This window comes from Gopherus flavomarginatus, chromosome 9 (genome assembly GCF_025201925.1).
Source record: "Gopherus flavomarginatus isolate rGopFla2 chromosome 9, rGopFla2.mat.asm, whole genome shotgun sequence".
Classification (NCBI taxonomy): domain Eukaryota; kingdom Metazoa; phylum Chordata; order Testudines; family Testudinidae; genus Gopherus; species Gopherus flavomarginatus.
Genome location: NC_066625.1, coordinates 53,434,985 through 53,576,303, shown reverse-complemented (window position 1 = coordinate 53,576,303; position 141,319 = coordinate 53,434,985). Strand labels below are relative to the sequence as shown.

The following is a 141,319-nucleotide window of genomic DNA, read 5'->3' as shown; positions in this document are numbered from 1 at the left end:
TAGCCTTGCCTATGACTTTGTGTCCAGGCACCCAGCTGCTTCTTTAGTAATTTTAGTATGGTCGTGAGGTCCCATTGTGCTAGGCACTGTACAAAGACTAGAAAACAGTCCCTGCCCTGACGAGCTCACAAGCTAATTGCTCACTTCACTTTGCTTCTTCACTTCTTTTCCTGTTTACACAGGGGTGGAGGGCCCACAGTTCTCCTTCAGGTCCATGGCATTGGGGCATAGGTTTTGGAGTTCCAGCCCTTTTCTTTCCATCATATCGTGATTCTCCCACGCCCTTTCTTGCCATCCTCTTCCTCCCAGGCTTTCTTTGCTGTTCCCATTCCTATCACACGTCCAGCCCACCACAGCCGCGCACTCTCCAGCCTATCTATCACTCACAGGCCCAAATTCATCTTCCCCCTAATTCCTTCCATGTGCACACTGTCTACCCACCGCCTGCCTGCCATTCTCTTCAGTATATTATTTTCTACTGCCTGTATCTTCTTTTCTCCCATCTCCATAAGACCCACTGTTTCCAAACCAGAGAGCAGGCAGGGATAGACACACGCAGCATACACCTTGTCATGGTCACTTAGGGCAGGGGCTTGGGTGTCCCCACTCTGAGGTGCTCTACCGCACTGGACACTCCCCTGACCCACTGATCATTGCCTAGAGTTCAAAGCAAATACAATGTATTAAAGAGCAATCAATTTTTTAAAAAATAAGGAAAGAATGGGAAAGGTTAAAGGAAAACCTGTTACCCGGCACTGTGGCACGGGGACATCACAACCAGCCCTGGCTGGACTGTCAGGGCAGTTCACAGCTCATTCCTCACACGTCCCAGGCCCCTGCCCAGGCCCTGGCTGTACTGCAGGGATGCTGCAGGTCGGACACTTGCTCTGGCAGTGGCCACACGCCTTCAGGCTCTAGTTGGCAGGACCCTTCCCCCAAGTGTCACCCGCCACCCCCCATCGGGGTTACCAACCCCACCCCCCCACCAAGTCTGGCCAGCAGGGCCTCTTGACTGGGGGTGTCTCCCTGCACTGGACCCTCTGCCCAGGGTCCCCCTCGCTCTCCACAGCTGCTCACCGCATCCAGCTCCGGACTGCTCCAGCCCCAGCCCCAGCCCCAGCCCCACTCTGCCTCGGCACTGCTGCTGCTATGCACCCAGCAACCTGGGCTGCTCCTCTGGCCCCTCAGGCTCCTGCTCTCTCCTTAGCTCAGCCCCTCTGGCCAGGCAGCTCCAGCTCACACAGAGGATGGGACCCCCTAACTCCCTCATTGGCCTACCTGCCTTGTCAATCAGGCTGACCTGTAGCATTGGCTTCTCCCCATTGCCCCTGGGGATTGTCAGTCTCAGGCTCCTGATTTCTCATCAGCCCTTCCCCTTTCTAAAAAGCCCCACTAAGTTCCAGTGAGGGTCCAGCAGTCCCCTTACACTCACAGAACACAAGTTCTTTCTTCTGATTCAGCTTCTCTCCTAAAACATCAACCAACAGCCCTTCTTCCACCGTTCCTGCTTGCATAACTCCAGTTCCCTTTGTGTTTCCCCATGGGCTACAAACACAGATGCCCACTCTGCTACCGCATTTATCAAGCTAAAAGACAAGGCAGCCAAAGAGAAATAGACCCACTGTTGCCCTGTCTCCCATGAGGGGCTAGAGACCTCTCTCCCCTCTGGCTGGAGCAAATGCTGCAAATTAGCCTCCACACCCCCCTGAGTTGGTCAGAAACAGAGAGAAAAGTAGAGAATGAAGCAGAGAGACTGAGTAGTGGTTAGAGTACCAGCTTGGGCGAGACGGGTACAGTTCTGCCCTCTGCCTCAGTCTCCCTGTGGGACCGTGGGCAAGTCACTTAGGACCAGATTTCTGGAAGTATCTAGGTACCCAATACAGCTAGGTGCCCAGTGGGATTTTCAAAAACCTATTGGCATTGTTAGGTGCCTAAATACCTTTGAAAACCAGCCCTTAATTTCTCTAGTCCAGCCCTCCAAAGGGAGTTAGGTGCCTAAATACCTTTGAGGATCTGGCCCTTTGAGCCTCTGCTACCCATCTGTATAATGGGGTTGGTAGCTCTATGCTGCTCCCCGAGAGGTATGTGAGGATAATACACGAAGACTCAGGAGGCACTCAGCTCCTGTGGTGCGGGGAGCCATGGCAGTGCCTAAGAGAGCCAGATACAACAGCAAGACATACAAACACCATGGACTGCATCACTCGAGTGGCCCTAAATGTGGTAACAAAGCACCGCAGGGCGCATCCCCTTATCAGAATGTCGCTCAGTCAGGTTGCTGCTGGCCGCCTAGCAAAGCTGCACCCTCTTTGGGACACCCACTCCCCAGCCTCAGCCCGGGTCAGTCTTGCCTACTGCTTAGCCCATGAGGTATCCAGATGTAGCGATACTCCAAGCTTAAAGGCCTTTCTGGGCCTCAGGGTACAACATAGCTAATGCTACTCCTTTTCTTCTGCACTGTAGCTGGCTGGTCTGGTTGGTCTGTAACATCTTTGGGGCAGGGACTGGCTCTAGTACAGTGCCAGGCACAATGGAGCTCTGATTGCGCATGGGGCCTCTCAGCGGAACCATGATACAATAGTAGCTAAGTTAGTAACACCATGGTGATGGGACAGTTCTGAGACCTTCTGGGAGATCTAGAGAAATTGCCCTTTCCAGGAAGACATGGGATAAGCTCCGACCACACGTCCATTCAGAATCCCTGCACTGTAGATCGATAGTTCCACTTCCCCAGACAGTCTCCAAGGTGTCTTTTTTACCTCCTCCGCCCACTGGGGCAAGGAGATGGAACTGAAATAGAAGAGAGCGAGAGATCCGAGTCCATTCATGGCTCCACCCTGCCCACGTGGGTCTGTTTCTTTTCAGGGGCTGAGTCCGTGCACGGCCAGCCAAGTCACAAGGAGCCCCCAGGAAAAGAGCCAGACCCTGGAACAGCAGCATCAGTTGGTGACTGAGCAGGTAACAAACCATGCATTCAGCTTTGTCTCAGGCTGTCTGCCTCATCATAGTTTTTATGCTTCTCTGAAGCGGGCAGGTGGACTCCAGGGACAGGGAGCCATCACAGGCAGGATTCTGCTGTCAGAGCAGCTGTGTGAGCGTGGGCTCTGGCATGTGGCTGCGTGAACATGTGGGCATGGAGGGGAGGTAGCCAAAAGCCCTGACTGAAGTTGCATGGGTATTTGAGATGACCGGGATGGATGGAGTGTCCCAGCTAGCTGGAGCAAGGCACAGGAAGGCAGGGGTAGCTACAAGCAGCTTGGGAAAGTGTGGGGGTATCCCAAGGACCCAGAATGGATGGAAAGTAGAACAGGCTTCCTAGTTACTGTACAGAGCCTCTTGCACCTGGGGATTTAGGCTGATGAGGTGAAGGCTGGTAGAGCCCCTGAAATTCACTCTCTGCTGCTCCAACAGCTCAAGGGCTTGTTCAGACAGAGGCAGCAGCTGCAGTCAGGGCACAGGAAGCTGTCAAGAGACCAGAAGGACGAGTGCTCAGTGGAGCAATGGGTGACGAACCCTCAAGTGGTAAGAACTGCCTGCCCCGTCCCCGCCCCACGTTAGTCCAGCTCCATGCAGCCCATCTTCACACCCAGGTGACTGCAGTAAGGCTGGTTCTGGTTTGTGGGTATTGGGACACAGGCAGCAACTGTGAATATGGGAGTCGGTTGACTCTGAAGGGCTGTCAGGTACGAGCCACGAACCCAACAGGTACTCCTGGTATCTGCCATGAACCCACTATCGTCTTTGTTCTCATGTGGTTTCTGCAGAATGCAAGAGGAGCCATCAAGCCACACGGGAAACCTCCACAGGAGCTAAAGGAAAAGCAGCAGCCTGTGCCAGGAGATCTGGGCTTCTCCGCCAGCACCGAAGAAGCGCAGAGCCTCAGGCTGCAACTGCAAGAGAAAACGGAAATGGTATGGGCCTGCCCTGCCCCAGGGAATGCCCCACAGCTCAAGGGCAAGCTCGGTACTGAGTGGGGAGCTGCAGAGGCAGGATCAAGCTCTGGGCCGGCTTTAGGCCGATTCAGCCGATTCCCCGGAATCGGGCCCCGCGCCTAAGAGGGCCCCGGGCCTTAAGCGCCTTTTAAACTTTTTTTACTTACCCCGGGGTCTTCCATGGCCCCGCTCCCCTGACCAAAGCGCCGGCGGGAGCGGGGCTGCCCCACAGCCCAGCTCTCCCAGCTGGAGCCCCGGCCTGAGCAGGGCAAGCCCCGTGACCCATGCTGGAGCCCTGGCCGGAGCGGGGCAAGCCGCGCTGCAACCCCGGCTGGAGCCCCGGCCAGAGCGGGGCAAGCCGCCCCGGCCGGAGCGCAAGACCTACCCTGCAGCCCCGCTCGAGCTCTGGGCCCTTTAAATAGCCCCCAAAGCCCTGGGATAGCGGGGGCTCCGGGGGCTATTTAAAGGGCCAGGGCTCCAGCTGCCTCTGCCACCCAGTCCTTTAAATAGCCACTGGAGCCCCTCCACCCCTATGTATTCTCCAGGGCTCCCGCGGCTATTTAAAAGGTCTCGGGGGGTAGAAGCAGGGGAGCCCCAGGCCCTTTGAATAACCCCCAGAGCCCTGGGATTGTGGGAGCCTTGGGGGCTATTTAAAGGGTGAGGGCTCCAGCTGCCTCTGCTGCACCCCCTGCCCTGCCCGCACCAGCCCTGCCCCCCCACCTGCAGCCAGCTCTGCACCCCGTGCCCACAGCCAGCCCCTGCCAAACCCCCTGCCCTGTCTCCAGCCAACCCCTGCCACACACCTCTGTGGCCCTGCCCAAAGCCAGCCAGCCCCACACGCAGCCCTGCCTGCACCAGCCCTGTACACCCTGCCCACCCTGCCCACACCCAGCCCCGCACCCCCTGCCCTGTCTCCAGCCAATCCCTGCTGCACCCCCTGCCTGAAGCCAGCTAGTTCCGAACTCCTCTGTCTCCAGCCCTCTCAACCCCTGCTGCATCCCCCTGCGGCCCTGCCTGAAGCCAGCCCACCCCACACACCTTTGTCTCCAGCCAGCCCTGCACCCCTTGCCCTGCCTGCAGCTAGACCCTACCTCTAGTCAGCCCCTGCCCTGCCTCCAACCGGCTTCATGTCCACTGCTGCCCTGCAGTTCCCAGGGCAGTAACCCTGCACACCTGCTTCAATGAGGGGGGCAGGGAGCAGCTGGGACCCACACATGTGCACACCCGCAGGGAGTGGCAGGGACCCACACATGTGAAATGGTGGTCATTAATAAGTAATCAACAGCATATATGATGCAATGTACATAATATATAATTGTATTATTTAGACAGTTATGGAAAGTAAATAATACATGGAAGAAATAAAAGGCTTTTTTTTTTTTTTTACACGTTTTTTTTTTTTTTTAGTCATCCCTGCCAGGGCCCCACCGAAAATGTTCAAATTGGGCCCCGCACTTCTTAAAGCCGGCCCTGATCAAGCTGGCCAGAGGCTGGGAATCAGTTTGAGCATCAGTGCAAACTCCTCCTCTGCCATCCACCATTATAGAAGGATCCCCAGGCTCATGTGCTGCCAGAGCTCATCATGCTCTGTGCATCCTACTTCACACCTTTATCCCTCTGCATCGGATTTTCTGACTGCCTCTTAAGGAATCTGCCATTTTCATGGCCTCCCATTAAAATATGTGCATGTGCAAGGGTTCATCCAGGCAATGTACCCGCCGCAGGGTTTCTAACTAAGCTGCTCTGTGTTGTTTCCAGATTTCCGCCATGGCCTCTGAGATCCAGGGACTGCAGCAAAAGAACGAACACCTGATGAAAGGTAGGATGGTGGCATTGCCATGGCACAGGCTGTTCTTAATGGTACCAGGCTGCTGCTTGCAGCTATACTGCAGGGCAGCGGGAATGGGGTGCGGGGCCAGCAGAGACCAAGGTAGGCTGCTCATTTAAAAAGTGAAAGCTCAAGGCCTTTCTGCAGTCTAGGGCCTGATCCTGGGAGATGCCGAGCGCTGTCAATCCCACCTGGTTCTAATGGGAATTGAGGTTGCTCAGGACCAGATCCTCAAAGATGTTTAAAGGCCTAACTCCCATTGAAATCCATGAGAGTTAGGAGCCTAAATATCTTTGAGGATCTGGGCCCCAACGCCTCCATGAAGAGGGACAGTCTCTCTCTAGATTGAGGCCTATCACCATGAGAATCACAATGAGAATCACCATGTCTCTGAACAATCCAACAATCCTCCATGTCTAGAATCCTGCGTCTAGTTTCTGGACGCATCAGAGGAAAGCAGGGCAGCCTTCAGGGTACACAACACACATGCAATATCATGCTGTGATGAGAAGGCATGTTTGAGCTGGGACATGAATAGCTTTTGATATATTTACCATGACGTACGTGACCCCAGCTGCTGTTATTTTATAGACTAGATTTCAGCATTTACCCAGCCCTTTGCCTTGGTAACATCCTGCCACAGTGAGTTCTGCAGCTTAACACATACTCTGCAATTTCAACCTTACCTTTGGCAGCTGTAACTGGTTTGCTTTATAATTCCATTGCGTTCCCCATTCCCTTTCCGGCTCTTTGATTGGAAAAGGTGATTGGGAGTCTCTGCTTTACCATTCATGGTTTTCCGTTGGGGGAACACAGTCCATCCTTGCGAGAACCCCACCCCATGACTTCAGCAGAATTGCAGCAGGAGTTAGTCCCAGTGATCTAGCACTCCTTGCTGAGGCTGTTGAAAGGAACTGCCACTGAGAGCTTTGCAGTGGAATTGATCATCAGCTGCCCAGTAACAATCTCCTTCTTCTTCTCTTAACAGCGAAACTGCGGTTTCAGCAGCAAATCCAGGACATCCGCAGCCTCCAGCAGCAGCGACAGGAAAGGAGCGACTCAGACCTGCTGGTTCCTAGGCTCTCCAGCCAGCAAGAGCTGGAGTTGGGCCTGAGCCAGCGGAGCGATGGCTCTGGACCTCTGACTGGCGGTGATCCCCATGCTTCCTCCCTCTGCCCCTCGCACAGCAGAGCGGCTCTGTACCTAGCCAAGCAGGTGGTGCTGCCCGAGGCAGGAGACGAGCTGCGTTGCTTCAGTTCTGAAAGCAGTGGCAGCCAGTCCCACAGGTCCCAGGCAGGGTCAGAACTGCCAGCGCCACCGCTGAGCAAGCTCCCTGCTGATTCTGTGACTGGGAAGCTGTCTCCCCCTTCCACACTGCCCCTCCCAGCCTCCACCTCAGCATCTGGCAAATCCTCCCCCGAGGCCCGCTCCTCCCCAGTGAGCCCCCGGAGTCAGCCTGGAAGCCAGGAGTCCTCATATACTCCCAAGGGGGCAGTGCTGCTCTCGCCGAGACCCTTCCGGGCACAACGACTGGGCTCTCCCTTTAAATTCAGAGTGAGCCCGGAACCCCCAGGGGAGAGCTGTGGCAGCTGAAGCACCCTGTCCGTTGAGGTCAGACTAGATGATCACAACGGGCCTCTTCTGGCCTTGGAATCTATGAATCCTGCATGGCTGGGTACATGTGGCTTTGAATGATCTGCTCTGTGCCCTCTCCTTGTCCTCTGAGCTGTTCGCCGTAGAGTCTGGCTGGTAAATGAATGAACATAGCATGTTCTCTTGGAACTGGCTGTTTCCCCCTGGCAGCGGGGAAAGGTGGTCTCCTGACCCCTTGGGTTGGAATTCAGATTGGGGGCATTACAGGGGAGGGGCTGTTCTTGCACTAGCTGGGCAACTAAGTCCAACAGTCCTCGATGCCTCGCCCTGCGCACCTGGGCCTCCTGGAGTTGGGAGCCACCAGTGTGGTCTGTGAGCAGCAAATGGTTTGATGTATGCTACAGGTTCTTCCCCTGCCCTCCTTGCCCGAGCATCTGAGCACCTGCCGCTCATGCATTAAGGGATTTGACTCACTTTTGCCACACATAGGTCTTGCTTTCGCTCGTCTTCTCCTCAGGGGGAGAACTGTGCAGTGAAGTGTTGGGAAACATACCCCCTGCTCTGTGTTTATATGGGGAAGGGACGGTCAGAGGGGTGCGCCTGGCACCTAGACCACAAGGTAGGGAGGATTGTGATGGTCCTTGGGTTCATCCCACAGTCTGAGGCTGGCCCCCAAGAGAGCTCTGCCTCCTGCATAGCCGAGCCGAGCTTTACCCTGAAGTTAGGAAGTGCCTTGGTGCCAGAGGAGCAGAGCCCAGCCAGGCCCCAGCCCAGAGCTTTAGGTGATCTTCTACATAGGCTGGGCCTCTTCTGTTCCCCCCGAGATAGAGAGCTGCTTCTCCTTCCCTGGAAGCTCAACCTCCTGAGGGAGAGAAGGCCTTAGATAGAGTACCTCAAGCTACACCAGCTGCACTGCTCAGCTGCTGCACTGAGGAACAGGTAGCAGAGCAGGCCCTCGTAGCTCTCTGCCTCCAGTTCCCTCGTCCCTAGCAGCCCTGCCTTCAGAGTCATCAGGCAGTGATCACCGGATGGGCCGACCTTTTGCACTGTAAGCCAGATCTCCCTTACTGCTCACCGCTGTGCTGCTGCAGCCCTTCCAAAGAGCTGGAAGAGTTGGTGGAGGGGGCAGGTGCCCCACTGGCAGTGTTTGGGTTTCCCAGGGAAGTGGGGTTCAGTGGTGGGCAGCTAAGGATTGTCAGCATAGTCACAGATGGATTTGATTTTTGTGAAGGCCTGATGCCCTCTGGAGCAGGCCTTGATCCTCTCCCCCAGCTCTCCGTGCTGCCCTGTGCTTGCTGTGAAAACCCCTTGGCATCGGGCACCGATCGCTATCCCCGCAGCTGATTTCTGGGGTGGGAGCGAATCCCCACTCTCACTATTCTGCTTTCTGTGTGGATAATGTGTCTGTCTTCCATAAAGGACTGGAATGTGCTCTGCTGCCTCAGACTGTTCTTCTGCTGCACCCCCAGGGACGGGAGGCTGGGCATCAAGGCTGGCTGGAAGATGGCCGAGAGGCTAATAGCAAGGGAGCCTTTCAGGCTGGAGTTCTAGGTCTAGGGATCAGAGCCAGGTTCTGGTTCAGCCCATTGCTGTGCTGAGGGTGCAGGTAGGCTCCCCAGTGTTTGGTGTATGAGGAGAGGCAAGTTGGCTTCCTTTTCCAGATGGGGACACACCGCAGCTCAACATCTCACAGTTAGTGCCCTGTGATTCGTTTGCTGTTAGGGGTTTATCCTGCCACCCGTCGCCGCCGCATCTCGGCCCCTTCAGTGTAAAAGCAACAGCAATTGGAAGGGAATGAAACACCTTGTGCCTCAGCTTCAATATCTTCGCATTCTGCCCTTCTCACAAGGTTGCCAACGTGGGCCTGTCTCAGGCAGGCCAGATGTGGCACAAGAACACCATTTCCCCCGGCCCATGAACCATGGCCATTTGGACCTGCAGTGATGGCAGGGCTGGAACTCCCACACCACAGCATAGGCCACGGGAGTTAAAGGTGACTTATAATAATAGAGAGCCTATGACACACAGGTTCTAAATCCAGTTAGGAGACAGCAGTGCTGCAACTACACAACGGCCACTCCTCTGTGTGTACACACACACCTACAGTCCATGTACATATACCTCCCCCAACACAACCAACAATCCGGATTATTTAACGGCACCATTCACTAGCGAGACTTGGGATTTTAATAACCAAAGCCCAGGGAAACCCTGTTAATATTGTTTTGTCATCAGTACAGTCGCATGGCAGGAATGACATCACGGAGGCAGCAACACACTTTCAGAACAAATTCCTTTTATTTGTTTAAAGGGGACAAAGTGGATGGAAAACACAAAGGTCTGAGCCAGCAACCAGATGTGAGGCTGCAGGCCTGGGCCCTGCACTATAGTGATGGCTCACTTCCTGTCTGGCATCTTGGGAGACCACCTAGCCTTTATGGAAAGCTGCTGTGTTTTAAAAATAAGTTTCCAGGCTATTACCTTACCTATTACCCTGGGGGTGAGGGGGTGTTTTCATTGACTGGGGACTGTGTTAAGTAACTGACTGCTATGGTTGCAGATTTGATAAGAGGATCTGAATGAAGAGATGTTGGGGTGATGGGTTGGCCATTGGAATAGACATAAAACTACGACTGCATTGGCAGTAACAGGCCAGCAAGCTGCGGCTGCTCTATGCCAAGCCAGCACTGCCAGCATTACCTCAGTGTTGTGCTGGAAGGGGGACCATGGCTTAACAAGGGAATCCCTCCGAAGGTTCAGTGACATCAGCGGAATCGCAGGACGCTGGGCTCTCCTGGATCCGCCTGCTGGACCTCATCCCTGCAATCTTCCTTTTTTCACCTTGTAGACCTGCTCCTCCAGCAGCAGCTCTGAACTCCAGAACTGTAGGTCCAAGTAAAGCAGGGAGGATTATGCACCAGAGGGATGCATCCCAGGGCGGCTCCAAGGTGAGACGTGCAACAGTTCGACACTCCATTATAAAACAATGAGGTGGGAGAATGGGATGGAATCTGGTATTTTATGCAGGAAGTTGGGGATAGGGAAAATGGCCTTCCAGCCCTTCCGTGACCTCTTCCTTGCCCATCCTCAAGGCACATGGGTTCCTCCTTCACAGGGACCCCACAGATCAGTGCTCGACACAGTACAGCTAGCTTGGGCTTTCTTACACAGAGATCTAGGAATCAATGCTGACATTTCATCCATGTGTGATCTGGCCGTTCTCTACGAGTGGACTGGAACAGACTGGAGGTTGTTCTGACTGCAGCATTGATCGTCCATGTTATGCTGAGCAGAATTCACAAAAATGCAGCAGGGGCCACACCCAGCCCAAAGCAGGTGTAATTCTACTGACTTCACAAGAGCATCAAGCATGGGGTAAGTGGTCATCATAACTACAGTGAAGTCAATGGTGTTGCACCTGGTTATCCTCAGGCTGGATGTGGGTCAGGACCTCCAAGGCTGTCTTAAATTTGATCACTGGTTACTGTCTTGGTTTGGGGATTGGGGACAACTCACTTTGTTGACGTGCCAGCCTGGAATCCTCCTGAGCAAGTCTGGAACACATGAAGCTTCCTCCTTCCATCTGTCCATACTCTTTCCTCTCCTCTCCATGCTCCCACTTCCCTCTGCTCCTTTCCACATCTCATGTTCCTGTGCCCACCTCCTGCCCTCCTTTCACTGCTGCGGCCAGTGCTCCCTTCCCTGGGCCAATGTCCCAGCAGCAGCCAGGAGCTGACAGCGAGGTTCTTTCCCTTTAATTGCAGACACATGCTCTCTACCTAAGATACTTAACAAGGAAAGTCTCTGGCTTGGCTTCAAGTTGCTTGCTGCTCCCCTCTCTTGGTGGCCTCGGGGCCATCCAGGGCAGCACAGAGCAGACTCGCACCACGTAGGAGACGATACTTCTGACATGACTGCAGTTCTTCAACCCAGCCACACAGCCAGCGGGAATCACCCGCTCAGGCATCAGCACTGATTTCCACATCCTGCTCCGACTGACCAGCTCCAATGAGTTACCTGCTGACTGACCATAGGGAACGTCAAGGGGAGAGACTGAAAACATCCGGCTGAATCACATGCCACCGCGCGGATTCCATGTGCCCTCGGCAGCACATCTCCTTCCAGTGAAGCAGCCCTGCCTCTGGGGCGTGGGGCCCAATCAGCACTCGGCCCAGGATGCAGCTGCGCGTATAGAGACGAGCCTTTGGGGAGGAAGGGGAAAGACAGCATGAGGCAGGGAGGAGTCAATGGGAGAAGCAGCCAGAAGGCTCAGCAAACAGCCCCTCCCCTGGAAATGCCATCCCATTCTGACAGCCCCTTGACAGCAACAAGTCCCAGCACCTCCTCCGCCAATATCACCTGTGCCAACACCCGCCATAGCCCCTTCCAAATGCCACCATGTGCCAACCCCCTACAAGTGCCAGCTGCCTTGGACAAACCCCTTAACATTCCACTGAGGAGGGACAGATAGCTAGCTCAAGGAGGGATAGCTCAGTGGTTTGAGCATTGGCCTGCTAAACCCAGGCTTGTGAGTTCAATCCTTGAGGGCCCCACTTAGGGACCTAGGGCAAATTCAATACTTGGTCCTGCTAGTGAAGGCAGGAGGCTGGACTCAATGACCTTTCAGGGTCCCTCCCAGTTCTAGGAGATAAGTAGGTATATCTCCATATATTATAGGAGCCAACCTTCCCACAGTAAAAACACTTCCCCAGGGCACTGAGTGCCTACTGGTACCAATGCCCCCGAGCATCAAACCACCTGGCTCCAACAAACCTCCTTGCATATGTCACCACCTGCTTACCAGCCTGTCCCTGCAAATGCTCCACTGTCACCTGCCTGCTCTGGAAGGAATCGGTGCCTACACTGATAAATACTGCCCCCACCCTTATGCCCTGCAGCATGCTAATACACCATCTGATGCACACAGGTTCCCACTCCCGCTCCTGTCCCTCCAACCTGCATGACAGTGAACTCCAGGCACAGCTGCTGCTCCTGGATGTCTCCTGCAGGGACGCTGAAGAGGAAAGGCGTGTTCCACACGGGGTTGTAGCCGGCTATGGACTTGGTCTCCTTCGTGTCCATGACTCGCCCGTCATAGTAAAAGTGAATGACAACGTAGTGGTCTGGGAATGGAATAGGAGAATAAGGAGACTGGCAACAGCACACGGGGTCTGCTGTGAACAGACCCAGGTTTGCTTGGACTCAGCGAGGCTCATGAGGAGGTAAGTTAGAGGCGGCTGAACAGGTGAGTCCTGTCTCCCAGAAGCTCTGCGTCAGGCCCTGGGGAGCTACCGGGACAGAATGGAGAGAGCTTTGAAGCACTGGACACTCCTATAAGAGCTGGTCAGAGGGCCCTGGGGCTTGGAAGGTCATTTAAACAAGAGAAGGCGTCTGAGCCAGCTACTCTCTTCCCTAGCAGCCTACAGCATTGGCCTGGCTAGAGGAGTCACAGCCCTTCTACCCCTGCTCCCAGGAAGGTGACGGGATCTGCCACTGCTGGGCTTGGGAAAGTGGGACGCAAAGAAGGGTTAGAACAAAGGGCAGAGAGGACCCGTGCCTGCCAATAAGGGGGTGGGGGAGAGGGAGGGCAGTCGGCTTCAGCAGTTTTACTGAGCATGCCCAGTAGAAGCCAAGGAGCAAATAGGGGGGCATGTGTCCCCTCATGCCCCCCTGCCCCCATGTGTCACCTCTGCGAGGAAAATTGGAAATCGCACAACTGTGATCCCCCCCATTCTGGATCCCTCACTTTAGCCCACATTTTCCCTGTCCTGAAAATATCTTCATTCTAACCATGGTCCCAGGGGTGTGGCCATGGGCATGCTCCTCATAGGGTTAAGTGTGTGCTGTACAGGCCATTGGGTGGGGGGCTGATAGGGCCTATAGCAGAGATGCCCAGACTCCATGGTCCAAGGGGTCTGTAACTAAGCGGCACATGTGCCATAGCAGATCCTGGGGACTTTTAAATGACACAGCTGTATGTTCTACAACAGGAATACTATTACCGGTGCCACCAAAGTCCTTCCTGCTGCCGAGGCCTATTGAACCTGGTCTGCCCCTCAGCCTTGTTGGAGGGGTTCCCTCTGCACCTCCCTACCTGGTGTCCCTGGCATGCGGGTGAGCCGGCCCAGATTCTCTGCCTTGCGGACCAGCACCTTGATACGATTGGCCAGAACCTGGTACTGGAGAAGAATGAAGAGCTGGCCCAGGGACGTGGACTGGGAGCACGCAGCTCCGTAGCTCATGTCCTGAGTGCTGAGACACTGAAACAACATGGACAGCAGGAGACAATGAAACACCCACCAATCTCACCTCCTCCCCCCAGCCTCCAGGGCACCTAGCAGCCACTGAGACAGAAACAAAGGTCAGGCCCATCCAGGAGCTTCAGGATGGAAAGTTCTTCACATTCTTACCACAGCCAAAGGATTTCCCACCCACTTACCCCCATCACATATGCCCTCCCACCCAGCTGCTCTCCTTCCAGCTAAGGCTGACTTTGCTTCACTCTGAGCTAAAGGAGGATCTTTTTGGACCTGTGGCCCTTACAGGATGCATGATCAGACATGAGCGGGTCTGGTATCCCATCTAGCAGAGGGAAGTGGTGTTACACCCAGTCCTCACTTGCCCTGTGAGGGGAATTCCACTGAATGACACAGAGGTTCTGTAATGAAAAAGTCCTCCCCTTGCATCCGTACGGGTGGACCTTTAAGTCTCTGGGGCCCTCGGGACCTCAGCCAGCACTATCCCCACTGGGTACAATTAGTTCAGTGACCCAGTCCTGACCTTTTTGAGTTTGGTTTTGGTGGCTGACAGCTCCCGGGTGTAGCTGGAGGCCGCCTCGGTGTTCCAAGTAACCTGGGCACACGGGAACATCACTTCCCCAATAAAGGAGTCCCTGAAGCTGCGAAACTCCTTCACATAGACAGCGAAGCGCAGGGTGAAGCCCCTCAGCTCCTCCAGGTGGTAGCGGCCGAACTGGAACTGCTCTCGGAACTCGGGGTTGAGGCTCTTCCTGCGCACAGCTGTGCGCTGGGGCTCGATGAACTTGGGGAGCAGGTACACTTTGACATAGGAGTCCCGGCTGCTTCGAAAGCTCTTGGGCAGGTGGGACACGCTGATCACCGTCACAGTGAGCGTGGCCTCAGGCTGGGAGTAGAACAGGATGAAGTGGAGTTGGGGCCGTTGCTTGGGGCTGGCGCTGGCGCTGGAGAGGCTCCCTGGCATGGTGGATGACTGGCGGATGCTGGCTCCCAGAACAGGACGAGTCAGGAGGCTGCTCTTGTCAGTCTCCCCAAAGATGATGGACCGACGCTCCCAGCCCGGCTCTGTCTTGGAGAACAGGCCAAGCTTCTGGGAGAAAGGGATGCTGGGTAAAGAGGCCCTCCCATGCAACATGCTCCGTGGCAGGCTGCCAGCTCCAGGAGAATCCAGCGAGTCATTCCCTGCACATTCTAGCACCTCTCCCTCTAGCTCCACATACTGTTGCTGGATGGGCACGGTGGCGGTCTGGGAAGGCAGAGCAGGCCCCAGCTCCACCAGAGTGTTGGTCGGTGCCTGCTCTTTCCTGTTGCTCTTGTTGCGCCTCTCGTTTCGACGCCAGCATAAGGCACAGCCCAGGAGAAGGCAGAAGCACAGAAGAGCCAGCCCCACTCCGAGGAGCATCTGCAAATGCACTAAATGGAGCAGAGAAGAATTAAGCATGAGTATATGAAGGGGGCTGCAGGTAGCAGAGCTCCCATGTGACCAGAAGGCATCTGGCAGAAGGTGCCTGGCCAGTGGGTAGGAAATGTGATTAAGATGTAGCAGTTTGTACCTGTGTTCTACGACAATGGGCCTATTAAAAATGCTGCAGCTAGACTGACTGAGCAGGTACCTCCTTCAGCTCATCAGAAATCAGGAGTTCACATCACTACTCCAAGGACGAAGTGATCAGAATCGTCCCTTATAATAATAATAATACCCAGCTATTCTCAGAGGTGGTCAGTATCAGGACCCCCATTTTACAGATTAGTAAACTGAGGCACAGGGTGATGAAGAGCCCAAGGTCACTCAGCAAGCCAGTGTCAGAGCCAGGTATAGAACCTAGGTCCCAGTCCAACTCTCTATGATCTTAAGATCTATGAACCAATAGGTTGATGACAAATGAATCTTGGCAATCACCAGCAACTGCACAGCAGTCAAAATCCAGATACACACTCACACCCCAGGAACAGTCAGAGCCAGTGGTTCAATTCTGTGCTGTTACTAAACCAAACCTGTCAGGCCCTCTCTCATCACCGCACAGGACGTGCCTGGCAAGATTACTGTGTAATATCGAGTGATAAGAGAAAGGAACAGGGTCAGAGAGCTGTGCTGGGGGTGTCAGCATCTGCAGAGCTCCATTCTCTCTGAGCACCGTTCCCGAGCGGAGCTGGAATTATTACATCAGATCAACATATCCGTCGCAAGGCTAAAATAAATCCAGCCTCACCCTAAACAAGATAACGGCCATGGAAAAAAACCTCCTCTTATCAGCCCCACAGCCGAGTTGACGCACTGTTTATGTAAGACACATGATTGACGCCAGTCAAACACCCAGGGGAAAAAACAGAATCCTCTCTTCAGCCTCCTTTCCCGGTCAGTGGGTCTGAGGCTTCGTTAACAGCCATGGGGTGACCCCACACGTGCTAGAGGAAGGGCAAACAGCCTGGAAGTGGAGGTGCCCTGAGGCAGACAGTAGTTGGTGGTGTGGCAGTGGCATGCGGCACTGCAAACACTGCATGCATGGTAAGATCATGATGGTAAACTCAACCTTGACATTCTTCCCTGACTCTCAAGGTTCCCTCAGTGCCCCAGCGATTTCCCATCCTGCACTCACCCCACAATGATGCTGTCCATGCCAGCCTAGGAGAGCTAGATGTGGCTCCCCTCACTACCCATCCACACCTGTCTTACTGTAAGTCAGCCAGTGGAACTGCCACATGAGACACCTCCTCCCACCCCCAGTAATTGAGCATGATGGCCCCAAGCTCCTCCCTATGACTGCAGGGCCAAGAGTGAAGGAACATGTTGACATCTCGATCTCAAAGCCTGGCATGGGAAGCAGGTTGCAGTAGCACTTGAGGGCCAGAGCTAATCCACCTTGGATGCCATGGTAGATCTGGATCAGTAGGTTCATTGGGGCAACCAGGGTGTCAAAAGTCACCAAGCTTCCAATCCCATATGTGGAGGACAGGGGACAATCTGCCCTAAATATTTAAGGCAGTTCCCATGCTGTTGACTTCCAGCCAGTTTCCGAACGGGGATGGAAACTTAGATCTTTTTAGTCCTTTAGTTCTAGTACATTATTTGTTTCTTTACCAGCACTAACTCGGAAATTTTGAATCAGAGAACAAAATGGATGCCAGGATTGATTTATGGAGTTGGATGATCTCTTGGGCATAGGGATGGAGTAACATAGGGTTAAGGCAAAGTGAAAGATGCCTGCATGAAAAATAAGGAGACTGCTGCCCTCCCGGTCTGAGGAGACTGGGTGTCCATTCAGGCCTTGGGGAGGAGACTGAACATAGTCCATCCAGGCATTTCTCTCATATCCCTTCCCAGCAATGGACTCAGGCTGAGGACTATCTAAGGGGTTTGTGTAGCATCCCAGGATGCCTAAAGCAAGGCCTATAGTTTCAAACTTGAGTGGCTAAAATTTGATTCAGAAAAAAAAGCCTGATCTGAAGAAGTGCCACGTATCCAGAGACCTTGTACACTTCAGTGAGAGCTGCAGGTGTGCTACGCCGCTCAAAAATCAGCCCAGATTTGTATCTAAGAGCCTATGTATGGATTTAGAGGCCCTGTCTTTAGGTTCCCAAGTTGGAAAATTTTGGCCAGAATCCAACAGAGATTCTATTCAGCTCAGCCGACAATGTTCCCTGGGCTCAGTGCCAACAAGCCCCGATCTAAGTGACAGAGGAGGGGTCAGTCCATGGCGTTCCATCTGCAGCATGACTCAGAGCAGCTGCATTATGGCTGGTTTGCATCTCAGCAGCCTGCAGGAGCAGGGGCGAGGGGGAAGAACTTGGGCATCACAGTGCAATGGGGCAGGATGGGGAGCAGAAACCAGGATTGTGAAGATGTGCATTGTGACAGACCCAGGCCAGTGGAGTACAGGAGTCTGGTAGAGGGCAAATATACTTGTCACTTTGTTCCCTGAGTGTCCAGAGCACGGACTGCACTAGAGTAACCAGGAACTTGCTAGAACCAATTAAGGCAGACAGGTTGATTAGAACACCTGCAGCCAATCAAGGCAGGCTAATCAGGGCACCTGGGTTTAAAAAGGAGCTCACTCCAGTCAGGTGGGGAGGAGCCAGAGGAGAGGAAGTGCGTGTGAGGAGTTGGGAGCAAGAGGCACAAGGAGCTGAGAGTGAGAGGGTGTGCTGCTGGAGGACTGAGGAGTACAAGTGTTATCAGACCCCAGGAGGAAGGTCCTGTGGTGAGGATAAAGAAGGTGTTTGGAGGAGGCCATGGGGAAGTAGCCCAGGGAGTTGTAGCTGTCATGCAGCTGTTACAAGAGGCACTATGGACAGCTGCAATCCACAGGGCCCTGGGCTGGAACCCGGAGTAGAGGGAGGGCCCGGGTTCCCCCCAAACCTCCCAACTCCTGATCAGACATAGGAGGAGTTGATCCAGACTGTGGGGAAGATCACTGAGGTGAGCAAATCTGCCAATAAGTGCAGGATCCACCAAGGTAGAGGAGGAACTTTGTCACAACTGGTGTCAAAAGTGGGATTCTGGTGTGTACAGCGCGGCAGAAGAAGTAGTAGAGGGTTTATTTTTTTTCTTTCACCGCAGTGGATGACTTAGTATGGGCATTGATACAAGCTACAGCAGCCCAGCAGGAGGTTACCCATGTCCAGGCAGCTGCCTAACAGGAGGCAGTGCGGCTGCAGCAAGAGACTAATCGCCTGCTGATGGACCAGGCTCCTCAAGACTGAGCTATGTTGCGAGAACTGGTAAACCAGGTAAAGACCTTTACAGAGCTGAATCACGGCCATGATAGGACGCAGATCATACGGGCCAGCCATTGGCTGCAGAAAATGACATGGGAGGATGATGTAGAGGGATAGCTTCTGGCCTTTGAGAAGACAGCCCTGCGGGAGGCCTGGCCTCGAGATCAGTGGTCTGGCATCCTTGCCCCATTCCTGTGTGGGGAGGCCCAGAAGGCTTACTATGATCTGCCTGAAGAGGCTACAGCAGACTACTCCCAGCTGAAAGCAGAGATCCTGGCCAGACCTGGGGTAACAACTGCAGTGCGGGCCCAGCGGTATCACGAGTGGAGGTACCAGGAAAACAAAACCCCACGGTCCCAATTGTATGACTTCATCCATCTCGCACAAAAGTGGTTGTGAACGGAGTTCCTGGAGTCCAGAAGAGATACTAGAGGTTCTGGTCATCGACCGATACATGAAGGGACTACCACCAGACCTTCGTGCCTGGGTAAGCCAGAACGAACCCTCCACCTAAGATGAGGTTGTTGCACTGGTAGAAAGGCGAAGGACAGCAGGGGAACTGACCCGACCAGTTAAGGAAGAGGCACCCTGGGTTAAACTAGCAGCACTAAGCCCTAGAGCTTGAGTGACAGGGCCACCAGAAGAGCCCAGGTGGAAAAAGAGAGGGACTGAAGGCTCATCAGAAGCCACAAAGAGTCGGAGCACTGAGAGAGAAGAGGATCATGATGTTAGACTGCCCAAAACAAGAGACCGGGGAAGGCCTAGGGCTCCATACAGATCTTATGCCTGCGGGGAGTAGGGACATATAGCTGCACAGTGTCCCAATGCTGAGGAGCAGATGCAGTGTAATCTGGGGAACTGGGCAGACACATGCTCCCTAATCCACTTTGTGGGGGTCTCACTAACCCCACATATGTACACCAGAGCAGTAAAGCTAAATGGGGTAGAGACCACGGCACTGGTTGATTCGGAGAGTGCTATCACGCTTGTCTCGGGGAAGCTCGTGAAGTGTAGTCAGCTGCTGTGGGCTAAGCGTACAGGGATAACATGCGTCCATGGGACAGTTGGTTATTTCCCCACTATCCCAGTAAAACTCGAGATTCAGGGGAACACTACTGAGGTAGCAGCAGGTGTAGTCCCTAAACTCCCATACCCAGTGCTTATAGGGAGGGACTTCCCAGGGTTTGGAAACTTACTCCCAGTAGGAGGATTGGAGGAAAAGGGGAACCCTGAAGTTAGTGAGGCCTCCATAGTAGACTGTCAACCTCCAGTTTTCTCTGAAATATCCTGAGATTTATTTTCCATTCCCAGACAGGGTAGAAAGTCAAAAAGGGAAAGGAGGGCAGCTAAAGCCTTGGGAATCCGAATACTGACTCAAAGCCAGCGAGTCACTCTCGTAGGTAGGTGGACCCGAGCAGCTGAAAAGGAGGCCACCCACAAGGGAGAAGAACCCGAGTCTGACCCCCTCCGTAACGCTTCTGAACCAGTAGAGGCAACAGAGACTGCGCCCCTAGATCTCGGGCAGATTAGCCCTGGGAGAGGAATTTTTGGACGGGACCAGGCCGAAGACCCAAGGTACAACAACATTAGGAAAGAGGTGACTGAAATAGATGGGGTCCCCGTGGAAGGGAAAACCCAGGGACCAGGACCCTACTTCATAACGAAGAAGAATCTCTTATATCAGGTTGAACCAGTACAGGGGCAGAAGATACAGCAGATCCTAGTACCTCAAAATCACCAGAATGCTGTATTAAGTCTTGCTCATAGTCATCTTTTTGGGGGGCATTTGGGGTAGAGAAGACCCTGGCACGAGTCCTACGATGGTTCTTCTGGCCCGGAGTACATGAAGAAGTGCGGAGGTACGGTGCGTCCTGCCCAGAGTGTCAGCTACATAGTCCCCTTCCCCACCTAAGGGCACCTTTAGTACCCCTTCCCATCATAGAGGCCCCTTTGAGCAAATAGCCATGGACCTAGTGGGACCCCTGGTGAAGACGGCTCGGGGCCACCAATATATACTTGTTGTTTTGAACTATGCTACTCGTTACCCAGAAGCCGTCCCGCTGCGGAACACAGCCTCTAAAACGATAGCCAAAGAGCTGGTGGGGATCTTTGCCCGAGTGGGGCTACCAAAGGAGATATTAACAGACCAAGGAACCCCATTTATGTCAAAACTAATGAAGGACCTCTGTACGCTGCTCCATATACATACCCTGAGAACTTCAATCTACCATCCGCAGACTGATGGGTTGGTAGAAAGATTTAACCGAACCGTGAAGGCTCTGATAAGGAAGGTGGTAAGTCGGGACGGGAAGGATTGGGACACCCTACTACCCTACCTTATGTTCACTATCTGGGAGGTACCTCAGGCCTCAACTGGGTTTTCCCCCTTCGAGTTATTATACGGCGTCACCCCCATGGCATACTAGACATCGCCAAAGAGATCTGGGAAGAGGAACCCAATGAGGGGAGAAATATAATAGAACATGTAATACAGATGCGAGACCGGATAGCCTGTGTCACCCCTATTGTACGGGAACATTTGGAAAAGGCCCAGGAGGCCCAGAGAACCTATTACAATCACCGGGCAAAAGTCCGACAGATCCAACCAAGGGACTGGGTGATGGTGTTGGTACCCACGGCAGAAAGCAAGCTTCTGGTCCAGTGGCAGGGGCCCTATGAGGTGGTTGAACCCGTGGGAGAAGTAACCTACAAGGTGTGGCAGCCAGGACGCTGAAAACAGATTTATCACATCAACCTTCTGAAACCCTGGCATGCACAAGAGGCATGCATAACTGTCCAAAAAGACCTAACCCAGGAAAACAAGCCTTCCAAACAGGTGAGAGTATCTCCTGATTTAACACCAGACCAGAAGAATGAGGTGTCTGAGATGATTTTCTGGAACCAAGATGTGTTCTCGACAAAACCAGGTCGAACAGCCGAGACGTATCACCACATCGTCACGAACCTTGGGGCCAGAATAACAATGAGGCCCTATCGGGTGCCAGCGGCCAAAAGAGAGGAAATAAAAGCAGAAGTAAAAAAAATGCTGGAGTTGGGGATCATCGAAGAATCCCACAGTCAGTGGTCCAGCCCAATCGTGCTGGTGCCCAAACCTGATGGCACTACAAAGTTTTGCAATGACTTCCGGCGACTAAAGGAAGTATCCCATTTTGACGCGTACCCCATACCTCACATAGATAAACTAGTGGACTGTCTGGGTAATGCCCAGTACTTGACTACTCTAGACTTGACAAAGGGGTACTGGCAGATTCCCCTTGCGGAAGACGCAAAGGAAAAGACTGCGTTCTCTACACCAGAGGGTCTTTTTCAATATACTGTCCTCCCTTTTGGACTACATGGGGCCCCAGCTACTTTCCAGCGCATCACGGACAAGCTATTATGCCTGCATAACAGTTATGCTGCTGCCTACTTGGACGATGTGGTCATTCATACCCTAGACTAAGAAACTCACCTAGAGAAGGTGGAGGCAGTCCTTGGTACCTTCAGGCGAGCTGGCCTTACAGCAAACCCTGCCAAGTGTGCTGTAGGGTTTACTGAGGCCAAATATCTTGGCTACATTGTGGGAAAAGGTCTGGTAAAACCCCAAGTGAACAAGTTGGAGGCCATTCAAAATTGGCCTCGACCATGTCGCAAGAAACAAGTCCAGGCATTCCTAGGTGTAGTGGGGCATTACCGACGATTTATCCCCCACTTTGCCACAAGGGCAAGCCCCCTGACTGACCTAGTAAAAGCCCGTGAACCTGATCTGGTAAGGTGGTCTGACGCAGCAGAGGAAGCATTCACAGACCTAAGGACTGCCCTCTGCAGTAACCCTGTACTAATAGCCCCTGATTTCACCAAGGAATTTATCCTGCAGACAGATGCATCGGAAGTAGTGTTGGGGGCCATTCTACCACAGATGGCTGGGGAGGAGGAACACCCAATTCTCTACCTCAGTAGGAAACTCCTTCCAAGGGAACAAAAATATGCAGTGGTGGAGAGGGAGTGCCTTGCCGTAAAATGGGCTATGGAAGCATTGCACTACTACTTGCTTGGGTGCAGATTTGTCCTCGTGACCGACCATGCCCCTCTTCAATGGATGCAATGGAACAAGGAAAAGAACACAAGGGTGACTAGGTGGTTCTTATCCCTCCAACTTTTCCAGTTCCATGTGCAACACAGAGCAGGGAGCCATCATGGCAATGCCGATGGCTTGTCACGTGTGCACTGTCTGGTATCCCAAGCTGCCCAACCCTTTGGTGTTGAGCAGGGGGGAGGGATATGTGACAGACCCAAACCAGTGGGGTACAGGAGTCTGGTAAAGGGCAAATATACTGGTCACTGGGTGAGTAGTTTTCTGTTCCCTGAGTGACCAGAGCAGGGTCTGCACTAGAGTAGTCAGGAACTTGCTAGAACCAATTAAGGCAGACAGGCTGATTAGAACACCTGCAGCCAATCAAGGCAGGCTAATCAGGGCATCTGGGTTTTAAAAGGAGCTCACTCCAGTCAGGTGAGGAGGAGCTAGAGGAGAGGAAGTGCATGTGAGGAGCTGGGAGCAAGAGGCACAAGGAGCTGAGAGTGAGAGGGTGTGCTGCTGGAGGACTAGGGAGTACAAGTGTTATCAGACACCAGGAGGAAGGTCCTGTGGTGAGGATAAAGAAGGTGTTTGGAGGAAGCTATGGGGAAGTAGCCCAGGGAGTTGTACCTGTCATGTAGCTGTTACAGGAGGCACTATACACAGCTGCAATCCACAGGGCCCTGGGCTGGAACCCAGAATAGAGGGCAGGCCCGGGTTCCCCCTAAACCTCCCAACTCCTGATCAGACACAGGAGGAGTTGATCCAGACTGTGGGGAAGATCACTGAGGTGAGCAAATCTGCCAATAAGCGCAGGATCCACCAAGGTAGAGGAGGAACTTTGTCACAGCATGCAGTTCCTTCCTAGCGCTCAGCAGTGCTGCACGACAGAGTTCTCATCTCATCTTGGGGAGCTCAGAGTCCCTACTTTATAAACCAGCGTAATGCAGAGAGCTTGGAAAGCCCCTGGAGTAGAGGTAACTGACAGTGCCGGGGGAATCCCAGCCCATCCGAATCAGCCACGGTAGAGCTCAATGCACCCTTGTGCTAGGCATTTGGGCTGTGCCATGATGATGTCATATGGATACAACTACTTTGCCATTTGGCCAGGTTTCCAAGCTCCTCTCCAATACCTAACCACTGGGCTATCTCCCTGCTCCTTTTAGACTGCAAGCTCTCTGGGGCAGGCCCCACCTGCCATCCCTGTCTCGAGCACATGCTGGGCCTCCGTAGAACTAGACATGGGCACTCTATAAATAACTGATGAAGTCATGAGCCCGGAGGAGCCTGTTCCCCAGGGCCTGTCCCCAGAGCACGTCCAGGAGTGTGATTTCACATTTTAAAACGCTTTTGCGATTAATGCCCAGCTGCAAACGTCTTCTGATTTATTAGCTCATGCGGGAGCGACCGATGACTTTCCTCTCACTACTGGGAGGGTGGCAATGGATAAGGGAGTGAGAAGGAAGGGATAAAAACAGGATTATCCAAACACCTGTGTCCAGCTGTAGGTCATAAGGAACAAAGTCCCACTCCCCCATACAAACAGATCTAACAGACTAGAGAGCTATGTGGCAAGAGACAAGATACAAAATCCATGTACCCAGGGAAGGGAGGGGTGGGGGAAGGAAATAGACCAACCGTGCTGATGTTTGTTGAGCTGGACTTGGATGAACAGCCAGAGGAAGAGGATAGCCACCACCTCTTCTATCATTCCTTTGCAGAAGAAGATGATGGACTGGCAAAGGGTGAGAGCTGGGTGTTCAGGATCCATGTATGCCATCCTACTGGCTGCAGAGAGCAGGAGCGGAGCAGGAGCTCTCTAGCTGGTTGTGGGAGCTGTGGTACCAGCCTGCAGCAGAGCCATCAGGCAGAGAGTAGATCCCAAAGGCTAAGGGAGAAGCTCGTAGACTGGGTTCCCATTTCAGGGGAATTGCTTTCCTCCTGCTGAAGATTTCTGCCCTGGTAAAGCGTCCTCAGGGCCTTGGCTGAGAGGAGGACACAGTCCAGCCTGCCTGTGTGCTAAAAGCCAGAGCAGCAGAGTTCACCAGCAGAGCCCATGCTTTGCCAGCTCCTAGTGGGACCCAGCAGGCAGACGGTGTGAAAGCACAGCCCTAATCAGCCAGCAGGCTGCCGGCTATCCAGCAGCCCCAGAGACCACCCGCCAGTGCAGATGTCAGTGGCCCTCTTTAAATAGTTCCAGGGACAGAGGCAGAAGGCAGGGAGTCAACTCAGTTGCTGTTAATAATCAGTATGGCTTCTGCTCCAGTCAGCCCAATCCAGAGCCCTCCTCCCTGCTAAGGCCCTGCCACTTCACATCAGCAGCGACAGGCTAGCCAAGCAGAACACAGTAATTCAAACAAGGTCAGCTGGTACAACATGAGCAGCCAGGGGATCGGTGCCCCATCGTGCTAAGAGCTGCACATAAACAAACAGAGCAGGGTGGAGCCCCTACCCCAGAGAACTTCTGAGCCAATTTAAGACACATGGCAGGGGGGAAGGGAAGGAGGGAGCATGCACTGTGAGGAACAGGAAGGACAGTGAGGGCAAGAGACATTGGTGTGATATGACATCACAGATTAGTTACATTCATGTTTGTACTACATGTAACTTGTTACATACATGTAACTAGTCTATGACTTACTGCTGCTATCTTCGAGTTCTCATAGACTCATAGACTCTAGGACTGGAAGGGACCTCAAGAGGTCATCGAGTCCAGTCCCCTGCCCTCACGGCAGGACCAAACACTGTCTAGACCATCCCTAATAGACATTTATCTAACCTACTCTTAAATATCTCCAGAGATGGAGATTCCACAACCTCCCTAGGCAATCTATTCCAGTGTTTAACTACCCTGACAATTAGGAACTTTTTCCTAATGTCCAATCTAAATCTCCCTTGCTGCAGTTTAAGCCCATTGCTTCTTGTTCTATCATTGGAGGCTAAGGTGAACAAGTTTTCTCCCTCCTCCTGATGACACCCTTTTAGATACCTGAAAACTGCTATCATGTCCCCTCTCAGTCTTCTCTTTTCCAAACTAAACAAACCCAATTCCTTCAGCCTTCCTTCATAGGTCATGTTCTCAAGACCTTTAATCATTCTCGTTGCTCTTCTCTGGACCCTCTCCAATTTCTCCACATCTTTCTTGAAATGCGGTGCCCAGAACTGGACACAATACTCCAGTTGAGGCCTAACCAGCGCAGAGTAAAGCGGAAGAATGACTTCTCGGGTCTTGTTTACAACACACCTGTTAATGCATCCCAGAATCATGTTTGCTTTTTTTGCAACAGTATCACACTGTTGACTCATATTAAGCTTGTGGTCCACTATGACCCCTAGATCTCTTTCTGCCATACTCCTTCCTAGACAGTCTCTTCCCATTCTGTATGTGTGAAACTGATTGTTCCTTCCTAAGTGGAGCACTTTGCATTTATCTTTATTGAACTTCATCCTGTTTACCTCAGACCATTTCTCCAATTTGTCCAGATCATTTTGAATTTTGACCCTGTCCTCCAAAGCAGTTGCAATCCCTCCCAGTTTGGTATCGTCCGCAAACTTAATAAGCGTACTTTCTATGCCAACATCTAAATCGTTGATGAAGATATTGAACAGAACCGGTCCCAGAACAGACCCCTGCGGAACCCCATTTGTTATACCTTTCCAGCAGGATTGGGAGCCATTAACAACTACTCTCTGAGTACGGTTATCCAGCCAGTTACGCACCCATCTTATAGTAGCCCCATCTAAATTGTACTTTCCTAGTTTATCTATAAGAATATCATGCGAGACTGTATCAAATGCCTTACTAAAGTCTAGGTATATCACATCCACCGCTTCTCCCTTATCCACAAGGCTCGTTATTCTATCAAAGAACGCTATCAGATTAGTTTGACACGATTTGTTCTTTACAAATCCATGCTGGCTATTCTCCATTCCCTCCATGTCCCCACACTCATCACACCTGTCCATGTTACACCACACACCTTTGTTTATTAATGGTATCAGTATTCTGACTGGCCCGGCCCTTCCTTGTTGGTAGTTTACCAGACTTCACAACCTGGACTCCATCCTCTCTGCTGCTCACTTCAGGAGCCCTGCAGGGCGACAGCTCCTTTCTTTCTTGCTCTGTTATTTCTGAGCTACTTGCCTGCAAACCCTATCTACTTCTGAGACTTACTGATTCAGCTTTTCCTTCCTCTGTCATCACATGCCCCACACCCCTCCTGGACCTTTTATAGATCCCAGATGGGACCACTGTGATCCTCTAGTCTGACCTCCTGCATAACACAGTTTACAGGACATTCCGGGATTCATTCCAGTTGGAACCAGAGTAGATCTTTTAGAAAAACATCCAGCCTTGACTTAAAAATTGCCAGCAATGGAGAATCCACCACAGCCCTTGGTACATTGTTCCAGCGGATAGTTACCCTCACTGTTAAAAATGTGCATCTTAATTTGGCTAGCTTCAACTTCCAGCCATTAGATGTGTTGTGCTTTTGTCTGCTAGACTGAAGAGCCCTTTATTAAAGTTTTGTTCCCCATGTAGGTACTTATAAACTGTGATCAAGTCACCCCTTAACCTTCTGTTGGTTATGGACTGAGCTCCCTGATTGTATCACTATAAGGCAGATTTTCCAACCCTTTAATCATTCTCGTGGCTCTTCTCTGAACCTCCCCCCTCCAATGTATTAACTTCCTTCTTGAATTGTGGACACCAGAACTGGACAAAGTATTCTAACAGTGGATCTTTCCTATGGATCTGCATCCCTTTCCCCTCACCCAATATCCCAGTCTTAACCCTGTCTCTTTCTTAACCATGCATACACACCATTCCCAAATCTCCACTACCCTATCCATATCCCTGAGCTCAAACAGATCAACCCAGACCTCTAGTGGTTCTGCATTTGCTCTCCCTCCCTACACACATGCCAAAAACCCCTCGGTCTTCACCCTTGAGCCACATTATTTTTGAGAGCAAATGGATTCCACCCTGTCAAATATCTCACTGGAACGGTCACACACCTAATCAGACCAAAGTTCAGAAGTGTCCAAGACAAGGTTGCATGTGGAATCTTAACTCTGCCCCTTTGGGCATATGTATTCTTGCAATAGCATTAAACCATATTATCGTGCAGTTCTCAAACAACACAATACAGTACAACAGTTTTCACAACACATGCTGCGTCTTGCAAAGTTTTAATTCCTTTCATTGTCATAATGGCCCAGCATACTTTTATTGTTTAATTCTTTTTTACATACATCTTTATTGTCTCTATATCTTTAGAGTCCTTATCTCTGCTGTACATTTTATTTTCAACAACTAATTAAGAAGTTAACTTAGCTGTGAATTTAATTAGCCTATCTATATTCCAGCAAGATGGCAGTATTATGCTAGCTAGGTACTTAAACAGACCCGTCACTGATGTAGCTCAGAATATCTGTGCTACGATGTTTAATCTATGGTATTCTGGGTATATATGATTTTGTGTGTATTCTTCATATATGTGAATTTCATGGACTCCAGGTAGGGCACACAGAATACTACATAGCACTACAACATGCTACACTTGTGATTCTAACGTATCAGGAAAAATTAGGTATAACACATGATCATGTAATTGAAAGGTGGTATCATAGAAGCAGTGGCACAAGGGGGCAGAGTTAAGGTTACACATGTATTATCTCAACCATTTCCTGATTTTTAAATCCTTACCTTTGCAACCTTAATGTTCTATTAACAAGTTTGTTTGTTTGTTTTAATAGAGTTTCATACGTGTTTTTTTCTTGAAAAGAAAATGCATTGGATGATCTTCAGACTCCAGGACTTCAGAGCTGCATTGCAATACATTTCAGATAGCACAGATAAATTCCATAACCAGGCACTCTGGCTACATGCCTGCTCTGTTACATTTCCCAATGCAATTCCCATTGACTTCACTGATGCAGAATCAGGTCCCTTTGGTTCTCTGAATTTGAGTAAGACTCCAGGTCAATGCATTTCTCAAGTGCCACCAAAGCAGAGGCGTCTCTGATTCAGGGTAGGGTTTTCAGGGGTCTGGTTTTCAACTGGAACCCCTGGTCGAAAAGGGATCCTGGTGGCTCCGGTCAGCACTGCTGACTGGGCCGTTAAAAGTCCGGTCAGCAGTACAGCAGGACTGCCCTGACTCTTCACAGATCCCTGGAAGGGGCCGGTATGTCTGGCCTCTAGGTGCAGGGGCAGCCAGGGAAGCTCCATGCGCTACCTCTGCCCCAAGCGCCAGCTCCACAGCTCCTATTGGTTGGGAACTGTACAGTGCCACCTGGCCACGCCTCCATCTAGGGGCCGGACATGCCATCTGCTTCAGGAAGCAGCATGGAGCTAGGGCAGGCAGGGAGACGCCTTAGCTCCCTGTGCTGCCAGCTGGGAGCCGCCTGAGGTAAGTGCCGCCTGGCCAGAGCCCGCACCCTGAACCCCCTGCCTCAGGTCGGAACACCCTCTCGCACCCTCTAATACCCCACACCCCAACCCCCTGCCCCAGGTCGGAACCCCCACCCTCACTCCAAACCCCTCTGCCCCAGCCCAGAGCCCCCTGCTGCACCCCAAATCCCCATCCCTGGCCTCAGCCCAGAGCCTGCACCCCCAGCCAGAGTCCAGCACCCTGAACCCCTCATTTCTGGCCCTACCCTGGAGCCCTCACCCCCTCCCACACCCACATCCCCTGCCCCAGTCCAGTGAAAGTAACTGAGTGTGGGAGAGAGTGAGCAACGGAGGAAGGGAGGGTGGAGTGAGTGGGGGGGATAAGGCCTCAGAAAAGGGGCAGGGCAGGGTCTTAGGGCAGGAGGGGGCCAGGGCATTCGGTTTTGTGCAATTAAAAAGTTGGCAACCCTAATTCAGAGCCCTTCTTCAGCAACTATGAACCTTACGAGTCTGGCTAGAAAACCTCTATCAGACCCACTTCCCCTTACCAATTTGCAGCAGACTGGCTGATTAGCCCTTTCACAGCAAAGCTGCCTGTCAGTTAGCTGCACATGGACAGCAAACTGAAGTTTTACCAATGGGACACTGATGCAGAGCGATTAGGTGACTCAGCCAAAGTCACACAGCGAGTCAGGGACAAGAGCCAGGACTAGGATTCAGGAGCGCCTGATTCCCAGGCTCCACCTATAACCTCAAGATCAAGGGCAGATCATGTACAGAGCTGAAAGCTTGCAGAGTGCTGTGTACCTGCTATCTGAAGCAGTGCTAACACAGTTAAGCTGAGCTGGCGATACCCCATAGACCTGCACTGGTTTATTTTTGTTTCACTGAGAATTGACGATAATGCCCTGGATACTGATTAACATGCTTTGTTCATTATTAATTCTTGTCCCACCTGCCTTGATAGTGGGAACTGAGACTGCTTCAGTAAATGGGCTGGGAGGTTTGCCTCATTTCCCTGTGGTCTCTCCAGCTGCCTCGGTAGCCGTGTCCTCAGCTAAATCACTGTTTTCAAAACACTGAAGAATCACAGCGATATCCCTACGTCACCTCCATCAGAGCAAGACGGGTGGACAGTGGCAGCAGCAATCCACTCATGGCACGACAGCCTATCACCTCAGGACACCACTAACCTCTGTGAGACAGATACCGAAAGGTCCTGCACTTTAAGCACAGACAAAAGAATTATGCCTCTGACTTTATCTTGCCCTGGAGGTTGGAACGAATGGCTCCAGAAATCGCAGTCACTGGAAACAAATGCACAATGGGTGCTAACAGATTCCAAGTATTCTGGGCCAGATCCCTAGCTGGTGTAAAGTGGCAGAGGCTGCTGATGATTATACTAGCTGAGAATCTGGCCCTCTCTTTCTACAATGCTAGGTCCCCGAGCCAAACCTTTTGCAATCAGCCTTGTTCCTTGCTCTTCATAATGCCTCTTTCCCTGTTTTATTCCCTCAAAGGTCGCTAGATGGCAGAGAGAGAAAGTATTGGGACCAATATTTATTTGGGCTACAGAGTTGTAGCTATAATAAACATTTGACATTCTTCATCTGACACTGCCAATAGAACTTCCTCATCTCTTTGCCTGAAGTCAGCTTGGAGCCCTCCCAGTGCCCCATCCTGTTCAAGTTTAACACAGCAGGAAGCACTGTCTGGTAGTTAAAGCCATGCAGTGAGTGTCAGGATGCAAGGGTTCTAGTCGCAGGTCTGCCCCGAATCACTCAGAGTATGTCTACACCACCCGCCGAATCAGCGGGTAGTGATTGATCTATCAGGGATCGATGTACATCGATCCCCAAACACACTCCCCGTCAACTCCGGAACTCCACCAGGGCGAGAGGTGGAAGCGGAGTCCACGGGGGAGCGGCGGCCGTTGATCTTGCACCAGAAGGATGCGAAGTAAGTCAATCTAAGTCACTCTAAGATACGTCAACTTCAGCTATGCTAGTCTCATAGCTGAAGTTGCGTATCTTAGATCAATCCCCACCCCACCCCACCCCCACCCCAGTGTAGACCAGGCCTTTGAGTCACTTTCTTTCTCTATGCTTCAGTGTCCTTCCCTGCGGATAATATCTGCCTACCTCAGGGGTGCATGAAGGGGCTTAATCTGTAGTGACGTGATTGAGACCCTCAGATGGAAGGCCACACATGGCCAGTATGAAACAAGACCTTTAATAAAGCAGCAACCACGTTTGCCAAATCACACTGTAGATAACGAGCCAAGGCAGGGGATGGGCCCAGCTACACTCTAACTGTGATTCAAGTAGCCGTCTTCCAACCCAGACACAACATGGTTCCACAGGGCAATAGCTGTGATCCTGAATGGTATTAGAACCTTGACCATTCAATTCCTTAGAGTACTTTGAGGGTGCAATTAAAGTCCTTTCTGTAGCTCAAAATGGAGCCACATTCAATAAATGGCCACACTTAATGCCTAGATAGCACTTCTAGTCTGTAGATCTCAAAGCATTAGCCCTGTTTGACAGATAGGGAAACCAAGGCATTAAATAGAACCCAGGTGGCCTGACTCCCTCCCCATGCTCTGTGCACTGTACCATGCTGGGCACAGCCCTCCAGCAAAGCTGCTCTAATGAGATGGAAAGGCTGGCTTTATACCACACATCACAAGTGAGAAAAAATATCCCTGTCTGCACGTCAGGGAATTACGTCTAGCTCCTGTCCTGCTAGTAGGAATAGTTTTATCTTTTCACATAAGGATCTCAAAGCACACACGAAAGAACTGGGCCTCCCTGAGGTAGGAATTACACACGAAAACTGCGCTAGCCAGACACCTTCTTTAAACATAGCTGCTGGCAGTACAAGTCTGTACCTCTGCCTGATTCCCCCCCACCCCCACAATCCCAGCTCCGGGGCATGAGGCTCCAAGCCCTAAGGAATGGGTGTTGGTTGTGTCTTTCTGGGGTACCATCCTGGAACTGATCTTCCCAAACACTGCTGGGAACTCTGGCCTAGATCCTCAGAAGTATTCAGGCTCCTAATGCCCATTGATTTCAGTGAGAGTTAGGAGCCTAAATACCTTTGAGGATCTGGGTCTCTCTTCACTCTAGTGCAAAGTGCTAGAAAGCAAAGCATTCCCCTCCCCCACTACTCCTGCCACCCCTAGAGCTCGCTCTGCTCTGTGGCAATGAGATAAAACAAAGCTGAAAGAGGCTGAGAGCTGAGGGAGCAGCAAGCAGGATTAGAGGAAGTGGCAGAAATCCGGCTCATTTAGGAAGGATTTTGCTTGCTGGCATCAGCCCCCTTCCAGACATGATCTCTGGGCCCACAGCATGGACATGATCAGCAAAAGCAGCATTTCCTGAGAGGGGTCGAATTAGACCACACAGATTATTCATACTCTTTATTTGCAATGGAGCTATCAGTACTGGTCTGTCACTCATCTTGGGCTTGGATTTGAAACACTCTGTGGAGGATTTGGGGGGAGGCTTTAACTGTGAATACTATTGCCGAGATCTGCAAGCCTAAGTGTGTCACAATGTGTTCTGTAGGAATGAGCACAACACTGGGAGTCAGGAACTCCTTCAATCTATCTAGTCATGGCTCTGCCCCAGGCTTGAGACACTTTGGACAATCATGAGAGTTTTGTGCCTCAGTTTCCCCCTCTGTAGAATCAGGATAGCACTTACCATATGGGAAGCACTGCTGAATGATGAAAGGAAAATCAGAAGGAGGGAAACTGCACCCCTCATTGCTTAAAAGCACCCCCACTTCCATCTGTACATTCCTGGTCAGGAGATCGCATCTCGTCCCACAGACATACACCTGACCACCATTATCCATGCATTGGTGACTGACACTCACTTCTGGAAATGTGGCCACGCACCCTTGAAAATACAACATCCAATGGCCCATCCAGCTAGCGAGGTCAACTTTGAGATTCCTCTTTCTGAGCAGACTCTCTTTTGTTGGATACAGAGCCCTTTGTCTTGACAGTCCAAGCCCTCCCTGGGATCAGCTCTTGGAAACTGCCTCTCCATTCGTGGCCACACGCCTCCCAGAAAGCAACATTCCAGTAGAGCAACCAACCCAAAAAGTATCAGAGGGGTAGCCGTGTTAGTCTGGATCTGTAAAAGCAGCAAAGAATCCTGTGGCACCTTATAGACTAACAGACGTTTTGGAGCATGAGCTTTCGTGGGTGAATACCCACTTCGTCAGATGCATGTAGTGGAAATTTCCAGGGGCAGGTATATATATGCAGGCAAGCTAGAGATAATAAGGTAGTTCAATCAGGGAGGATGAGGCCCTGTTCTAGCAGTTGAGGTGTGAAAACCAAGGGAGGAGAAACTGGTTTTGTAATTGGCAAGCCATTCACAGTCTTTGTTTAATCCTGAGCTGATGGTGTCAAATTTGCAGATGAACTGAAGCTCAGCAGTTTCTCTTTGAAGTCTGGTCCTGAAGTTTTTTTGCCGCAGGATGGCCACCTTAAGGTCTGCTATAGTGTGGCCAGGGAGGTTGAAGTGTTCTCCTACAGGTTTTTGTATATTGCCATTCCTAATATCTGCTTTGTGTCCGTTTATCCTTTTCCGTAGCGACTGTCCAGTTTGGCCGATGTACATAGCAGAGGGGCATTGCTGGCATATGATGGCATATATTACATTGGTGGATGTGCAGGTGAATGAACCAGTGATGGTGTGGCTGATCTGGTTAGGTCCTGTGATGGTGTTGCTGGTGTAGATATGTGGGCAGAGTTGGCATTGAGGTTTGTTGCATGGATTGGTTCCTGAGCTAGAGTTACTATGGTGTGGTGTGCAGTTACTGGTGAGAATATGTTTCAGGTTGGCAGGTTGCCTGTGGGCGAGGACTGGCCTGCCACCCAGGGCCCGTGAAAGTGTGGGATCATTGTCCAGGATGGGTTGTAGATCCCTGATGATGCGTTGGAGAGGTTTTAGCTGGGGACTGTATGTGATGGCAGTGGAGTCCTGTTGGTTTCTTTCTTGGGTTTGTTTTGCAGTAGGAGGCTTCTGGGTACACGTCCGGCTCTGTTGATCTGTTTCCTTATTTCCTCGTGTGGGTATTGTAGTTTTGAGAATGCTTGGTGGAGATTTTGTAGGTAAAAGGGTAGGCTTGTGCGTGCACAAGACAGATCTGTCCCAGGAGCTGGACCTAGACTATGAAACTCACTCCTGCAAGCATCAAGAGTGACCACGGAGTCAATGTCTTTTCTCACACATGCCCCTAGCCCCCAGCCCAAACTCACTTAAAGTGCCCTGAATATGAGGACCAACCTGGCAGGATGCAGGTGGGAAAGTGTCCGATTATTACAGACCTTATTGGCCAATGCGAGAGAAGCTGCAGAGAAGAAAGGATGGCAATGAACTAGTTAATTCAAGATGGGACTGGCACTCAGCTGAATCCATCTGGCATAAGCTTTCCACCTATTTGTTTTTGTCATGCAGGGCATAATAATGGCATCATCATGACACTGAATCCCATTGTTTGCTTCTTCACTCTGTCCTGGATTAATAGCCCTGGAAACTGAAGTTCTCTAGGTTTATACCAGGCAACAGCTGTGCAAGATTCCCCCACAATGGTCTGTCAAAAATGTCTCATCCCTGAGACGGGACATCTGCCACCAGGATCCAGTGAATCTCCCTGATTCTTGGCTGAGATGGCTAACAAGGGAGACAGTGCTAATTGTGGCGCATTTTGAGAAGTGGACACTCCACTTGGCTGATCATCAGATGATGACAGTAAACAGAGCTCTGTATATAAAGTGATCACTTGGCCATGCAAATTCCATGCATGCATGGCTGCCCGCCTTTCTGAAGCTGCTACAGAATTTTCTTCCAGAATCCAATCTCATTTAAAGAAGAGAGTAACTATGGGTAAAGTTTTGACCTAAGTGATTTAGGAGGCTAAATTCCATTGAAAGCACAATGAGAGTTAGGCTCCTAAGTGTCCACATCACCTTTGAAAATGAAACTTCAGCTCCTAACTCACCTAGGAGTTTTAAGTATCAGAGGGTAGCCGTGTTAGTCTGGATCTGTAAAAGCAGCAAAGAATCCTGTGGCACCTTATAGACTAACAGAGGTTTTGGAGCATGAGCTTTCGTTACATGCATCTGAGGAAGTGGGTATTCACCCATGAAAGCTCATGCTCCAAAACCTCTGTTAGTCAATAAGGTGCCACAGGATTCTTTGCTGCTTCTAGGAGTTTTAGAACATTTTATATGAAAAAGCCCTCAGAACATAAGCTATAAACTAATGCAGCAATATCTGCCCGAGTTTGCAGACAGCCTGAAACAAAAGCTCTGAAAAAGGTGTGAGCTGCGCCATTCAACTCAGTAGCTCAATCATCAATTTTGTAAGGCACCCGAATCCCCATTTAGTAAACTAGTTGGGCTGCCTGGGGAAGGCCAGCTGCCGTGGTGCCATCCACTGAGAGAGGCCAGAGAAAGTCCACACTACAGGAGAAATGGTGGATACAGTAAGTGCGCTAAGCACCTTGATCCAAAACCCCACTGAAGTCAATGGAAAGACTCCCACGGACTTTTATAAACTTTGAATTAGGCCCTAAGTGAGGAGCTAAGCAGAGTCTGATTCTGGACAAAGCATTGTTAGAGGCTGAGATTGGTCTAAGGCTGACTCAGGGGATCTTAATATTAGGAGAGAGGAGGGAAAAAGCAGCATCTTATACTATAGGACTGTGCTGAGTCAGGGTTTTAACATGCAGGCCTTTTCATCTGCACTGAGCTCTTTAGCTCCTTTGTTATTTGTGAGGAGACCAAGCAGCTTTTGAAGACTGAGTTCCTGCTTGGCTGAACAGTGAATGGCCTGTATTATGAAGGTGAAGGGGGTGGAGGTGGGATCAGTGATGTGCAAGGTATTCTATTGCAGTGGAGACCACAGAAGTTAATACCCAGGGCTTTCAAGTTCTGGGAATGTGAGCCAGGAGAGCCAGAATATGCCTGGTGTGGATTCCCTTGCTGTTTGTGCTGTATATCAGTGCTGATCACTAGAGATAATGGGAAAGACGCATCGGTGGCATAGGGGTTAGAATCTCCTCCCATTCTAATAGCTTTCCAGCTATACACAAGTACATAAGTAACCACCAAAGCCACCTCTCCTGCCCAATCACAGTGTGCACTGCTGCTAATGGAGAGAATTGCTATAGGTTGAGTGGACTGAAGGCTAAATTCAGCCCTTGCATAAGTACATACAATTCTTTCCAGGACTGATTCTAGTCCCCAGAGGATACTAGGGTAAGGAGTTGGCTACATGGGAAAATTGACCAGAATAGCTATTGCCAAGTAAACTATTCCAGAATAGCCCTCTATATAGACAAGCCCTCCGACCTGTCTGCCCAAAGCTAACAAGATGGAGAGGAAGAGGAACTGAATACACCAAGCATCTGACAAAGTGGGTATTCACCCACAAAAGCTCATGCTCCAATATGTCTGTTAGTCTATAAGGTGCCATAGGACTCTTTGCTGCTTTTACAAATCCAGACTAACATGGCTACCCCTCTGATACTGAATACACCAAGTGGGTCAGGTACAGGATTGCATACACCACATGTGTAACATTGCACATGGCAACACCCCATGTGCATCAACAGGCAGAAAGTGGCATCCTGCACTGAGTGCAGTAAAGTGAAGTGTCTGGTAAATGCTTATGTGCATTAAAACTTTACCCAACACTGAATCAAAGAGTTGAGCACAGTGTGTAAAACAAACCAAGGAAATGGCCAGTTAAACTGCAGAGGGATGTGCCAGATAGCCCAGGTTCCACTGATTCGTTGTTAAAAGATGCAGAATGATGAGTGCAACAGGATTAAGAAAAAAAGAAATGCCTTTTTGCACCTTGTAGTGAGGTTGCCTGGCTCCCAGCTGCCCCTGAGGATGAAGAGCCCAGCTGGAGGCCGGACTGGGTGGAGCTACAGAGCTCCGAGCCCGCCCCACAAAGGGTCAAGTGCCGACCCGGAAGTATAAAGGGGGCCCTCTGAGCTCAGTGAGGCCCCAGTGGCTGGAGCGAGTGGACATCCCTCCGGGAGCTTGGGATTGGCAGACTCCTGCAACCCAGGGTAGCCACCCAGAGTGGCGCGAACTTCCCCGTGCTCATTGTCCAGAGGCGCTGCCAGAGCTCCCCTCCAGCCCCGGCTGGGATGAACCCATGCGCCTGGACCCTGCGGAGGATGACCCCAGGATCCAGGTAAGCCCCCAGGGGGAGTCGGGAAGTAGCCCGGAGGCAGGTGACCCTAGTCTGGCTGCAGCAGAGCCAGAGCCAATGGCAGTGTGTTGCGGCCTGTATCCCCACTGACACAGCAGCAAGTTGCCTGCCGCTGTTAGGGCCATGGGCTGGGACGCAGAGGAGTGGGCGGGCCTGCATCCCCCCTGCCACCCCACTCATGGGTGGCAGTCTCCCCCTTTGCCCCAACACTCAGGCCCAGAAGCTTGGGCCTCTTACCTTGTATAGACTGAACTGCTTGCTCAGCCCCTGCCTGAGGGTCTGGGCCCGGAACTGCTGTTGTCACCCCAGGTAGTGAGCGGCCTGGCTCCCAGCTGCCCCAGAGGGGGGTGAACCCCCTCTCCCAACAGCGGACTTCTACACACTAGGGGATCTGGGGGTGGAGGAGATTAAAAACCACACAGAGTACAGTGCAACCCTGAGAAAGGACTATAAAAATGGTCCCTTTCTACTCAGCAAATCTGCTCTCTTCATGTAACCAGAAAATAAGCTCCTGCTCCCTTTTCCTCCCATTAGCCCTGCAGAGCCAGGAAGCCTATAAAGAAGGAAGCTGGATTCTATCCCAGCTCCTGTATCATCATAGATTTGTTAAGCAAGGCCCAGTTGCAGAACTGATGTTGCTAGCGATGCGTGAGCCAGAAAACAACCCAACTTAGATGCAGAGCTTTTATGGCCAGGAGGGACCATTCTGATAATCTAGTCTGACATTCTGCATAGCACAGGCCAGAGACCCTCACCCAATCGTTAACGCATCAAGCCCACTATTCAATGTTTAGATCCCACTTTGCTAGTAAACAAAGCACTGTTGACCTGAAATTAACAAGAGACACTAAACATAGAAGCCCATGATGCCATTAGAGACTTTTTCCCCCTAACAGAACCACCTCAAACAAATGAACATTTAAAAGCAGCAGTTAAAGAACTGGCAGGTCATTCCAGATCCCTGTGACAGGCCAGGTGGCACAAAGATGAAGTTACTGATAGATCAGGCTGCCATTGTTGAAGTTCACAGTGGTTTCTTTAGCTCGGTCTGATCCTGCACCGCCCTTACCATGGATTCCAAAGTGAGGTTTTATCTGACTTAGGAGGCCAGGGCCCCAAAGGAGCAGGTTATAACTTGGGTCCACCCACAATAGGGTTAAAAAATGTTACACTTCAGTCATCCAGTCTGACTTCCTACATCATCCCCACCTCTCCTTTATCTCCCGTCCTTGATGCTTGGCTATGCTGTTGCTTTAACCTTTTGTCCCACTGCTTGCAGGGTCTAGATGGGAGGGCACCAGACCTGTGTTCTGTTCCCAGCTCTGACACTGACTCGCTTTGTTTCCTTGGATGAGTCCCTTAGGTGCCTTTGAAAATCCCAGTCTAAGGGAGTTGGGCACCTAATTCTCCTTAGATCCTTTGAAAATCCCAGCTTTAACCCCTCTGTGCCTCAATATCCCCATCTGTAAAACAGGGAGAGCGAAGTCCAGCCCAGCTCTGTAACGTGCATTGAGTTCTACAGCAGAAAAGCAGCTAAAGACTATTACTAATGGCTCTGTTAAACAATACTGACTTTTGTTCCACCTCCAGCTCCCCACTCTAGCCCTCGCAGCTTGGGTTACTGTACTATCCCTTTCTTTCTATTGTAACCTTGAAAGTATTGATTTGGATTAAAAACATACCAGACACTAGCTGGCACATTGTCAGTCCTAGAGATGGTAAGATTGCAATCCTCTTCCCTCCGCCACTTTGTCTCCTCTGAAGAGCTAAACCAAGCTGTCTCGTGCCTGTATCCTGTCACCAGAGTAGCACTTGTACTGACCTTTTTTAATAGACTCTTTTCTTACACAGTAGGGCCCAGACCACAAAAATCCATGGGCCTGTGTAACGCAGCACTATCACACCACACGCATTACACACAAACAAATTATGTCAGAAAAAAAAAGACTGAGACTGCTTGCTGTCCTCAAAAATTAGTAAAGGCAGAATTAAAGTTGCCTGTGCAACCTTAATTCCCCACGGCCCCTTGTGCATTATAATAATCTATAATATATATGATCCCACGCTATTTTTTCCAGCCTCTTTCAGTACCCAGAATGGATGGTGCTAACTGAATGAGCAACATTCCAATATTTTGCTTTATCTTTACTGCACCTGTGTGGCACCAGGCCTTATTTGCTGTCCACTATTTATTGCATGCTGCTCTGAAGGCAGAATTATTAATTTCCTCAAGGGCTTTTCTCTGGCACTCATTACTATAGTACCTGAGTGCTTCACAACACCCCTGTGAGGTGAGGGGTGGTTGTTATGGGGAATGGAGACCCAGAGAGATTAAAGTCAGAAGCTTCCACTAACTTTGGGTGCCCAATTTGAGACACCTAGGCCCTGATTTTTAGAGTCCTTAACTTTCTATAGCACTTGATATGTTCCCCACACAGCTTCCATTGACTTCAGCTGTGGTCAAGAGTGCCCAGACCCCTGGGTAGCAAGTCAAGAAAATCAGACCCCTGGGTAGCAAGTCAAGTACCCAGAGAATGAGGAATACAAAAGTGACCACCACCTGTGAAGTATGGTTTCAATGACTTGCTCAAGAATCACACAGGAACTCCGTGGCAGAGGCAAGGACAGAATCCAGCTCTTCAAGGCAGCATTCAACTCCCTTAACCATAAGAGCACCTTTTCTCTTCCTGCAGCCCCCTGCCTCATTCACTATGCCCCTGCCGACTTCTGCAACAGACAAGACAGGTTCTTGTAGTCAACAGCCTCCTTCGCTACATAACCCTGATGCATCCCTCGAGCAGGTCCCCATCCTGTGCACTGAATTAGGCAGGGGTCCTGTGGAAAAAACAGTATGTGGTCATGCAATTAAAGAATGCACAATAATGCACATACACAAGGGGGCTAGATTAAGATTGCATAGACAACCTTAATTTTGGCATTTCCTAATTAGTCAGTGCTTTATTTTGCAGCCTTAACAGTGTTCTTTTAACATAGGAAATTACACCCATGCAAAACCCTGCTTTTATTAAAAAAGGCAAAACACCTTATTTTCCCCTAGCCTCATCATTGGAAATGGCAGACCCATTTTCACTGAAATTTCCCACAGAAAATCAGCCACACACCCAGCATGAAAAATTTCAGCCCAAATGGTGATCCTTTAGCAAAACAACAAGCAACTCAAAACAGGGGTTTATAATGGAAAATGTCAGGTATCCTTAATATGCAGCAGCCCCATCTATAATCTCTGAAGACAACACAGCAGCTTCACTACAATATCCTAGTTCTTTAATCCTGCCCCCTCAGGGATGCCTCTGATTCTGCTTTCTAGATGGCTATCCACACCCCAGCTACAGATGCCAACAATAAGTGCCTCTTTTAAGATACTAGGACTCCTCCACATTAGTTAGCTAGGGTTCCAATGAACTCCTCTCTGATCCCTGCTGCTGCACCAGCGCGACGGCTCCTACTTCAGATTCAAGCACAGGCAGTCATCCCTGCTCATATGTGAAGGCTACTGCCAGCCAAACACCAACCCTTTGCACAGAAGGGTGGTTGTTCACTCTTGCTTCCCAAGTCCACCTTACCTGCTTCATCACTCTGGCTTTTGAGGTGAGCAGTGAGAATTGACGAGTCCTGAGGTGACCCCAGAAAGGCTGACATGAAGAAGTCTGTATGCAGTGTTGTAACCACGTCGGTCCCAGGATATTGGAGAGACAAGTGGGGGGGAGGGAGAGAAGAGGTAATCTCTTTTATTGGACCAGTTTCTGTTGGCAAGCGAGACAAAGCTTTCAAAGTTTGAAAGGAACAAAATGAAGCAACCAAAGGACACTCCTGTGCGGGGCAGGGATGGGGGGGAAAGGAGTGGGAGGTCTTTGCTTTCAGTTGCTCTGAGAGGCTGGGATGGCAAAAAGGAAGTGAGTCTGGCAGCAGCAGAGAGCTCTGGCAATCTGCACTTGTCTGATATACAGAGGCCAGGAACTGCTCCAGGCTGGCAGAGCTGAGCAAACAGACGGAAAATTCCACCTGTTTACTCCCCTCTGATCCCAGGGAAGGACAGGCTGCTCCATCCTAAGGGCAGCAGGGGAGATGCCAGGATAGCCTCTGGCACAGGAGAGAGGAAAACTGACATGAAGCACTTTGTTGCGAGGTGCTTCAGAGCTCATCTGAACTCTGCCAGGATTCTTGGTGGGAGGGGACAGGAGGGCAAAGCTTGTTGGGATGGACAGGAGAGCCATTCTGGGCTGAGGTAGGGCAGAGCATCCAACGACATCTTGGGGTCCTGCTGAAATAGGTACCCGTGGAACCAGGAGTCCATCTCCCCAACAATCCTCATGTCCTTACTAGTTACCAAGCTGCAAATGCTTCCCCAGCCTCATCCACGGGCAGGCTGAGCCCTTCAGTCATCAGGTGGATTTACAACTGGACTGGAACTCAGGAGAGAGCCAGGTTTCTTGTGTGATCTCAGGCAAGTCACTTAGTATCTCTGTGCCACAGTTCCCCAGCTGTAAAGTGGGGCAAACACTTCTTTTCTCCCATAGTTTGGTGATACTACAGACCTTGACAGACACTTGGGTTTCATAGTCACTATGATGGGCCCAGTATCAGAACCTGCATAGATAACTTTAGTTCAAGGATGCAGAGTTTGAGCTCAATGTGCACCTGCCCTAACGCTGATGGGGGAGGAGTGACCTTTACACAGCATCTTCCATTCACAGATCCCAAAGTGCTTGACCACCTTCTATTGACAGTCACTTCGTCCGCCACTCGGAGCAGCAGGGAGCAAACATCTAACAGCAACACTATGCAAGAGCTCAGGTCAGAAAGCGAATGCCACTGCCCCAGCCAAATACTCAGAGCCTCCTTTCTCTTGAACTATGTCCATCCTGCCTTAATTAAGAGGTAAGGAAAAGGAGCAGATCTGGGGAAAATGAGGAACAGGTCAGTCGCCTGACACTGCACCTCTTGACTTCTCCAACCATCCAAATCAGTAGATTTAGCTTGGGTGCAGCAAGATGCTGCCCTGGAATTAGACTTTCCTGAAAGACATGAGAGAGGAGTATTATACGTATGCTCAGAGAGGTTTCTGGTGTGCACAGGGCACTGCTTCAAGTAGTCAGAAGCCTGCCTTGTCTCACATACTGATGTGTGTATGGGGTGTGTATAGAGTTACAGATGTGCTGAAAATGCATTCTTAAAATGTGTTTGGGAGCAGTGCGGAAACTCAGTCCCCCCTAGACAAGGGAATGTGGATTTATTTACCTGTCTGACTGGCTTCATTGCAGGCAATGAAAGTACATTTACATCTAAGGTAAACAAAGCCATCAAGCTAAACAATTAGGGGAGAAAACCCTTCAACAATCACATCAGCTGATAAAATCTGCCCCCTAGGAAGCCTTCCTGGTTCTTCAGGCAGAGACCACAGACGTGAGTAATATAAGGGGTGCAAAACGACATTAGTTCCCCATGAATGTGGGGACAGAAGGAACAACACTCTTTGAGCCTGTGAAAGTTGGATCCCCTGGTGAGTTCGAAGGGCCAGGGATGTTGGTAACTTCCTGTAAGAAAACTGCTTAGGCAATGACTGTAACTTGCTAAAATAAAGTGTTAGTTACTAGAAAGTGTGTTTTGTTTTGTCTGTAATCAGACCTGCCTCTCTTACTTTTGCTTAGTATCACTTAAATCTCTGTTCTTTGTTAATAAAAAAAAAAGTTTTCTTAGCTTTTTCTAAAAATCATCTCACTGCTGTTATGCTGAAGTGAAGTGTGCATCTCCAGCAGCTGTGTGCACTGTCTTTTTGGAGGCAGAGAACTTCATAATTTCTGTGAGTGTCCAGCAAATGGAACTGGACACTACAGGGAAATATCTCTGGTGAACGCGGGACCTGGGGTTCACAGATTGTTACCTGCAAGGCAAGGTTCAGACTGGCAGAGTCTTGACAAACTGGCAGGTCAGAGAACTGACACGCAGCTTAGCAGCAGCAAAGCTCTCGCTCTCGGCTAAGGCAGAGGGGTACCACAGTGGCTCAAAGTTCTGGGTGTCCTAAGTAGGATGTTTCACCACCCTTCTCCTTATTTCCCATATTCAGTAACACTTGTCCAACCAGGAAGCATAGCAGTGCCCATATTTCAACAGCAGGTTGCTGACGTTGCATCCATCTAGTGGTAACACATGAGAACTGAAAGCAATTGGAACTTCTGCTAGGCCCAGATGATCAGAGTCCAGAGGGAGATGCAGGAAAGAGCTACTCACCTATTCCCACTAAGTGCAGCAATGTGGTTCACATGGCAGGAAGTGTCTTGGAATATGCTTGCTCCAAGATGGATTTTGTATCTAAAGTTCCCAAGGAGGGGGAGGGAGCCTGGAGAGTGGTCTAAGAGGATTGTAGCTAGGAGTAGTGAGATGAAACTGAGCAAGGGGGAATTTGAGCTGGATGGTGGGAAAATATCTCCCACCTCTAATATCTATTTGCCTGTAGAATAGTGTCCCGAAGGGAAATGGAAACCTAGTGCTTGACGTTTAAAAGTGAACTAGGAAAAGCACTCCAGATAGGAAGGTGGGTAGGGGAGATAAGATGGCACCCAAGAGGTATTTTCCTTCTCTGGTTTCTATTGTGGAAGTTATATATTTGTGCCAAGTGCCAGAATGAGCCAACTTCCAGAGCAAGGCCATCACTGGTGACAGGCAGACTCTGATGTGAAGGAATCAGAACCAGTTTCCATCCAACTGCCAAACTGGTTCAACAACTGGAAGAACAACTCTGCGGTCTCCTGTGTAACCAGAAAATAGCTGAAGTATTAAAAGTTCTTATAACCACTGAATAGTACAGTTGAAGGGATTTGGAAACTAGTTTCTGCCACCTACAGCTAGTTCTCACACTACGTGTGTCACAAATTGACACTTTTTTGGCTCACTGCCCCCCAGGAGATTCCAGGGCCAATCTAAGAATACCTTGCAGATCATCCAAGGATCCCCAAGCACTTGACAAATCTAAGCCTCCCAACCCTGCCATAGAAGTAGAGGAGGATACCCAAAAATTGCAGAATTCTGCAGCACACTGAAGCCCAGTTCTGAAACAGGCAACACTCTGTGGCCCAGCAAAATGCCACTTAAGTCATCTCATAAAATTCCACTCAGAAGTGTGTATGAGCAAAACACATATAAAGCTACCCCAATACATTAAAAACTAACAAAACAAATTTGTTCATTAATTTATTGGGATAATTTTGTGTTAATTTTCAATTTACTGGAGTAGTTTAAAAATATTGCTCAATTCATTTTCAAGTGCCCTACTATCATGACACTAGCTAGTCTGCATCCTCTTTCAATCCACATACTCCATTGTCAGCAGCAGAGACCATCATTCCTGATAAGCATGTGAGTCTGAGCCATGAGGACCATCACAAAGAGGATCTCCCAAAGGACTGGATAGAAACATGTATGTATGACAAGTTCCAACCCTGAACTGGAATGAGATAGAAGGACGAGTCACAAAACCTGGGGACTATCACACAAAGAAAATGAAAAAGAACTTGGCAGATCGGTTCAGGGATCAGCCTTGACACTTACAGATCTGTATGTGCAGTTGTTATTGCTTGTAGTTTACTTCCATTTTAGTCTTTGGGGGTACTTCCCCCACAGTAACAGGTGCAGAGGGATAATATGATTTTCGTCAGTGTACATCTAGGACCTGGAATCCACCCAGGATTAAATTCCTACCACTTTATGTTAAAAAAAATACCAAATTTGTTTTAACTCTCTAATATTCTCTAAAACCAGATAGAAAAAGTGCTAAGAACCCTGATACACAGCTTTTGCATATACTGCTGTAGGTATTTAGGGGTGGGTGGGTTGTTGTATGCATGTGTCCATCTTTCTCCCTCTGAGAGGAGGCCATCTCAAACTGGGATGGAGTGTGTCTACTGGTTAGGGCTGGGAACCGAGTGGCAGGACTCAAGTTCTATTCCTGGCTTTACCACTATGTATGTGTGGCTTATGGCATGTCACCTGGTCTGCGCATATTTGTTTAGCCATCTGTAAAATGCAGATAATACTCATTTGGCTCAAGACTCCAAAGCTTAATGTCTACCAAGTGCTTGGAGATCCTCTGATGAAAGGCGTTATAGGAGTACAAACTGTTACTGGTATCTGGTCCCTTACCATGCACAGATCTATAATGGGAGGCTGTTAGCTGCAAGGTTATAGGCATGGTGGCCCATAAAACTACTGCACCTTCCATTTGTGTTTAAAAAGTCAGCTTGAGTCCAGAAACCTGGAGTGATTCCCAGCCCAATCAATGGAACAAAATACATTTACAGGGGCATCATATGAAGAGGTAGAAGTTTATTGGAATATAAACATTTGGATAACATATAAGATAGAAAAACCCAACAACAACATATACAGACACTTGTTGGAAGCAGACGTCTGAGGTATTTATTCACTGCCTAGGCTATCACATTTTTTTTTTAAATAGGTAACAAAACTAGTAGCAAGGCTGCTGCTATTCAGTTAAAAGTCTTCTGGTCTGAATCCATTTGGAGATCATACACAGCAACCAAAGGACTGTGTGACACATTCACATTTGTTCCAAGAGCCGATTGCTAACAGCTCCACCTGTGCAGTTTGAGGTTTATTTCTGAGCTGGACTCCATCCTTTCAATCTTCATGCACTACCAGAACACGCTGGTATAGAATGTTAAGAGACAGGAGGTGGCTCTCTATGCGGACCTGGTTTGGAAACCAGACAGCACATCTGCACCCACTTCATTCTGAAAACAGAGCGCGTGGCTGCTGCTGGCCCACTGTGCCTTTGCCTCCAGCTGGGCCCTTTTGGCCGCTTGTTGCGAGACCCTAGTTGCTCTGGAGTTTCAAGATGATTAGACACACTGCAAAATGGAACACGTCACACCAGGAACAGTCCTTCCTGCAATATCAAAACCCCTGAGTGCCATACAATCTTCAACATTCTTAGTTAAATGGATTGGAGCTGAGGAGACACGCTCCCACTCCCAGCCCTCCACCCTGTATCTGGTGCTGGTTTCTATACCCCTATCCCTAAAACCTGGCAGCTCAGCAGGAATATCTGGATCTAAGCGAAATGTGCATCAAGCCAAGTGCTAGTATCAAGCTCAGGCTAGGGAGAGGGTTAGTATTCACAGTCTGAATGGCTGATCCTTGTAGCCAGCTAATGAAAGAGAATAGATTATTGTTGCAGCTTATTTTACTGAGGTATCTGTTACACATCCCAACTTTACTCTTTCCCTGAATTTGTTAAAAACCAATCTGTTAGTCCCTGCCTATTTCCAGACTAGCTGTGTAAAGCTTATAAACATCAATACTCTAGTAGTGTCAAAGCAGTTTATCGGTTCAGTGATTCGAGTGGCTTTCTGTGCAAGAAAACACAACGGTAGCACATGATACACAAGCAAAACACCCAATATTAACCTATGCTCCCCAGGACAAGAGAAGAAAGCATACGGAAAAGCAGATATCCTCTAGCCCTATCCTTGGGAAATAATCCCCAGCCCCACCCCCAAAAAAGAAACAGGACAATTATAAAGATTCCCCCAACTCTGGAAAAAATATCAGAGTTTGAGACACTGAAATGTCCTGGAGGTCTGCAAGATTCACAAATGCGTTGGGGCCAAAGTTTGGTCCCCACAAATGCACAGGTGCATACAGCTTCCACTGAAGGCAACACGAGAGGGGATGCCCCAAGGCAGAATGCCTCAGGACAGGTGCATTATAAATAATTTGATTGCTGATTAAAAAGTCATCAGTGTCTGCTAATGAGACCAACTAAGCCATACAATATAAACTAATACACACAGGCAAGGGAGCATCCCACAACGGGGGGTCAAAACTGTGAGCCTCCTGAGGCCGCAAATGCCATCACTCTTACTGGAGCATCAAGCTGAGGAAAAAGCTTGTCCATTGCAGGGTTTTATTGCTGATGAACTCAACCAGTAAGTGATTCTTGTTCACTATCAAGTCTGACTGAGTGTAAGGGATGGATGTATTTAGCTTTAAACTGAAGTTAACCAAAGCACATTAATTAAATTTGTACATGCAAATCAGATCCAGCCCTTGGGCTTCTAAAAGGCTCCAGCCTGGCCTTTACTGTTCAGAGTCTGATCACCTGTTCTATGGTAGATGCTCTTTCCATGAGTGGTAATGGATTATATCACGAAGAAGCGAGCATTCTGGGACCAAAGGGATTTGCCGATGCCCACAAAGGCGCTGCTGCTGCTTCTGGGGGACAGGGCTCCCTTTCTGTAATATGTAGGGTGACCAGACAGCAAGTGTGAAAAATGGGGACAGAGGGTGGGGGGTAATAGGAGCCTATATAAGAAAAACCCCCAAATATCGGGACTGTGTCTATAAAATCGGGACATCTGGTCATCCTAGTAATATGTTACACAGTAGATATAAAGATGGAGCATCACAGTTCTCTTGGAATATTTCACCAGGAGAGAAATTACCATGTCACCAGCCAGTTAGGACACCCTCCCTCTAGGAGCAGCCCGCAGTAATTGTTACACTGGGGTTATTTATTTGTTAGCCACCGATCATTGGGAAAATACTCTTTTAAACAGTTTGTGATAAAGTTACCTCCAATTTTTTTATAATAGGCCTGATCCAAAGTCTACTGAAGTCAGTGGAAAAACTCCCTATTAGCTTCAGTGGGCTTTGGCTCAGGCCCAGCGTGCATCCCCCACTCTGAGGTTAAATGCTGTTGACGTCAGAAGGTGCTTTTTCACAGTTCAGAGCTTGCTCCAGCAGCCTGACCCCAGACTGGCTCCCAAAGTGGTACCTTACAATTTCAGTACAGAGAACCTTGAATCGGTTTATAAGCTCTTAAACGCACTTTAGGACTAAGGGGAGGTGTCCGAGACACTTATGGGCTGGAGAGAGGGGAAAATGTGCAATGGCTTAATGTCCAGTTGTGCAGGCAAGCTGACTTGAGGTAAGTTATCCTAGTATTATAGTCTATCAAACCTCTTCATGCACAGTTTGGTCTTGCCTCGAGGTGTTGGGTGTTCTAACAACGTCACTAAGTTGTTCAGTTGCCCCTGGGCTGGATTCTCATCTCAAACCAGTTTTACACTGGCTTCAATTGAGTTAACTCCTAATTTACACCTGCATAAGTAGGAGGAGAATCAGGTCCCTTGCCTTCAGAGGGCTGTAATACCAATCTGATAAAATGGTTCTGTCCTATCTACACAGGCAAGAGCCAATTGAGTGATAACACGGCTGAGTGACTGTTAGGCCATCCCCCAACGCTGATTGCTTGCCTGTGTGGAGCAGAGAAGCCCTTAGATTCTGTAGACACTGGGAGCAGAACTGGGTTAGACTTGTGTTACCAAATTGTATTTCAACCCCTTAAATATGGGGATGGTTGCAGAGTTTGGTAACATAGGCTTTTACAACATAAGTGAAAGCAGAACCTAGAGCACCTTCCAGTATTTAGGTCCTATCTGCTCCATGAAAAACTACCACAATGCACCATTTGGGTACAATACAGTAGCACACAACGTGGCTTGGTCTCATTGTATAAACAGGACTCAGGTGTATTTTTATGTGTGTGACCGAATCCTACCAGTAAAATCCAAAGCTGCTGCACAATTCAGGTGTCTGGTCCTGCCCACACTAGAAGAGTGAACTGTACTTTAACATGTCAGGAACTGCCGTGCTGTAAGAGGTCTAGCAAAATCTGTAGTGTAGACAGGATTGTTATCTTCAAAGCCGTTCTAAGGAAACTTGCTAAAGATAAGCCCAGTAGTTGATCACAGAGTTCTGTGACAAACATTGGGACCATTTGTCCCCCTTTGGGGACACCCCACTGTTCACACTGAGGGGAAATCCTGAAACTCAAGCCAGCCTGAGAAATAAATCTGCCCTCTTACTCCTTCTCTAACTGCATCTGTCCTCCTCTATCGCCCTGTCTGCATGCCCAGCTCCTGGGTCAATGCTGCTGGAACTGTCTCCAGGCTATGCTAAGGACAGGGAAGCCACATGCTCCTTCACTCAGCTTTGTTGTCTTTGGTGCTACAATAAAAAATAAAAATTAAAAACAAAGTCAGCAAAACACATATAAAAACAAGCTTTAAGATATGCCAATACTTCCTGAAGAGGTAACACAATAACAAGTCCATATCTGAGGTATTTCATCTGCTCAAAAGAACCTGACTCAGGCCTGCATGATGGAAGAGACATCACCAGGGCAAAGAGTGGGAGGGCTCAGATCCACAGGCTGTGAGAACATCGCCTGGGCAGTCCTATGTGCTGCGGGAGGGGAGAGGACAGCACAGGGGCCTGTGTGTGGGGAGTGCAGCAGCAAAGAGCTCGGTCTATGAAAGAGAACCAAGGAACTAACTTGGCTGACAAAGGAGGAATGATGGCCTAAAGCAGCGCTAGCTCCACCCATTGGGAATTTACTGGGAATAGGGGGAGATTTTCTTCCCTCTCTTCACAACCAGAGGCCCATTCAACTGGGATGCACCCATGTGGAGCTGTCCAAGGTCCGGCTCTTCTGTCCCTTTTGCCCAGGTGAGCCTCATGAACGATGGCTGTTATTCGGATAATGCGGCAACATACCTGGTAAGAGCCCAACTGAGAAAAGCGTGTATTACATGAATAGACACACACACACACACACACAGCTCAGCAGATTGTCAGTGTCACCTCGTATCTCCTTTGGGTGACAGTGGCCTGTAGCCAACATGTCTGTGTGGGTATAGGAGGGAGAGGCTAATGAAAGATACAGGAGAGGAAGCGCTGCAGGAAATCACCATTTGGTGCAAACCCAGTTCTACCGAGGGCCAAGGGGCTAGAACTAGGAGCAAAGGGATGACATCAAGCAAAAGAAAAGTCAGGATGACTATCAGGACAAAGGCTTCAGTGGTGAGTTTATTTAGCCTGTCCAACGTTCCCCCAAGGGAAGCAGTGCAAGGGCCACTGCTTGGGGCATTTAAAACTAGGCTGGGCAAAGGCCTGGAAAAAACAGTAGGGTCCAGGCTTGCACTGGCCATGGGAGATGACTAGCTGGACTAAAAGGCCTTCTCCATCTCCGTGTATCAGATACAGAGGTGGAAGAGTCCTGTGTGTGCTGCCAGGACCCTAGAGAGGTAGTTGCCAAAGGAGGAAGAAGTCATGCAAGTCTCCTGTGAATCCAGCATTAGTGACCATTTGCCTTTCAGCCTAGTCTAACACAAAGGAGACAGCAACAGGAGGCTGAACACAGCGGAGACAGAATGGGCGACTAGATGAGACTTGCTCGCTATCAACCTGCACGACTGCTCTGCAAGTGACCGCAAGAGGGAACAAATATAAGGGGAAAGGAGACCAAAGTCCCTCTGGGGGTAGGATTGTCAAAACACTGTGTTATGATAGGGAAGTCCACACATCTGTTGATTAGAGAACAGAAACCCTTCCCCCATCCCCATAACTACCTCCTTGCTCCTTCCATCTGCCATGATGATGTCTCAGTCATCTGCAAACCCACAGCCCCTAGAGATAATCCCTGATTGAAAAATGCCCCGTGTCTCCTTCCCTTCTCCCCAACCCCCCAGCAGGAACACAGTCAAACCTGAAAAAATAATAAAAAAGGCTGGACAAACAAGCAATGCAAATGCGCCAGCACAGAAGGTTTCATCATCTGGCCACTGACCAACCGCAAAGCAGGTTCCTTGAGATGAGGTAATCTGTGCGACTCCTTCCTGGCTCGCTCTCTGCCTTGAACGGAGAGGGCAGAGCTGCCTGAAGCCAATGAGAGAGAGAGCCCGCTCCCCCATCCATCAGAGAGACCAGCTGGTTGAGGGCTCTGCGCTGGGGGTGCCCCTGGACGAGGTCGGGCTAGGGGAGCAGTGGGAGCTGCTACTGCTACTGCAGGTGCTTTGGGTGCTGGATCCTGCAATTAGATGGACGACGGGCTTCTGGGCAAACAGTACTCCTGCAGGACAGAGACGGGTTTGGAACTGGGTTACTGGGACACCAGAACAATATAGTGCTTAAGGTGAAGCAACTGGCTACCCCAGACCTATGTACACAGCAGGAAAGGAGAAGACTCTACCAACTCCAGAGATTTTAGAACAGCACTCAGGGAATTCTACCAGTGACAGTTAGCCCAACCCAATCAAGCAGGATCAGGAAGCTGCAGCAACAGTGCAACTGGAAGAAATACAGCAGGCTGATAGGGATTTTCAAGCGAAGCATCACTCTAACAGCTTCAGTGCCGTTTTCAATGCACTTTCACTCCACTACAACTGAGTTCCACTGAGCTACTCCACTGGCAACACAGCACGCTGCACCCACCTAGGGAAGTGTTAAATGTGGCCTTCAGAGGGGATCACCACCCAACTGAGCAGGAGTGAGGGATGTAAAGAGAAACTGACACTCCTCAGAAGGGGGTGAAGAGAAGCTAGTCTTGTCAAAACTGCTCCTCAGCACGAGAGGAGAGAGATTCCAAAAGTTCCCCTTCACCCAGGATTGGTGGTATCTCCTATAGCAGCAAGGGATGAAAAGCAGCCCTGGAACTACACTCAGGGTGAAGGTAGGGAGGGATGTCTTGCCAGATAGTTCTTTCTCCCATTACAGTGAAATGCTGCTTGTACAGAAGTTCTGCAATCAAAACTATTTCACTATAAGGGTGTGTCTACACTGCAATCGGGAGATGTGGTTGCAACACAGACAGGCCTGAACTAGCTTCGATCTAGCTAGCTCAAACAACAATATAGTGAAAGCGTGGCTGCATGGGCTAACCCCGCCCACCCAGAACCCTGAGTATGCACTTGAGCAGCCATGGCCTCGGCTACCGTGGCTTCACTGCTAGTGTTACTCAAGCTTGCTTTGAGCTCGCTAGACCCAGTCTAGCTCAGGTATGTATACAGGTGCTGCAATCACATCTCCTGACTGAAGTGCAGACGTGCCCTCAGAGAGAGTCCCATTGTGCACAGAGATCACATCCGAAAACCGGACAAAGTGATTAGAATATCTCTTTAGACAGCACACACAAAGATGGAATTGCCAAGCAGTAGCATTTAGAAGGATCTTGAATATATATTTAAAAATCCCCAATGACATAAGAAGGGGCCATCTTGACAGAGTGATGCAGAGGACGACTGTGGAAAAGCAGCTCCTGTGTCAACTCAAGGATCTCTCAAAGTAACAAAAGTTTTGTTTTTTATGTTTGGTAAATTTATAACTGTTAAGAGTATCCTGCATTCAAACAAGAGCTGCTTTCCTCTGCTGCACCACCGCTCTAGGCAGCTGTTGCTTTCTCACCAGCATAGATTGTGCCGTTAATCTCCACAGACATGTTAATACTCCCAATGCCACTGGGTGACAAATGCAATGCTGCTGCTGCTGCTGCCGCCGCCGTGGCATCTGGTTTATCTTCTGTGGGGGAAAGGACAGTTGAGAGTTAGTTTGTGCTGGATCTCCACTGCACTGCCCATGGACAATCTAGTACTTAGAGGGTCCTTCTTTCACCTCCCCTTTGCAGTGAAAATGGAACCAAGCCCTCCCTTCCCCCCAGTCCCACTACTCTGACTCATGAACTGGTGGCCTGCTTTGGGGGTGGGGATGGGGGAAGGGCTCTGAAGTTTGGAAATACATCGCTCCTGCTTGCAGGCCATGAAGTACACTGGACAGTGTATAATCAGCTTCTATTAAATGATGGGACTTAGGATTTAAATAAAAGCAAAATGCAGGCAAGTGTTATGTAAGATTCCCCTGTACAGCTCTGTCAGTACACTCCCTCATGCCCAGAGTAGCGAGTCAGAGAGTGCTGAATGGAGAAAAAGTCATTTGTAAATGTGCAGAACTGTTTGACATTTGACAATACTGAACTTGTTTCGCTTGTGATCACTGCCAGATTCAAACCCTGGCCCTTCAGAGGTAACTGGTTAGAAGCCCACTGAATATTTGATACACGGATAGCATGTAGCTTTATTCAGCTTTATTCTGAAACCTCCACTGCTCTCTTGGCTCTAGCCTGAGCCTGAACATCTACACTGCAGTCGTATAGCCCCGCAGCTCAAGCCTGAGACAGCTTGCACAGGCCAACTGTGGGTGTGTGCCACTGTTTTATTGCAGTGTAGACGTACCCTCAGTTAGCAAAGGCTAAGCTGCAGTACCGCTGCCAGCCAGCGGAGGGAGCAAAATCTTCTGAAATACCAGACTCATGAGAGGAATAAGAAACAGGTCACCTTTACGAACATGTGAAACCTCCTCCTCCCTTGATGAACATATCTGGGGACCCCTTTTTAAGCTGTTGCACTGGGAACTAGATAGACTACAATTCTGTGATATCTGTGGAAAAAGACATGGGATTGTTCCCCTGTCACCCTGCTTTGTGGGACATTCACTGGCCCTAAAATCTGGCTCAGCGTTTGGGAAGCAGCAGCATCACATTGCAACGACCTCTCACAATGAGGTGCTGGCTTTGGTGCAGTGTGCAAATACCAAGTAAGGACAGAAGAGGTTTTCCTGCAGCTGAAATGTACAAGATTTCACACTGAAATCTTCTATGTAAATCTTACACATTTTTCCAATTCCCATCTGATGTTGCATTCCTTCTGGGATATCATGGCTGCTGTCCCAGCGAGGAATGCTATTGGCATAACTAGCATTTAACCCAAGAGTGTTTATTAAGATAATAGTAACAATCCCTAGCTCTTCTATAATGTTTTTCATTAGTAGATTTCAAATCACTTTACAAAGGAGGTCAGTATCATTATTTCCATTTTACAGATGGGGAAACCTGAGGCAAAGAAAGGGAAAGTGAATTTGTCCAAGGTCACCCAGTGGCAGAGCCAGGAAAAGAACCCGTGTCCCTTGAGTCCTGTCCAGTGGTCTATCTACTAGGCCACATTGCCTCCATCAGTGTGTTTTTAGGTTTAGAGGCTACAACTGCATCTTAATGCCAGAAGCAGTAAGAGGAGAGATAAGGGAAGGACATTAGCAAAGTGGAGGGGATTTAAGACATGCCACAAAGTTTGCCTTTCTTCTCACACACTATTCTTTTTTAAGGAAGTATAAGTGTGAAATTTAAGTAGGACCACAGTCTCAGGGAAGCAAAATCTTGGTCCAACTGAAGCTAGTGACAACGTTTCCATCAGCTTCAGTAGGACCAAGATCTGACCCTATGCCACGTGTATTTTTCTCAACCAGAGCTTCACATTGCAGCACTGCTCCTGTTGAGTAAAGTGCAATGGCCTCCAGAACAACTTTTTCCCTTCCCCCACTCAGTGTCAAACCTTTGAGGCCTAGTGTCTGCCTCTGAAGGTGCAATTAGATGGGGTTTGAGCTCTTTAATTTAAATGGATCAAAACGTTTGAAGAAGAGAAAACAGCTGTTAGACTGAAATCTTCTGAGACTCTGTTGGCTACACTCCCCATCTAACGGCAGCCCCCAGGGCAGATAGGTGGAAGTGCTGTGCTGTTTAATCAGCTTTGGAAGTCACAATAAAATTACATTGATTCTGACAATTGGCCTTTAAGGATGGAATCTCCACTTACCCAGTATTTTCAGTGGCAGTTTCCCCTGGCCATGAGTGCTGCTTACACTCAAACCTCTAACTCAGCCTTCAGGGGCCTGGAGGCTATGATTTGGGGCAGTCACCTCCCACCAGAAAGCCAGGGGCTTTTCCCTAGAGGCTGGGAGCAGGGCAGTGGCACAGTAATCTATACGAAGGAGAAGCAGGTCCTTTCTCCTTGGAAGCAGTTACTGGCAATAACATCACTAGCCCCAACCTTATCTGAGGTGTCCTCAAGCAAACAAATGCAGATCTCCATCCAGCTTACTCCCCACCTATGACCTGGGTTTCCTGCACACTGTATACCCATGACATCCTAGATGCCTTCTACAATCTGTATATGAAAAGCTGTTGCCTCTAGTGACAGGGAAGCTAGGAGGTGATGCCATATACCTTAGTCTCCAAGCCAGGAGCAGCAAAGGCAAGTTAGGGAATTCATGCCCTGCTGCAGCACATTGGCACTAGGATCAGAATAGACCAGGGCAAGGCACTCTAGCTGATGGGCTGGGTGGGCGCACCCAAAAGAGTGGGACAAGTTGCAGAAGTGCAAGGGTGCCACTGCCTAAAGTCCTGCATCGGGGTGAAGCCCACATACCCAGGGTTTAAAGAAAGATTTCCCCTCTTTGGGGAGCTCACTCCAGCATACAAAACCCCCTCATTTAGCATGGGAGCCTCCTCACCCCTGCCATTGATTTTGATCTTCATGGGGATCTGCCGCGCCATGCTGAACAGGTTGCGCTGAAGTGCCTGCTGGACAAGCCGCTGCTCCTCCTCTGTCATCCGCGAGAGTTTCTTCTCCGGCGGCTCTCCAGCCTCCAGCCTCTCCCTCAGCTGTTCCAGAGTGGCTGTTCTTGCTGCTACAGTTGCCTGCTGGTTAGCCAAAGATACTGGCATGGCAATGCGATTTGGCATGGACACAGTCAGGGGGATGCCATCGCCTAGAAAAGCAGTCAGTCAGTCAAGCTCTGCACAGAGCTTCCCAGTGTAAGCAGTCAGCTTTTAAAACCCAGTGTGGAAGGGGGACAATTCTGCTCTGAGGAACCAAACACTACTAGTCCATTTCATGGCAGCCTGTGGCCTGTTCCCACTGTACAAGGCCATTTCTACCAACATCAGGTTGCACTTCCAGGGCACTGAAATCCACCCCCACTCCCAAATGGAACTGCCGCTCCTCAAACAGAATCGCCTTCTTTGCTCTTTTTGCTGTAGCAATCTCAACTCCACTTTGGTGTAGTGTGCCTGGTCTAGATCCTCAAAGGTATTTAGGCTCCTAATAGCCACTGAAACCAATGAACATCAGGATCCTGGATCCTTTGAGGAGCTGGGCCTCTGAAATGCCTTCAGAGACTGGCACTAAAGTGAGCAGATGAGACACCCCCTCCCCTTTCTTTTTTCCTCTGAAATTTACCAGGATATTGCAGATGTGCCCCCAAGGTGGGGTGGCTGCTTATTTTCACAGCCTCTTATAGCATCACTCCCACTTCCTAACAGGACTTAGTACTTCTATCACAGTTTTCACCTTCACACAACTAACAAAGATTAGCTAATTAATCCCTACCACACTGCTGGGAATTACCCATCATTTTACAGATGGAGAACTAGGGATGCAGACAGGAAGTCAGAGCTGCAGCTGGGCCTAGAGCCCCAGTAACTCCTAGTTGATCCCAGTCCTCATTCCTCTATCCTTCCCTCTCTCATCCTGCTCTGCTGTCCTGAGTGATTAGTCAGTATCAATGACAATTTGTCACTACTGACCCAGCGCACACATAAACTGGTTAACCTGGAGCTTGACAGCTCTATACCCCTGAGCCATCCAAGTCCTCTCACTGTCCCCAAACTTTCTTTGACCCAAGTTTGGCCAGACATTGAAACTGAATTTCACCCACTGCCTACTCCCCCCACAGACATTCTCTGTCCCGCACGGAGATAAACAGCAGACCTTTCCTGAGAGCTGCCACTGGAGAGAGACGAGAGTTGCTGGTTCCACTGCCTGGGGCCAGGCCAATGATCGGGAAGCGAATCTTTGGAGGAGACAGAAGGGAAGGAGGCCCCGTGGCAGTGGGTGAATAACTGAACAAGGAGGAGCTGTAGCTGGGCCGTCGGCCTTCCCGCCTGTTGCCGTCGATCGCAGCCTGCAGCTCGGCAGGAGAGCTTAGGGACTTCTTCTCACATTCGTAGGCATATAAGTACTTCATATACCTGGGAGAAACACATGGAGAGGGGAGATCAAAGCAAGTGTACTCAGCAGCATCTGAAAAAAGTAGATTATGGGAATTCTCATGGTACTAAGCATTGCTCAGGTGTGCCTGCACGACTGGGCCCTTTGAAGACCTAACTCTGCTAACCAATATTCATTTTTGCTTTGTGGTCTTTTGCTTAGTGTGTAGCCAGCTGTGTAGTTCGGGTGTCAGGAGCTGTTTTCGTACAGATGACTTCCATGGACTCATAGTCAGCCTTTGCAGAGGACAGCACCGTACTACACGATGCTACATGTGTAACTCTAAGGAAGTAGAAAGAAAGCATGTGACATAACACTGTCTTTAAGAAATTATGCATTGTCATACAATTAAAGACCATAATTTGAATGCTTATGCACAAGGGGAAGAGTTAAGGGATCAACTCTAACTTTCAAATTGCTTGACAGGTACAACCATAATGTTCTCCTGGGTTTGCCCCCCTCTCTTGGAATTTCTTAGGTGGGTTCTGGAGGTTTATTCTAAATAAATTATGTAGAAAAGAAAAATAAAACAGAGCAGGCACCTCACTCTCTGAGAGAGCAAAGCTCTTCTGATTGTAAGAAAATTGACATAAGCAATGTGAATTCCCTTATCTGAACTTATGTGGCTAGATCACTGGTGCACCCTTGTCCCAAGCAACTGAGGAGGGAGATGCTTTCCTGAATGCCTTAGGGAGGTTCACAGGAGAAATTCTACTTTCTCTGAGCCCAAAGAACTGCCAAGCTCCCAAGGTGCATCAGAGTAGGGCTCCCACCTAGGGCCCTGATCTAGTGCACATTAGACGTCCGTAGTCCTTTTGCGCCTTCAAGGCTCAGAAGGATAGGGGCCAAAGCTGACATGCAGCCCTTGCAGGAAACTAGTTTATTATGGTATCATCCTGGGACTCTAGTCACAGACCTAGTTAGAGATTTAAGGGATGACTTGATTACAGTCTCTAAATACCTACACTGGGAACAAATATTTACCAGCAGGCTCTTCAGTCTAGCAGAACACAATCTAATGGCTGGGAGATGAAGCTGCACAAATTCAGGAAACAAGATGTACTTTTTTTTAGCAGCGAGAGTCATTAACCATTGGAACAACTTACCAAAGGCTGTGGTGGATTCTCCATTACTGACAATTTTAAAATCACGACCTAAAACCTCAGCTCTAGCAATTATTTGGGGCAGTTCTCCGGTCTGTGTTATACAGGGGGTCAGACAGATGATTACAGTGATCCCTTCTGGCCCTGGAATCTATGAATCAGGACCTGCTGTGCAAAACACTGGACAAATGCACCTCCAGTATATTTTTCACTATGCTCCTAAATTAGCTGCACAGGATCCAGCAGCACCATCTTTCTCTGTGTGCTTTATGAACATGGTGAAAAATCCCATATTAACTGTATTAGACATGCGCTTTTTAAACCTGGGCACAACTAAATTTGACAGAACATTTACAAATACTTATCCTTACTGAGAGCTGTTTTCATGCCACATTTCAACTTTCTATCCCCAGCTGTTTTGACTGTTTGAAAAAAACATAATAAACCCCCCCAAACTCTCCTTGTATTCAAAAGAGCCGAATGCTTTTTGTCCAAGCTTTTAAAAAAAAAAAAAGAAAAAAAAAAAGAATCACTTTGGGAAGAGGCCATGCCTTGAAAACTGTAGTGAGAAGGCACATTCCAAGAACTCCCAAGCTATGGAGAGGCAATTTAGAATGAAAAGAGGTTCATAATCTCCTGCTCCAGTGGTAAGACCACCACACAGCTCTTATACAGCAGTTTTCATGAGTAGATCTCAAAGCACTCTCCAAAGAAGGTCAGTATCATTATTTTCGATTTACAGATGGGGATTTTCTTTTTTTTTTTTACTCTTCTACAGAACCTTTTCCAAGGCTCTCAAAGCACTTTAGGAACATTAGTCAAATATGTGAGTATCTCCATTTTACAGAATGAGAAACTGAGGGATGAACGGGTCACTCCAAGGTCACATAATGAGTTAGGGACAGAGTTAGGAATCCCCGGAGTCCTGATTCCCAGTGCTCTGCTCTAGTCACTGGACCACACTGCCTCAGAACCTGAACAAAAATGTTAGGAGGCACCTCTGCTTTCATTTTGCCAGTTCTATTCCTCTCTCCCTAGGTTTATTGCTAACGTATCTAATTTATATTAAGTGTTTATGGGGCAGGAAGCAATTACCACAGTATCTAGGTGCTAAAACACATGTTGAAAACTCAGAAGACTATTTGATTATTATTATTAATGACATTTATTACAGTAATATCTTAGGCCAACCATGAATGGGCCCTCATTGTGCTAGGCACTGCACAAACACAAAGCAGTAGATGCTCCGTGCCCTATAGCTTACCATCTACACAGACCAGACACAGGGTTGGGAAAGGGGTAACCATGTGATTGCAACAAATGGCACGGTAGTTCCACGATTACTAGTTTTGGAGGGGTGGGGGTTGACTTTAGCTTAGCTAAAGAGAAAGACAAGTGAAGAGAGAGGGATCACTGAAGAGAAAGAGGGTGACAGGGCAGAGCAGGAGGAAAGAAGGTAAGAGGGATGCATGTGGAGCGAAGCTGAGGTGAAGAGACTGTGGGGAACAAGGAGGAGGAAGGTTGAAACAAACAGCCAATCAGGTCCATTCTTGCCATAGTAGGGAGCAGTTTGCTTATTTCTTTCCCCTCATTCCCCCTCTTCCTTTCTCCTCTCGACTCTTCCCCCCTCCCCACTTCCTCCTGTTTTGTGCTCCCAGGAGGAGGGCTCTATACTTACTGGGTCCGAAGTGTAAACGCTGCACTGGTGATGGAGGTGGGCAGGTTAAGGCCTTTGGTGATCTCCCGCCATATTTTCTTGTTTATGATTTCCACCAGCCCTCCCTTCTCAGTCACCAGTTTGTAGAGCATATAGAGATCCAGGATCTGCTTCGCCATGATGGGGATCCGATTGATGGGAGTTCCTGCAATATCACAACAGGACAGCAAATGGAGACAGAAAATGAGGACAAGAAAACAGTCAGGTAGGTTGGAGCTATTGATCTTCCTGTTAATGAGAAATGAAGGCAATCTTGTTTGTAACCTGACCAGAACGTGCTCTGTAGACAAGAAAATGAGAGCGTCTTAGCTACACACCAAGTCCTGTTCATGGAAAATCCTTTCCTGCAGGCAAAAGCAATTACCAGACAAATAAAAATATGTGGCTAGGCAGCAACTTGTGGAATAGGCAAACTCAGGGGAGGGGAAGAAGTAGGGGGCTTTTAAATTCAGGACAGGAGATGTGAAAGACAGCAGAGGAGCAGCACTATGTGAGCTTCCCAGTGCACTACTAGACACAATTTGTTTCATTCATGCTCATGAGGGAACTGAAGAACCCATGAAACTGCTCCTGGCAAAGAACAAGACCTGCTTATGCATCAGGATTCTCTGAATGGTTGTCAAAATATTCTTTTCTTCTTTTATATTTTCTGTACTTAATATGAGAGAGCAGAGATGGAAGGGAATGACGATATTTTGGCTAAGATATACTCTCCCCCCTGTCCACACACCTCTTTTGCAATTGCTTCTGCTCATGCTCTTAGTACAACAATTTTGGTCTTACTCCTGTTTCCCCTCCCTTGAGTGATTCTAACCTCCTTCTCCCATTTTAAGCTCTTCTCTCTTATTCCTTATTTGGTGCTGACACTCTCCTTGGCAGAGGGAAGCCAGATTACAGCTGCCTCCAGAATCCATCAGAACTGTTCCTGCATAAGCCAGAGAGGGTCAGTGGATGATCCCTCCCTCCAAGGGGCAGGATACTCTTGCCACACTGCTTCTAGCCCCCCTGCCCCCGTACAAGCATGGGGAAACTGAATTCTGACACTCTGTGTTACTATGTCACTGCTGCCCCCTCTCCTTTCTGAGGGGGAGAGGGGTGGTTAGGGAGTGAGAGGGGTTTGGACGCTTACTCCAGCACTCTTTGTCTCCTTCACCTCCAAACACAATTTGGCTCTTTTATGCATTATGAGCACATTTGCAAATGTTAAGTCCCCCCACACTTTGTGTTTAAAGAGACATTGTTGCCCAGTTGATTTAGTCTCAACATCTAGGCTTCCTAAAATTAAGCTGAACAGAAATTGAAGATCAACTGAAATCTGATTTTTTTTTAAAATTCCATTTAAATGGGTTTTCTGGGTGACATTGCAGACCTTCCCTTGCTGCATTTGCAACCCAAATACAGTAGCAAGAAATTAGTGCATGAGAGCCAGAAAGTGAAACTAACTAATCCATTTTCATTGTCCAAACTGAGCAAACAATCAGCATACAGAGTGAAATGTACATTAGATTTCAGACCTGGCTATGTCTTTCCTGCAGTCTGACACTGAGTTGGGAAATCAGGAATTAATCTTACTTCAGCTTTATATGATCGAGCATGACCACACTGCAGATGATCAGCAGCCTAGCTCCACATGTCTCCTGTAAAGCCACACACCTGCACAAGTACAGTGTATCCAGTCGTGAGAGGCACATAGATATCGGAGTGTATATCCCATAGAGCACAGTCCCACAATTCACTGCCCCACTCAAGGCTTCCTTTTGCAGGGTGCTGTGGGACAAACATCTGTTCAGTTTCAGTAAACTCACAGGTTAACACAGGTATGAAAATCTGATTTTTAACCTGCCAGTGCCCCCTTCCCAGAACTGAAAAGTAAGAAGCTGGGATTTCAGAGTTGAAAGTAATGAAATCTAGCCAACAAGAAAGAAAAATGTAGGCATGGCAAATATTTCATTACATAGGAAATGCCATGCTGGATCAAAGCAATGGTCCAGCTAATTGCACTGTCCTGTCTAGGACAGAGGTCAGTATCAAAATCTTTACAGGAAGGCATAAGAAACCCAGTAATGGACAACTGTGAAATAATTAGCCCACAGGGAGATTTCTTCCAACATCCAACAGTGCCATATGGTATATACCATAGAGGAAAAGACTTTATAGCCCTTATAAATGGTTTTTATTCTGCTTTGCATAACAGAGTCCATCTAAACTCCGCTCACATTCTCAGTGCCCTAAGCATGTGAACCTTTTTTAGAATCCTGTCATGCTTTTTCCCCTCAATACCTGCTGGCACTGAGTTTCACCAGTTAATTATATGCTATATAACACATCCTTTTGTTAGTTTTAAACTTGCTACCTTTCAGTTGTACCAACTTGTCTCCTTGTTCTTGTATTATGGGAAAAGGTAAATTGGAACCCTGGGCTGACCATTCACTACTCTGTATACATCAATCATATTCCCATTTATTTGTCTTCTATTAGTTACTCTTGCCACAGGGGAGGCACCTGTAAAACAGTAATGCCAGACCTGTTATCTATCAGTGGTATCTCATCGGCCGCTTTCATTTTGCATCCTATAGTTCCCTTCAGGTCCAAGACTAGAATCATTCCCAAAAAATGGAAATATGTTTGGTTCCCATTCACCCTAACTAGTCAGTCAGAGTTTAAACCAAGTGCTGGTCTACACTTGAAAGTTGTGACAGTATAAATGCATTGGTTAGGATGTGATTTTTTTTTTTATTTTTTATTTTTTTACTAGTATAGTTCCACCAGTACAACTCCTAGGGTAGATGCAATTATGCCAGCATAAATATGCCCTATACCAAGATAACTTATTCTCCTTCCCATACGGCAAGCACCTTTATACTACTAGAGCTGTGTCCACATAAAGGGGTTATACCACTTTAACTATAACAGGATGAGTAAAGTGGTACAATTTTCTAGTGTAGACAAGGCCAAAGTCAGCTTGAACTGTGTTAAGATTTGTAAAGAAGTTCACTTAGCATGGTTAAAGGTTCCATGTAGACACAGACAGCATTTCCGTACAGAAAACTCTGTAGGAGCAGTCTGGCAACAGCACGTGCTCCACCTTCTCACCACAGTCCTTGTTTAATAGAGCTGGTGGCTTATGTCGATGAATTATTCGCTTATTTTCCTTGGAGGACTTGCAGACACTGAACTGGGAACTTTCCACTTCTCTGCAGGGCAGGGTGTGTAAATAAAAATCTTGTTTACCCCTCTTTCATCCCACCCCACAAATAGGAAGAGAGTTTGTTTTTAACTCCTTTACTGCTGGAAACATATTTCTGACCAGGTGGCCACTTTCAATGGAATGCCAGAGCATTCCAACAAAGTAGATAATTACTAAAGTTGCATTGATGATACCTCAGTCCATATCAGAGCCCAGTCCTTTAGTCAGCAATGACACGGGAGGGCAGAACTGGAGTACTTCTCCCTCTTCTCTCCTCCTCCCCCGAGGCCATCTTGTGCTGCTCAAAACCACCCACTCTTCCCCAATCCAATTTAGAGAATAGTATTAGCTCGGTCATAAGGGACTTTCATCCAGCTATGCTTGGACATTGGCCAGATGGGACAGCTGGAACATGAAAGAAAGGGCCATTAATAAGGTTCTTCAGGAAAACAAGGGGCTGGCAAGGGGAAATACTGAGATATTACATAATTTTTTTTTAAAACTGAGCTTTAGCCAAAACCAGAATTTTTCACCCTATCTAGCTCCTCTCAACCCATGATCTCAAAATACTTCACATACATTAGTGAATTAGCTCACCTACCTCACAGAGGGACTCTGAAAATATTATCCCCATTTTACAGATGGGGAAACTGAGGCACAGCCAAAATGCTGATGGAGGAACAGAACTCAAATCTGACTTCCCGTACCCAGCTGTAACCACCAGGAAATACTCCCTTCCTCTGGATAACTTTTAAAAACAGGACCATTATAGAAAAATCTAGGAGTCCCATGGCTCCTTAAAGACATGCCTGTATCTGTAATTTTCACTCCATGCATCTGAAAAAGTGAGGTTTTTATCCATGAAAGCTTATGCTCAAATAAATGTTAGTCTTTAAGGTGCCACCAGACTCCTCTTTTTTTGTGTGTGGACACAGACTAACACGGCTACCCCTCTGATACTTAGGACCCTTATAGGAAAATCCTACAGAACTTCATAAGAATCTATAAAAAAAGACTCCAAAAACACACAGAATGAGATTTTTAATGGATTTTCTTTAACCATCCTGCAGAGTTTTACAAGAGAGAGACACTTTCTGTTACGTTCTGTAGGAAAGCTAAAACCACAGCATAGAGGGAAGTGGTCATTTTCTATGAAATGCTACAGGACTTTCCATAAAAGGAGAATGTTGAGTAACATTCTCTTAACTTGCATGAGCTAGGGAATGAACAGGGGTTGTGTTTTGGGTTCCCGTAAACTCTGGGTGCTCTCTATTGGTTTAGTCAGCCAGAGCTCAGCACATTTCACAGGAGGTGATTGCAAAATGCAGACAGTAAGTGAGGAAAGGCTGCTCTTTGAGTCCCCCTCCCCCAGTCCTTTCAGAGGAAGGGAAAGGTGATAAAGTCTTTATTGGAAACCTCCAGCTCTGAACAGGAAAGGCCGAAAAACGAGCAGCATCACGGGATAGGAGGAGGCTGAAGCAGAGCGGATCCTTTCACAGTCGGCTGCAAGCCTTGTCAGGGCCCATGATGGATTACTGTCATCTGGCAGCATCAGGATTAATGATCCGGAGGTCAGAGGGGAGAATTCCAGAGGGAAAGGTCACTGACCTGGGGCACAGCATAAGACTTGTTGCTGTTTGATGGCAAACTCATTTTACTGTACTTTCCAGCCTGTCTCCCTCTATTCTACTAGCTCACGGAAACGCCTTCTGCAGCCGCTACATTGGCTGTGGGGCCTCCTTTAAATCAGAGAAGGGAGGGCGGGGCTCCTCTCCACGCAGTTGTTGCAGGAATGACTACCTTTTCCTCTCTTGAAGTGAACTCACTACACAACCCCAGGCCACCTCACCTCTGATACCGAGTAATCAGAATCAGACTGGGGCCTAGGCACTATAATAAACAACAGGGTGAGGCATTTGCATCCTATGGAAAAGGGTTGCTCCCCAACTGACATGATGGGATTCTGAGGAACACAAATGTCTACATACTGCAGTCGTGGCCACAGGCCCCAGTGAAAATGGGGGCTCTGCTGTGCTAAAGGTTGAACAGACAACCAGGCAGATTGCCTCTGTCCTCTAATATGACAAAGGATCAAGGGCAGGAAAATGGAAGTCAAGATTTTTCAATGGCATAATATTATTTTGTATATATTATATTTTAAAGACAAGGTTAGATTGGTTTTCCCTGACTACCGCACAACCTACCCATTACTTGTAGGGATCACTGCAGAGGTAGGCCTTGAAAAATGATTTACAGGAATTGCTCTTCTGGATCAATCCAGCAAGGGCGCTCCCGGAGCAAGCTCGTAGAAAGCATGACAATGTGGGTGGGAGAAGTAAGCAAGCTGGGGGCCGAGCCTGGCATCTCTGGAGATGGATGGACAAATAGGGAGGGGCAAAGTTGTCCTCAGTTTCAAAATCCTCCGCAAGACACCTGAACTTGAGGAGATGAAAAAAGGAGAAGCCCCCAAACAGCCCCAAGGCAGGTAGATTTTGCAAAGGGGAGGAAAGTTGTAACTACAATCAGGGTTTCTTGAGAAAATCATGACTGTAGTTATGTCTGAGTCACCCTCGCAGCCCCTTCTTCCCAACCATACCATTCCCTTCTCTGAAAGCCTTCTCTTACCTTCAAGAGAATGTAACTAAATAAATACACAGAAGCTAAGGTTTTATTCTGAGGGTTTTGAATGTCTCCCTTGTTTAAGGAACAAAGAGTCCTGTGGCACCTTATAGACTAACAGATATATTGAAGCATAAGCTTTCGTGGGTAAATGTTCACTTCGTCAGATGCATGTAATGGAAATTTCCAGAGGCAGGTATAATTATGCAGGCCAGAATCAGTCTGGAGATAACGAAGTTAGTTCAATCAGAGAGGATGAGGCTCTCTTCTAGCAGTTGAGGTGTGAACACCAAGGGGGAAGAGAAACTGCTTTTGTAGTTGGCTAGCCATTCAGAGTCTTTGTTTAATCCCTTGTTTAAGAAGCATATGGGGCTGAGTTACTGCTCTTTCCTAATTTTGGAGGGGGGGTGAGGAAAAAGAGAACCTTGGAAGTATTCTTTTAACAGGTATGCTTACAACTGGTGGCCAGGAGTCTACAAGGTCCAATGGAAAGACCACTGATTAGGGAGTCAGGAGACCTGAGTTCTTTGCTCTCCTGCCTTCTTCCTGTAGGACTTTGGCCAATCACTTTACTGATTTGTGCCTTAATCTTCTCATCTGTATATTGGGGATAATGTAATTTATCCACGTGTTTCAAGATCTACATTTTGGAGCAAAATATTCGCTCCTTTCCCTCTCCCCCGGGCCTCGCCCCTATTATACATGCCTCAAGATGGCTGGTCTTTATGGTATTTTAATCTGGGACTCGACCAGAGCAGTGACCCATCCTTCTTCTCCTCTTTACCCTGTGCCAACACTTCTCTGAGAGATCGTTGCTTAGCCAGGTTTGGGAGTCCTAACCTGGTTTGATTTAAGAGAGGTCAATACCCTTTGTCACAGCAATTCCCCAGGCAATTTCTTCACACCCTTCCTAGTGATGTACTCTTTAAATCTGTCCCTCATGCCTCTTTAAAGTCTCCCTTTCTAGAGGGGGAGAGACTAGACAAGGATGCCACAATGCAATATTATCTTGCAGAATGTCTTTCGTACAAACTGTAACAAAATGCTTCACAGTTAGAAAGAGAAATGAATAGGTAAAGAGAAGACAGTTTTCAACAACTTGCATACAGATAGAAGATAAAGGAAGAGATGCGTTTCTAGACTTCTGAATCTGCAGGGGAGCAGACACTTACACCAACAGTGCATGAAGGGGTAGGACAGAAGCACCAGATGATCAGAGGGAATGGAGAAGGAAGACGGTGTGAGGCCTGTGAAACAGGCCGGAGCAAGCCTGTTGAGATATTAAAAAATGAGGAAAGCAGGAACTGAATCTTGAAATGAAATGAAAACTAAATTAGTTGGGGAGGGAGGGGGAACGTGGTTGTATTTTCTACATGTGTACTATCCCTCTGTTATTCCTCTTCTCTCTAAATGGAGTCCACTGATTAAATTAGTCAGCAATATGCAACTAACATCAGAAGCCTCCATTCCAGGCTCCTGCTCTGCTTAGAATCATCGCCAAGCACAAAATCCAGGGTTTTAAGCAGGGCTAGTTGTGTTGAACCAGAGACCCTGCATGCAGCAGTCAAACTGTTCCCACTTCCTCCACATGAAAGGTTCCGTTGTCACCTCTGTTGTGTAAGCTGCCCTAGGTCTCACTCAATGTTAAAATGAGAAAAGCAGCTATGGGGAAATGAGAATAAAGGACCCCTCTCTGCCAGCGCCACCACTGATCTAATCTCTTCCCAGATTTGCTGCATTTCCACAGCGGGCATTCTCACCTCCCAATGGGAATGTCACCACCTGATCTGCAAGCCTGCGGATCATCAGAAACTCCTATCAAAGCAGGAGCTGGGACTGAGGGTAATTAATCATGTTCTATTTGACAGGAGGCCCAGTTCTTATCTGGACCCCTAGAAATGCCATTGGTCTCTGCTTCCCTCCTCAATAAGTGAGACTGACAGTCAACGGCCCCTTATCAGATTTCAGCTGCTGAGCCTAACTGGCTTGTGCACACACTTTCCCAATGACCACAATCCTATTATATTGATCAAGCCTCCAACCATTTTAACTTTCCAGGGAAGGGGGCTTCTACATCCCAGTGCCAAGTGCACTCCCATCCCAGTCGAGGTCCCATGGAAATTTGCTGCTCCTCACATTAAGATCAAATAAAGTCCCACTGTTCAACTACTACTGACACAGCTGGGTCCAATATATTTGCTATTCTCCATTTCTCTGCCAGATGTTGAACAGCTTTGCAACTGGTGGGGTTTCCAACCCTATGACCTTTGGACTAACAAGCAAAGGTGGGAGATGAACTCCTCTTCCCCAGTCAAAGTGGACATCTGAATACATTTGGAAGAAATGCAAAGGAAAGAAGGAAGCGGAGCAGACATACAGCCACAACTAGGCTTAGCTGGGCAACTTAAGGCCAGCTGCTTATGGGTTGTGGCACAGGGTCTGGAATCCATGCCAAACAGTTCTGCCTTTTTGTTTTTGCCTATGTACCTGTAAGGCCCTCATCACCACAGTATCCAAATGGCTAGGTTCTCAGTTGCTTGAGCACAGGAAGAGTCATTAATCACTTGATTAGAAACAGGCTGCCAAGTTAGCTAGGAAGCCAGAGAGCCCAGAGCATCCACAATGACTAGGAAGTACCAATATAAAGAAGATCTTTGGGAGGAGAGGATTTGGATCACTAATATCCAGGCTATGGGACAATAGATTAACTTTTCACAAGCCAAAATCTAATTCCTCATGGCCAGGTGGGAGGTGAACTTTACATCCTCAATTCTGCATTCCAGGGAAAAGCTTAATAGGAAGTCCTCCAATTGGTTATTTTAAGACAGAGGCGGGCAAACTATGGGCCGCTGGCCAGACCATCATGCCCAGCCCCCAAGCGCCAGGCCCAGGAGGCTAGCCCCCGGCCCCTCCCCCCCGCAGTCTCAGCTTGCTCACTTTGCTGCTGAGGCAATGCTCTGGGCGACAGGGCTGTGAGCTCCTGGGGCAGAGCCTGGCTTGACTCGGTCTCTGTGCTGCTTGGTGGTGGCAGGGTGGCCTGGCTCCAGCCAGGCAACCCGGCTCCAGCCGGGCAACCCGGCTGTAGCGCCGCCAGCCGCTGGAGCTCCAGACAGCCCAGTAAGGAGGCAGGGGGGGTTGCACAGAGGGCAGGGGGGGTTGCACAGAGGGCAGGGGACAGGAAGCAGGAGGGGGGGGGGGGTGGATGGGGTAGGGGTCCCAGAAGCAGGGGCGGCTCTATGTTTTTTGCTGCCCCAAGCACAGCAGTCACACGGATTCAACGGTGGTTCTATGGGAGATCCATCAGTCCCGCGCCTTTGGGGCGCCCACCGCCAAATTACCACTGAAACCGCGGGACTGGTAGTAGTATTTATGTGCCCCTTCAAAGGTGAGAAAGCATCACTACCGCTATGTCTATTAAGGTTGAACGGGTGATTTTCATTCTGGAATTTCCTAACTTGAGTGACTAACTCTGCAACCTTAATGAGAGGAATGATGGTGCAGTGGCTAGGATGTCAGCTTGGAACAAGAGAGATCCAGGTTCAATTTCCTGCTTTGCTACAAACTCCTTGTGCGATTTAGGGGTTAAACTAGATGATCCCTGCGGTCCCTTCTAGCCCTATGATTCCATTAATATCATATACTGCGTGACCCTTCCCTCCTTAAGTGCTCAAGGCCCCTATAAAAGAATGCAATATAAATAAAAGCATATACAACTCCTCCTAACACACAAACAAGTAATCAATAATGGGGAGATTAGTGAATAAATGATGTGCCCTGCTTCACACCTATCCATCATTTTACACAGGAACTCAGTTACCACAGTTCTCAGCTCCTTAAATCAGATCAATTGGCCAAAACAAGTAGCTGATTTAGTGAATGAAATAAATCCCGAAGTGAGCTTTATATAATTTAGGGTCTAGGACCGGCAGCACAGGACAGAGGTTTGTTACTTTAAATCAGAACATCCAAGTGTTTTATTCTTTATTTGCTCACGACTCATCTCTCCTGAGAGCAATGACTGGGAACTCTTCTTTCTGGGGTAGCATGCTGAGGGAGATTTCTCCATTGTGGAACTTCTGCTTTGGTGCTAGGAGACATATCTGCCCTAAAAATCACTTACCCTGTCTGCTTAACATTGACAAACAGGAGTGGAGAATTTACACTCAATTTAGAGAATTACATTATTTTATTCAGAAACCAAGATATCCCTGCAAGAGCAAAAGAAACTTGTGAAGTTGAGAAAGGGCCGAGGTAGGGCGTATATCCTTTACACGTGTATGATAAGCACCAGTGTTGCCTATAGATAAAAGAATCCATCAGTAAATGCTTTTGTCAATACCACGTATTTGCCATGAGTATTTCCATATCTAAAATGTGCAGATAAAGCACATGACAGAAGGAAACAATTAAAACCACATGCTCAGGCTTACAAAGTCCCTCCTATGTATATGCACATCAAAAACAGAATGGCCAAACCACCTGGGAAAACCAAGGTCACACAGTAACCTTGGTCAGAATTAGCAGAGTTGTACAATCAGAGAGGGTTTATGAGATCATAACAAAGGCAGTACTTTAAATGAACAAAACCGCCTTCCATCAAAAGGAGCCTTTCCCGATGTGCTAATACATGCAATCTCTTAGGCTGTCTCAGAGAGTTACACCACAATATTCAGTTAGTTCTCTTCCACACACAGTCATTTCTCCAGAGTAACTTCTTGCAAAACACTAGTGATAATCCCAGTAAGATATTTCCATTATACGAGAACACCTCCAAGAAGTTTTGATGGCAATATGTTGAAAACGGGGAGGTGGGGGGAGGGAGAGGAGCGTCATGAGGAAGACCATCACTGTGTACCTAATGCAAAGTCTATGACCACCTGGGGTAGGTTCCATAGAACTTATCTACACTAAATATGGACACACCCAGTGGAAGGTGTGCACTAGCAGGGTTCTGCAAAAGGCAAAATATACTTCAGACTGCTATTAGAGTATATTTCTCTGGTCAGTGAAACAACATTCTATGAGATCAATCATGCAATGAAAGTAGACCCTGAAGACGCTAAAGATTTCATATAAGAGCACATGCAGGAAGTGCAGAGCACACACGAACAGAAATAACTATTTCTTTTTTTGGACCAACTTCTACTGGTGGGACAGACAAGCTTCTGAGCCACACAGAACTTCTTCAGGACCCAAAGAAGAGCTCTGTGTGGCTCAAAGGTTTGCTTCTCTCACCAAGAGAAGTTGGTCCAATAAAAGATATGCCACCCACGTTGTCTCTTGCATATTCTGGGACTGACTCAGCTATAACTACACTACATACATATATTTCTTTTGCCAGCATTTTCTATGCCTCTATCTCCTCCCCTCTTAAGCAAAGGAGGAGGAAATGTAGGTGGTGCAGTGTTTTAGGTGTTTGCAGTTCTCTGGAGAACTGTTTTTCCGATTCATTTTAAGTTGCAAGTGTGTTTCAGAGGGGTTAGGTCTAAAACCTACTGCTTTGTGGATGTTTATCCATGCCACAATACTGCTACACAGGTTGCTAGGACTATCATTCTCTGCTAAGGACTGAGATAGGTCAGGACTGAGACGCACTAGCAAAACTACGTGAGGAGCCTTGCTCAGTGCCATGCCTAGTTGTATGTGAACATTCATATCCTTAAAATTCTCTCCTTTTGCAGCAGAGCTGCAAGTCATGCCCTTCCCAACCTTTCTCCCTCCCACAGTGAAGGGAGGTGGAAGACGCAGTCTAGAAGGGGAGAGTGCGAGAGCAGTGCAGCAACCTAAAGCAAGGTAAAGATAAGGGCTTGTCTGCACGGGAGGTTTGTGCATGGAAGGTCAGTGTTTGACTTTAGAAGGCCCACTTGCTGCACAGTAATGTCCCACATGGACACTCTGAAACACAAATGTATTGAAGAGCACTATGGAACTTTTAGTGTGCTGTAGCAGTGTCCATAAAGGATGTTACTGTGCAGTAAACTAGTGCATTGTAGATTTATACCCAGGCTTGCCATGCACTAACATCTCATGCGGGCAAGCCTGAAGTCAGTAGACTGGTCACATTGTTGAGCTAGTTCAGAGTTTGTTCTGCATAACAGTCACCCTGATGGTCTGAACCCCTTCCCCCCCTCGCCCCGCCTCGTCACAGCTATGGAGAGTACAATTCACCTAAATACATACCAAAAAAATCTCCCAACAAAGGAAGAGTTACAGCTTTCCCGCCATTTCCCTCTTCCATCATTACTGCCACTGAAGGGCCATTTTATCACTTGCAGCTGGAGCATTCTGTGACAACCTGCTGTGCTCTGAGGCTGATGAGACCTGCACATTTGATCTGCATTAAACCCATTTCATGGCTTCACATTCTAGGTACATTCCAAGCCGCGGCACCAAGGGCCAAGTCTTTTCATGCTCAGAGCTCTTCAGTAGCTCCTGTGAAATCTGCTATTTGTTTTTCACATCAGGCCTCCAGTATCAATGTGTTAGCAGTCTGCTGTTATCCCCACCCCCACACACACCCCGAACAAGGGCCAGCACCATCCAGTGTCTCTGTAACAGGGCAGGAAAATCCCCATCATTATACCAATTATACTGACAAATAGAGCTGCATTCACTCCCACTTAGATTCGCGGTATAAATTAACTGGACACAGACGGACGGGGACACACACACACGGACGGACACAGAAACACAACACTTTATTCTCAGCTCCCAGATGCATTAACGCCTCCGTTTATCAGTTTCTTTCTGGTGGGCTCTTTCTGAACAAGGTGTTTATTTAATGAGAAAGAAGACTGATGTGTGTGGTGGGAGTGCAGAGGGGAAAGAGACAAGTATTCATAATAATCTGTGTGTCCACTCTGCTGTGAGAGTGACTAAATGTTGGGAGCATGCCAGAGTCCATCAGTGTGTGTACAAATATGTGCATGTTTGCCTGATATGCTGCTCCTGCTGCTAGCAGTACTGAAGGCATCACAGGAAAATACTAGGGTGAAAACTCACTGAGCAGTACACCGATCTCAGAAACTGAACTCCACATAGTCTCTTGACTAACTTTTTAGGGGGTTGCCACAGGAGCAATGGCTCCCAGGCAAATACCAGTCCAGCCATACGACTTGCAATCTAGCTTGTTCTGCGTAGCAGCAGTAAATGGATGTCAGTCGTAGGAGTTATCAGAAAGATTGGAAACAGCACTCTAGAATTTAAACTCTCACTGTGGGTAGTGCTCTTAACATGTCCTCTTAACTATCCTTCTGGAAAACAAGAGCTGCAAGAAAACAAAACACTGGCAATGTACAGCTGATTCAAAGCTATACTCCTACAACAGCCAGCTGGTGACCGGCTCAGCCTCTGCAATGGGAGCATGTTGCTAGTTAATAATTGAACGGTAATTGGAAGAAGGCATTGAGGTAGTGAGCAGATTTCTCTCAAGGTAACAAGAGGTTTTCATTGCTGCCAATCACACTCTTCTAGGATTATATTCTTGTTTCTTCATTTAGACTGAAACATGCAGATAACAGTCGTAAATACAAACTAATTAGGACTTCTTAAACCTTTGCCCACGGAGGACCCAGAATCAGTGAAACAGGGCTCAAGCTTTTAAAATGCCACAAGAGTAAATTCCCACACTGTTGGATGTGGAAGCCCTAGCAACATCAGAAAGGGTGTGGCATGTTACAGCCAAACTGTGGAAGACAGATGAGGTACAAAATATGCAGCAGATATGCCCGCAATTAGCCAGAAATGTGATTGCAATGGGGGCCACCCTTTCCCCCATCCTCATCATGTTTCTGCAAGCCTTTGAGAATTTCAAGAAAGGAACGTGTCCCAGAAATACCATGGTGAAATGTCAAACCAAGTGGAGGTGAGGCCCAAACTCCAGTGCAAGGCAGTTAAAGGGCAACTGGCTGCTCTTCAGCTTCAGAAGACAGATGTTTCCCACAATTCTTTACCAGATTTCCTGAGAAATAACCTGGGTAGTGACCATTGCTGTAAGAGCCCTAAGGTAAGTGAGATGGTTTCCTGGTTCTACTGCTCTGTCAGTTATAGAACATTAAACTACGACAGGAGTAAGCGGAGGGCAAGGTATTTCCCTCTTACATGTTAAATGCTCACTATGCCAGTTCCTAGAACCCAGCAGATTGAGACAATGAAAAGACCAGAATGTGGCATAGCACTTTTCATTTACAGAACTTCTTCACTGCCAGCCCACAGTTCTTTCGGCATGTCTAAAAGAGGCCATTATCTTCCTGTTCCAATGACAGATCTGCCTAAAACATAACAGACAAATTGACCAAGTATGGCACATTACAGTTCTCTAGCAAAGGAATGTTACTTCAACTTTCTTTGTGCTGCAAAAGAGATATTAAAAGAGGGTCAGACTGCCAATTTTTTACCAACCCCTGGGGGGAAAAAAAGCATTTGAAAGGAAAATTCATTTCAACCTCAGATGATGGTTTGCCACATATGACTGGACAACAAAATGGCAGATGAAATTCAATGTTGAGAAGTGCAAAGAAATGCACATTGGGAAACATAATCCCAAGTATACATACAAAATAATTGGGTCTAAATTAGCTGTTACCACTGAAAAAGAAACTTGGAGTCATCATGGATAATTCTCTGAAAACATCTGCTCAATGTGCAGCAGCATTCAAAAAAGTGAACAGAATGTTAAGAACTACTAGGAAGTGATAAAGAGAAAATATTATAATGCCTCTCTATAAAACTATGGTACACCCAGACCTTGAATACCATGTGCAATTCTGGTTGCCCCATCTCAAAAAAAGATATTTGAATTGTAAAAAGGTACAAAGAAGGGCAACTGAAATGATTAGGGGTATGGAAGAGCTTCCATATGAGGAGAGATTAAAAAGACAGACTGTTCCGCTTGAAGAGACTACTAAGGGGAGATATGATAGAGGTCTAAAAAATCAAAAATGGTGGAGAGTTGAATAGGGAACTGTTATTTACCACTTCACATCACTGTGACCCCTGGTTTGTGTGTTAAGTTGACGGGCAGCAGGTTTAAGACAAACAGAAGGAAGCATTTCTTCACACAGCACAGGAGTTAACCTGTGAAATTCATTGCCAGAGGATGTTGTGGAGACCAAAAGCATAACTGGTTTCAAAAAATAATTTGGTAAGTTTATGGAAGATAGGTCCATCAAAAGCTATTAGCCAAGATGGTCAGGGTCACAACCCCATGCCCTGGGTGTCTCTAAATCTCTGACCTGCAGAAGCTGAGACTTCATGACAGAGGACAGATCACTCAGTAATGCCATGTTCTGTAATTTCCACTGAAGCATCTGGCACCAGCCACTATCTGAAGACAGGATACTGGGATAGATGGACCCAATGTCTGACCCAGGATGGCCATTTTTATGTTCTTGTATCTGTAGGCATTTATTAATCATTCTTCTTCAACTGGTAGAATATACTTAGAAAGATACCTACAAAATATTCTAGCTGAGCAACTCCACCCCCCCCCCCGACTTCTGTCATGAGAAAAACCGCAAGATAAAGTGGTTGACAGCAAAAAGAGCATGACAGTTTCCTCTAAACTGTGTTCCTGGACTCAGCTGAACAGAATGATATGAAATAGAAATCCAGGTCTAAGGCATGCAGTGTGGTAACGAGAAAAAAAAAAAAAAAAGAGTGCTTTGTATCTCTTTTCCAAGCCCCCATATTGCAGATTTTAGGTATTAGCATGAGCACCTACTTTATATGCAGATCCTGTCTAACAGAGTGGGTGTTCACACACATCTTCCATGATGTATAGCATGAAAATAAGACACCAGGGGCTTCTTGTGGGTGATCAGTGTCAACACAGCAGCTTATTCTGAGACAGGGTGTAGATTTGTGTGAAAGTTTCAAAAATTGGTTTGTTGCAGGATAAGAAGCAGAAATCAATTGTTCTAAAATGGATCCTAGAGTCTGCTTTTTTTAGGCAAGTGCAAGTGAGAGTAGGGAAACTGGTCATGTCCTTATAATCCAGGATTCAAGGACAGGACAGTTCTTTACACAGCCCCTTTACTCTCAAAACAAGTATCTCAGGTCATACTACTGTTCTCCCACCTGATCAGCAAGCTCAAGTGGCAGCTTCATTCTTTTGAGCCAGCTCCTAGGGCACTGTCCCATTTTATATTATCCAAATAAAGCAAATGGCTCACTCACCTCTCTTTTGCATAAAGACGAAGAGGTCATCCAGGAATGCCTTCCGTTCAGGGTCACTATCCAGTTCGTACAGCTGGGGAAATCAAGAAAAATTTTGGTATAACCAATGCTAGGCCACACAGAGGGTAAGACCACCATATATTGTACTGGGCCTCACATGATGGTGGGACAACATGCCGCCACAGAGGTAGAGGCAAATCAGTGTTAGAGTTCTGGCCTCCTCCACTGACCAGGCTGAAGTGTAGCAAGCTGAGCTGAACCTCTATAGTGTAGACTATAGAGGTTCAGCTCAGCTTGCTACTCTGCCCTCAGAGCACACTAGCTTGCTACTCTGCCCTCAGAGCACACTAGCTCCTCCAATTCACACCTTAAAGGCACCACAGAGATGCAACTTCTGACCTTATTATTCCCTCCTCTGAGTTTTCCACTTATGTGACAATGCCTGAAATGCCTTGAAGGGAGAGGTGAAAGAAAAGATATAGAACTTTCAAATCGTGCTAACAAGTAATGCCTGGTGGGAGATGCTCCCTGAAATAAGTACTCTCACTCACCTCGGCAATCAGCCTAGAATCAATGTTCTGAAGATATATTTTGGCAAAATGTCCTCAAGATCCAGTGTTTCTGATTAAATATTTCTCAAAAAGTTTCATATAAGGTATATTCAGAAAACAAATTCTACGTAGCATCACCCTCTGATATTTCAGAAAAGGTGAAGGCAGGAGAATCATGCAACTGTTCCACAGCAAATCCAATTTTCACCTATGGCAGACACTGGGGGGGATATACCATGACTGGTTGAAAGACATACACTGCCAGTACTGTTAGCAGAAAAAGTCCCAAGGAACAAAAACTCCTGCATGTGGAGGAGAAATGAAGTCCATGTAGTTATGGAAATCATTTCTTCTGCTGGCCATAGCTGCTCTGTTACAGAAGGATATCAATGGAAAAGCAAAGCCCCAATGGGTAAACATGTGTCTGTCTGTCTCTCTCTCAAGACATGGAGTTAGCTACTCAAAGTCTGTCTATTCTACAAGAAAATGGGTTTATTGGGTCGTTTCCTCTATTGCCTACCTTTTCTCACACACTAAGCTATTGGGAAGGAAACGCATCACTGGATTTGCACAGCAATTAGGTACACTCCTTCAAAAAGGGCTAGCTTAAATTAAACACATTGTTTATTTGTCTGACAGGACATACACTGCTGCCACAGTTCAAAATTGCTAATCAGTTTCAAGAAGCTGAATCCTGTACTACCAGCCAAAGAAGGCTGCTGATCAAAAGCATTAAATATCATAACTGATAGCTAGGAGCTTTTATTGAAAGCTGCCTTTCAGCCATCAAAGGCAATAACATGGCCTAATCCTACTGGCCCCCAGACACAGACGTTGCTAAGTGAATTTCAGTGTACACAGTACCTCCTTCACAAGCTGCAGCAGAACAGTCTGGGATTAGCAATCCCTCGACAAAACAGAGGGGAGGAACATGCTGAAAGTTATCTCCCTCTACCCCAGCTCCACACACAGTGAATTCCAATGGTCAGACAGACTTACTTTGGCAAAATCTCGAGAGATTTCTCTTCCTCGGCCTCCATCAGCTTCTTCATTCCAAGTCAGACTTCCATTCTAAGGGAACAGAAAGGAGAGGATGAGTGGACTATGGGGAGAGGGCCCTTGCTATGGGCGGCAATTTCAAATGGAGAGTACACGTACGGATGAGGGCACTTCTGGTGTAGGGAGCACAGAAATGGAGAGAAGTATTTAAGCAGAGAATCGTGTCGTATTTTAATTAAGCTTCCAAGCAAATGTGGCCACAAAAGCTGGCTGGAAAATAGAAATCCCTTCCCACAAAAATGTTCATATTTTTAAAAATAAAATTTATGCTTATCTGTATGAAAAGTCAAAAATGCAAAAATTTTTTCAGGAAGGAACTTCCAGAGAAATCCCATGTTGGGAGCCTCAAGGCAGAATTTTTCAGTTTGCCAGCTATCTGCCTAAAAGACTTGTCAATTTTACTTTCTGACTGCATGCCAGAAGCTGGTCCCCTCTAGCTCAGCTGCTGGAAAATTTCTGACCAACTCTAATGGCACATTATTCCACCTGTTAAACATCAGTGATCTAATATTTGAAGTGGGGGATCTCTTCGTTCACTGTAGCCAGGTTCACTTCATTGTTCAAAGCCAAACATGGAGCAGGTTCAAGAATGAAGCTTCTTACAGTATAACTATCCTTACACAGGTGCATTTTACTTATGGTCTATAGAGCCCATATTGAAAGCAGCAGGTGCCAAGCACCCATTCTTGTCAACCTGATCATGCTGAGCCTCATCCTTTCTGTTAGCCATCTGACCAGCACTACCTTACTTCAGGCTGGGAAAACATGCAGCCTGGCTTGCTCCGACGTTCCAACATAAGCAGGTCTATGAATAGGTCAAGGGGATGGGAAATAGTGTATAATAAGGTTGGGACCCTCTGTACCAATCATGGTATGCATAAGCTTAGGGAACTGTTGTACGCAGGTCTCCTGCATGGAGACAGAAAGCTCAACTCTGTTGGATTAAGGCTGCACTTCTCATTAGGCATTATAGGGACACCACTTGCTTGGCAAATCGCTACAGAGAAATAGTTAGCAGAACTGGAAAATAGCAAAGGCAGCATCTGGCTATTTCACAGTTGTGGTAACAGAAGGGTGATACAGCATATTATGTAGGCATCTTTAAACCACAAACACCATAGAATAGTAGCCGCCACTGGCACAGCCAGCCACTCAATCAAGTGCTCTCGTAAATTATAAGTGGCACCTGCCATTCTGGTTACAAATGCACTGCACCTTATCAGATAAAAATACACTGAATGTGTGAAGAGATTTCAGAACAAAAATACATTTTAATTAGTTATTTTAACATCTGAAATCTTGGAGTCATCTGGTAGTGACATATACATTGAATTACAAAGATGAATAGCACTTGTCAAAGACAGGCAAAGCTACATTTTCCCTTTAAAAACAGCAGTGGGCTGCTCTAATGCCCGCTGATTTAGTTTGAGCCAGTAATTCCTGCTGGAAAGTCAATTATCCAGTGAGCCCCATCAGCTGAAAGATATTTAATTGGGGATTATTGCCACTTCTGTTATGTCAGCTGTTTATTCCAGCAGGTCAATTCCCACCCCTCTCTAGGAAGAGTTCTGAAGACAGGTTTTGTTCACAGGAGGATTCATCTGGGTGTCCTTGGCTAACAGAGATTAAAAACACATATTTTTGCTAATTATGGTAACATCCAGCTGCTCCTAACATCCTGCTGATGAGAAGCCAGAAAACTAAGAGCAACTAAAAACCTAGATGAACAGTGAATAAAACACACATGCCAAGATCATCAAAAGTGACTAGTGATTTTGAGTGCCCAAGCTGACATAACTTAAGGGACTCTGTTTTTCAGACAGTGTTAAGCATCTACCTTCTGAAAGCAGACCCCCATTTAAAGTTGGGTATATAAGAGTCAAAGCACCCAAACTCACTACAGGAACATTTAAAATACTTGGCCATACATGCTATACTAATTTTTGTTTTTTAAATCCAGGAGGGGAGAGGGCACGAGAACATGTATACATTTCCCCAGGCAGAGAGGAAGTGCAAAAAGCAAATTAAACCACAAATATATTTTATATGTGGCACACATTAGCCAACAATTCTCCACTGACAACAGTTTACAACTGAGGAGGGAGGGGCAGAACTACTGTGGGAAAACTGCCTGAAGCATTAAAAACACTCTTTATTTTAAAGAAGAATCTACTTCTCATTAGTTTTAGAATTTTGAAGTTTAAATTCTATCAGAGACATCATCAAGGATATAAAAAACACAAAGCAGTAGTATTTATGTGCCCCTTAATCACTAGATCTCAAAGCACTTCAAAGGTGAGAAAGCATCACTACTTCCATGTTTTTTTAGTGAAAAGGAGATAAAGGCCAGCTGAACTCTGTCATTGCAATGCTTAACTGAGTGGCTGGATGAGATGGGCATCATTTGGCATAGCAAGCAGCAGAGAGACTAAGGTACTGAAGCTCCCAGATAATGAGACCTGGGGAAATAACAGTACATGGGACTTAGGGCATAAGGTATGCTTCTTTTATGATGAGCTAGACCAAATTCGTATAACTTTCCCTTCCATGCAATCAGGGCTGCTTCTGGTAGCAACAGAGTATAATCCAGTGCAAAGATAAGGGACAAGGAGACTGGACTTAGTGAATTTCAGGCTAGTAGAGAGTACCAGATAGACTTTAATCTCCAGTATTGTCAATTTATCCATAGAACAGGTCCACAGCATGGGCAACAACAGACAAACTTTCTCCTGCCCATATACCTTGACTGCGATCTGAAGGGACTACCTTCATGACCAACCATTTTGTGGCCTCTCTGCCAAGACTATCAACAACAATACAAAGCAGCGACAATTGCAATGCCAGTTCTGTGATGCAGTTTTGTCAGAAACCAGTTCACTAGGAAACAGACCATGATCCATCAACTGATTTCACATAAGCCACCAACAGCCACCAGAATTTCACAGCGTTCCACTGCTAGTGACTTGAGCTCAAAAGGAAGAAAACAAATAGCTATCCAATTATAGATGAGAATGCTACACAATTACTGACATAAATAAATGATCCTACATATTACATAAAGGCGTCTTGCATGGAGGATATAGCTCTGCATAAGCTTCAGTATCTCGAACTTTCACTCCTTCCCGGAAAACATAATTACTCTATGCTGGGAGACCCTTCTCTCCATTAACAGCAGGAGCTTGAGAAATCAATATTCCTTCCACCAGGTATCAAAAGGGGGTTTTATAGATCAGGAGTTGATGCTTTTGGCTTCCTTCCAGTACTACTTAAAATTAATATCAAGGAATATGCTACTGTTTTCTCCCTCATTTTGTAGCAAAAGAATTTACTTGATGTTTGAAAAACAATCATTTCCATAGTTACCGAGTGGGAAATCACAAACAAGAATTCACCTGACATTTCTGACATCTGAAAAAAACTAAGAACCTCCCTACAGCTTGGCTCAGCTCTCTGACATTATGTATCAGTAGAAAAAAGGCAGAGAATTCTGTAAATAGTTCCTGCCCTGAGAAAAAACTTTCAGCCTGCAGGCTGTCCCTAGAAGCTGCCTGCCCCATTCCCCTTGCCCCCATCCCCAAACACACTTCTGAAGCTCGTCAGCTATCAAAATGTTGTGCTCCTCCCCAGAGAGGATAGATCTGACTTTAGAAGCAATTAGAGCATAGGCTATTTTAGGATTACTTCCTAACCACCTGGAATATCTTATTAAAGCAGAGCTCAGATGTCAAAAGCAGTTTCAGTTACCACCCACAAAAGCCAGAGTTAACTCTTTCCTCAAAAATAAGTTACTGTAATAGGTCACTGACAATTACAAACAACTTGTTTTTCATTCCAGCCTCTTCAAGCCCCAAACCTCCAAATTATTCACCTAAAAACTCCCATGATTGAGCTGTTTAGAACTCAAGAGTACTAATATTCCAACCCTCTGGACAGTGGCCAGAGTCTTAATTTCCCCAAGAACCAAAATCCCATGTCCAACTCAAAGGGTCCAGGACCTAAAGGTTCAACACTAAAAGTCAAAACATCTGCATCTCAGGCATGAGACTTGCCTCATGGAAAAACTCTCCAAGTTTTAATATACCTTTGTTATTTAAATATTTTAACGAGACTCAGCTAAGGTTTATGAGACTATGATGTCAGACTTAAATCCCATTGTGTATTAAAGTTGAAGTTCAGTATTCACAAAAAGTAAGGAGGCATTAGCACATTGGCTTGGAGTCTCACCTGCCAATGTACCTCAAACTTGATCTGCTTCCTCCATCATTACTATTTCAGTCCTAGTATTTCTAGACAGACTTCAAACATTATGGTGGTTTCCCAGTGACATATATCCATCTAGACACTAAGCTAAACGTTACTGTGAAAAACCCTTTTCTACCCTATGCCACTAGGTTAACAGCAAACACTGAGTTAATGGGAAATGTACAAAGGGGTGATTTCAGGATTATCAGAGAATCAACAGAAATTCCTTTTGTGGGTGGGGCTGAGCCCTAGGAAGTGAAACAGATGCCAGTATAAAGAAAACTGTTGTACTACAAAACACAGATAAGATCAGGATTACTGCCCTGAGCTGCAAACTCTCAGGCACTGTAAGAACCAAGTTATAATTATCACACACACACCTTCCGTTGTCTGGTAAAACTTTGCAGGAGCTGAAAAATCCTGTCCACTCTTACTAGCAAGACAGCACAATCCAACATCTATGGTTTTGAAGGTGCTTCTTATTCTAGTGATCTCAAGATTAAGTGGAGGAAATAAAGGACTGAAATGCATGAATTCGAAATTAGACAGTTACACCTTTTAATAAAGATTCCTTTACAACTCTCTCCCAGCTGTGCAGCTGCTGTAATTGCCTGATTCCCAGTGGCACAGGAAACCAATGGAAGACAAGAACTCCATAGTATTGGGGTACTGCTGAATTGGGCCCTTGAAAAAAAGCAAACCGAAGACTGGGCGATGCAATTTCACAGTGCTGATTGCTTTGAAAATTAAATACAATCTGTGCTTTGTTATGTGGCTGGGGAGAAGAGATTTGCACTGGCACAGCAAAGACATTTCCCCATGTTCATCTTGAAGGTACATAAGCCTTTCCCAGCCATGATCACCTAGGCCACGGTTTCCCAAACTTGGGATGCCGCTTGTGTAGGGAAAGCCCCTGGCAGGCAGGGCCAGTTTGTTTACCTGCCCCGTCCACAGGTCCAGCCGATCTCGACTTCTACTGGCTGGTTCGCTGCTCCAGGCCAATGGGAGCTGCTCGAAGAGGCGCAGGCCAAGGGACGTACTGTCCGCCGCTTCCAGCAGCTCCCATTGGCCTGGAGCAGTGAACCGGCCAGTGGAAGCCACGATCGGCCGCAACTGCAGACAGGGCAGGTAAACAAACCGGCCCGACCCGCCAGGGGCTTTCCCTACACAAGCGGCGTCCCACATTTGGGAAACATTGACCTAGGCTATGTCTATACTACCACGGTAAGTCGACCTGCACTACGCAACTCTAGCTACATTATTCACGTAGCTGGAGTTGATGTACCTTAGGTCGAGTTACTGTGGGGGTAGGGTGGGGGCGGGGGGAGGTCAATGGAAGAAACTCCCGTCAACTTACCTGACTTGTCTCATCGGGGGTAGAGTACAGGGGTCGACAGGAGAGCTATCTGCTGTTGATTTGGCGAGTCTTCACTAGACCCGCCAAATTGACAGCTGGTGGATCAATCTCAAAGCATCGATCCCAGCTGTAGTGTAACTAGCCTAACTAGTACACCTGTAAAGCAGCACTGGAACAACAAGCTATAGGCACTGTTAAAGGCAAACACTTGAGCCAAATTTGGAATTTATAATCCAATGCAGATGGAGTTGCATGGGATGTAAACCAGCACCAAATCTGCTCCCTGGAAATTGGACCAAAGCATTCCAATTAAAAAATTAAATCCTTTTGCCTTACAGCTCAAAGATAACAGGGCCAATAGAACCATGAAGACCAAGACACACTGACTTCTCCTAGATAATTTTAAAAGAATATCTAGAGCCAGAAATTCAAGATCAAGTGAGCACAACTGTACACAAATTAATTTATGCATGCAATTATGCTTGTATATTGGGTATATCATTTTGTTATCTAACAGGCCACGACATGCACAAATACCTTATTTTGTGCATGAACATCAAATATGTGCATGTAATTGTACACACCCAATCTTGAAAACCTGGCCACAGAGTAAATTTCAATTATTTTTCTGTCTTTCTCTACCATATAATTTGGGACATTTAACAAAAATAGCATCTTTGTTTCTGAGACGTTTATCTGCTCTGGCTGCTTATTTCCCATTTTAAGTTACAACTTCAATGGTGACCTCAGCTGTGGTGCAACATCAGTCATCTGCACAGCTAAGTGAGGATAAGGAATTCAGATGGGGAATAAATGAATTCAAAGAAGGAAAAGCAGGTAAATTCTTAAGAATCAAATAATTCGTTTTCATGCAAGAGTTCTTTGCAATAAAGAGGAACTAAATGAACATGTGATACACACAGTTGCTAGTAGAGAAAATTGTTTTCCATTACATGACAGCTTTCTAAAGGTAACCCACAAGTGGAATTAGAAATCCATACTAAGAAGTGTGCACTGAGTGCTCCAAATAAGGTGCAGGGCATTTAGCACGTAAAACAATTCATTTGTTCCCACGATTTCCGATCCCTTTGGATTACCAGGTATCCCCTCTGAATAGTACCCCAGCATCAATTATATTTAAAGCAACACAGCACCCATGGAACTTCTGCCACCCTTTCCCAGAGCCGGTTTATAGTGATCACTCTAAGTGGGCTTCTCTTTCAAACACATAATATCTTTCTAAAAGTTTAGGTCAAGATTTTGAAAAGTTACTAGTGGTTTTGGGTACACAACCTGAGACACCTGATTTTTTAGAATTACTGAGCACCAACCCTCTGAAAATCAGGCCCTTTTAAAGTAGGCACTTGAAAATCCTGGCCTTATTATTTATAGCCCATGAAGCGATACAAGTACTAATGTACACATTGTGATATCTACAATCAAAGTGGCATAGCAGTGGTATAGCGTGCTGCTGAGCATACCAGCCTGAGTTCGAAGAGGATTCTCTGGGACCTGAACTGGAAAGGCAGCAGCAGAACTGAACTGGCTGTAATCTGCTCAGCAGTGAGGCTCTTTCCAGTAACCAAAGAAACTGCCAAGCTATGCTTAAAATTAGACGAACTCTCACCCAACCGTCTGCTAAAAGCAACATTTTCACCCGCAGAATTAAAATCTCATTTCTCTTCAGATGAAGACAGGCAGCCCACATCTCCCTTTCTACAGGAGCCGTGGGAAACCTCGGCTGCCGGAGAGCTGATGGCTTTACACAGGATTTGAGTAGTGCTAGAAGAGACTGAGCCTACTTCATCCCTCCGCCCTTCTTTCGGAACTGCAACCCCTTGACAAGCAGCTAACACTCCCTCCTTGTTTTGTGCTGACAGGATTCCCACTGCCCGTGTCAGAAGCTGAGCCAGCTCTTTTGTCTGCTGGCTTGTTCTACAGTTATTTACTTGGCTGTCCAAAGCTGAGTAAGTCTCTAAAAGTAGCCAGACATCTATGCTGGTATTCATCTTTCTACTGCCCTAGTATTAGGTCCCTTCCAGAGGATCTTAGTCTTATGCTATGAAGTCAAAAAAATTTCAGAAGACCCCATTTTAAAAAGAAAATAACTATCAAAAGAAGAAATACAAATACTCTATAATTAATGGCAAAAACTAGCTAAATATAACCTACAAATATCATGAGATTGTCATAAAGTTTACCCCCAAAATCTGATCTAGCCTAAAATGGTCATATCCTGCTGGTGAATGTCCCTCCAGGCTCAACATCTGTACAGGATTAAAACAGAAGATAACATTTTCAAAATGCACATAAGTGACTTTTGTGCCTAAGTACCATTGACAATGTGAGTTAGGCACTTCCGAAAATTGTACCCATTATCTACTACTTCGTTGTTCAGTTAAAAATACCACTGCTAAAATTTGTACACATTTTAAAAACATTTGGGCTCTACAATCTAAAAAAATGTTATCCTTGCTTGCTGCAGCCACAGCATCATTTAATCAACTCCTCTTCCCAATATTGTGCCAATATCACTAATGACACTGGTGCATAAACAAGCAAGCAAAACAAATCTGAGCTTGAACTTACATCTTCAAAAATAGGGTGTGGAGAAAGACATTTGTAAATGGTAGAGGATGAAATGATGACGTATTTAATATTCTGAAGCTTCTAAAAAGGGCAGCACAAATCACTTTCAAAGCTACATATTAGTTAAAGACAGATACATATGTTTTTAAGGTACTTTACCTCACCAGGAAACTAAAAAAATCATTTAAACAGCGGAAGAAAAATGTCTGCCTTCTCTTTCTTGCATTCAGAAACCACCACACAAGCTTGATCTATCTCATTTGAAGCCAGTGGTAAAACTACCAGTACCTTAAGTGTGACTAGCATGAGACAGAACCTATCATCTTGCAGTTAAATTGTCACTCTCCTACATTGAGACTCCAACTGAGGGCACAAACAATCAACCTTTGATACCTACCCTACCCAAAGCGAGCATGATTCACCAGCAGTATTTTACACAACCACAGTGATTTTCATCTGTGCATGTCAAAGTGCTTTACAAACACTAGGCCACATTCATGCATGCAGAAGAGATCCATGCAACACTACAGTCAGCAAGGTCAAAGAGGTGGGGAGTAAAGTTAGTTGTAAACTTCCTGGATTCTAGAACAAACTTGGCAGGTCCAAAACTACAGGAGGTTGCAATAGACCCTAAAGGGTCACATGGCAGCTGAGGACAGCTGAAGTACAACAGCAATGAGAGCTTTTAAGCATGTAAGCCAGGGTGGAGCTGTAACAGTATCACTATGCAACTTGGGGAATCTTATGCCAGAGGTATTACCTGAGCACCAGAGCCGACAAGTTGGTAGGCCTTATGGTTTGTCAGAGTGGCATAAAGGGGCTGCGAATCAAGCCTATTAACTTATAAAGCTCCATAACTTCTTGCAAGATACGAAAGTATTATACTGAAGCACAAAGGAAGTCAGAAGCCAAAACAATCTTCTGAGTCAACATGGAAATACAAGCCTATACCTCAACATGATCAGCAGCTACTACAAAGGAGACTACAATTCCAGGTTTCCATGTTTTAAGGCCGCTACAATGTGCCACCAAGGAGCCTTGATGTGCTTTCAGCTCCCTGACTGCTATGTCATATCAAGAGACTGGAAAAAGGGAACTAGTCTTCCCTTCAACCACTATACTCCAGTTTAGACAGCCCAGCAAGTTCTGAAGCAATTTCTCCAAAGACCTCGTCACCTGAATGACATACCCACCTAGTTTCCTGAGACCAGTCTGAATAACTCCTCACTCAAATTAGCCACTCTTGAGCAACAAGCAGCTTGGAGCATCAGCTGGCAGGTTGCCAAATCCTACAGTTGTTTAGTTGGTGTGCTCACCAGCATGGAGAGTCCAGAATCCCATTTACCACTGACCTGGCAACTTTCACGGAATCCTGCCAAGTGCATCAACATGGAAGCTAGCGAATCAGGACATGAGCATGATGCAGGAATTACTGGGTGATATTCCATGAGCTGTGTCATGTTATGCCGGTCAAATAAGAATCTTTCCCCACTGAAAAAAAACCTATGATGGTGTAAAGCAAAGCCCTCTGGCCTCTGACCCACAGTATCTAGGGGACAGGCTTTGAACTGTCAGCGCTCATAGCAAACATTCAGAAGTCTATGATTCATCATAGGCCATCACTAAGGAGCGCCAATCTTCCCACTTATTCACAGGATTTCTAAGGGAGAAACTCTACGTCTATAGAGAAAGAGACGTCCACAGCAGAGTTAATTCAACCCACCTTAACAGCACCTAATGGAAACCTTCTACAAGCTATAGTGTGGGTGAGCTTGGGTCAAACAGCAGCTAATCCAACCCCCACACCTAAACCTTAGAACCAATCTCAACCCACCGATGGGCTGTTCCTAACCTAAGAGAGCTAATCTTAACTCTATAAAGCACCCTAGCACTACACTAAAGAAATGCCCATTTATGATGAAGCACACAGTAAAATGAAGAGCCCTTAGCTGTACTGGCATATAGCTTCAAGCACTGGTAATTATTGATTCAAACCCAATATTAACATCCTGCTGTAACTATTCAATAAGCAAGTCAATCACTTTCCATCCACTCATGAAATACAAAATGGCTGTGCTTCTCAGATGATCAGGAATGAGATATGAACTTTCTCCCCAAAAGGACACAGGTTCAAATTCTGGCCAACTTCATAGCAACTGGAAGTCTTTACTACCTGAGGGCTCACAGATGGTCAATGTGAAATAAATTAAGTCAGTTACTAGCAGACAGGTGCCTATATCAAAATTAATCACAATAACTGGTATTAACTAGCCCCATGCTGACAGTCTCAGCAGAAAGGAGACAGAATGAACGAGCCAAAAAGACCAAACTCCTTTTTCACCTCTAGCAGTGACCCTTGTTGATCAGAGTTGACACATGTAGATAAGAGGCTTTAATTTACCTCTTCTATGTACAGTTAGAGAGCTGCACCTCCAGAGCTGTCAAATATAGCCCCTTTTACAAGTACTAAATTCACTTTTAAAAGAAAGAGCCTTTGTTCAGAGAGAAGAGATGTCAGAACTGACCTGTTTGAGCTGCTCATCCATTCTCCAGGTCTGCCGCCCAGATGGGGAACCAGAATATGATTCTTTAGTAGTGTCTTTACCCTGCTCCTCCTTTTCCTGCTGTCCCCGCTGAAGTCCTGGGGCTGGAAGCGGATTCGAAGTAGAAGCCACTCTTTGGCTGTGATGGGCAACTTTTTGAGAATGAAAATACTTCAAAGTAGAACAGGCATCTTTCCCAGTCATTTCAGTGTCCTCCTCAAGATCTCCATCTTCCAAACCCTCTTCCTCTTCATCCTCTTCTTCATCCTCTTCCAGTTCTGAGGTCACACTGCTCTGATCAAAAGCTCGGGTGGCCCCAATTACAGGTGGAACTTTGGCCAAAGGACCAAGTGCTTGGCTGCCCGAAGCCCTGCCAGACGTGGCTGCTAGAACAGCCTGCTGTGCTGCCAGCTGCTGAGTATAAAGCAGCTGGGCTTCTCTCATTTGCCTCTGCTGTCTCTCTCTGGAATCCATCTGCAGAGGACCTTGCTGCTGTTGCTGCTTCTGCAGCTGCTCAACAACAGCCTCTAGCTTCATCCCGCAGTTAGCATGGCTGTGAAAAGACAGCTTTTCTATCCAGCAGGGCTCAAGCCCCGACCTTCAGAGATCAATAGAACCTAAAAGATAGATAAATATTTGTATGAATATAACACACTTTCATCTTCTTCCCTGTCACAGGATAAGCAGGCTGCAAAGCCAGTCCTCTTTCCAGTCCAGGAAACCGTGAAATAGTAAACCTAGAGTTTCACAGCCTCAGGCTCAAACTTGCACTTGATTTTCAGTGTGTTTAATTGTATTTTCAAACTGAACACACTACAACATAACTTCAGTTCTACAAACTGTTTACCTGAAAAGTGTCTGTCCCCTGCCCTAAGAGCATATTCTTCACTGACCCCCTCCCGCAAGTTTTACTAATTACCTTTAAAGCGTTTGATTTTAAATTTAGATTTCAATCTTACTCCATATACTATCTGAAGGAATTGCACATCATAATAATTGCAAAAGTGCATGCTCTTTAAGTAAATGTATTTATAATCCTGTATCAAATACTATTGTCTTTGCAGGTTATTTCATGCCCTCATGATTTTAAAGAAGTTCCACATGCTCCCTGAGATCTTAGTAAAAACAGGGCTCTTTTAGCAGTTGGTACTCTTGTGAGTAATCTGGATGTCAAGAAAGTAAAGATCATCCTACCCCCAAATAGCTAGTCACTGGGAAACCTTTACCCAACCTTCTCCACACAACTCTGCCAATGCACCTAACATCCCAAGCTGGGACACTCTGTTATTCTAATTAGAGGATGCACAGGGCTTTGTTAGCACTCCATTTTGATCTACAACATCCCTTGCTCTTCCACTATTAGGCACCTCTTGAACAGAGACTAGCAGACCTGACTAGAACCAGGTATACAGTTGAGACATACTAGGCAAATCCTGGGAGGACAATTGTGCTCCTACTTTTCAAAGGCTAAAGGAGAATGTGCATTTCCAGGCATTGACAGAAATCAGAAATGTAAGTAGATCTAACTGCTAAGTAGCTACCCTCCAAGACTTACCAGTAAATCAGAACACAGTCAATAAAGTACGAGAAACAAAGGAAAGGCAGCCAGCAAACAAACTAAGGAAATCCTCCTTCCACCCACATAACCAGCACTGTGGTATGCAATCTAACCAACACCAGGTCCTTATAAAGGAAGACAGTTTGCTAATGCTCTACAGTTAAATGCAAGAAAACACATTTCTGTAGGTAAGTCAAATACACTAATTGACGCAATTTCCACACAGTTCCAAAATAAGAGAAAAGACCTCAAATGTTCCTAGATTCTCCTTAAAGAGAGTCAACAATATCTTCCAAAAACATAATACAATTGATTTTAAACTGTGCAAGTTACAATACCAGAGACATTTTTCTCAGCAAATCATTTCCTGTATTAAGCAACTATTGTCATAAATAAAATCATTCCAATGACAGGTCTACCAGCATTCTTAACTATCATACTTCAATATATCCTTTAGCTTAAAAGTGAAGCAACACACTGTTCAAATGTCAGTAACAATCATATATCATCTGGCATGCGATTAGGGCATCAGACACTCCTCAGGCACAATACACAGCCTGGCATTGGTGTTATAATACATACATATCTCCCTTGTACAATAATAATGAACTGGAATGTGGATTCTAACATTAAGCACAAACCATATTGTTTATTACTGTGCCTAAGGCATGTGTATAAAACTCCCATAACACACCTTATTGTGTAGCGCTGCACCTGAGGCATGTTAGGATGTCAACTATCATATCTCAGATGTAGCAATACACAACAGGGTGTGCAGTTAATACATGCCTCATGTGCAACACAATAAGAAGTGACTAGTATGTGATTAACTTCAGGAAAACACACCTCAGATGCAGAAACATAGCCCTGGTATGCAGTTCCAATGTGCCTCACACAGCTCCGATACAATAATGCATGAAAGATTATACCAAGATTTATACATTTCTACTGGATTAGACATGAATGTGAAACCCAAGGGCTCCACGGGAGTTGGATTAGATGACCTCCTGAGGTCTCTTCCAACCCTAATCTTCTAGGATTCGAGAACCAAAGATATAGTAACCACACCCTGATTAAGTGTCAATGTGACTGTAAAAAGATATTCAACATTTCTGAGTATTTTAAGTAAATAAAGATACTTACAACAAAGAGTACAAGATCAGGATACAATTTTTAAAAAAATTCTCCATCTGGATTGCTATTACTACTTTAGATAATTAAAAAGAGTTTTAACATCTGATTATCTTTCAGTATTAGTATTTGCTTAACTTTTTGATTTACAACCAACTCTGGTCAGTGAAATTACTCAGTTTAACTTTCGCGTTCTCGTGCAGTAACCCAACCTCATGTGGATTTCCATCCTGGAAAAGCAAGTAAAGAAAAAGCCTTCCTATCTGAATTTTTAAACCTTCCTTCTTTGTTTTAATCAAACCTAATTATTGCAATTAAACCACACTGTGTGCTTCCGGCAGCTTTGGGCGGGGCTATAAAAAGGACATTTTAAAACAGAAAAAACACTTAAAAATATACAATTCAAGCTCCTCTGAAAAGAAATGAGAGGCTTTAGAAAGTAGTAAACAAAACTGTGAATGCTCCCTGTATTTTCAGGCAGGCTTCACTATAGAATGTTCCTGCTCCCTCAAGTTTTTATTATCCCCTCTATATCTAGTTCTCACACCAGATCACTGTAACCTACTTCCCTAAACCAGCCCCCTAACTAACCACTTTCACCCATAACCTGTCACCCAACCAACTCCTCCCACCATAGTCACGCCAATCAATCCCATAGTCTGTCCCTCAACCAAACCAAATCCCGCTCCCCAGTAAGCAACTCCACACAAATCCCACTAACTCGGAGCCAGTCATTCCAACCAACCCCACAACCTGCTCCAACCAACCCACTCCTCCTCAACACTCATAACCCCCTCCTCACAGAGCCCCCCTACTAGTTCCCCCAGCCTCCCTATAAGCAGTCACATATCCTGCCCCACAAAACCAACTCTGACAATTAGCCCCCCCATAACCACCCCTTTCCCTCCCAGCCTCTTCAAACCACCTCTAACTTGCCCCCATAACCAACCCCTTTCTCCTCCAAACCAGCTTCTCCAAAACCTTCATAACTAGCCCTTCAACAACACCCCCACAGCCTGTCTTCACACCCAGCCCCTCCCACCTCGACCTCACACCCACCCCTACCCCTGCCTCGCACCCAGCCCTGCCCCCAGCGGGAGCAGAAGGGCCATTACCTCCTCAAGAGCGAGGGGAGCGGATCGCTGCAGGCCCGAGCGCAGCCATTCGACTCTGACCGTCACCCCTCCCCCGCCCCCCTTAGCAAGACCGGAAACGGGGCTGAGAGGGGGCGGGGCGCATAGCGGAAGCTACGCCACTAGTCTCCCCTCCCCCCACAGAGATCGCTGACCGGAAGTAGCTGTCAGGAGGCGGAATCAGCTAGCGGAAAGCGTTGGGCAAAGGAGCGGAACTGAGGCGAGTAGGCGGGCCGTTATCATCAGCAGCCAATGGGCGCGCGGGGCCGGGGTCGGGTTTCCTGTTCCGGCGGGGATAAAGCGGTGCTGGGCGCGGGCGGTAGTGACTGCTGCGGAGGAGGAACTGGGCAGTGCCGGAGCGTGTGTGGGGAGCCGCTGCAGGTACCGGGGAAGCGGTGCGGCGGATCTCCGCTGATGAGGTGGCTGGCTGTGTCCAGCCTTCTGGGTGCTATGGGCTGGGCGTGGCAAGCAGGGCCCGCCGCCGCCTCCGTGGCACCCTCCCCCCCGACACGAAGCTGCAATCAGCCCAGCTAAACGGGCGCAAACCCCTCATGTGAACACGCTTAAACCACTTCGGTTATGGCGTAACCTGGTACCACTCGTGGAGGAGGAGGAGGGCTGGGAATGAGTCTCGGGATTCTCAGACTCGCCCGGCACAGCCCTTGTCTGGAGTGCAAGGACGGCGCCAGACTAAAGTTCAGACTTAAACTCCCCTTCCTCGGCTGCTGCTAGTGCCTAGTGTACAATCACTTAAGCTGGCTGAGTGCTTGTCTCTGTGCCTGGCCGGAAGTAGAGCCAGTCATGTGAGCGGATCAGACATCCTTATGCACCCTCCCTATACAGGCCTGCAGCCTTGCTCCCAGGCTCTCATGTTAGTTTCTAACCCCGGATCCTTGTCCTCTTGCCTCAGTGGTAATCTGAGTAGGGCTTATGGGGAGGGTAGCCAGATATTGACAAACGCTTGTTCTCTGTCCCCCTCACTGTTTGTTTATCTCAGATTAAATCAAAATGGCTGATGAAGAAATCGCTGCCCTCGTTGTTGATAATGGCTCTGGGATGTGCAAAGCTGGCTTTGCTGGGGATGATGCCCCTCGAGCTGTGTTCCCTTCCATCGTGGGACGCCCCAGGCACCAGGGTGTCATGGTGGGCATGGGGCAGAAAGACAGCTATGTGGGTGATGAGGCCCAGAGCAAGAGAGGTATTCTCACCCTGAAGTATCCCATTGAGCATGGCATTGTCACCAATTGGGATGACATGGAGAAGATCTGGCACCATACCTTCTACAATGAGCTGCGGGTTGCCCCCGAGGAGCACCCAGTCCTGCTCACTGAAGCCCCCCTGAATCCCAAGGCCAACCGAGAGAAGATGACACAGATCATGTTTGAGACCTTCAACACCCCAGCTATGTACGTGGCTATCCAGGCTGTGCTGTCCCTGTATGCCTCTGGGCGTACCACCGGTATTGTCATGGATTCTGGGGATGGGGTCACCCACACAGTGCCAATCTACGAGGGCTACGCCCTGCCTCATGCCATCCTGCGTCTGGACTTGGCTGGCCGTGACCTGACTGACTACCTCATGAAGATCCTGACGGAGAGAGGCTACAGCTTCACCACCACGGCCGAAAGGGAAATTGTGCGCGACATCAAGGAGAAGCTCTGCTATGTTGCCCTGGACTTCGAGCAGGAGATGGCCACGGCTGCTTCATCTTCCTCCCTGGAGAAGAGCTATGAGCTACCTGATGGCCAGGTGATCACTATTGGGAATGAAAGGTTCCGGTGCCCAGAGGCTATCTTCCAACCCTCCTTCCTGGGGATGGAGTCCTGTGGCATTCATGAGACCACTTTCAACTCCATCATGAAGTGTGATGTAGATATCCGAAAGGACCTCTATGCTAACACGGTGCTGTCTGGTGGTACCACCATGTATCCTGGCATCGCTGACAGAATGCAGAAGGAGATCACGGCCCTGGCACCCAGCACAATGAAAATCAAGATCATTGCCCCACCGGAGCGTAAATATTCCGTCTGGATTGGTGGCTCCATCCTGGCTTCTCTCTCCACCTTCCAGCAGATGTGGATCAGCAAGCAGGAATATGATGAGTCTGGCCCATCCATTGTCCATCGTAAATGCTTCTAAAGAGGGTCCCAGCAGGTGTGCGCAGCCTCTGCTGATGGGGTTACACACAGTATAATTCAGGGCAAATGTATTTACCAAATTGAGTAGTTACTTGTAAACTTTGCCCTTGAAAAGCCTTTCGTGTTGGACCAATATTGTTTGATTTACTCGCCTCCCCTTATGTTTAACTTGAGTATTCCTTTGATGTACTGTGTAGTAACTATACCCTGTGCATCTTAAGCTCTGTTACAGGTTGCACATGTGACCAAGGTTACAATTAACTGTATTAGTGAAGAGAGAGTGCTACCTGTTAGGCTTTAGTTTTCCTGTGGCTTACTAGTGACCCTTTACTCCCTGACCCCGCCAGCTTTAAATTCCCTGGGGCTGGAGATTAGACTAAGGGTGGTTGACTTTACAATGTAACTTCGATGTAATGGCATCTCAGAAGTAGATTTGTAACTAACCCTAAAGGTGATAACTGTAATGTCACTGACAGCTCCTTGTATAATGCAAACTAATAAACTTCTGTGGTTTAAAAAGTTGCCATAATTGTATGCCAGGAATCACACATGGTCTGCTCTCCAGGCTGAATAAGCCTGGTCATCTCACTTTTTAATAAAACCATCATATATTGGCTAAATCATAATTCATACTCTTGCATGCCAAATTGGTTATATACAGAAGGCTGATGCCTCAGTAGGAACAGTGGTGCTGGACACATGTACTTTGCCACTCCAAAGTGGAGAGCACAAAATCTTTAAATATTGAATTTGTGGTAGTGTGGTATTGGAGCTATCATCATCGTACTCAGTTTGTAGATGGGGAGCGGGGGGTTCCTTTTATGCATTGTTCTGACATTGAAAGACAAAGTAAGAGGGAAAGAAAAGTTCTGATATCTTGATGCAAAGGAATCTAACACTATTTCTAATGGTATTGCAAGTAGGGAGATATCTAAAAGTAAAACCAGTGTAATATAATGCAGTTAACTCACATTTCCTAATTTTTTTAGGAGTATAACTTTGCTGTTGTATAAGGAATACTTTCCTCTTAAGAGTCCCTGTAGCTCAGTGTTTCTCAAACTGGGGCTGCCACTTGTGTAGGAAAAGCGCCTGGTGGGCTGAGCTGGTTTGTTTACCTGCAGGTTCGGCTGATTGCGGCTCCCACTGGCTGCAGTTCACTGCTCCAGGCCAATGGGAGCTGCTGTAAGCAGTGCAGGCTCAGGGATGTACTGGCTGCTGCTTCCAGCAGCTCCCATTGGCTTGCAGTGGCAAACCGTGGCCAGTGGGAACTGCGATTGGCCAGACCTGCAAATGGGGCAGGTAAACAAACCGGCCTGGCCTGGCCTGCCAGGGGCTTTCCCTACACAAGTGGTAGCCCCAGTTTGAGAAACACTGCTATAGCTGAATGGCATTGGAGTGGAGTGTTTTACTGCCTCCATTGTTTAAAGTATAGAATTTTCCTTACATATAGTAAAATGAGACCTTAACCATGGTTCTACCACTTTGAACTTTTTTGGAGTTGTCTTGGGGTTGGGGAAGAGAAGATACTAAACTTGCTGTTTCCTTCAAATTCTCGGTAACCTACAATAGCATAGAAAAGTGAGAATTTCTAAACAGTCTAGCAGCTGCCCCTATACAAGTGATCAAGACTGACTCTTCAATCTCCCCAGTCCTCAATCATGCAGTTTTCTTTTAAAATGGTCTTGTTCGGTGGGTGGGTGGTGGGTGGGTAGGTAGGGGGAAAATACAGTCCTCAAACATCAAAATCTGAGAGCAGATCAGCTGATTACTTTCCAGCTTCAGGCTGCCCCAAAATGACCTCACCTCTTGTTCCCTCAACACAGTGCAAGCTAATACACAATTTACTTGCTAGTTTAACCCCCCAAGTTCCTTCCAGCAGTACAGATTCCTAGCTTTCTGCCTTTTGTGTATGTGTGCGCCTCTTGGGTTGGCTTTCCCCATGGATACAATCAATTCTGCCTGAATTTCTAGCCCTCTTGGTTCCTCAGTCGCTTCTCCTCTTAACTAGCTCTTCCTCTTTCTCAGGGACTAGAGCCTTGGATGGGACCTCACTCCAGCTAGAGTCAACCTCCTACAATGCAGAAACCCAACCTAAAGTGCCACTTTGGACTATGGTGGTCTGGCTCAAGTGACTTCCTGTACAGCAGAGCACTATAGCTGAGGCAGGCCCAAGGAAATGTACTAAGCAATGTTCTCTGGTTAGTTGTGGAAGTCATGCTTTCTTACATCACTGTCTCCTCTTGCTGAGATATAGGCGCAGAATATTTCCCCAGCTGCATCCCCTGTCCCTCCTGAGGATTGAGGGGGAGGGATGGGGACCATACAGACCTCTAGGTCTGGACTTGCTAACCTTCCCAGGCTACACCTAGCTGCTGAGATACAGGGGAGAGGATCAAGAACTTGTAGCCCTACATCTCCAGCTTTGAAAGGTGCAACTGGACCACTTGGAAACATGGCAATCTTGGAGAAGAAATTTCCACAGCCATCCATGGCCTCTGCACTTGTTCCAGCTAATTTGTGCTTAACCTACTCCACTGCTAGAGGAAACCACTTCTCCTAAATATTGGGACCTTTTGGAACTGGGGAATGGAGGCAAGAAAGTCCCATTGAAAATGGTGATTTTTATCCCAAAGGGCTGAGGAGTGTCTTCAGTTGCTCTGAAAACATGCTTTTCTTAGACCCCACCCCTTAGGGCTAAGGAGTAATTGCTCTCCATCCTCTAGGACTAGTTTCTACTATATCTGAAGACCCAGGATTACAGACAGCACCTTACTCTTGCATGACTAATTAATATTGGAAATACCCATCACATTTGTTTAAAAAAAGTTAGATACATTCATAAGTTTTTTAGGAGGTTTTGCAGAGTTGACATCTGAAACCAGACTTACCAGCAGTTTCTCATTAACACATTTTAAAAGAGATGAGGGTAGGGGATGAAATTCTTCCTTTTATGTGGGACTCAACTGTTACCTGTTTTAATTACAATAAATAATACTCATTACTTCTAAACCAGGGGGGTGGCAAACTTTTTACACAAGCAAATATGCATTTAAGGAAGTGACATATTTTAATGCCAGTATTTTTAGAGACTTAACTTACTTGTGGGTCTTTTCTAAAGAGACCACTGAAAGACGACTACAAAAGCACACCATGGACAGAAATATTGTATTGCAATATTAGCTTGGACTGGGATCCTACGTGCTGGGTGCTATACAGACAGAAGAAACAGATGGTCCCTAGCCTCAGAGAGCTTGCAATCTAATCCAAATATAACACTATGCTATATCTGGATTTTTAATATGGCTTTGAACACAGTCCTGCATGACATGCTCATAAGCAAACTAGGGAAATGTGGTCTATATGAAGTTACTATGGAGGCAGGGGGTGCAGCAAGGCTAGGCGGTAGTGCTGCTGAAAAGGATCTGGAGATCAAAAATCAATATGAGTCAACGATATAATGCAGCTAACAAAAAAGGCTAATGTCATTCTGGGGTCTATGAACAGGAGTGTCATACATAAGAGATGGGGCAATTGTACTGCACTGGTGAGGCCTCAGCTGGAGTATTGTGTCCAATTCTGGGCACTGCACTCTAGGAAAGATGTGAACAAATTGGAGAGAGTCCTGAGGAGAGCAACAAAAACGATAAAAGAGTTTTAGAAAACCTGACATATGAGGAAGTGTTGAAAAACTGGATATGTTTAGTCTTGAGACTAGAAGACTGAGGGAGGACCTGATAATAGTCTTCAAATATGTTAAGGGCTATTACAGAGAGGACTGGGATCAATTGTTCTCTGTGTCCACTGAAGATAGGACAAGAAGTAATTAGCTTAATCTGCAGCAAAGGGGATTTAGGTTAGATATTAGGAAAAACTTTCTGACTATAAGAGTATTTAAGCTCTAGAACAGACTTCCAATGGAGGTTGTGGAATTCCCATTGCTGGAGTTTTTTAAAAACAGGTTGGACAAACACCCATCCAGGCTGGTCTAGGTTTACTTGGTCCTGCCTCAGCACTGGGGGACAGACTTGATGATTTCTTGAGCTCCCCTCCAGCTTGATATTTCTGTGATTCTAATTTGACACAACATTCCCCTTTCCCTCATTCCCATGCTGAGGAACCCCATGCGCCCCTCTGATGCTCCCTCTGCTGGGGTCTTACTTCCCCTACTGGAGACTTCTAGACATCACAGAGACTTCTAGAGACTCACCACCCAGCTGAGCATGACCCTCCTGCCAAATACAACCTGTCTCCATGTGACTTCTTCCTTGGAGACACCCACATGTCCTTCTCCATGGGACACCCTGTCCATCCCCCATTCCATGGGTGCCAGTACCTCCATAATCACAGGCCCAAAATGGCATCTGGCCAGCAGAGGTTTTGGGTCCTGGACACCTCTAATGTCTCCCCTGTGGTGCCACGCAACCCTGCTGTCATAGGACAGATCACAGGACAGATCACAGGCTGATGGGCACTATGCCTGGTGTCATGAGCCAGCTATCTCCAAAGATCACCGTCCTTCCTGATCCCCAAGATGCCCTGCCTGCCTGACCCACTCCTCAGTACCTCCCACCCTCAGACTATGACCACTCATTGTGCTGCCTTGCAGAGATGGGTCAGAACCCACTCCCAGTCTCCCTCTTCCCAGGCTGGCAGGGGCTGCGTGCACCATTGGGCTAGAAGCCCAATGAAGCAAAGTCATTGGCACAGGGGCAAAGCAGCCCTGCTTCCTGGCCTGTGCCGGATGTCAGCAAAACATGAGGAAACAAATGAGGCTGGGAAAGATTCCGTTTCGTTCTCATTCACGATGCTGGAAGCAGAGCACTGCAGCCATTCTAACCTGCCTCCTCCTCCTCTATCTGATCCTGTCCTCCACTGCATCCCCGGCCCATGGCAGGTACCTTCCGTAGTCCTCTCCCTTAATCCATGGCAGGTACCATCCTCACACTACAGCTGGAGCTTGCGTCAGCTCCAGCCTATGACAGGAACTTCCCCCCAAGCACCCACCCTCTGCAGGTAGCCTTCCACAATCCCTGCTCCATGAGAGGTGAGTGCCTCTCAAATTCAAGCCCTCAGGAGTATCCTCCCCCAACACCCTCATCTAGCAACAGCATTATAAGGAAGACAAAGGGCTCTGCCCTCCCCATTCCTCTCTCAGTGGGTCTGTACCTCTTCATGACACCCTGGCTGTTTTTAAAACAAAAACTACCCTGCTTATAAGTTTGGTCCACATTCTCCGTGGTATTCACACTTCTAACTTCCATTGATTTCAGTGGGAGTTAGGAGCCTAAATACCTTTGTGGACCTGGGTCTTTGCTACAGGCTGGCCCAAGGGATGTTATTAACACGGTCAGTTTCACACTGTAGCCAGATCCCTGGTTTCCCACTCGTGATGGGAGGATAGGGGCAGATTTATGCCTTATACAGCGTTAATAAGGGCTTATCTATACTATCATTCTCACCCCCTTGGGGGCTCAGTTACCACATGGCCATCAGACACCAGAGGTAAAACATAGTTCAATCTTACAATGTAGGTGGGATTAACTCATCTGCCCTAGATGGCACCATGATTTGAAAAGATGGTTGAAACACAATGTGGGCCCTTCTATGCTTCAAGGCTGATCAAGCTTCCAAAGCAACTGTATGGATGGTTCCTCAAGGTATCTTTCTGGACTGCAGCCACTGCAAGCTCTTGTTTGCACAGTCTGACATTTGGATCTGATCCTGCAAGGGATCCCAACACCCCCCCAAAGGCCCCTTGACTCTAGTGGACATAGGGTGCAAGGCTCCAAGCTAGTGGATTCAGTTATGGGTTGGCAGGTAAGCTATGACTTTGTACAGCTTGGCAAGCAAGTTGGACTCGTGCTGTCTCCATTTGAACATTTTATTAGCAGAAGAGCAGGAAGATGACTTACCGGCTACCATCTTTTATAAACCTGCAGCAAAGCAAGTCTCTGTAATTCCTCAGAAGATGCTGCATTCAGGGCCTGATCCAAAGCCTGCTGTAGCCAATGAAGAAACCAGCATGGACTGCATTAGGCTCAGGTTCCAAGTCCCCACCTCACCGCTTGATTTATAGTTTAATGCTCCCAATCATTTTCTTGGAACAATTGTAAGCAGTCTCTTGGTTGCCTGTCAAGTGTATGGCATTTAAGAGTGTTCTCCCCATAGCAAGTGCCTAGAAACTATTCCTTTGCTACACTTGGGAACAGAGTAGGATCCATCAGCAAAAGGAGTAACCCTCACCTCTCCTCCCCCCACGAAAAAGAGAGCTGTTCACCTTGAGAGACTGAAAGAAGTATTTCCTTTTTCTGTTCTCATGAAAGAACCAGAGAGGCTGCAATCCTCACAGCTGATAGCAGAATGCAAGGCACATTAGTGTGGAGCAGGAGTTTGGCAAAGGGGCAGGACAGGCTAAAGACCAGGTTACGGGGAATCAGGAGGGAGGTAATCATGTTAGGAGAAGTAACAGGAACACAAGCCACACCATGGCAGTAGCTATGGGATAAGGACAGGTGAGAGAAAGCAGGCACACTGCCAGCTGTCTGAGAATTTGGATAGCATTAACAGTGTTGCTTCTCAAGGCCTCACAGCCCACATCTCCTATATTTTGTGTCTTTATTGCCTGTGTAGCAGCTAGGCCCCATTGTCCTGTGCACTCACACTGTCAAAGCCCCACACTTCTCAGTTCATATTATTTCAAAGCTATTTTGTCATAAGCCCCCAGGGTTCCTCATTATACAGGATACCAGCTGTGTGCACAGGGTACATGGGCTGCAACCTGGATTTTGACTGGATAGAGATCAGCACAATACTCACCCATGTCTTTTATACTGTACACCACAATGGTGGGAATCATAGAATATCAGGGCTGGAAGGGACTTCAGGAGATCATCTAGTCCAACCCCCTGCTCAAAGTAGGACCAATCGCCAACTTTTTTTTTTTTGCCCCAGATCCCTAAATGGCTCCCTCAGGATTGAACTCAACCCTGGGTTTAGCAGGCCAATGCTCAAAGCCCTGAGCTATCCCATATATAATCTGCCCTAGATCACAGGCAAGTCCATTGTTGCCACAGCAAAGTAACTTTGCCATATCAGTATCTGAAAGCGATAGGGACGCAGAAATATTTCTAAGTATTGTACAACTTGGACTTTATACTAAAGTTGGATAAACCAGCAACCACCAGTCCAGCACACTCAGGTGTTCAATACCATGTGAGACCCTTTCCAGGCTACTTGCCTTTGCTTATGCTAGCTGGACATTCCCATCCAGAATCCATGCAGGCAGTGAAATATGTGGATGATACACAGCTGCTGGCAGCCTCAAGGAATGTGATTCAAACCAGGGCACATATAGAAAAAGCAAAAAGTCAAGGATATACAACAGCATATAAAGTTACTCTTTTATGAGAGATCATAACGCATGGTAGTTTTACCCTGTGGAGTGATTTTGTTTGGAAAGGAAGCGAGGTAGGTAAGTTTCACCACCAACCATTAGGACCAGATCAAGAAGGTATCCTATTTAAAGGATAACACCACTTCATCTTGAGTTCATCTTTAAGACCAGTTTAGCTTCACACTTGTTTTCAAAGTGAAGTGAAACAGAAGCCTACCAAAATCTGAATTAAGGGCCACTGCTGCAAAAAGTCTGTCCAGCAGAATACAAAACTGTCCCTCTTACAAGGCTCTAGGGTGGAGTGTATTTATTCTTTTGGAGACAGTACTCAAGGCAGGACAGGGCAGTTCTGTTTAAGATAGTTTAGTGTTTAGTTTAGTCTGACTGATCTTAGAAGTGTATGACAGTTTTAACTAGAGTTGAGCATATGCTTTGAGTTCTCACAGTCCAAAGGCAGCTCAGAAGATACTTTTAAACATCAGGAATGATATGTCCTGCCTGGAAGACAGGACACATTCAATACCCGAGTTGATGTTATTGTGGGTTCCTGTATCTTAGTTGAAGCAGCAGGATGATGGACCTTTAAGCTAAAAAGCAAATTTCCAAAAGGCTTAAACAAAATTCTTACAGTTTTAAAGAGGTGTTTAATCAGCCTCAAAACCCACCCCAAACTTCACTCATTACGTGAAATTCCACAAATTCCCCAGTCAATTCTCTGGGGCAGAAATTGTCCTCTTCTACAGCAGAAAGTCCACTTAACATTCAGGCCTTCATACATCATATTCCCCCCCACCCATTTCTCAAATTCAGATGTTTTACACACCATTTTCCCCCTCACTGAACAAAAAGTAGTGGTACCCAGCAACAGCTACAGGTAACCATGCTTTTCTAATAGAAGAGAGGGCTCTTCAGGACCCCACTGTAAATGCAGGTCAAAATTTCTTACCTAGTGAACACCAAGCTAATCTCTGTACCAAAATAGAAGCAAGACATGTTATGCAGGTTTCAGAAGTCTCCATTGCATTTTCTGGGCACTCAACCACCACACTAGGGTGATGAGATAAATCTGGTAGGCTGCAGTATAGCCTTGCAATTTAATTATGCAAACTAAGGAACAGGCATTTCTATTAGTACACTTAAAAGAATAATTAGCTTCTCCATGCTGCTCAACCCAGTTACCCTGAACCAATTGCACAACACGTTTTAAACTTTACACCACAGAAGTTTATTAGTTTGCCTTACACAAGGAGCGGTCAGTGAAAATACAATCACCACCTTTTAGGTTAGTTACAAATCTACTTCTGAGATGCCATTACATCAAAGTTACATTGTAAAGTCAACCACCCTTAGTCTAGTCTCCAGCCCCAGGGAATTTATAGCTAAAGGGGAAAAAAGTAAAGGGTTACTAGTCAGCCACAAGAAAACTAAAGCCTAACAAGTAGCGCTCACTCTCTCTCTCTACTAATAGTTAATTGTAACCTTGGTCACATGTGCAACCTGTAACAGAGTTTAAGATGCACAGGGTATAGTTACTACACAGTACATCAAAGGAATACTCAAGTTAAACATAGGGGAGGTGAGTAAATCAAACAATATTGGTCCAACACGAAAGGCTTTTCAAGGGCAAAGTTCACAAGTAGCTATTTAATTTGGTAAATACATTTGCCCTGACAATTATACTGTGTGTAACCCCATCAGCAGAGGCTGAGCACACCTGCTGGGACCCTCTTTAGAAGCATTTACGATGGACAATGGATGGGCCAGACTCATCATATTCCTGCTTGCTGATCCACATCTGCTGGAAGGTGGAGAGAGAAGCCAGGATGGAGCCACCAATCCAGACGGAATATTTACGCTCCGGTGGGGCAATGATCTTGATTTTCATTGTGCTGGGTGCCAGGGCCGTGATCTCCTTCTGCATTCTGTCAGCGATGCCAGGATACATAGTGCTTCCACCAGACAGCACCGTGTTAGCATAGAGGTCCTTTCGGATATCTACATCACACTTCATGATGGAGTTGAAAGTGGTCTCATGAATGCCACAGGACTCCATCCCCAGGAAGGAGGGCTGCAAGATGGCCTCTGGGCACCGGAACCTTTCATTCCCAATAGTGATCACCTGGCCATCAGGTAGCTCATAGCTCTTCTCCAAGGAGGAAGATGAAGCAGCCGTGGCCATCTCCTGCTCGAAGTCCAGGGCAACATAGCAGAGCTTCTCCTTGATGTCGCGCACAATTTCCCTTTCGGCCGTGGTGGTGAAGCTGTAGCCTCTCTCCGTCAGGATCTTCATGAGGTAGTCAGTCAGGTCACGTCCAGCCAAGTCCAGACGCAGGATGGCATGGGGCAGGGCGTAGCCCTCGTAGATTGGCACTGTGTGGGTGACCCCATCCCCAGAATCCATGACAATACCGGTGGTACGCCCAGAGGCATACAGGGACAGCACAGCCTGGATAGCCACATACATAGCTGGGGTGTTGAAGGTCTCAAACATGATCTGCGTCATCTTCTCTCGGTTGGCCTTGGGATTCAGGGGGGCTTCAGTGAGCAGGACTGGGTGCTCCTCGGGGGCAACCCGCAGCTCATTGTAGAAAGTATGGTGCCAGATCTTCTCCATGTCATCCCAATTGGTGACAATGCCATGCTCAATGGGATACTTCAGGGTGAGGATACCTCTCTTGCTCTGGGCCTCATCACCCACATAGCTGTCTTTCTGCCCCATGCCCACCATGACACCCTGGTGCCTGGGGCGTCCCACGATGGAAGGGAACACAGCTCGAGGGGCGTCATCCCCAGCAAAGCCAGCTTTGCACATCCCGGAGCCATTATCAACAACGAGGGCAGCGATTTCTTCGTCAGCCATTTTGAGTTAATCTGAAAGAGAGAGAAGAGCACAGACTGTTAGGTGCATGGAAGTTTTCAAGGAAATGCTGTTGGTTACCTCCCCCATTCGCCCTACGGCAGGGGGACGCTGCTGTTGTCTGGACCGGTATGTGGGGGCAGCAGGGCTCAGTTTAGGAACCTCCCCCCCCGCCCCAGAGGCCCGCCCCGCCCCGCCCACTCAGCGGCTCCGACTGGAGACCAGTGCGAGCGAGACCCCAGCCCAGAGCGGCCAGCACACCTCGGCCTGCCCTGTCCTCAGAGCACAGACCCTCCCCCACCACCCGGTACCTAGAGCGGCGCAGTCACGTCCAGAAACTGCTGCAGCCTCCGTCTCCTTCCGCAGCACCACGAGCGCCGCTTTATCCCCACCGGAAATGGAAACCCGCCTTCGGCCCCGCACGCCCATTGGTTGGCGCGATGATAATCCGCCCCTTACTGTCTTCCCATCTACCTATCAGAACATCGCTGGCCGAACCAGTCTTGTTCCCAGCAGGCCTTGCGGCAGGGAGGCTGAACAGCACGCTGGGAGCTGGAGTCGTTAGGGGAGCTAAGCCAGGTCTGTCCTCGGCTCATGAACTACAATTCCCAGCATGCGGCACGTGAAGCCGCCGGCACTTCCTGTTTCCGGTGATGGTGCTCAGGTGCGTGTAAACAACATCAGGTGGGGGTTGTGGAGCTGTTCGCCGCGACCCCTGAGGGGGCGGCCTGGCCTCGACTCCCGCCTCGGGGCAGGGTTGGATCAGTGTCGATCCATCCCCACAGGGGCTGTGGCCTACCCTAGGTCCCCCTCTCCACTGGGCTGGGCACTAGGGCTCGGCCTGGTGTGGCTCCGTCTCCCGGCCCTGCTAGGATTGTGGGCTGGGTTTGGGGTCCGATAGCGACCCCGGCACTCGGATCTGGACACCAGGGCAAGGCTTAACATAGACCCCACCCCTACCCCGGGCTGGGGGCCGGGAAAGGCCTCGCCTAGAACCTGCCCACTCGCCGAGCTGGGCTCCGTGGTAAGGCCTGGTAGGGGAGCCCCTCCCCGCTCTATCAGGGTTTGGGACCAGGACATAGGCCCCCCTCCCCCAGTGTTGGGGACTAGGGCAAGGACTTAATGTAGATATCCCCACCCAGAGCTGGCAACAGGGTATAGCCTAGAGTAGATCCATTCCGTCTCATGTTGGTTTGTTTCCTTCCGTTCACAGCCTCTCCTGGAGTTAAGAATTGGGTTTCTGAGGCTCAGTTCCTCTCAGTGACACAGTTACAATGTCTTTATCAGAGTGGTATATTGCAGTGAAGCTGGCAGATCAGCCATTGGCCCCCAAATCCATCCTGCGGCTACCAGAGACCGAGTTGGGAGAGTGTCCTTTGGGTGGGTGCAGCATCTCCTACCTGAAGCATCTTATCACTGGAAAGCTGCAGGAGTCAGTCCCAGACCCGGAACTCATTGGTGAGTTGCTGCTTTTACTGCAGGGCTGGGTCTAGTCAGGCCTGGGATCATGGCCAAATTTCAGCTGGGTAATTACATACAGCAGTTTCAGTTGGATATAGCTTCTTTGTTTCCAGTGTTGCTGTGTATAATGTTAGTTATTATGGAGACCTTAGCCATCCCTATTTTCCAGGTTTTCTTTTAACAAATCCTTCTAACAAGGCAGGCTAGTAGACACCTATCTCTGCTATGAGATATACTTTGTGTCTGACACCAGTAGAACTCTGTGGAGTTGGGGAAATTCTTTTAAACCGTGTAGTTCTGTGAGAGGATGCACAGCCAGGCTTGTGTCCTAAGCTTCAAGGTCTCCTTGAATTTAAATGTGCAAGTGTTTATGCGGCTGAATATTGAGGAGTTGCCACTTCAATAGGTACATCATGTGGCAGGCTGATAGCATGCCTGGAAACGTACTTATCCCATAAAGGCCAAGCAATAGGGCTTCCCACAGAAACACTCTGTGTTATAGAGCTGTGCTTTCTCTCTCTCAGATCTGATCTACTGTGGCCGCAAGCTGAAGGATGACCAAACACTTGACTTTTATGGCATCCAGTCAGGCTCAACTGTTCATGTCCTGCGGAAGTCGTGGCCCGAGCCGGATCAGAAACCAGGTGAGAGAGAGGATGCCTGGGATGACCCTCTGGAACTCTTAAACGTGTGTATGCGTGGTGCCCATCTCTTGTGGTTGAGATGGGGACACATACACCTGCTTGCCTGTCATTTTCAGGGACAGAGGTATAGTGGAAGGAGGTGAATTCCTTGGGATTGATCTGGTCTTCTCTGAAACCTCCAGTCTCAAAGGAAGGGAAGCTCTCTGTGTCTGTTTCACGCTGACATGGGAACTGTGGAAAGAGTCCCATGATACATGGAGAAAGAACCCCCTAGCTGAGTTCCAGTCAATTACACTGGTTCTGTTGAGGACCAAAATCAGATCCCCACTCGTTCTGATCCATCTTTGAAGTGTTCTGTGGTCAGCATCAGACCAGGTAAATTAAAGCCGTGGCACTGGGATTGCAGATTGGGAGTGCTAGAGCAAAGGTCTTTAGATTCTTCCCCAGCACACACACTGCTCTGTCAGGCTGGGTTTGGCTTTCTTGGCTACGAGGAAACGGATGACCTAAAGGGTAGGCAGAATGAAACTGACCAATAAAAGCTCTTGATTCTTCTTCCCATCTCTTTCTGAATGTCTCCCCCAGAGCCTGTGGATAAAGTAGCTGCACTGCGAGAGTTCCGGGTCCTGCATACCGCCCTGCATAGCAGTCCTGCATACAGAGATGCAGTGAGTGTGGCTTATTCTTCACCCCTAAGTGTTGTCATCCACCATGTGTGACTGAACAGTGGAGAGGGATGGAGAGCCCAACAGCAGTTGAATTGGGCTACTGCAGTTTTAGCCTGGCCTCATTATGTGGCATTGCTGATCTGTTTGTTTTCTTTGGTAGGTCTTCAAGATGCTGGCGAACAAGGAATCACTGGATCAGATCATTGTAGCTACCCCTGGTCTCAGCAGCGACCCTGTTGCTCTGGGTGAGTTCAGATGTGGCCAGACAGTGTAAAGGACGTGGTAAATAGGCATGGTCCATGGAACCTATTAATTCCTCACGTGGGGGAGGGAGCGCCAGGCTCCAGGAAGAACAGGAAAAGGCAGTTTCTGCAGAGACTCTCCACCTTTGAGACAGAGGGAGGTGTGTAATGAATGCATCTACTTTGCACCTGCCCCTTCCAAGTGCCACAAAGGATTATTTAACTCTAATCCAGGCCTGCCTGGCCTAGTGAGCTAGCAGCATCTCTGCATGGCCATGTGCAGATTCCAGTAGAACTTTGGGTTATTGCTTCTTACGGCCCTGAGCCAAGAAGAGCAGATAGCTCTGAAGAGCGGAAGTATTGCATGATGCTCAGCAGCAACCATTGTTGACTCAAAACATGGTCCTTGTGCTTCGGAGCTGATGGTCATGATGCAGAGCCTTGTAGGGAAAAGGTGGAAGCCTTACAAGAGAATAATAGCGGAGAGATAACATCTGGGGTGCACATTGCTCCACTGCCCCAGGGGTAAAGCTGTTTCGGGAACTGAGTGACTTTTGCTTGTGTTTTGGGTCACATTTGAGAGATGCCCCTTTTGTTTCCTGTCCCTGATTCAATACATGACCTGGTCTCTTACAGGTGTCTTGCAGGACAAAGATCTTTTCTCTGTCTTCGCTGACCCAAACATGCTGGACACGTAAGTTTTGAATGGCCATCCTGGGTCTAAGCCATCACATAGCTACGCAGTTAGGGTGACCAGACAGCAAGTGTGAAAAATCAGGACAAGGGGTGGGGGGTAATAGGAGCCTATATAAGAAAGACCCAAAAATCAGGACTGTCCCTATCATATCGGGACATCTGGTCACTCTATACTCAATGCCTGTTTGTACAATTGCACAATTTATTTTTCTTTAGGTGGGAGGAGAGGGTTGCTCCAGTTCTCAACTGCCGGTGTGGACATGCCATTCCGTTGGCATAAGCTGGGTCAAAGGCTTTCCCTTCCCTTCTTCCAACCCTTCGCTCTTAGTAACAGTAGTCTGAGAAAAGACTGAGTTGGGGTGTCTGTCACTGAGCTGCCCAGGCTGCACTCTAGGGGTGTGATGGCTCAGGAGATTTGTACTTCAGTGCAGGAGCTTTCACCTCTGCTCCCTGAGTTCAAATCCAGTCTTGGTTGGTTGTGGCTGAAAATTGCTACCACCTGCTTGTTGCTCAGAGCCCTGTGCGAGCTGAGGTGGGGAATCTCGTTTTTGGTCCCAGTGGGCAACCTGCATCAGAAGTAGGGTTCCCAACTTTCTAACTGCACAAAACTGAACACCCTTCCTCTGCCCCTTCCTTGAGATGATGCCCCTTCCTCGCCCTTTCTCCAAGACCCTGCCCCTGCTCACTCCATCCCCCCACCCTTAATTTTTCTGGGCTGAGGCAGGGGGTTGAGGTGCAAGAGGGACAGAGGCTATGAGGGCTCTGGCTGGGGGGTACAGGCTCTGAGGTGTGGGGCTGGGGATGAGGGGTTTGGGATGCAGGAGGGGGCTCTGGATTGGGGCTGAGGGGTTTGGAGTGCAGTAGGTGGCTATGGGCTTGAGCAGGGGGTTGGGATATGGGCTCTGGAAGGGAATTTGGGTGCGGGAGAGGGCTGGGGTAGGTGAGGGGTGCTTGGCTCTGACTGGATGGCGCTTACCTCGGGTGTCTCCTGGAAAAACTGGCATGTCCCTTCTGCTCCTAGGCTCGGGCAGCCAGGTGGCTCCCTGTGCTGCCCCTGCCTGCATGCACCACTCCTGCAGCTCCCATTGGCTGTGGTTCCCAGCCAGGGGGAGCTGAGGAGTTGGAGATGGGGGGTGGGGGCAGCGTGCAGAAACCCCCTGGCTGCCGCTGCGCCTAGGACCCAGACATGCCACCCACTTCCAGGAGCCACACAAAGCCAGGGCAAGTAGGAAGCCTGCCTTAGCCCTGCTGCACTGCCAATTGGACTTTTAGCGGCCTATTAAAATCTCCCGGATTGCTTTCAGTAGTCACTAGGATATTGATGGTGATTCCAGTAGACTCCTGCCCAGTCTTGGAGGGTTGGCAATCCTAAGCAGAAACTCATTGCCAAAATGGGATCTAACTGGCCCCTCTTGTTGGCCAACTCAGCAGAGTGCATAGGATTGAGTGGGTCAAGAGGAGGGAGCTTCCTTCACCTACAGAAGGATGATCTCTATCATGAGATACATCAGCCAGAGAAGCTGGCACTATTGTGGCCCATGCAGTACATGTTCCGTGGATAAAGATAAGACTCCAGCCTTTGGGGATGTCAAACCTGCCTTCTTTCACTAGCACCAAATCCACTTAAACAAAAAAAAAATAAAAAAATGTGGAGCATGGCTCCTGGGCTGGTGGCAGGATTGTTACTAGACCAGGTAGGCTGGAGGGGTTACATCACCCGGCTGCCAGAGCTGGGATTGGAGATGGTGGTGAAGCATAGCCCACTGGGAAGCCTGAAATTGCTTCTCTGGGTGCTGTGACGGCCTCCCTTCCCTTCCTCTGGTGCAGCCTCCAGGTTTCTTGTTTTTTCTCTGCCCAGGCTAATCCCAGCTCACCCTGCTCTGGTGAACGCCATCATCCTGGTTCTGCACTCAGTGGCGGGCAGCACACCCCTCCCAACTCCGGAAACCTCCTCACGCAGCATGCCCTCCAGCTCCTACAGGGACATGCCTGGTCAGTTTGCCCGTGCAAAGCATCCAGCTGTGTGTGCACATGGGGCAGATGAACTGCAGGATCTACCGACTAATCCAGGCAGTAACTGACCCTGAGCCTTCCTGGGGAAGGTAGAGCAGGAAGCCTGGTTTATTGAGTGGGTAACGTGCATCTGTTCTGCGGCATAATCTTTAGGGCAGAAAGAGAGGGATTTTCCTTCTCCTCTGACATATGCAGCGTTAAGTAGAACTCACTGACTCCTCCAATTAGAGTGCAATAAAGAAGTTGCTGGATGTGTTGGGCCTGCAACCATGGACCCTTTAGCTGCTGTAGGTCTTCTCCATCCCACTTAGGATCTGATCCTCTTCACCACTTGGGTGGGAATCCTCCAAGGAAAACCTAGGATGCTGGTGATTCATAGGTGGCACTCTTTCCTCTGAATCAGAACTAAACCAGTGTCCCACAAGCGGTCCTGGCCCTGTGCTGCTGAAGGCTGGGCCTTTTCCAATGAGACATAAAACAGTTGTGAATATTAAAGATCCCATAGTTGGTTTGCGTGAGAAGAGGTGTTAGCTCCATCATCCTGGCTGTATTCTAATTTGGGTAACTATGCTGCCTCCCTAAATTCCCTCTGTAGTTTCACTAGGAGAAGTTATTTTTCATTTCCCCATCTAGTGCTGTAGGCACGTTCCACCCCAGAGGTGACTGCATTTTAATGGTGAGTGGGCAACGCTTTTAAAATGTAGTCCATGAAGTGTCTTTCCCTGGGAGGCTGAGTGTTGTCTGTCAGCTGGTTTGATCTCTCTGCAGGCTTGGGAGATCTAACAGTCTCTGCTGGGAGGGTAGGTGGGAGCTGAGATTTTGTTGTCTGTGGTTTGAGAGCTTTTCTCCGCTTGAATGTGTTCTTTTCTCTGTGGCAGGTGGCTTTTTGTTTGAAGGTCTCTCTGACGACGAAGATGATTTTCATCAGGTAATGTTAGTGGGGCAGGTGAGGGGTTTGGGTTTGGGGGATGGTTGCATTTAGAGGCACAGTAAAATCAGAGATTCTGGAGCTGCTCCCTGGGCAGGACAGTCTTGCAGTCAAAGCACTGGATTAGGGTTTGAGAGACCCAGGTTCAGCCCTTGGCTCTGCCACAGCCTTCTGTGTGACCTTGAGCAAGTCGCTTCGTCTCCCAGTGCCTCAGTTTCCCCATCTGTATTATCTAGGGCAGAGGTGGGCAAACTACGGCCCACGGGACTGTCCTGCCTGGCCCTTGAGCTCCCGTCCTGAGAGGCTCGCCCCCGGCCCCTCCCCTGCTGTCTCCTCTCCCTCACAGCCACGCTGCCATGCGGGCAGCGCTCTGGGCAGCGGGGCTGCGCGCTCCTGCAAGGCAGCATGGCAGTGTGTCTGGCTCTGGCCGGGTGGTGCTGCTGCCAGACATGCTGCTCTGAGCGGCATGGTAAGGGGGCGGGAGTGGGGGTTGGATAAAGGGGCAGGGAGTCCCAAGGGATGGGGAGCAGGGGGCAGTTGGATGGGGCAGAGGTTCTGGGGATGAGGGCGGTCAGAGGGCGAGGGGTGCGGTTGGATAAGCATGGGAGTCCCGGGGGGCTTGTCGGGCGGGGATGTGGATAGGAGTCGGGGCAGTCAGGGGACAAGGATCAGGGGGGTTGGATGGGTCAGGGGTTCTAAGGTGGGCAGTCAGGGGGCGGGAAGTGGGAGGAGCTGGATAGGGGGTGGGGCCAGGCTGTCTGGGGAGTCACAGCCTTCCCTGCCTGGCCATTCATAAAGTTTTGCAACCCTAATGTGGCCCTTGGGCCAAAAAGTTTGCCCGCCCCGATCTAGGGATTAAAAATTGTGTCTAACTCCGTGGACTCTTGTGACACTCCAGGTATTAAGTTGTGAGACGCTCAGATACTGATTGTGAGACGCTCAGATACTACAGCGAGAGGAGCCACAACAGTGCTTAATTAGGCTCACTTAGTAAGAAACAAGTAGGTCCAGCTCAGGGAATGGTGCTTCCCTGAATGCCAGCACCAAATACCATAGGAGCTGTGCAGCATCTTGCCTGAAAGTGAAGAGTGGGTGATGCAACTACTTCTGCTTCAGGGCAGCACTGCAGGTTTCTTTGCAGAGGAACAAGGTCTTGGTGGGGATGATTGATTATTCAGCAATGGGTGGGGAGGGACACCTTGCCTGACAGGGATCATTAAGCTGAGGTGATGTCCCAACCCATGATCCTTTTACAGAACCACTGATTAATGGCTATTCAATCATTCCCTCTGTATAATCTATCCAGTAACTGCAAGTGTCGGGCCCTGTGTTTTCTCTTTGTTTCCCTTCAATTTGCCAGCACTGAGCCATGATCACTAGATGGCCTAGACTGCCAGTGGCCCCAGCCACCTCTGAACTCTGGGTCTCTGTCACATTGTTTGTTTGAAGTTACTGACACCACTGCAGTATGATCGTCCATTGCTGCATCTTTTCAGGGCTTCCCATGTCTCTGTAACAGCCGTGGTTGATACTGGGGGTTCTTAGCTGGTGACTCTGAAGGTTAAAGTTGAAAGGCAGGGGAGTTGGCAGGCCGAGCTGTGCAATGTTAGTTCTGAAGGTGGCTCTGATGGTGACTTCCTTGGAATCCTGAGCGCACTTGAGTATCTTTGTGACATAGATGCTTGGGTTTTCTCCCGTCCCGGCAGAGCACAAGGTCCACGCCTTCCAGCAGCACTTCTGGGTCCCGCCCAGCATCGCTCGGCTACACTGGAGCTGCCGGACCCCGGCCAATCACACAGAGTGAACTGGCAACTGCGCTGGCGCTGGCCAGCACTCCTGAGAGCAGTTCACACACTCCTACCCCAGGCACCCAGGTAGGGTAACAGCACAGCATCAGGGAACCCCTCTCTCAGGCCACGAACTGCAGCGAGATACTGACTGCTGAGAGCCAGTCCCAGCTAACGGCCCTGGGACCTGACATTGGGCTAGCCCATTATGACAGGAGTCTCCTCTGTATGGACTCCGGGAGGGAGAATGTTTGGGGTTGGGGAGATCCTTGTGGAGGAGGCATTGCTCTGAAGATAGCTGTGTTGGCCAGTTAACATTACAGCTGTGTGTGGATCCGACTAGCGCAGTCTCCTGTCTTCCAGGGTCACTCATCGGGCACTTCTCCGATGTCCTCTAGTGTCCAGTCAGGAACTCCCATCACCAACGACCTCTTCAGCCAGGCCCTGCAGCATGCCCTGCAGGCATCTGGGCAGCCTACCATGCAGGTCAGTAACTCAGTCTTGTCATTTCAGGGTTCTGTGACCCACCTCTCTCCACTCTGATTCCAGCAGCTATTGCAAGACAGGAAAGTCTTTCACTTGAAGCCCTGCGTTGCAGGTGACTCAGTGGCTGGCTGGAGCTCCCAGCGGGAGATGCTGTAGGGAATGATGCAGAAGCACTGGAGGTGGAGGGTATGGGGCAGGACTGGGTTTGCTCCCAGCAGGAGGTGCTTAGATCCCAAGATGACAGAGGTGTAGAGATGCAGTAGGGAAAAGCTGTGGTATTGGAGGCTGTGGAGGGGGTTGGGGAATAACTTGTTTCTCGGGTACTGAGAAATCCCCTTAGTTATCTCTCTTCTCTCTACAGAGCCAGTGGCAGCCACAGTTGCAGCAGCTGCGGGACATGGGCATACATGATGATGACCTGAGCCTCCGGGCCCTCCAGGCCACCGGAGGGGACATTCAGGCTGCCCTGGAGCTGATATTTGCAGGCGGGGCGCCCTAACCCCCTGTGAGCGAGGGCGGAGTGGCATGTTTCAGAGATGCTGCTAGGTTAGGACGATTGTGAAGTTCCTGTCTCTGATCCCCACCTCAGCCCTGAAACACTTCAACAGAACTGAGCGTCTCTCTTGCCCTGGGCAGCGTAGGGGACTCTCCCCTGCCTTGTCGGGATGCAGTTGATGGCAGAGGAGATGATGCACTACGTTGGGATGGAAACTGTGACTCAGACTCAGACTCAGAGAGGTTCTTCCTCCTGCACTCCCCTGGTCTATAGCCACCACAGGCAAGACCACAGGATTTCTGTACAGCCACAGGAACAGAGCAACAGCCCCCTGAACCAGGAGACGCTGCAAGGCCACAGCTGCTCCCACAAGGCATCTGCCAGCTTCCTCTCCTGCTTGCACTTCCATTCCTGCCACCCTAGAAAGCCTCGGTCTGTTTTAGTTCATCAGTGTTTGAGTCTAATAAAGCTGAACCTCTCCACTTGTCTGTCATTGGAATTGTGATCTGGTAGATTTCAGAGCTAGCCTGAGTGGTTGTTGGGTGGGAGGCCTCCAAGAATAAGCTAGGCTGCTGGAGGAAGTACTGCTGATAATTCAGCTGGGGGTGCTCTTCCCCTGGAGTCCATGCTGAGCCAGTGTCACTGGGCAATGTCAGAGGTGCCTTCTCTTGACGGAAATGTTCCAAGATGATCATTTGTGTGCATTAAAATGGGGGAAGGGGTGGTGTCCTCATAACAACATATAGCATTTACATCCCACTTCTCATCTGCAAACCCCTTGGCAACCACTGATTGATCCTCACATGATCCCTGGGAAGTAGGCGAAAGCAGGGAAGGACAGGAACTGGCTAAAATCCAGGAGGAATAATTTCATTCTACCCACTGAAAGTTCTCTCCTTGCTTTCCAGGGATATGCTCTTCCTCCTCGTTTTCTGCTCTTAACTTGGTGCTTGTGTCATTATAGTGGCTGCCATATTCCACCTCACCAAAACATGCAAGGGCAGAGAGAGAGATGCCACAGCTGCTGAGCACCCTGCATTTCCGGCCATTTCTGGAAACGGGGGCATTTGTCTTAAGTGAATACGAGCTTTTGGCCTCATCAGCAGGAGGACTGTACAGGCATCTGTATTAAGGAGAGACTCAGTACCCTACAGCCTGAGATTCCCTCTTCAGCTGAGACCTGCCCCCACCAGCTGTGGGGAACCAGTTTGGAATTTGAAGAACAGGAGTACTTGTGGCATCTTAGAGACTAACAAATTTATGTGAGCATAAGCTTTCGTGGACTAATGCCCACTTCATCAATCATATTCACAAAAATGTGATTGGATTATTCCCAGCAAAGGTGCAGTAGCACACAGTGACCACAGTGTGGCAGTAAAGGCACATCACATCGGAGGTGCACTTCAGACAAGCCAGTAATCAGAGAACTTCAAAGCCTTTGACCATGGTCCTTCTTGGAGGAAAATATCCCTGTTCACATAGGAGAGAGTCCGAAAAGCCCAGGCCAGTGTTTTCAGGAGTGGCCTCTGGTTTTGGTTGCCCAACGGGAGGACAGTTTGGAGCTGATTTTCATTGTCAATTCATTGAAGTTCATAGCCAGTGAAGTCAATGGCCATGTGTTAAAAGAGGCTGAACAGTGTATTTTTAGATATATTGCTGCCTACATTTCCTCCCATGTTGAGGTTTGGCACATGATCTCAAATGGGCTGAGTTACTTGCTAGTCAAATGTTCGTAGGCTGGCTTGCTCATAGGGTTTTTGAAACGTGTTCATTTGATCATACAGTTTCAGTTTTTGCCAGCAGCTCTTCCGTTAACTCTATGGTATGGGGCTACCTCAGGGGCTCTCGCTGTAAGCATGTTTCACTAGGGACTTCCCATTTTTGGCATCAAAGTGAATCTGCCTGGTTAAGTTTCTGATGCCCCCATCAACATCACTCTGTGGGAGGGCAGGGAGAGCGAAGTGGCCCTCAGGTGTGTTATCAGTTGGTAGCAGCTGTTTCCACTGTGGTCTCCAAAGCTGCCCTGGCACCCTTGTTATCTCTGGATATCCTTTCCTTCCCCATTGCATACTGGGGCTGCCTGCCACTGATCTTGTCTTTCTTGGAAGAGCAGGTCTGAGTGCCTGTTCTTGGGCAGCTGCCCTGGATCACGGCCCAGCCGATTTCCTGGTTGCCAGACCCACTCTGCAATGTTGTCTGGCTGTTATCCACCCTCCCCACCACATTTCACCTTGCTGGTTAGGAACATCCCACGGCATGGCTGGCCTCCCCGGCCAAGGCCACGGCATCTGGTGACAAGAAGAGGATTTGGAGAAGGTGACATTGCAAACGGAGCAGAATGGAGATGTGAACATCCTTGCTTCGTTAGGCTGCAAATGGGAGGATACTGAAGCTGGAGGAAGCTAATTAGATGAAGGATTGCCTGTGAGGGAACAGGTGGGGCTTCTGCAAAGCCAGAAGGCTGGCAAGCAGCAGGGAGGAAGCCTGCAGTCGTCCTTCTGGGGTAAGGGAGAAGAAGCCTGGTAGGAAGGTGTCTGGGACAGGGTGAGAGCAGTAAGGTGATGGCGATGCCAACCCTAACTATTCACTAGAGGGCCCTGGAGTGGAACCCAGAGTACAGGGCAGGTCTGGGTTCCAGCTCCAACCATTGCAGTGTGGTATTGTTTGGGGGCCATGAACAGGAAGACTGCCTGGGCCCTGTTGGAGTGCAGGGCTGGCTCCAGCTTTTTTGCTGCCCCAAGTGGCGAAGAAGAAAAGAAAAGCCCGATTGAGCGGAGCGATTGAGCTGCTGCCAAAGTGCTACCGAAGAGGAAGCAAGGCACTGAAGGACCCGCCGCCAAATTGCTGCCGCGGACCTGGACATTCTGCCCCTTTCTGTTGGCCGCCCCAGGCACCTGCTTCCTTCGCTGGTGCCTGGAGCTGGCCCTGTTGGAGTGCCAGGGTCAGGGGCCATGAGGACTGCCTGATGCCACGTGGACAGAAGAGGCTTTGAAAGCCTACCCCCGAAGGGGAACCACTTAGTGATCTGGCTGGAAGGCTACGTCACAGAGGAGCTGCAGTGGCTACTGGAGCGAGACAGGGCTGCAAACAGAGAGAGAGGCAAAGGGACAGGAGGCAACTGCAGGAAGAGGCATCGACTTTGCAAGCTATTTCCCAAAGCATCCAAGTGGAGATGCCATCCCAGTGCTGAGTAGAGCACCCCTCACCCATCACACCCCATGCTCTGGGTGTCCCTAAACCTCTTACTGCTAGAAACAGTGACTGGATGATGGGATGGATTACTCGATAAATTGCCTGGTCTGTTCAATCCCTCTGAAGCACTTGGCACCGGCCACTGTCAGAAGATCAGATGCTGGGCTACATGGAACGTCAGTCTGATTTAGAGTGGCCACTCCTGTGTTCTCCTGATAGTCACAAGAAAAAGTCATGTTTCCGGCAGCATGCAGAAACCACCTTGCTTCTGCTTTTTGTGGCTTATTGGAGTGAATCTGAAATCCAGCATTTCAGTCCCCTAAGATTTCTGATGTAAAACTCCTATTAGCAAGAGACTGAGATTTTTCCCCCCATGGTCTCCTGAGAGAGCCCTGGTTCCTCGTCTTCTACTGCAGCCTGCCATAGAAGGGGTTTGGTTTTACTGCTGAGACACTGGAGCCATTTGGACTCAGCGTCCCCGTTGTCCCCGCCCCTGCTCCACATTTCCCTACTGGCACCGGGACTTGTGTGCAAATACTTGGATCACTTTATCATGACATGTCTTGAGCACTAGTCAGGACTCCTGCTCCCTTCTGCCTGCAGTGGGATTGGTTGGGTCAGCTGGCAAAGGCAGATATGGGCCAGCAGCAGTGGTCTCTCACAGAGAGTTCTCCATGCAGGTGTCCTGCCAGGAGTCGGGGGAAGCAAAGGGATTTAGCTGAGCCTCTGTCTATGCCACGTAGACTGTGATGGTGGTTCCCAGCCCTAGTTTCTTGATCTTGGCCAGGTCCTACAGCAGGGGTCATCAATTTTTTTTTTCAAGGTCCAAATTTCTTGGTCAAGGTCCGTACTTCAGAGAACATAATAAAACAACAATAATAATGATAATAAGCAAATAAAGATCTGGGGGCCCATTCAAAATCTGGTGGCCTGGATTTGACTACCCCTGTTGTACAGTGATTGAGGCTCTACTTGAGCCGGACAGGCTGCAGTGCTGCTGAGAGCTGCTTACATGCAGGTTAAGTAATGTCCCCACTGGTACATATGTTGTGTTCTCTGGAGGCTAGCTAGGAACAGAGCCCCTGCAAGGCTGCCCCCTCAAGGTGGCTCTGCTCACAAGAGAGGCAAGGCTGGCGGGGTCAAGCTACTCCTGCAGGGGAAGGAATCTGGGCACGGACCAGTCACCAAGGCCATTAGGGCAGTGAGGGACTGGGCGTGGGGCTCTTCTCCAGTGGTCACAGCACTCCAACAGAGCTGGCCTTGAGGGTCTACAAAGCTGCCCTGAGCAACCCCAGGAGGCCACGGCAGGGGAACTGTTGCTGGATCCTCTTCTGTCTGGGGAAATGAGTGCTTTAATCAGTGCTGGTCTCTGGCATCAAATACCTCATAAATGTCACATGCAACAGGGCCCAGGGACTTCCCGGTCCCTCCAGCTGGGCCCCAGGTCACGATGTCTCCTGTCCCCTTGTCATCTCTGATGTTACCTGACTGTCCCATCCCAGATTCTTCTCTGCTGCCGTGGGCTGGAATTGCATCATTTAGGCTAGCTGCTCTGGGGGGCAACAGGAGCAGCAGTGGGATGGAGTCCCTCCTCTCCAGATCTGCAGCAGGGACCATTTCTGAAGGTCAGCACCAACCAGCAGAGATGGGGAGGGGAGGGGAATGGGGAGAAGTGCTTTTGGGACCTGAGGTGGGAGATTTTCCTCTTTGGGGTGGCCCTTGTCCCCAAATCTAATAAGAATATGGGCAAGGGTTGGGGCGATCCCCAAGGAGAGACCCTGGCTGGGGATGGGTAGCACCTACCAGGAAGGACTCTGATGGAGGCATCTCTCACAAACCCAACCTGGGTATGGGTGGGGTAATCACCCCCTAGGATGTACTCAGGTGGTGGGGGACAGCAGCCCCTGTGGGCTCAGGCTGTGGGTAGGGCAGGCTTGTCAGTTGCCAAATCATCCCATCGGTCTCCCATCCACAGTGAGCTAATGCAGCCTCCCCAGCTGGGCTCTGCCTGGTGCCCTTGTCCCTCCTGGCTCAGTCTGAGACCCCCTGGTAGTAGGACCCGGGGCCTGTTTGCAGCTCCCTGAGGCAGGACGGGGTCTGTCCCCCAGGGCTGGGCTGGTACTTTTGTGAACTAAAGTTCGATTGATGGAATTGTTTTACTGTAAGTCTGTAATACTAAATTGTTCTTTGGATTTGTTTTGTTAGATTGTTGTAGATACTAGATTAGTAATAGTAGGATTGTTTTATTTAGCCTTATTTTTCTATAGTAGAGGCCTGCTTTTAATATTGTTTTGCTATTCTGGGTGAATGTGCTGTTCCTTGTGGGAATGAGATCTGTGTGGTATGTAAGCAAATAAGAGGAAAGATGCCAGCAACAGATGGGCCTAATTGCAAAAAGAGAGTAAAGAGAAGAAGTCGCCAGTATCACCTTGTCCTGATGGCTGAAGAATGCAGATTAACAACCCTAAAGTACAAAGGCATCCGCCCTAAATCAAGAACAAAGCACAAGATAAGGAGATGGAGAATGAACTGAAAACAACCAGTTTTGATGATAAATGATTACAGCGTGACACAGCAGGATCCATAGACTAACATAAGAATCAACTCCTATAAAAGAGGGGTGAGAGCCAGGAGGCGTTGGGTTCGTTCTGCAAAAAAAATGGAGCATCGGTACGCGTCTGACAGAGGCCCAGCTCCCACCCGTGTTCCATCTAGCTGGCCACTAGACTGACTCGAGCAACAATAAGGATTGTAACTATAACACCAGCTGCAGAAGAGAGAGAGTGTGTGTGTGTGTGTGTGTGTGTGTGTGTGTGTAACAAAGTGTATTGCCCTGTCCCTTGAAAGAGATTCTGTGAGTTTCTATAAGCATAACGCTTTCTAAGAGCCCAGCACAGGCCCCATTAGCAGGGGGCTTCTGGGGTGTCCTAGCCCCTAGGGCAGGTTGAGAGGGGGCTGGTCCTGGTCCCACTGCTGCACAATGGGATGGGGGCAGGGAATCCATGCCCAGGGTGCTGAGGGCTTGGGGTGGCTGGCCTGCCACACTGAACCCCACTGGAAAAGCAGGATGAGGGATGGCTCCAGTCCCTGGGATCATGGGGGGAGAGAGGGATTGGCTGCCTCCAAAGAGCCAGCTGTGATCCTGTGATGCCCAGATCAGGGGTAGGGCAGGCAGTCCAGTAGCAAGCCAAAGAGCCAGAATGGGAAGGGGCCATTTAAGGTGTCTCCACCCTTAAAATGTCAGGAGAGGAGGAATAAAACAAGGGACCTCCCTTCCTCACTGCAGAGCCGTCAGGAGGGGAGTGGGGAAGGGGGACCAGCCCATGTCTGTATCTCCCAGCTCGTCTGAGCTAAGTGGGGCTGCGTATAAGGCAGGGGTAGGCGACCTATGGCACGCGTGCCGAAGGCGACACATGAGCTGATTTTCAGTGGCACTCACACTGCCTGGGTCCTGGCCACCAGTCCAGGAGGGCTCTGCATTTTAATTTAATTTTAAATGAAGCTTCTGAAACATTTTGAAACCTTATTTACTTTACATACAACAATAGTTTAGTTATATATTATAGACTTATAGAAAGAGACCTTCTAAAAATGTTAAAATGTATGACTGGCACATGAAAGCTTAAATCAGAGTGAATAAATGAAGACTCAGCACACCACTTCTGAAAGGTTGCCGACCCCTGGTATAAGGGGACCATGAGGAGAGCAATGGGTTTGGCTGGAAACCACTGGGGGTGGAGACAGCCGGCGGAGGCGAGTGCTGCTCTGGGCAGTGTGTTTCCAGCCTGGGGCAGGGGCACAGGATCAGCCATCGCCAGCTGGATCAAGGGCCCCTTGGGCTCGGATCCTGTCCCCAGCCGAGCTCCCTATGCCAGGGTGAGGGGAGCTCATGATGCTGCTGGAGATCCCTATGGGAGTCGACGGATGCCTGATTTCCTTGGCCACAGTGTAACTACAGAGAGGCCTGCAGGGAGAGCAGGGCCAGCTTTAGGACGTTTGGGGCCTGATTCGAAAGAGCTGCCACCGAAATGCCACCGAAGATGGTGGCAATTTGGTGGCAGCTCAATCGATTGCTGCTGTTTCCAGCAGCACTTCGGCAGAGAGTGCAGGGCCCTCTTAGGTGCAGGCCCTGATTCCCAGGAATCTGGGGAATCGGTCTAAAGCCAGCCCTGAGGGAGAGGTTCCCCTGCCCCTTTAAACCCAGTGTATCAGCGTCTGAGCCCCTGAAGCCTCAGCGATAGGGGAGATGGCAGCCCCCGAGTGGCTGAGTCAGGATCTGCCTTTTTCCTTCCCTAGCCCTGCCAGAGACAGGGCTGCAGGTAGGAACCTCCTGCAGCCAGCACCAGGCCCAGAGTCAGCTCCCTGCAGGATTGGTACAGGGGGCCCGAGTGGCTGCCTGGCTTTAGCACTATACGTTGTTGGTTGTTAACTGTTGTTGACTGTGTGACATTGCACTCCATATGCTTTATGAAAATATGCTTATGAATGTGAATATGATGTACTTTTTTACTGGAACATCTCTGAGGGTTAGATTTTACCTGTAATCAGAATGGTGGCAGTGTTTGATCCCCACTTTGTCCAGATGTGAAGTGGAGAATTGGGCACATTTATTTTAAGTAAAGACTTCAATAACTCAGACATAGGTTAGGGGTTTGTTCCAGGAGTGGGTGGGTGAGATTCTGTGGCCTGCATTGTGCAGGAGGTCAGACTAGATGATCATAATGGTCCCTTCTGACCTTAAAGTCTATGAGTCTTAATGAATTAGGCTTAGCCTTGTGTGTTTTTGATTCATTTTGCTTGGTGACTTACTTTGTTCTGTCTGTTATTACTTGAACCACTTAAATCCTACTTTTTATACTTAATAAAATCACTTCTGTTTATTAATAAACCCAGAGTAAGTGATTAATACCTGGAGGGAGCAAACAGCTGTGCATATCTCTCTATCAGTGTTATAGAGGGTGGACAATTTATGAGATTACCCTGTATAAGCTTTATACAGATTTATTTGGGGTTTGGATCCCATTGGGAACTGGGTGTCTGGGTGCTGGAGAGCTGCTGAGCTGTTTTTGGTTAAGTCTGCAGCTTTGAGGGTGTGGCCCAGATCCTGAGTCTGTGTTGCAGCAGGATAGCATGTCTGGCTCAGCAAGGCAGGGTTCTGGAGTCCCAAGCTGGCAGGGAAGACCGGGCTCAGAGGTAATTTCAGCACATCAGGTGACAGTCCCAAGCAGGGTCTCTGTGATCGAACCCATCACAGTGGCATAGTTGAACAGGACCTATGCACAGCTGATTGTTCTGAGACACTGGTAGTGATTTTAAGTGAGTTTTAAGTGTGGTGGCTGGAGAAGAGACAAAGGAGTTATGGGTTTGTTATTTTCTGTTTGCTTATTTCGGGTAAGGGAATAGAGGCAGAAAATTAGCAAAATGAGTGAGAGTAAAGCTCAGAAGAAGCTAGAACTGCACATGTTGCAGATTGCTGAGAAGGCAAATGAACACAAAAGGCAGATGCAATGACGAATGGAAATTGATGCGCAAATTGCCAGGGAGAAAGCTGCTCACCAAAGAGCCATGGAGTTAAAAGACAAAGAACCTGCGGCCCAGAAACAGGCTCAAATTGACGCACAAAAAGCTGCCTTGGAAAAAGAAAAGGCCACCCACCAGCAAACCCTGGACTTAAAAGAAAAAGAAATTGAGGCCCAGAGACGAGCACAAATTGCGACCCAGAAGCATGAACTAAGTGTTGCAGCTGTGGCACACCATTTCCCCCCTTTTCTACTTGGGAATGATTTTTTTGATGTTGCAGAATGTGTCCCAGGGTTTGTTAGCAGCAAGAAGGAATCTCGTGATGAAAGCCCCAGAGAGGAGGGTGAAGTTACATGTGCTGGTAGGGAAATAGGAGATTGCTACAGAGGAATTAAAGAGACAGTGGAAAATGGGCCATCGGGGGCAGGGATGGTCGAGACCAGTTCCTGTAGCCCCGGGGCTCAAGGCAGGTTCCTGTGGGAGGGGGTGTGACCAAAAATGAACAGGGATGCCTCCACCATGGACAGTGTACAAGTCTCTGGCTGTGAGTTCAGGAGGAGGGTGTGACATTGCACTCCATATGCTTTATGAAAATATGCTTATGAATGTGAATGTGATGTAACTGGAATATGCTTTATGCAAAAGGTCTTCTGTAAGGTATCATTACAAGGCTTATAATCTACTGAGTGTGATCATCCTATTTGTTTGCATGTATTATTTCTATATCTGGAGTTAGAAGAATAAAATATAAATATGTATTACTGATGTAAACATATTAAGTGGAAGCTATTAAGGGTGCTTCAGAATCAATGAACTGTAAATGGCTCTGTTTACTTGGAAACCTTCCTGTGTACCTATGGGCCAGCCCAGGAAAAATGGAGGCTGGGGTCTCACAGGACATGTGACCATGTCACATGATACTGGAATCCATCTTAAATCTGGTACTTTTCCATTTAGAAGGAGGGGTGGGGACCCAGTGAGACAAAAGATTACTGGTTTGTGTCAAAGCTATGAAAGGGGGTGGAGCAGGACAAAGGAGGCAGCCATTCATGAAAAAGCCCCTGATTACCATCTGAGATGTCTGCTCAAGCTAACAAGGACTGTACCAGGGGAAAGGATTGAGCCCAGACTAGGAAGGAGTCTAGTCTGTGAAAGAAACTTATTGGAACATCTCTGAGGGTGAGATATTACCTGTATTCAGTTTCCTAATGTATTAGGCTTAGACTTGCATGTTTTTTATTCATTTTGCTTGGTGCCTTACTTTGTTCTGTCTATTATTACTTGAACCACTTAAATCCTACTTTTTATACATAATAAAATCACTTCTGTTTATTAATAAACCCAGAGTAAGTGATTAATCCCTGGGGGAGCAAACAGTTGTGCACATCTCTCTATCAGTGGTATAGAGGGCAGACAATTTGAGTTTATCCTGTATAAGCTTTAGACAGAGTAAAGCTAATTTATTTTGGGTTTGGATCCCATTGGGAACTGGGTGTCTGGGTGCTGGAGAGGTAGCCTTCTGAGCTGTTTTTGGTTAAAGTCTGCAGTTTTGGGAGCATGAACCAGACCTGGGACTGTGTTGCAGCAGGTTAGTGTGTCTGACTCAACAAGGCAGGGTTCTGGAGTCCCAAGCTGGCAGGGAAGACTACTTATTATTATTAACTTTTTATTGTTATGGCCAGTTATTAACTGTTCATTATATTTGGCTGGTTTCTATTGACTATTATTAGCTATTTATTTGTTGCAAGTAACTATTAAGTCTATTATTAGCACTTACTATTTATTAATGATCTAACAGGGCAGGAGTGGGGTGATGATGATTTGAATGCTCTGTTTGCTGCCTGGCCTCACTGCAGAGTCCCTGAGTGTTTCAATCAGCATGGAAGAACAGCCCCCCGGGGGGCTGATGCTAAGGGGTACATGTCTCTCAGTGTCTCTGCCAGTATGAGATGGAAGCAAGTGTGCTGGGCTGGCTGCACAGTGAGTGCCCAGCAATGACACAGTGACCCATGGTGTGGGATTGCTGCTCACACATGGAGCTCCGGTTTGTGCTAATTCACTGTGGGCTTGTGCGTGCAGAGCCTTTCATTATTATCATCACATCAGCACTTTAATGGCCCTTCCGAGGAAATGGGTGTGTTATCAGCCGTGCCAAGCGTCATGGCCTTGACAACTCTGCTGTGCCTGTCCATAGCTGAAAGCATGAGAGCGCTTCCAGTAGCAACGTGGGGGTCTTGTGAGCAGAGCTACCAGCCAGGCACACGTGACTTCTAATCCCAGCTTTTCTACTCACTGGCATGAACATTTCTGGGCTCACCACCACCCTTTTTATTAACCACAAAGCAATCCTGCAATTTTGGGAGCAGAGAGCTTTCATTCACCCATCTGACAGCTGATCTAACAGAGAGGTCTGCTCACAGTCACTTCCAGCAGAAGAACTCAGATCTCTAAGCTGGCAGATCAGAGCCACGCCTCAGCCGCTTTGCCCCGCTGCCTTCCTGAATTAATATGCCAAATTATGTACTTGCCATGCTGTCACTAACCCCTAGACCATACTTTACTCCTAGAACCAGCAATAGAACCCACGTATCCTGATTCTCAATATGCCACTGCTGTCTCACCAAGAGTTGTGTGACCCACTGGCAAAGGGTGTGTTGTGGGCCAAGTTACAGACAAACAGCTCTAATACTAGTTCCTCTTCAAACCACTGTCATCTGAGTTCTTCCAGTGTTCCTTTTCAAACCACTGTCATCTGAGTTCTTCCAGTGTATCTGAAGATCATGGGTTTATATCCTGTTGCTGGGCGGGGGCGGGGGTGGGGGGAGGAGAGGAAGTACATTAAAGACTATATCCTATGAAAGCAGGAATCACCAGGCCACACTGGATGACACCCCTGCTCCATTCTAATCCAGCATTCTGTCTCTGAATGGGTAAGAATCCTCCAGCTGGCTGGTGTGGATAATCTACCTCATACACAGGTGTCATCCTGATCTCTTAGGCCTAGATTCTCAAAAGTATTTAGGCTCCCAACTCCCCTTGATTTCAATGGGAGTTAGACCTCTCATTATCTGAGAGGATCTGGGACTTTATGCATATGGACAAAGGGGCTGAATTTAGGACAAATGAGTAACCTTAGTTCTGGTGTTCCCGCATGTACTGTATTCACCCAAGTTTAAAAGCAGAAGTTCATGACTATATGCAAAATAGACCACTAAGTAATTTGCATAAAGCATCACTCATCAAGCGGTGTGGAACTTGATAAATATGGTTTTATCAACACAGGGAAACCTGATCAGCATTGCTAGTATGGAACGCTCAAGCACTTTGATTCCAGAATAATTACTTCACTTTGGAACAATATGAGTTATTCCAGAATAAAGTCACTTTTATTCTGGAATATAGTGACCACATAGGGGCTATTCTGGATTAGTTATTGTGAAATAGCTTATTCCACAAAAACTATTCCGGTCAATTTCCCCATGTCAATGAGCCCTGTGGAGTGTTAGTCGGATCTCAGTAGCAGAACCCCCAGACACTAGTCAGGATCATGTTCCAGTGATGTGCTGGGTGATGCTCAAACACATAATATGACAGTGCCTGATGCAGTGAAGAAGAGGCAGTAAGGAGTTGGCCATGTCTGTCTTACATCTGTGAAAACTGGGGAGACTGAGCCTGAGAGTAGGTCTACGCTTATGGGGGTGTGTACAGTAAAGACACTGGATGTCCAGCTAGCAGTGGTATAAACAGTAGTGTAGATGGTGAGGCATGGCTTACGTGAGTAGAGTGCCCTACATGCCTGAACCCTAAGGTATATACCCTACATGGCTCTCTACACACTGTTGTATTAATTTAGATGGAATATAGTGGCTAAAGGCGTTCACACAACCTGGAACAAGGTCTGTGGTTTGGTAGTCAGACACCTTGCCTGCTTAGTATCATGGCAAGCACACCATTCAACATCTTTTAACCTCTTACTAAAGATACAGTAAAGATGGGAAAACGGTTACAGTCTTTGCAATGCAAAGTATTAAATAAGACTTTCATTTTAACGTCATACCTTGTTCCCTTTCCCGTTAGCTGGAGTGGGGTTTAAAAGGGAAAACCCCTTGTGTGACAGTCTGTTACATGGTATCAAAGATGGTAATAACTGTCCTGTTTGGGGAAAAGACAAGAAGTTAGGTGATATGTGCTGGCGCTGTTGTTAAGGTCTGATCCCGTTTCATCCCAGGTGGTGATTGGGATTCAGGTGGAAACGATTGGGGTGGTGATGTCATCTGGCTTCTTCTTTCTGGCCCGTTCTGCTCAGGACATCTCTCAGGATCATGACAATGAAGGCCTGGGGTCAGGAGCGGCAGAAGGTCCCTAAAAGTGTTGGGGGAGGGCACACTGCTGCTTCCCCATGAGGCCTTGCCCCCCAGTCACTCCTCTGTGTCCCCTTTGCCCCATTGCTCACCCTTATGGCTGATGAAAAAGGGAGGGCCTGTGGCTCTCTGGTCCCCCCATTCCAGTGCCCCTGCCTGGGGTCCTTGGAGATGGTGAGGGTGGCAGATGGTGAAGCGCACTCCAGTAGCCTCTGTCTGTTCTTCCCCTCTCTTCGTCTTGTTCTTTTGTAGTTGCCCCACATACTCTTTCTTTTAAGGATCCCCGAAAGGGAGCAATGGGTGGAAGAGCCCATCCCCTCATTGTTTGTCCACCAATTAGGCCTAATATCTGACACACCAATTTTAGTTAATTCTAGCTCCACATCATCTGTTTTTAACAAGCATAACTTGAATGGTCTTTGGATTATATCAACATGGCCTTTTTGGTTTAGACTAATCCAGTTTCTGTCTGGTTTTTTTCCACCTGTTTCCATCCGCGTTTGTTAGTGTAGATTATTGCAGCCTTTTATGAATTTACACTCACTTTTTACAGTTAAACTCACAATTAGCGTACGTGTACACCCAATTGTCACAGCAATGCCCAAGCCGTGTCTCTGATGTCTACACTGCTATTTTTAGAAGTATAGTGTCCCCCTGCCTTCCCCCTGTCAGAGCCTTTCCCCGACACAGTGAAAGACTCCAGCAGGGAAAAGCTCTGGTAGTGGAGAATTGCCAGAGCCTTTCCCTTCTGTTTCCCGCCTCCCAGAGCCTTTCACTGCCACATGTAGCTGCATGCCACTGTGAGTGTGGCCACAACCTGCCTTTCACTGGGGCATATAGCTACGTGTACCTTACATGCTGCTGCCAGTGTAGGCAAGGTTTGAGTCTGTCCAAAGGGTTCTGAGAAGTGGCAAGTAGCAATGGGCTAATAGTGACCAATTTTATATGCTGCTTGGTGATTTACAGCTGGGAAAGCCTGAAACACAGTGTATTAGTGCAAGCCCCCTTGCCCGGGTGTGTGAATAAGGCAGCGAGAGCTGCAGGGCCTGGGCAAAGAGGCTGTAGAATCAGGAGCCCTGACCACCAGGTTGGTATCTGACCCACTTTCCTATGAAAGCACTCAGTGGCCTCATGGTTGATCCTGATGCTGAACTGTGGGCTCAGCTTTGTCCCGGGAGTGAAGCAATTCTGGGCCACAGGGATTTCTTTAGAAGAGGGTTTGGCTGAATGAGGCCAAGGACGCTCACTCAGGTGAGAAGGGAGTTTTTCCTGGGATAGTCTAATGATCAGAGCGTGATCCTACAGCAAGGTCAGTAATATAGCATGGCTGCTCAAACGCTCTAGGCCCTATAAATAGAACCACCTAGGTGTAGGACTCTGCCCCTTCCCCTGAGGTGGGGAAACCTCCTCTTCCATTTAAATAAAAATAAAATTTAGAATAATTGGAGATATACTTATCTCCTAGAACTGGAAGGGACCCTGCCTTCACTAGCAGGACCAAGTACTGATTTTTGCCCCAGATCCCTAAGTGGCCCCCTCAAGGATTGAGCTCACAACTCTGGGTTTAAGCAGGTCAATGCTCAAACCACTAAGCTATCCCTCCCCCCATCCATCGGGGTTGGAGGGAATTATTGCACTTCTGTGACCAAGTCATGCACAAACAGAAGCTATTTTAGGTTGACAGCACAGGCCTTGCCTGTTCTGGGTGTGTGAAATGATAGGTGTGGATTTCAAGGCATGGAGGAAACTCAATAATAAAAACAATGTGGGTTTATGGAAAATAGGTCTTGTCAAACCAACCTGATTTCATTCTTTGAGATTTCAAGTTTGGATGATAAAGATGTGACAGATAATGAAACTGCCCTGTAATAATTGATGAATACTGTGTGCTGACCTGGTTTGAAGTATCAGAGGGGTAGCCGTGTTAGTCTGGATCTGTAAAAGCAGCAAAGGGTCCTGTGGCACCTTATAGACTAACAGACGTTTTGGAGCATGAGCTTTTGTGGGTGAATACCTACTTTGTCGGACGCATGTCTTTGCTGCTTTGACCTGGTTTGGGGGCTGGTTAGTATATGGCTATGTTAGTTTAGCTTAACAAGGGGGTTGTAAGGAAAAACAAGCACAGAGAGAAGAACTGATCAAGCTGAGCCACCCCTGGGTAAACACTGAGGGATTGTTAAGAAACAATGCCCAAACATAGTAAGTTTGAAGATTCTACCTCCTGGCTCCAGCCAACTGGCTTTTGACAAGCAGGGCCAGAGGCAGGGAACCAGAAGAACAGAAGGACTGTAGTAGTTTGAAAAGAGACTCTCTTGGGGTGGGGCAGGGGGCTGTTCAGGCAATTGTTTAGAGGAAACAGACTGCATACTGGCCCCTGCTGGCTGTCTGAAGTTAGGGCTGCCTAGGTTACCATCAGGGGATGGCAAGACTCTAGGTAAAATAAACATGAGCAGTCTGTGTCAGTCTGGGTGGCTATATCTAGTGATCAGAGCTAGGAACGGGGCAGGTCTAGGGCAGGACTGGGAACAAGGCAGGCACAGGAGTGATCACACCTGTGGCTGTAAACATTGAGAAGCTGCTTGTGTGTTGCTGCTGCTGCTGCTGGGCATAAGAGTAGGCTGGTGATGCCAATCAGGGTGTTCAGCTGTAGTTCACTAGCTGGTTCAACTGTAGACCCTGATTCCAGACAGACTGTTGTTTTACAGTCAGTCTGGAAATACTTTGTTCCAGTTGTTACAATAAATAATATTTTGGTTTAAGAAGGTGGTCTGGTCACCACATGCACCACTGGTCACAGGCTCCTGAAGAGAAGAACTACAGGTGTTGAACCTAGACAGACCTGTAGGATAAGCCCAGTGGATATGCAGAGTTCTGTATCCCAGGGCTTGGCCTAAGAGTAGGAGAACTGTGTAATTCCACCCCAGAAGAGCTGAAGGCATGGCCTATGACAGACAAGAGGCTGCTCTCAGAGAGACCAGGAAGGGAGACAGAAATGCAGCTATTCCTTCAACTGTGACATACAGGACCTGCATAGATGTAATATACTTTTGTAAGGCTTTGATTTAGCACTGCATGACAGTGATTAAAAAACTAGCTCTGTACATCTTCCAGCTACTGGATGGTGTTATACCTTTCTCTACTAGATTGAAGAGCCTATTATTAAACATTTGTTCCCCATGTAGGTACTTATAGACTGTGATCAAGTCACCCCTTAACCTTCTCTTTGTTACACTAAATAGATTGACCTCTTTGAGTCTATCATTATCAGGCAGGTTTTCCAATCCTTTAATCATTCTCGTAGCTCTTCTCTGAACCCTCTCCATTTTATTAACCTCCTTCTTGAATTGCGGACACCAGAACTGGACCCAGGATTCCAGAAGACGTGACTTGAATACAATCTAGAAGTACCTACATGGGAAACAAATATTTAATAATGGGCTTTTCAGTCTAGCACAGAAAGGTCTAATACAATCCAGTAGCCGGAAGATGAAGCTAGACAAATTTAGACTAGAAATAGGGTGTAATTTTTTAACAGAGTCATTAACCATTGGAAAAATTTGGTCAAAGTTGTGGTGGATTCTCCATTACTGACATTTTTTAATATAAAGATTGTTTATAAAAATACCCACTCTGCTCTAGGGATTATTTTGGGGCAGTTCTCTGGCCTGTGTTATACAGGAGATCAGACTAGATGATCACAGTGGTCCCTTCTGGCCTTGAAATCTCTGAACATCGATAAAGTACACATTACATGGACTAAAAACAGGCTAACTGATGGATCTCAATGGGAAATCATCCTTGAATAGGGGTGTTTCTAGTAGGATTGTGCAGGGATTGGTTTTAGGTCTGACACTAGTCAGTATTTTTATCAGTGATCTGGAAGTAAATATAAAATCGCTGCTGGTAAAATGTGCAGATGACCCAAAAGCGGATGGAATGGTAAATAGTGATGAGGACAGGGCAGTCACTGGATCACTTGGTAAACTGGGCACATTCAAATAAGATGCATTTTAATACAGCCAAAGGCAAGATTGTATGTCTAGGAACAAATAACAGAAGTCATATGTACAGTAGAGAGGACTGTATCCTGGAAAGCAGCCTCTCTGAGAAGGATTGAGGGGTCAGCATGAGCAAATAGTCCAACATGAGCCTGCAGTGTGATGCTGTGGCACAAAAGGCTAAGGTGATCATGGGATGTATACCTGAGAGAAGAGAGGTGATTTTACCTCTGTCTGTGGCACTGGTGAGACCAACACTGAATGCTGTTCTGGTGTCCACATTTTTAAAAAGATGTTAAAATATAGGCCAGGGTGCAGCAGAGAGCAACAGACATGATATGAAGACTGGAGAAAATATCTTACAAGGAGAGACTTTGGAGCTCAAGCTTTTCAAAATGAAGATCAAGAGGTGACTTGATCATGATGTACAAGGACCTTTTCAGCAGGAGAGAATACCAGGTCTTAAAGGGGTATTTAATTTATGGAGAAAGGCAAGACAGAACCCAGGACTCGATGTTAAAGCCAGACACGTTCAAATTACTAGTAAGACATACATATTTAATAGTCGTGCTGATTATTATTGGTTGTATTCCTGGAGCACCTAGGAGACCTAGTCATGGACTATTGGTACAAGCTATCAAAGAATGATGGATTCTCCATCAGTTGAGGTTTCAGATCAAGACTGGAAGCCTTTCTGTAAGAGAGGCTTTAGTCAAACACAAATGATGGGGCTCACTGCAGATGTAGCTGGGGGTAGTTCTCTTGCCTGTGTTATACAGGCGCACAGACTAAACGATATAACGGCCCTTCTGGCCTTAAACATCGATGATTCTAGTAAACCTGGCTAACAATCATCTCAGCAAGGGCGCTGCAAGGTTCTGTTATCTGCTGCTTATCCCTTTGAAGCATCTGGCATAGGCCACTGTTGGAAGACAGGATCCTGGACTAGATGAACTGTTGGTCTAACCCAGTATGGCCATTCTTCTGTATAGTTTGGGAAACTGAGGCAGAGGGAGGTTAAGGTCCCTTGAGCCCATGGCAGAGGTCAGAGTAGGAGACAGAGCTGACATCTTCACAGTCCTGTGCTCTGGTTGCTAGGCTGCAATTCCTCAGTCAGAAGACAAGGCCGTTTCCATCTCTGGCATGCCTTTGGCATTAGTCAGAGGAAGATTACCGAACATGATGCCAGACTGTGCCCAAGCTGTTTGTTTATTTGCTCCTATTTTAATTGTGTTGTGTCTAATTAGGATCTGAATCAAGGAGGGAGGTATGTGTTTGTGATTGTGGCTTCCTTGAGATTTACTCCAGGATATTGTCTTTTTGTGTGCTGTTCTGGCTATATGTTTTTTAATGATGTAGGAGCCTCAATAGCTAATAGGTGTATTAATGCCTTGGAGTCTAGCGCAGGGGTTCTCAGGGCAAAATTTTTGGTGGCCTCAGAATGTGGCCATCGACGCTTGCTGGTGGCTGCTCTCACACTTTTTTTCCTAAAATACTTAATTAGCTTTAGGAAAATCAAATAAATATGCACATATACACATCCAAATCATTGTAATTTATTTATTGCTAGCTAGTGAGTCTGTTGTGAAAAGTGATATTAACAAATATACAAGTATCCTTTTTCAAAGCAGACTTACTCAGCACTAGCGAGCCTGGGGCTAAATTAAGCCCTGGATGGAGGGTCGGGGAAGACAGTGAGGGCCGGGGGAGACGGGGTTTAGGGGTTGGAGGAGGTAGCGAGGGGCTGGAGCCTGAAGCCTTGCAGCTGGAGGATGGGGCCCAGGGACAGAGCTTAAAGCCATGTGGCTGGAGCCTGGAGCCTGTCATCATTCAGCCGGAGCCCAGGGGTGGAGCCCGAAGGCCCATGTCTAGAGCCTGCTGCCTCGGCACCCCTGAGAATGGAGGGAGAACGGGGGGAAATCACTGGCTGCCTGCTCCTACATGTAAGGGGGTTGTTGTCCCCTTACTAAAACTCAGTGGGGGTGTTTTGGTTGGCTACCTCCCAGTGCCAAAAGAAAGGAGAAGGGTCAATGGGAAATCAGGATCCTGAGACTGACAGTCTCCAGGAACAATGGGGAGAGGCCAATGCTCCAGGTCAGCCTGATTGACAGGGCAGGCAAGCTAATCAGGGAGTCAGCAAACCTGGGGGTGGGGGGTCTTGTCCTCCATGTGAGCTGGAATTGCCTGAGTCAGAGAGAGTGGGGCTGAGCTAAGGAGAAAGCAGGGGCCTGAGCTGAGCTGGGGAACAGAGCTGTGTCAGATCCAGAGGGGCCAGAAAAGCAGCCCAGGAAGCAAGTCAGTGCTGGGAGCAGAGTCACAGAAGCAGCCACAGAGCAGACCTGTGCTGGGAGCAGAGCTGCAGCAACCAGAGCCAGAGGGGCCAGAGAAGCAGCCCAGCGGCTGGAAGCAGAGAAGCAGCAGTGCTGAGCCAGAATGAAGCTGGAGCTGAGGCAGAGGGGAGCTGGGGCTGAAGCAGTCCGGAGCTGGGTGCGGTGAGCAGCTGGGAAGCACGAGGGGCATCTTGGGCAGTGGATCCAGCACAGGGAAACACCCCCAGCCAAGAGGCCCTGCAGACCAGACTTGGAGGGTGATCGTAACCCCAATGGGGCGGGGGCGATGCTGGGAAGAAGGGTCCTGCCATCTAGAGCCTGAGAGCTTGTGGCCACCGCCAGAGCAAGTGTCCTACCTGCAGCACCCATGGAGCGCAGCCGGGGGCTGAGAAGGAGGCTTGGGACTGGTGAGGAACAGGCTGTGAACTGCTCTGACATTCCAGCCAGGGCTGGTTGTGATGTCCCGTGCCACAGAGTCGGGTGATGAGTTTTCCTTTCACCTTTCCCATTCTTTCCTTATTTTTTTTAATTGATTGCTGTTTAATAAATTGTATTTGCTTTGAACTGTATGTAATAATCAGTGGGTCAGAGAAGCATCCAGTGCAGAGAGAGCACCCTGGAGTGGGGACACCCTAGCCGCTGTCGTAAGTGACCATGACAAGGTGGGGGGTTGAGCCCCCCAGGAATCCTGGGACCACCCTTATTGGGGTTACAAGGACTCTGCCACATAGGAGAGTGGAAGGGGAGCCCACGACTTCAGGCAGGCCTCTGGTTAAAGAGAGTGGGAGCGAGGATTCAGATCCTTTCGCTAGTTCATTTCACTGGGATAGTGTATAAGCCAGGAAAGTTCCCCACAACAGTGGGACCATTCCCGACACTTATGTTGGTGTCACTAGGCATAAATCTAGGCCTCAGTGAACCAAAGCTCCTCCATGTTGAACTCTACTTGATCTAGAAAGCTAGCAGCTGTGAAATTAAATGTGTAACAGTAAGTTATCATTTGCAGCACAGCTCAAACCGGTCTAAAGCAGTAGTGATAAGGGCTGTGCACCTTTAGCAGAAAGACAAGATAACTTGCAGAAGGAAAACTTACTAACGAGCTGCCGCGGCCAAGATTACTTAATGCACCTGCGCTTACATAACTGCTACAGGGGGAGGAAGGAGGAGGAGGAGCGGGGGGGAAGAAAGAAGAAAGAGGAAAAAAACTTATAAAAAGGGAAAAGCCGCTTGTGTAGCGGTTCTTGATTTGAGGCATCAGTCTCCTTGCACCACTTTGAGATCTCAAATAAACTTTGTTTGCTTCTCCACCCTGGTGTGTTTATTGGCGTGAAGTACACCAGCCAACGAACCCCGCTGTTGCCCCCCTCGGGCACTTTGTGTCGGCAACACTTACATACAGCGTTGTGCCCCAGGTGACTCCAGAGTGGGGCAGGGCCCAGCCCCTGCTGCTGGCCCCAGCAACCAACACCAAGGCAATGCATCCAGGAGCAATGGCAAGGGGGACGGGCCGCTATTTCGCCCTCCCCCACCCCATCACAGCCCAGGAGGCTGTGGCTGCAAGAAAAGCCCCTGGTGGCCTCATGCGGCCACGGTGGCTGCATTTGAAAAACGGTAGTCTAGCATGTGTGTGTCTTGGTTTGCCACTTCTCATTCATCCATCTGTCGCCTGTTGTCTATCATATCTGTCATCACCTGTCTATCAAACCTTTATCTGTTTGTCATTAATCCATCCATCTGGCGTGCATCATCTCTCTGTTGTCATCCATCTGTCTGTCCTTGGTCTGGTTTTCTGGTGTCATCCGTCCATCCATCAGTGTGAGCTAGAGTACTTTTGATCATTCATTCGGATGGCAGGCTGTGTCTGAAGGGTCAATACCAGCTACATGAATAATACTAAGACATTCGAAAAATCACCCTCCACCCATGGAGTCGAAGAGACCACAAACAATCATTGACATGACAGTGCATGAGAGGAAGAGAAAGACGTGAAAAGAGAAGCAGCATCCGCAATTATTCACGAACACCCTTTATTAACTTCTTGAGCCACAGACAAGGAGTGTTTATAATAAGATCCTAGACAAAATGTAAAACAGTTTGACTAGAAAAACCAGCTTGCTCCTGGCCTAACAAAAGAAACAGAGCCCAGGTTGCTTTAACCAGATTGCTTACACATTCTCCCCGCCCACCCCTGCCTAGGTTGTTTGTGAGTTTTGTTTATTTTAGGGAGGAATATATGTTGTTAATCCTGCAGAACACGTTAATTCTGCCATTTTGGCTAAACACCAGTGTGTGTGATTAGATTTTGCCTACCTAAAATTCCTGCCATTTCAGTTGGCTACAGTACTGTTCATGGCCTGGCCTGAACTTTTGTGCTACTGGTCAGCTGCCATATCTCACTCCAAAGGTGCCTGTATTTCAATGGCGGGCATAGTGATTCCTCAACATTAGCACTCGTCTGTTATGTATACGGAGGCTGCTCTAAGTTGTGCTAGGGGCCGAACTGGGCCCAGAATTACAGGCAGTGGTGGAAAGGTGGCCAACAATCACTTGCGATCCTTGCCCCCACACAGAAGTCAGGTCCTGCACCTAGCACAGATCATCTGCATCTCGAGACAGCCTAATATAAGCTCCATGGCTCAGATCCCCAAAGGTATAAAGGCACCTAACTCCTGTGTGAATCAAGTGGCATTAGGCACCTAAATACCTTTGGTGTATCCGGGCCCATCTGGTAATATAAAAGTTGAGAATTAACAGCCAGATTCTGGTCTCCCCTCCACTGTTGTAAATCTGGATTAAAGTCCCAGTTTAAATACAGTCTTGTTTGTCCAAACAGCTAGGGCCAGCTTCTGATCTCAGTTACACTGGTGTAAATCCACAGTAACTCGTATTGATTTCAGTAGAGTCCTTGAGGCTAGTGTAAATGACAGCAGAATCTGTCCCTCGCTGGCTAGACAAGGAGGCTGGATGGAGGCTGGAATAACTATGGTGTCCTTTTGACAGTGCTCATTCTCCTTTTGTCAGTGCCGGCTGTGTTGCTGCTATGTTCTGCTCTAGCTCCTCCCCCAGGCCACCTACCTCTGCCTCAGGTCTTCTGTGGCTCAGCCCTCCAGCCAAGTCACCTAATTTCAGACCCCTTCCTGGGTATCAGGAACAAGTGCAAACAAAACTGCATAATTCTTCTGCCTCCTTGGGCTACTGAAGTCTTCTCTGCTTACAAACCCTATCTCTGGGCTCTCTGTCACAGGAGCCTGCTCTGCTCTGTGAGTCTCCCTCTGGGAGATTCCCACTTTCTTTTCAGTCTCTCCCTAGATCTTGCCCCCTCTTTTCCAGGGCCCACCTGACCCTGTGGCCTTCCTTAGTCTGCCTGCCTCAGGCCCACGCGAAGCCAGGAACTCCCCGGCCTACCTCCTCTCTAGGGTCTTCTCTCCATCCCTGAGTTCCCTCAGTCTACTTACGAGGCCAGGAGGCAATTAGTTAATCAGTCACCCCCCAGGTGTGGCATGTGACTAATTGGGGTTTTATCCCTTACCTTGCAGGTGCTGGGGACTGAGCCCCATCCCAGGCCCCTTGGTGCTGAACACTTCCCTTGTGTCAGTATCTGTGTCACTTACGGGAATGGCCAGTAGACATTCCTTCCTTCCTGTCTCAACACACACTAGCCGACCCCCCATAAAGTGAGCATTTGTTGTGTGGAGGGATTTCTGGGCTGGACAGTTCTGAACTCTCGGGTATAAACTCTGTGACCCTGACCCATGACATAAATCCCTAGGACCACAGAGGCTGTTATTTCCTCTGTGGGGAAGACATGGAAGTGACTTATTCCACTTGGAGCCTGCACATCATTTCCCATGGGGGAGCCAGGTCGTGGCTCAAAATCTCATTGCTCACTGAAACCCTGGCTTATTTCCCAGTGGTTTGGTGAAATTCACAGATAAGGTCTCAGACTTTCGAGCTAGATCCAGCCTCCATGACGACAGGCCTTTCGCACCTCATATTTCTCAGCTCCAGTTATAAAGAAGACATGCTGCATGGGTGACCAGCCGTTTAAATATTCCAGATACACATCTGGCCATCTTTTGCCTGATGTGGAGAACTGGAACCTTGCCAGCTTCCTGGAAGGACAGGATTGCGATCTCACTTTATAAGGGCAAGGGACCGTGGAGTGAATGTAAGAGCTACAGGCCAATCACCTTGTTGTCCATGGCAGGGAAGATGTTTGTGCATGTTCTGCTGGTGCGTTTGGAGCCCCTGCTACATCAGAAATGTCACCCCCATCAGTCAAATTTTATGAGGAACACGACCACATTAGATGCCATTTTGGCCCTCTGCTTGTTGTTGGAGATACACTGCGAGTTCAAGAAGCCCCTGCACATGGTGTCAGTTGATTTTAAGGCTGTGTTTGATTTAGTTGACTAAGTCGCTTTATAGAAGGCCTTAAAGGGTGTACATGTCCCAATCACTCTTCTGGACTTGATTAGTGAGCTGCACAGAACCACTGCCCATGGACATCTTGGGAATGGGAGGTTGGCACCTTTTAAATCAGTATCTGGGGTCAGGCAGGGCTTTGTCTTGGCCCCTGTGATCTTTCGTCAGGTGGTGGATTTCGTAATACAGCATTCTGTTAGGTCATTAGGCATTCAGATCAGTGATCTCTTGCTCTAAGAGCTAGCCTACGCTGATGACATTGTTCTCCTAGTACAGAGCCCAGATAGGTTTCGCGAGGCACTCCAGCAAATGGAGGAGGAGTTGGCCAAGGTCGGTCATGGTAACAGACAAAGCTGCAAAACCTAAGATCAAGTCCACCAGTGACTTCAATCTTTAAATAATGAAACTGTCAAAGCCTTTTTCAGCTTTTACTATTTGAGTCCTATACTCACCGCTTCCTCAAACTCTCACCCAGAGGTTCTTCACCGGATTGGCATCACAGTGTCTGCCATAGGTTGTTTACAACAAATATGGAACTAACATCATCTCAGTACAACAATCATGTTCAGGATCTATTCAAGCTATATCCTCCCCGTACTGCTGTATGGCTGTGAAACATGGACACTATGCCGCTCAGACTGGGCAAAGCCGGAGGCTTTCCACACAAAAAGCCAACGTTGTATCTCAGGCATCAAGTGGAATTACTTCATTAGTAATGCAGATGTTTACAGTCGCTCTGGTCTACAGATTATTGGGGCCATTGTCCGCAGATGGCATCTTAAATTTCAAACATGTCGCTAGAATGCCACAAGGCATTCCAGCAAACGCCATTCTCTGAGTGACTTGTAACATCCGAGATAAAATTCCACCAATTGAGAGGTGGAGGCGGCCCAGAAGCAGATCAAGTCTGTTCCGACTCTTGGCCCATCAAGCCCTTGCAGCTGCATAGGAATGGACAGAATGACTAACGATCGTTATGACTAACTGTTGAAGAGGAACACACACACACACACACACACACACAATTATAAACATGCATGATCAACCATTTATATATCCCAGATACGCACGCACACACGTAATCAAAAACACTGGTGATAAACCCCCTTATACATCCCAGGTACACATGCACACGTGTGTACCACAATCATTAGAAACATGGGTGATCATTTATATATTCCAGATATACCTACCTCACGCCCCCCCACCAACACGGTCGGAAACACTGGAAAAAAGAATCATTAGACTGTAAGGCCCAGCTGCTCAAGGTATTTCACTTCAGTGGAAGATAGGAACCTAAATACCTCTCAGGATCTGGGCCTAAGCACTTTTGGGCCACCTTTTCATGATATGTGTGTACAGCACTTACCACGGTGGGGTCCTGATCCCTCCTTGGGGCCCTAGGTGCTAGCGCAATGCAACTAATAAACAGCTATAATACTTGAGCATCCCAGAGGGCTTTCTGAGATGTTGGCGTCTGTTACTCTTGCCAGCAGTCTGGCTCTGCTGAGGACTGAGTATCTGATTGAAAAGGGGAGCGTTGGAAAGACGGGGTTGTCTGATGGTTTGGGTATGTGCCTGCAATTTGGGAGACATGGGGTCAAGTTCCTCCTGTACCCCAGACTGACTGTGGGCAAGTCACTTAGGGTGTATCTACTCCAGAGCTGGGAGGTGCAATTTCCAGAATGAGTAGGCATAACCACACTGGCTCTGATCAAGCTAGTGCACTTAAAAAGAGCAACCCAGCTGGTTGTACATGCAGCTTTCCCACGTACAATCCTGCCTAAGATCCTAGCTGTGTATTTGAGTGACTAGCCTGTGCCATGGCTATGCTGCTATTTTTTGTACCCTACCTTAATTAAGATTCATGCATATACATCTGCCTGATCTGGAAATTACACCTCCAGCTGCTGAATGGATGTACCCTTAGGCCCTGATCTCAACAGTATTTAGGCACCTAATTCCCCTTGAAATCAGAGTTAGGTGCCTAAGTACCTTTAAAGATCTGGGTCTTAGCTTGTGAGATGCTCAGCTACTGTAATGATGGGGCCAGAGTTGATAAACTCATTCCAGGGATGCAGTCTTATGGGGCACTGAGCAGGATCTCCTGCTCTCATGGAGTCACAGCACCTTTCATTTTTACTGACCATTAATTTGCCTTTGCCATGGCGAGGGGAAAAGTTCACAAAACTCCATTTCCTTCTGATCACTTTAGCCTCCTAGGAGTTCAAATGTCTTTCTGCCAGCCCCAGAACAAACAATATCCCTCCTCAGCTGTGATAAGAGTTTAATTCTCTTCCATTCTCCTTTCACTTTATTTCATATTGCTGCCTCTTCATATACATAGCAAAGCCCATGCGGAAGGAAAGCTGTCTGATAACTGTGGCAGTCTTTCTGCTGGCAGAGGTCCTTTCTCCTCTACTACTATGTGCTGCTCCTTCCCAAAGGGATCACACAGGCAAGCAGAAATATCAAGAAGATAAAACCCTAAAACTTCCTGGTATATATCCTGGTCTTTTGTAATAGGATTTTACCATACAAACCCATGGTTCTCCAGGACTTCGTGGTTGTCACTTATGCTCATGTCATGGCCTCTTCAGACGTCTGTGTCAGGATAGAATTCAGATCCTCCTGCTTCCAAAGTACAGGCTTCTAAAACCTGTTTATCTAAAGGAGCATCTCCATTAGTGGTTAGTGGTACTGAGCTTTGACACACAGTTGAGCAGTGCTGACTCTATGTAGTAGAGACCAGTGAAACAACTGCTCGTGCGTGCACACCCTCTGCACACCCTGGCATATATCACATTGGTAGTTGTGCAAGTGAACGAGCCCCTGATGATGTGGCCGATGTGGTTAGGTCCTCTGATGGTGTCCCTTGAATAGATATGTGGACAGAGTTGGCACTGGGGTTTGTTGCAAGGATAGGTTCCTAGGTTTAGAGTTTTTGTTGTGTGGTGTGTGGTGGCTGGTGAGTATTTGCTTCAGGATGGGGGGCTGTCTGTAAGCGAGGACTGGCCATCTCCCAAGGTCTGTGAGAGTGAGGGATCATCTTTCAGGGTAGGTTGTAAATCTTTGATGATGCGCTGGAGAGGTTTTAGCTGGGGGCTGAAGGTGACAGCTAGTGGCGTTCTGTTGATTTCTTTGTTGGACCTGTCCTGGAGTAGGTGACTTTTGGGTACTCTTCTGATTCTGTCAATCTGTTTTTTCACTTCAGCAGGTGGGTATTGTAATTTTAAGAACACTTGATAGAGATCCTGTAGGTGTTTGTCCCTGTCTGAGGGATTGGAGCAAATGCGGTTGTATCTTAGAGCTTGGCTGTAGACAATAGATCGTGTGATGTAGTCTGGATGAAAGCTGGAGGCATGTAGGTAAGTATAGTGGTCAGTACATTTCAGGTATAGTGTGCTGTTTATGTGACCATTGCTTATTAGCACTGTAGTGTCCAGGAAGTGGATCTCTTGTGTGAACTAGTCCCAGGCTGAGGTTGATGGTGGGATGGAAATTGTTGAACTCCTGGTGGGACTCCTCAAGGGCTCCTTTTCCATGGGTCCAGATGATGAAGATGTCATCAATGTAGCGCAAATAGAGTGAGGACGTTAGGGGATGAGAGCTGAGGAAGCATTGTTCTAAGTCAGCCATAAAAATGTTGGTATACTATGGGGTCATGCAAGTACCCATAGCAGTGTCACTTACTTGAAGGTATACATCATCCCCAAATGTGAAAAGTGGGAAAACTCTAGAGGTGGAAGCAAACTTTGACTTTGCCTGGAAACTGGCTTACAGTTTTGTAAAGTGCTTTGGGATTTCTGAATGAAAGGAACCACGTATAAATATTAACCTTTACAAACGGTCATAATGCAGGACCTTGTGCTAGGAAATTATGCATGGCACTAGGAGGCGTTCTAGTGCAGCAGTGACATA

The 141,319-nt window shown here is 48.0% G+C and overlaps 6 protein-coding genes and 1 long non-coding RNA gene across 14 annotated transcripts in view; 4 read left to right on the top strand and 3 right to left on the bottom strand.

The window, feature by feature from the left end:
- Positions 1-8,766, top strand: part of LOC127057756 (trichohyalin-like) — a 22,013-nt gene extending 13,247 nt beyond the window's left edge. For all 4 annotated transcript variants that reach the window (XM_050966789.1, XM_050966791.1, XM_050966790.1 and 1 more), the window contains 5 exons: positions 2,866-2,958; positions 3,412-3,522; positions 3,765-3,911; positions 5,691-5,751; positions 6,749-8,766. In XM_050966789.1, coding sequence (XP_050822746.1) covers positions 2,866-2,958; positions 3,412-3,522; positions 3,765-3,911; positions 5,691-5,751; positions 6,749-7,353 — 1,017 coding nt within the window. In that variant the 3' untranslated portion in view covers positions 7,354-8,766. The remainder of the gene's footprint in view (positions 1-2,865; positions 2,959-3,411; positions 3,523-3,764; positions 3,912-5,690; positions 5,752-6,748) is intronic.
- An 872-nt stretch (positions 8,767-9,638) lies between these two features.
- On the bottom strand, positions 9,639-24,181 carry LOC127058561 (synaptotagmin-5-like). The gene is made up of 5 exons (XM_050968706.1): positions 24,040-24,181; positions 14,134-15,023; positions 13,448-13,613; positions 12,310-12,476; positions 9,639-11,555 (listed from the first exon to the last, which is right to left on the bottom strand). The coding sequence occupies exons 1-5, from the start codon at positions 24,179-24,181 to the stop codon at positions 11,394-11,396; spliced, it is 1,527 nt and encodes a 508-aa protein (XP_050824663.1). The 3' UTR covers positions 9,639-11,393.
- A 12,643-nt stretch (positions 24,182-36,824) lies between these two features.
- LOC127057791 (uncharacterized) lies at positions 36,825-42,614 on the top strand. Its single transcript, XR_007776177.1, has 3 exons — positions 36,825-37,026; positions 37,941-38,126; positions 41,760-42,614. It is a non-coding gene; the product is annotated as an uncharacterized LOC127057791 (long non-coding RNA).
- A 2,750-nt stretch (positions 42,615-45,364) lies between these two features.
- Positions 45,365-91,854, bottom strand: ARID3B (AT-rich interaction domain 3B). 3 transcript variants are annotated; one of them, XR_007776166.1, is made up of 10 exons: positions 91,746-91,854; positions 87,924-88,558; positions 77,151-77,222; positions 75,601-75,673; positions 59,580-59,763; positions 56,520-56,779; positions 55,261-55,518; positions 52,327-52,440; positions 50,714-50,995; positions 45,365-49,092 (listed from the first exon to the last, which is right to left on the bottom strand). XR_007776166.1 is itself a non-coding variant. In XM_050966796.1 (9 exons), exons 2-9 carry the CDS (start codon positions 88,476-88,478, stop codon positions 50,841-50,843), a joined length of 1,671 nt encoding a protein of 556 aa, XP_050822753.1. In that variant the 5' UTR covers positions 88,479-88,558; positions 91,746-91,854; the 3' UTR covers positions 45,365-50,840. The 3 variants fall into 3 exon arrangements, 1 of the variants encoding a protein (XP_050822753.1); XR_007776167.1 differs by having other exon boundaries at positions 45,365-45,967; XM_050966796.1 differs by having other exon boundaries at positions 45,365-50,995.
- A 47-nt stretch (positions 91,855-91,901) lies between these two features.
- On the top strand, positions 91,902-94,420 carry LOC127057770 (actin, cytoplasmic type 5). 2 transcript variants are annotated; one of them, XM_050966831.1, is made up of 2 exons: positions 91,902-91,983; positions 92,761-94,420. In XM_050966831.1, exon 2 carries the CDS (start codon positions 92,772-92,774, stop codon positions 93,900-93,902), a length of 1,131 nt encoding a protein of 376 aa, XP_050822788.1. In that variant the 5' UTR covers positions 91,902-91,983; positions 92,761-92,771; the 3' UTR covers positions 93,903-94,420. The 2 variants fall into 2 exon arrangements, with proteins under 2 accessions (XP_050822788.1, XP_050822787.1); XM_050966830.1 differs by lacking the exon at positions 91,902-91,983 and adding an exon at positions 92,007-92,144.
- Positions 94,421-102,495: 8,075 nt separating this feature from the next.
- Positions 102,496-104,578, bottom strand: LOC127057771 (actin, cytoplasmic type 5-like). The gene is made up of 2 exons (XM_050966832.1): positions 104,463-104,578; positions 102,496-104,165 (listed from the first exon to the last, which is right to left on the bottom strand). Exon 2 carries the CDS (start codon positions 104,152-104,154, stop codon positions 103,024-103,026), a length of 1,131 nt encoding a protein of 376 aa, XP_050822789.1. The 5' UTR covers positions 104,155-104,165; positions 104,463-104,578; the 3' UTR covers positions 102,496-103,023.
- A 135-nt stretch (positions 104,579-104,713) lies between these two features.
- On the top strand, positions 104,714-117,685 carry UBL7 (ubiquitin like 7). 2 transcript variants are annotated; one of them, XM_050966828.1, is made up of 12 exons: positions 104,714-104,815; positions 105,365-105,609; positions 106,137-106,256; positions 106,842-106,924; positions 107,085-107,169; positions 107,803-107,860; positions 109,721-109,854; positions 110,754-110,803; positions 112,510-112,677; positions 112,954-113,076; positions 113,438-113,622; positions 114,481-117,685. In XM_050966828.1, exons 2-11 carry the CDS (start codon positions 105,426-105,428, stop codon positions 113,573-113,575), a joined length of 1,143 nt encoding a protein of 380 aa, XP_050822785.1. In that variant the 5' UTR covers positions 104,714-104,815; positions 105,365-105,425; the 3' UTR covers positions 113,576-113,622; positions 114,481-117,685. The 2 variants fall into 2 exon arrangements, with proteins under 2 accessions (XP_050822785.1, XP_050822784.1); XM_050966827.1 differs by lacking the exon at positions 114,481-117,685 and having other exon boundaries at positions 104,715-104,815; positions 113,438-114,054.
- The last annotated feature ends 23,634 nt before the right edge of the window (positions 117,686-141,319 follow it).

Bases quoted from the DNA above. Each gene is read 5' to 3' on its own strand.
- LOC127058561 (XM_050968706.1), bottom strand. From the start codon at position 24,181: ATGGCATACATGGATCCTGAACACCCAGCTCTCACCCTTTGCCAGTCC. The intron at 15,024-24,039 runs GTTGGTCTATTT...TGCTCCATTTAG, and splicing joins GCTCAACAAACATCAGCACG to TGCATTTGCAGATGCTCCTC. The intron at 13,614-14,133 runs GTCAGGACTGGG...ATGTTGTTTCAG, and splicing joins CCAAAACCAAACTCAAAAAG to TGTCTCAGCACTCAGGACAT.
- UBL7 (XM_050966828.1), top strand. From the start codon at position 105,426: ATGTCTTTATCAGAGTGGTATATTGCAGTGAAGCTGGCAGATCAGCCA. The intron at 106,925-107,084 runs GTGAGTGTGGCT...TTTCTTTGGTAG, and splicing joins GTCCTGCATACAGAGATGCA to GTCTTCAAGATGCTGGCGAA. The intron at 107,861-109,720 runs GTAAGTTTTGAA...TTCTCTGCCCAG, and splicing joins GACCCAAACATGCTGGACAC to GCTAATCCCAGCTCACCCTG.
- LOC127057770 (XM_050966831.1), top strand. From the start codon at position 92,772: ATGGCTGATGAAGAAATCGCTGCCCTCGTTGTTGATAATGGCTCTGGG.
- ARID3B (XM_050966796.1), bottom strand. From the start codon at position 88,478: ATGAAGCTAGAGGCTGTTGTTGAGCAGCTGCAGAAGCAGCAACAGCAG. The intron at 75,674-77,150 runs GTAAGTCTGTCT...TGATTTCCCCAG, and splicing joins TCTCTCGAGATTTTGCCAAA to CTGTACGAACTGGATAGTGA. The intron at 59,764-75,600 runs GTGAGTGAGCCA...GTGATATTGCAG, and splicing joins CGTCTTTATGCAAAAGAGAG to GAACTCCCATCAATCGGATC.
- LOC127057771 (XM_050966832.1), bottom strand. From the start codon at position 104,154: ATGGCTGACGAAGAAATCGCTGCCCTCGTTGTTGATAATGGCTCCGGG.